The 118215-nt window shown below is 42.4% G+C and overlaps 6 protein-coding genes, 1 long non-coding RNA gene and 1 pseudogene across 14 annotated transcripts; 5 read left to right on the plus strand and 3 right to left on the minus strand.

Annotated features, from left to right (window-relative positions):
• Positions 1-874: 874 nt before the first annotated feature.
• Positions 875-16500, minus strand: LOC146978954 (uncharacterized). Its single transcript, XM_085792015.1, has 7 exons — positions 16431-16500; positions 11705-11781; positions 11531-11588; positions 11331-11406; positions 6722-6753; positions 5336-5394; positions 875-2564 (listed from the first exon to the last, which is right to left on the minus strand). Exons 3-7 carry the CDS (start codon positions 11561-11563, stop codon positions 890-892), a joined length of 1875 nt encoding a protein of 624 aa, XP_085648141.1. The 5' UTR covers positions 11564-11588; positions 11705-11781; positions 16431-16500; the 3' UTR covers positions 875-889.
• Positions 16501-34190: 17690 nt separating this feature from the next.
• LOC146978955 (lactose-binding lectin l-2 pseudogene) lies at positions 34191-34890 on the plus strand (annotated as a pseudogene).
• Positions 34891-36564: 1674 nt separating this feature from the next.
• On the plus strand, positions 36565-37157 carry LOC146978956 (type-2 ice-structuring protein-like). The gene has a single exon (XM_085792017.1). It carries the CDS (start codon positions 36626-36628, stop codon positions 37109-37111), a length of 486 nt encoding a protein of 161 aa, XP_085648143.1. The 5' UTR covers positions 36565-36625; the 3' UTR covers positions 37112-37157.
• Positions 37158-39476: 2319 nt separating this feature from the next.
• On the plus strand, positions 39477-46241 carry cdca7l (cell division cycle associated 7 like). 3 transcript variants are annotated; one of them, XM_085792040.1, is made up of 11 exons: positions 39477-39805; positions 41258-41401; positions 41508-41608; positions 41932-41943; positions 42016-42229; positions 42327-42389; positions 43877-44065; positions 44752-44898; positions 44984-45133; positions 45829-45965; positions 46097-46241. In XM_085792040.1, exons 1-11 carry the CDS (start codon positions 39788-39790, stop codon positions 46131-46133), a joined length of 1212 nt encoding a protein of 403 aa, XP_085648166.1. In that variant the 5' UTR covers positions 39477-39787; the 3' UTR covers positions 46134-46241. The 3 variants fall into 3 exon arrangements, with proteins under 3 accessions (XP_085648166.1, XP_085648164.1, XP_085648165.1); XM_085792038.1 differs by having other exon boundaries at positions 41932-42229; XM_085792039.1 differs by having other exon boundaries at positions 41932-42229; positions 43880-44065.
• A 3529-nt stretch (positions 46242-49770) lies between these two features.
• Positions 49771-60008, minus strand: sp4 (sp4 transcription factor). 6 transcript variants are annotated; one of them, XM_085792023.1, is made up of 8 exons: positions 59331-59925; positions 59002-59072; positions 58879-58909; positions 57619-57975; positions 55972-57166; positions 55533-55731; positions 54237-54436; positions 49771-52229 (listed from the first exon to the last, which is right to left on the minus strand). In XM_085792023.1, the coding sequence occupies exons 4-8, from the start codon at positions 57706-57708 to the stop codon at positions 51958-51960; spliced, it is 1956 nt and encodes a 651-aa protein (XP_085648149.1). In that variant the 5' UTR covers positions 57709-57975; positions 58879-58909; positions 59002-59072; positions 59331-59925; the 3' UTR covers positions 49771-51957. The 6 variants fall into 6 exon arrangements, with proteins under 6 accessions (XP_085648149.1, XP_085648146.1, XP_085648145.1 ...); XM_085792020.1 differs by lacking the exon at positions 58879-58909 and having other exon boundaries at positions 55972-57172; positions 57628-57975; positions 59331-60008; XM_085792019.1 differs by lacking the exon at positions 58879-58909 and having other exon boundaries at positions 59331-60005.
• A 6992-nt stretch (positions 60009-67000) lies between these two features.
• LOC146978959 (uncharacterized) lies at positions 67001-68465 on the plus strand. The gene is made up of 3 exons (XR_015036979.1): positions 67001-67166; positions 67652-67724; positions 68334-68465. It is a non-coding gene; the product is annotated as an uncharacterized LOC146978959 (long non-coding RNA).
• A 10208-nt stretch (positions 68466-78673) lies between these two features.
• sp8a (sp8 transcription factor a) lies at positions 78674-79862 on the plus strand. Its single transcript, XM_085790411.1, has one exon. The coding sequence runs from the start codon at positions 78702-78704 to the stop codon at positions 79845-79847; it is 1146 nt and encodes a 381-aa protein (XP_085646537.1). The 5' UTR covers positions 78674-78701; the 3' UTR covers positions 79848-79862.
• A 1179-nt stretch (positions 79863-81041) lies between these two features.
• itgb8 (integrin, beta 8) lies at positions 81042-99249 on the minus strand. Its single transcript, XM_085792026.1, has 16 exons — positions 98511-99249; positions 97427-97512; positions 95462-95633; positions 95254-95360; positions 94816-94955; positions 93588-93753; positions 92672-92830; positions 92174-92269; positions 91885-91977; positions 90616-90756; positions 88551-88971; positions 88203-88425; positions 87992-88095; positions 85570-85686; positions 83886-84049; positions 81042-82789 (listed from the first exon to the last, which is right to left on the minus strand). The coding sequence occupies exons 1-16, from the start codon at positions 98602-98604 to the stop codon at positions 82664-82666; spliced, it is 2409 nt and encodes an 802-aa protein (XP_085648152.1). The 5' UTR covers positions 98605-99249; the 3' UTR covers positions 81042-82663.
• Between the last annotated feature and the right edge of the window lie 18966 nt (positions 99250-118215).

Genomic DNA, 118215 nt, shown 5'->3' on the forward strand with positions numbered 1-118215 from the left:
GCGCAGTGGTTAAGGCGGCCGCCCCATGTAGAGGCTACAGTCCTCAACGCAGGCATCCCCGGTTCGAATCCAGCGTTGGGCAGACCTTTCCTGCATGTCATTCCCCCTTTCCTATCTACCTCACTATGATATCAAATAAAGGCAAAAATGCTAAGAAAAAAAGCAACAGAACAGACCACACACTCTGACATCACACACAGGTGAGCTGCTGCATCTTCTTATTTGGTTTCTCTTCTCATCGTCTTAAAGGAACAGTACACAGATAAAAGCACCAACATTGGGTCACTCTCTGACTTCATCAATAATAACATTTAGTCTAAGGTCATAACTCAGCTCACATGTTCACTGGCTGATTATAGAAGATGATGAGGTTTATTACAGGACTGGACAGAGGTTACAGCAAGTCACAGGACACTGGGAATACATTGTGTTTTGAGATGTATCCTCTGAGGATCCTCAATGTCTGTTGTCAACTCCTCCGTCATTCATCCAATCACTGTTGAGATATTTCAGTCTGGACCAGTGAGTCACAGAGCCACGCTGCTAGCGAGATTAAAATACAGAGATCTAAATTCTACAACAAGACAAGGCAAGGCAAGGCAAGGCATCTTTATTTATATAGCGCATTTCATACCAAGGCAACTCAAAAGACAAAACATTAAAAGAAGAAGCATAAAACAGAATAAAAACAAACAGAACACTAAAAACAGAGTTAAAAGCAAGAGCAAATAAAAGTAAAATAAAAGAAAATAGATCAAGTTTTAAGTGAGTTCTAAGACAAGAGAGGAATACATGCCACATTATTCTACAAGGAACAGTTTATGACAACAAAAACAACAGAGGCCACTGTTCCACAGGAGAAACCTCATGTTGTATTAGGACAACAGAATTACAAACACAGTGGGTTAACAGTGTCGTCCAGCTCCAAACTCAAGTTTTTCACTTTTTTCCAAACATTTTTCCCAGCTGCTGTGACATTACCATGAGCATAACCAAACACTTTCCTCAGACCTGCTCTGGTTCCTTTATCCACTCGTGCTACCATCTCCTCCAGTTTCTGGACCTTCTCTTTGTTTTCTTTCTCCTTCATCATCTCAATCAGGAGGTCTAAGCGAGCGTGAGTGAGCAGTGAGTTAACATTCAGGGCGATCTGCTCCAGAGTGACAACATGTTGGTAGGCTTCATCCAGCCACTTATCCTTCTCTTTCTCAAGCTTTTCTTTCTCTGTCTGAAGATTTGACAGAAGGTTCTCACTCTGATCTTTATCTGCTGTAAACCTGTCTTTCAATTGACTGATGGTCTTTTTAGCCTTCCTTGTCTTGTTCACATAGATCTTAGTCTCTTTCACATGGTATGATGCAGGACACTTCCCTGTACATGAAGTACAGCGGCCACGTTTCATGACCCTACAATGTTCTGGATACCAGGACAGTGTGCAACCAGGATAGTGACAATTTTCCTTACAGAGAGAACAGGTGAGAGCTCCACTATACAAAATCAACAACCACATCCCACCATCAATTTCCACTTTTTCCTTGTAAGGCTCATCAACTTCTATGGTGAAATTATCTTCTTTGTCCAACGTCTTTCTGTGTTTCTCTAATTCTTCCTGTGTCTGTTGGATCTCCCTCCTCTTTAGTTCAATCAGTTCAATCCTGTCTGTCAGATTGTTGATGCAGGCTGCCAACCTGCTGCGCTCATTCAGGACACTCACAGTCGTCTCCAGCTTTTGAGGTGTGATTTTCTCCAGAAAACCTGTGAACTGTCTCATTCCCTTTGTTGTTAGTATCCAAGCTTGTTTCAGTCCAAACTCTGTCTCTTCGGTTCTCTCTTGACTCAGGCAGTTATTGAACACAAAGTAAACCGGCCGATTCTTCTCATTTTTGGCAAATTTAATTTTTGCATCCTCCAGAGCTTTAAGAGCGTTTTTAGGTGGCATCCCATCTGAGTGCGTGATCAGAGCGATAACGTTTTTCTCCATGTCTTTTCCAAACAGAGACGTCACTGAATCAAAGACGTACGTCAGTCGGTCACTCAGTCGATTCTCTGTTGCCTTCAGCACCAAACAAACTGCATGAATGTCTTGGATCTCTTCTGAACGGAATAAATCATGTAAGCTCTGAGTGATTATTGAGTCATATTCGATTCCTCTGGTGTCTCCATAACCAGGAGTGTCGATGATGGTGACTGAGTAGGGGACTGTTTTATCTTCAAATCCAAAAATCTCATAAACCGTCACCTCTGTTGTCTGACTCTCTGATCCCGAGTCTTTCCTGGTGTTCTCTATAATCTCATACCATTCGCCGTCCTCTTCCTTCACTCCCATTGCATAGTTAAGGATGGAGTTGATCAAGGTAGATTTTCCTGATCCAGTTTCTCCAACAAGCAGGATGGTTTTATTCTGTTTGCTGGGGTCTTTTTTACCCAGTGTACATCTTCTGAGCCTGGACTCTCCTGCTACTCCACCAAGACATGTCGTACATGGTGTTAGCCGATAACAGACAGGAGGTCCCTCATCAATGATGGCATTCTTCAGAATATATTCTCTGTGTGCCATATTGGTCCTATGAAAAATAAAAGAGTTCATGTTAAAAGCACTAAAAGCATTCAGAACAGTTAGACAGGTTCAGGCCTCTTTAAAGGGATAGTTCACCCAAAATTGAAATTTCACTCATTATCTATTCACCCTCATGTGGACCAAGGGCTGGGAGAAGTTTCAGAGTCCTCCGTGGCTTCTCTGAGTTACAGGGGGTCTCGGCGTAGCAGTGCATGTCCATATAACGGTTGCAAATGGATACCAACTGTCTTCGTAACAAAAAGACACACCAAAAAACATCCGAATACCTCCATGCTGCTCGTATGTAATGTCCGTCTTGTATTGAAGCCCTGAAATGCGAAATTGTCCCGAAAAAAATTAAATAAGTCTATATTTCAAGCTTGTTTGTAGCGGAAGCTCCTCTTCCTGGGTCTGTCCTCTTCCCAGTTCGTCCAAATTTGACGAACCGGGAAGAGGAGTTTCGCGAAGCTTCCGCTACAAAACAAGCTTGAAATATAGACTTATTTAATTTTTTTCGGGACAATTTTGCATTTTGGGGCTTCAATACAAGACGGACATTACATACGAGCAGCATGGAGGTATTTGGATGTTTTTTGGTGTGTCTTTTTGTTACGAAGACAGTTGGTATCCATTTGTAACCGTTATATGGACATGCACTGCTACGCCGAGACCCCCTGTAACTCAGAGAAGCCACGGATAACTCTGAAACTTCTCCCAGCCCTTAGTCGACATGAGGGTGAGTAAATAATGAGTGAAATTTGAATTTTGGGTGAACTATCCCTTTAATAGTATGCTCAACTGCTCTGAGGGTTTGATGTTTTCCTGATCCTGAAATTCTATTTTTCTGTTACAGTATTTTGGTACCCAACACGTTGCACAGATTGGCCGACAGACTGTGATGTTGTGATGTCCACCTCTATTTTGTTCTGCCTGGTTTTGACTGCTTGTTTTCTTTCCTTTTCCTCTTTGCAGGATGTAACCAGACAGAATGAAGGCCATCAGGTAGAGGCAGTTCACCTGGGCAGTTTGAGGACAAAAAACCTCTACAGGTGTGTTAGTAAGAGAGTGTGCAGAAACAATTCTCTCAGTTTGAGTTTCTGCTGGAGCTGGTGACACAGGAACACCAGAAATGAAATGCCACACCATGAGTCTGATAGGCTGGCAGCAACTAAACCAGGTGTAGTCATTTGGTGGACTCAGGCAATTGGTATGGGATGGAGTGCAGTCCAACTATAGGGTGATGCAATGAGACTCTCCGCCACCAGATTTGTGAGTGATTCAGTGATTCACGGACTACACAACAGTTCCACTGTTGGCCTGCACGCTCGCTGCTGGGCTCAACTGAACACAGAGAAGAATGAATCAGGTCAGAGAGTGATTCTTTTCAGTTCGTTTGACGTTTACTCAAAATATTTGTTCTTTTGAATGAAACATTTGCGAACGAGACAACACTAGTTGGGTGTGCCGTGCAGCACAAGTAGGCCTCACTAGTCCAGCCGCCACAAGTGCTAGCCAAACGGTGGCAGGTGCTAGTGGTAGACGCTGCAGCTACCGTAAAATTCGGTGTATAAGTCACACTTTTTTTCCTTTTTTTTCATCCAAAAAGTTACAACGGTGCGACCTATAGACCAAGGTAAATGTCAACCCCGTTTAAAACTGGTATTAACATGCGTTCTCAGTGATCAGACTGCAGTCAGATAGAGCTGGACCACTTGAAAGTAAGGCAACCAGGGTGCATTGAGGACGGATTGTGATCCGATGAGCCAAACCACCTCCCGGAGGCGGTCGGGGTCGCATTGTGACCACATGTGTGTGAACACAGGTGTAAGCGGTAATGCGTCCTATCAGCATGCGACTACGCGGGCAGAACGGCGTTTCCGATGACGGTAATTAACGAGACTCATTTGGGCTCGCCATAGTCTCCGACATAAAATAATATTATTTGTTATGGGGTTTTTTTTAAAACAGCGTTTCACCGCCTCTCATTTCTGTCAGTCAGCCCATCCTCCTCCTGCTGGACTCGGTCTCTCTCTCTCTCTCTCTCTCTCTCTCGAGCAGGCGCTCGCAGGCACACACACACATGCGCATGGAAAACTAATAAACGCTGTGCACCTATATCGCGCTAAATGTACAGTGTTTAATTACCCGCGATCTCTTTTCTTTTTAAATATAAAATAACAAGAAAGAGCTACACCGCAGCACAGAAACATGTGGAACCTTTTTTTTTTTTTACCAAATAGCAATAGAAAACCTTGTTTTCCCAGTTTGAGGCCCTCAAAAACAGACTGCGGCTTACAGTATATACCAGTGCGACTTATTTTCTGAATTTTACGGTAGTACCCGCCGCTGTGCTCACTGTGACGGCCCGCCTACTTGTAACAGCACAGCCCTCGAGGATCCTGTTGCTGGCGCTTCACTCGGACTGTATTTCCTTTTCTTTGCAGTCCTGACAACTGCTGCTGCTGTCAGGGGCAGAGGGAGTGTAGGGGGCAGTTGAGCCAGAGAGGAGGGGTCCAGTTTGAATGTTATTTTTACAAACTGCAAGAAACAAACCTACAGACTCTACCTTTAACTTAACCAGACTAAATGTTCATTTTGTGAGTTTAAGGTGGATTAAAACAGCAGCAGATTTTTTAGTTTTTACATTTTCAAAAATTTCATCTTAATTTAACACTTTTGTTGCACTATAAAGATTCAATTCCATAAATCTCTGTCATCAGTGTTTCATTCACAACTCATGACTTGATCTGTTGTAATAACTGTGTTCATGTTACTCACGGTGTTGCTGTGGTGATGCCTGATGCAGCGGGCTGAAGGTCACACAGATGTGATGGTGTCTGGAAAAGATTTTAGAGATAAATCAGAAAACCTTCATCACAGCTTCGTTCACCTGTAACAAACATGAGAAACACAATCAAAAGACTCTGAGACATGATTACAAACACTCTTACCAAAGACAAATCATCATGATCACATGACATCAGCAGCTGCTGACTGGTCCAAACTGGAGGTTTTTGTTGAATTGTTCCGTGTCAAACACCTTCAACTAAGCTAACAACAGTCTGACAACAGAACTGTATGTTACAGTCTGTATGTTACATTACATACAGTCACTAAACAACATTCATATATAATCCATACTAGAGTTTTCACTAGGGGTGTCAATTCTGATTCGTCAGATTTTGCCTTTGGTTGAGTAATTGTCAAATCATGACATATTTTCCCTCATTGATTCATGATCTCAATTGCGTTTTTTTCCACTTCAGAGAAAAGAGCTTAACACCTGAATAAACAAGCAAACAAGCAAATACATTGATTTCCATTATTCAATTTTTATTTTAATCAAAAGGTTAACTCTAATTTGTGCAATTTCGGAATAATGGGTTGCCACCGTTTCATTAAATACATTACAATGCATTTCTCCTCTTATATGGAGGGAAAGTCTTCCAGATGAAGACTTGGACAGTGAGAAAAAGGAAATCTTTGTTTTTAAATGATCAAACTAAATGTTGAGTCTCTCTCATGTTTCAGCTTCATTACAGAAGAAGGATTAAAGGGATAGTAGCATTTTTTTTTAAGTGGGGTTGTATGATCTACAAATAGCCCCTAAGTACTTTAATTGCAGTAGAAGACTCTCTGCACTCCTCCCGTTAGCAACGCCAGCCCATAGCCCTGCCCAGAGATTTACAACATACAGTGTTGTGAATGGACCCAAAGAAACAGCGTATTTTCGCGGCCTAAAAGAGTTACGTTTACATGAAAAAAAAATACACAGTTCCATTGTTCGCTATAATAAACCAACTGCTGATCGACAGGCGCTAACCCTGGGCCGGAGGGATACGTGAGTTGGTTAGCTCCAAATAAAAACTGCGTTTTTCCTGCACTTTGAGGGGGTGGAAAAAATTATATCATAGCGAACAATGGAACTGTGTATTTTTTTTCAGGTAAAACCTCTTTTAGGCCACGAAAATAGGCCGTTTCTTTGGGTCCATTCACAACAATGAATGTTGTAAATCTCTGGGCAGGGCTATGGGCTGGCATTGCTAATGGGAGGAGTGTAGAGAGTCTTCTACTGCAATTAAAGTACTTAGGGGCTATTTGTAGATCATACAACCCCACTTTAAAAAAAATGCTACTATCCCTTTAAAGGTGGTGTGATCTCACCTGTTGAGTTGTCTCCATGTCGCTCCGTGGTCCTGAGGAGGAGGAGGAGCAGAGAGGAGATGCTGATCAGAGGCTTTTATCAGGATGCAATAGATGTTGTGTACAAGGAAACAGTCCACTGCATTTAATATGAGAAAATATGAAAGTGGTGATTCAGTTAAAGCAGAAGTAAGCGATCCAGTTGTTTGGGCTAATGCTGCGTTCCAGGCAGGCTTTTGAAACCGTAAATTACAGCTTCAAGTCACGATTTACGACTTTGTAGCGTTCCAGGCAACCCACTCGTGTTTTTCCGACCTGTTTTACCTGTGAAAGTCACTATAACGGCCACTCATAACTTCTGACCCGTGAACTCGTACCAGATCGAACTGGTACGACTTCACAGGTCGGAAAAACACGAGTTACGGGTTGCCTTGAACGCACCATAACGTCTTGTCAGCCGATGGAGTTAGCAGCCCCCGCCCTCGTCATGGATCTATTGGTCCTCGTCCCTACGTCACCACATTCAGGCGCATCCCTTGGCTGCACACACAGCCCTTCATGCCGTTCTCTCTCCTCATTGGATAAAACTTGTAGGATACGAGAAAAGTTTTCTCCTCTGCTTACAGCAGAGCAGAGTGACTGACAGACCCGTGTTTCGGTCCAAACACTCTATGTAAGTGATTGCTGTCGGAAGATATAACTATTTAAGACTTATATTAACACAAAAATATCGCTTACTTCTGCTTTAACAAGAGCTGATGAAGGCCTGAAACGTGTCCATTAAATCGGTATCGATCATCATATTTGTACTGGCACAACTCTCAGTCAACGTTTTTGTGTTTAGTCCACTTACAATGTTTGGAACTTGTATGAGTGCACAAGCTTTCCAGGTCATCTTCTCTGTTTTTGGTGTATTTGTGTGGCAGCATTACCGCATGCAAGCCTGGCACATACAGGATTTTGAGTCGTTTTCAGTGGGTTTGCATATACACATACATTTTCTGAAATGATGCTATGTAAGATAAAATAACAAACAGGTAGACTATCTTTGGGTTATATCAGGATGAGGACGGAGCCTCTGTGGTCACATGAGTAACCACAGCGTCTGGTGGTCAGTTCATTAAATCAACTCATATTCACTGGTTGTTTTACAGTGTATTATCACGTCACTGAGTGTTGTTACTGCTGCTTCTCAGTTGTTCCTATTGTTTCTGAAGGATAATCAACTACCTATCATATTCAGATGGAGGCAGGACTTAACCCACCATGATGAAGGGGTCTGATAATCTCTGTACTTCACCTAGAAACTATTTGTTCACACACAGTAACATTATACTGAATCATTGTGTTGTTTAATTTGGAGTTCTATTTTAATCTTTTATATCCATCCAAAATCTCAGAATATTCTACATTTTTCATTCTTTCAAACTTGGAGGCTTCATCTCCACCTGACCTTCTCCACATTCACTGATGCAATGATGTTCCTGAACTCTCCTGCTGATCTGTGACCATCTCCCCACTTTCTTCTTCTGTTAAAGCAGAAGTAAGTGGAATGTTTGTGTTTATATAAGTCTTAAGTCATTATATCTTCTGACAGCAATCACTTATAGAGTGTTTGGTCTGAAACATGGGTCTGTCAGTCACTCTGCTCTGCTGTAAGCCAAGGAGAAAACTTTCCTTGTATCCTACACGTTGCTAGGAATTCTGGGCCCCATTAAAGAATACTAAAGTGGGCCCCTACCCCTTAACTTTTCCAGTTTTTTTTCTTAGGGTACATCATATGTATCATCATTTTTTTTATTTAGCCTACTTTGTTTTGATGCTAATGCAGCATTACTACGAGTATTAGTCAGGGTCATATACAGAATAAATCAGTCATACAAAGATTACTGGGGGTTTTTGTGGGCCCCGGCGCTGGGCCCCTATAATTATCATCACCTTTCTCCCCTATACAACGGCCTTGATCCTACAACCTTTATCCAATGAGGAGAGAGAACGGCAGTGGCGTGCACAGGGGGGGGGGCAGGGGGGGCGGTCGCCCCCCCTCGTGGCCCAATTGTTGAAAAACGCGTGCTAAAATGCCCCCTGGGAGCCAAAGCGCGCGTTAAAGTGCCCTCTTGGAAGCCAAAACACGTGCTAAAGTGTCCTCATGGGGGCCAAAACGTGTGCTAAAGTGCCCTCTAGGAGCTAAAACGTGTGCTCAAGTGCCCTCTAGGAGCCAAAACGTGTGCTAAAGTGCCCTCATGGGGGCCAAAACGTGTGCTAAAGTGCCCTCTAGGAGCCAAAACGTGTGCTAAAGTGCCCTCTAGGAACCAAAACGTGTGCTAAAGTGCCAAAACGTGTGCTAAAGTGCCCTCTAGGAGCCACAACGTGTGCTAAAGTGCCCTCTAGGAGCCACAACGTGTGCTAAAGTGCCCTCTTGGAGCCAAAACGCGTGCTTAAGTGCCCTCTAGGAGCCACAACGTGTGCTAAAGTGCCCTCTAGGAGCCAAAACGTGTGCTAAAGTGCCCTCTAGGAGCCACAACGTGTGCTAAAGTGCCCTCTAGGAGCCAAAACGCGTGCTTAAGTGCCCTCTAGGAGCCAAAACGCGTGCTTAAGTGCCCTCTAGGAGCCAAAACGTGTGCTAAAGTGCCCTCTAGGAGCCAAAATGCGTGCTTAAGTGCCCTCTAGGAGCCACAACGTGTGCTAAAGTGCCCTCTAGGAGCCAAAACGCGTGCTTAAGTGCCCTCTAGGAGCCAAAACGCGTGCTTAAGTGCCCTCTAGGAGCCAAAACGTGTGCTAAAGTGCCCTCTAGGAGCCAAAACACATGTTAAAGTGCCCTCTTGGAAGCCAAAACACATGTTAAAGTGCCCTCTTGGGAGCCAAAACACGTGTTAAAACAGGCCACATCAACGTTTTTTAGTCTTAAGGTATTCATATCATAAAACAGGCCAAATCAACGTTAAAAAAGGCCAAATTTTTTTCGCCGCCGACCTGTGGTCACCGGCCAAACGCACCATGTTGCTACAGTCTCACTCTTGTCATTTTCTGAAACTTGGCAGCCCTGAAAGTGCCCTCTAGGAGCCACATCTAGGAGCCAAAACATGTGCTAAAGTGGCCTCTTGGGAGCTAAAACACGTGTTAAAGTGCCCTCAGGGAAGCCAAGACGCGTGCTAAAGTGCCCTCTTCAGTGGCGAGGACGCGCTATTATGTGCCCTTTTTTTTCCTTTTCGCCCCTGCCCTTCAAAAAGTCTGTGCACGCCACTGGAGAACGGCATAAAGGGGCGGTCCTCTCTGTGTGTGCAGCCAAGGGATGCGCGTGAATGTGGTGACGTAGGGATGAGAGCGGGGACTGCTAACTCCATCTGCTGACAAGAAGTTAGCCAAAACCACCGGATCGCTTACTTCTGCTTTAACTTAAAAACTCAGACGTCCAGTGAACACAACTGAAGCGACTGATTCTACAGCTGCAACCAAACCTCCTGTAACTCTCACAGTCTGATTTATTTTCTCTGTCTTTGAGTTGTACACTGCCCATCCAAAAAAGGATGGGTACTACTTGGATTTAACTAAGCTAATATAGGTAAGAGCCTCCCATTGGATTACTGCATGAATGATGATGTTTCAACTGGAAACAACTTATTTAACCTTAAACGTATATTATCTTTTTTTTTTAAAGTGGGGTTGTATGATCTACAAATAGCCCCTAAGTACTTTAATTGCAGTAGAAGACTCTCTACACTCCTCCCATTAGCAACGCCAGCCCATAGCCCTGCCCAGAGATTTACAACATACAGTGTTGTGAACAGACCCAAAGAAACGGCCTATTTCCGTGACCTAAAAGAGGTTTTACCTGGAAAAAAAATACACAGTTCCATTGTTCGCTAAAATATAATTTTTTCCAGCCCTTCAAAGTGCAGGAAAAATGCTTTTGTTTGGACCTAACCAATTCACGTATCCCTCCGCCCAGGGTTAGCGCCCGCCGATCAGCAGTTGGTTAGGTCCAAATAAAAACTGTGTTTTTCCTGCACTTTGAGGGGCTGGAAAAAATTATATTATAGCGAACAATGGAACTGTGTTTTTTTTTTTCAGGTAAAACCTCTTTTAGGCCACGAAAATAGCCCGTTTCTTTGGGTCCATTCACAACAATGTATGTTGTAAATCTCTGGGCAGGGCTATGGGCTGGCGTTACTAATGGGAGGAGTGCAGAGAGTCTTCTACTGCAATTAAAGTACTTAGGGGCTATTTGTAGCTCATACAACCCCACTTTTAAAAAAAAATGATACTATCCCTTTAACTGCTGCAGTCTCATACAACCATGTTGGAAGACACATACTGTGGTTGTGGAAAAGATGTTAATCTGCTTCAGAAGGGTCAAATTATTGGCATACATCAAGCATAAAACATCTAAGGAGATTGCTGAGACTAAAATTGGGTTAAGAACTCTCCAACGCATTACTGCAAACTGGAAGGAGAGTGAAGAACCATCATCTTCAAGGAAGAAATGTGGTCCAATGTAACCACAGAGCCCAAACCTTAACTCCACTGATAATCTTTGAACAAATTAATGCAACTCTGGACGGAAATAAATGTTGTGACATTGCAGAAGCTTACTGAAATGATGAGTGATGAGTCAGTGACAGGGTCTTACTTTCTGAAGGAAGCTGAAGAGGGGGTTCCATACTGCTTCTCCGTCTTCTGTTTAGAGGAATTTTCCTCTGCAGATACTGAACAGATGTGACACAACCAAGAGAAGAAAACAAAGACAGCTTGTAACGGGCCGATTGTCTTGTTTGTCAAAGACATCTCAACGGGCTCTCTTGTTCTTCATGATGATGTGTTTCTTCTCACCTGTGTGTCTGCAGCAGCTCCGTGCTCACTCATCCTCACAGTAGGTCTGATCAGGTTCCTGTGCAGGGTGAATTTAGCCACAACTTGAATGAACTAAAGTGAGACTGAACCACCATCACTCTCTATGGCTGATCAATACAACAGTGAGTCAGAAACACCAGAGCTGTGACAAACCTGATGTCTGAGTCTGGCCTCCTTCACAATGAACGACTCAACTCTCAGCTTCAGATTTACAGCTCGATGGATGGACTCTGTGAATATTATAGTACATAATAAACATTGATTAGACCAAAGCAGCCTGTTGGGACAACTGTATTTTCATTTTCACTTCAAACTGAAGAACAGAAACAGAGTCAAGCTTCATCCACCAGGAGATCAATCAACTGTAAATGACAGAGACTCAGGTTGTGAGTGACCTCTGATGGCACTTAGTCAGATTTTAGATGAATTGTACCAACAATGTCTGATTCGATCCAAGATTATTATCAGTCACTGACATTAGATTCTCTAACTATAACGAATGGATTCTAATGAGAAAAACCTTTATTGTTTCATGAACCTGTTCATTGATATTCTCCTCTCAGTAAACACAATAACTGAGTGAATCACAAATTTATGATGATTGAAAAACAAAAATAGTCTTACAATTACGCAATGAAAAAAAGAATAAAATCAAATTTGGTGTTGAGACTGTTGAGTTGTTTATGTGCATATCTGTATCTTTTACTAAACAGCACAATGTGACAGAACTAATCACAACCAATAACACATGATAATGAATTAAAAAGTAAATTCATGAATCAATAAAACAAATAAGAAAATTAATCAAAATCCAGGATGCAGTGATTAAAACATGACAAACTGGCCACAAAAGTTAAAATTACATTATTGAATCAACTGAATCGATAAAATTAGTTTTAAGTTAGAGGTATAAAATATGAATGAACTTAACAGAGCATCACTCATGCTTTTGGTTCGACCAGGTCTTCTGTGGTGTATTGTGGCGCTCTCATGGGATGTTCCATAGTTTGGGGTTCATTGCACACAAATCAAATTATAGGAGCTAAATGTGTTATGTGCTCTGATTTACAAGTGAAATTCACTTCAGTGCCGCTGTTTGTTTTTGGATTAAAAAAATGGACAATATGCAAGGCGTAGCATGACAACCAGGTTATTCCTGAGTTTAATACCTCAGTAGTTCAAGTACAAGACTTAAAGGGACAACGAGGAGTTTCTCCATCGGCTGAACGAAAAATTCTGCGACAATAAAAAAGTCTCATATTAATGTGGATGAATCTACGCTACCCACACTTGTTAATGGGCCCATTTTTCATATGTCGTTTTGTCTCTATCGTTATTTTGTTATTATTAGTGGCAGGGCCGTTGTATGGGGGAGAAAGGTGATGATAATTCTAGGGGCCCAGCGCCCAGTAGGGCCCACAAAAAACCCCAGTAGTCTAATCTTTGTATGACTGAATTATTCTGTATAATACCCTGACTAATACTCATAGTAATGCTGCATTAGCATCAAAACAAAGTAGGCTAAATAAAAAATGATAATACATATGTGACCCGTTCCATCAAAATGAGTCAGAAGTCGCAACGTTCTATTTTTAGATAATCAGCTGATAACATGGAAAACTCATAGAAAATCAAAAAAATTTTTTTACCCTAATTTCAAAGCAATGACATTCAAAAACAATCTCCCAAAGTTTCACAGTCCAGATAATTGAGAAAAGGCACGTAAATGATGATTAAAGTTGACCTGCAACTTAAACCCTCTGAAAATGAGTGTTGCTTCGGTGCAAAACATGAAATATCTTCTGAACCGTTCATGATAGAGACGAGCTGTAAACTGCATCTGAATCGCGGGATTCTCCGCTTTCCAACGGTCATTGAATGTTGCCTCTATGGCGAGCAGGGACGGGTACAGAAAAAGATGCTAAACCGAGTAGCATCGACGCTAACAGAGCGTAGCATCGATGCTAAACCGAACGTAGCATCGATGCTAACCCGAACGTAGCAACGATGCTAAACCGAACGTACACGCTTGCACATGTTTTACAAAATGTCACTTCTGAACCGTTTATGATAGAAACGAGCTGTAAACTTCATCTGAATTGTGAGATTCTCTGCTTTCCGAGGGTCATTGAATGCTGCCTCTATGACAACAAGGGGCCGTATAGGTTGTGTGTAATCACGTGGTACAGGAACAGATGCCAGAGTCACTGGCAAAAACTTTAACTGCTATTTTCTCTTATTATCTCAACTTTGAAATTTGGGTCACTGTGACTCATTTTGTTGGATCGGGTCACATATGTAGTCTAAGAAAAAAAAAGTGGAAAAGTCAGGGGCCCACTTTAGTATTCTTTCAGGGGGCCCAGGATTCCTAGCAACGGCCCTGATTAGTGGTGGTGGAAATGCTGGGCGAGCCGACCAGCGTTTCCTTACTTTCGGTTTTGTGGCGAGTCATGAGAATAACGCAGCCGAATCGCCGTTTATGGTCGGAACTACGACGGTATCTGATTGTCTTTGAACCTCTGACTTTAATTCTTGATGAATGAAAACATGAGTCTGTCTTGCGCCGGTCAAAGAATTTCACGGTGCGCACGGAGGCTCATAAATGTAGTGTGAAAACGCTTCGCTTTTCCAAAACTCCTCGTTGTCCCTTTAACTTCTTTAATACAGATGTTATGTTGCATTTCTTCAGTGATGCCTTGCAGCATCCCTCACTAACTCGTAGGCAGTTCAAGGTTTTCCAGAGGCAAGGCCTTCATTTGGGGGATCCCTCTCTCCATCCACTGGGCTCGTCTGGCTGCCGCCTGTTCCACTGTTTGAACCATTCACTGACCCCGTCATGGGCTGGGCCAGACTTTAGTATGTCTGTGGTGTCCAAGAAGCTGCTAGTTGGAACTAAGACGTTTATGAGTGACAAGGTGCTTATGGAATAGGAGCTGGGTGTCATTGGCTTGCTTTATCCGCTCAGCTTGGGTGGTAATTGCTCTCCAGATGTAAGGGGCAGCGATTCCTGAGAGAGCATTGACAAAGGGCACTGGAGTTGTTTGAATGCACCCAGTCACTATCCTAGGGTCGATTCTGTGTGCATGGCGAGATCTGCTCCATACTGGACAGATATACTCAGTGGTGGAATAGCACAAGGCTAATGCTGTAGTTGTTTGCAGCGTGCTTGGGTGAGCCCCCAACTATGTAACATGTTACGCAGGCATCTAAGATGATCTTGTCCTGGGCCCATGCAGGCAAGGGTGTCAGCTGGCCTGAACTCAGGGCATGATCTCTAAAGTTACTCTCAGGTATACTGGGTACTGGTTGTTTTCCATCCTCATTGCCATATATATTTTTGTGCCAAAACTACAAGATGGTTTGTTAAAATGCTTGTGCCCTGTTTCAAAAGTATCAAATGTCGGAGTCCCTGATTGTCTGAAGACAGCATGGACACCAGCCCAGTCAGAACAACTAGATGAGATTGAGCAAAGATGTTCTAGATAAAGGGTTCTTGTCAGACTTTTTGGATGTCCCCAGTTTGTTGAGTGTTTGTCATACTGTTTCTCAATAAACCCTGGCTGCTGCTGAATGTTGCCTGGTTCCTGTCGTACCTCAGTCTGAGTTTGATCAACTAAATCTTGAACACCATGTTCACTGATTCCAGGAAATACAGCTGCTTTTATCTGTCAGGATTTGGCTCAGTGACATTTAAATGTGCTAAAGGATTAATAACCTGGAATCAAATAGCAACAGATCCAGTTCATCATAAGCACGTCTAGTTTGAACTCTTCATCACAATCAAACTATAGACATTTAATTTAAACCCCAAACAAACAATCTCACATTCACTGTAAAATGTACTAGTTATCCTTACTTCCCCTGATTTAGTTTACTTTGCTCGTTTAATCACAATATCCACCTCTTTACTACCTTTATGAAGTTACAGTTAATGCACATTAAAGGGATAGTTCACCCAAAATTCAAATTTCACTCATTATCTACTCACCCTCATGTCAACTAAGAGCTGTGAGAATTTTCGGAGTCCTCCGTGGCTTCTCTGAGTTACGGGGGGGGGTCCGCGCAGCAGTATTTGTCCATATAATGGTTGTCAATGGATACCACTTTTCTTCGTCCAAAAAGACACACCAAAAAACATCCGAATACCTCCATACTGCTCGTCTGCAATGTCCCTCTGGTATTGAAGCCCCGACATGAGAAATTGTGACACAGGAAGAGCAGTGAACCAAGACACTGGGAACTTCTGCTACAAACAAGCTTGAAATATTGACTTATTTCATTTTTTTCTGAACAATTTCTCATGTCGGGGCTTCAATACAAGAGGGACATTACAGACGAGCAGTATGGAGGTATTTGGATGTTTTTTGATGTGTCTTTTTGGACAAAGAAAGTTGGTATCCATTCACAACCATTATGGACAAATATTGCTATGCGGACCCCCCTGTAACTCAGAGAAGCCACGGAGGACTCTGAAAATTCTCACAGCTCTTAGTCGACATGAGGGTGAGTAGATAATGAGTGAAATTTGAATTTTGGGTGAACTATCTCTTTAAGAGCATAATTTACTCACTGTTTGTGAGTAAAGTTCACTTTGAATAATGAAGTAAAGAAGGCACTACACAAGTTGGAGGAAGCAGAGCACACAATTAATCTGCTGGAAAGACATAAGAAATATAATCCAGCTGTGGCCTGTACCTGCTCCTGTTTATATGTTCAGCGTTTTACACACACACACACACACACACACACCTTCTATTTCACTCCTTTATTACTGAACACACGGTGTGAACTGAAGCTGTAGATTTCTGCTGCACCAGCAGTCAAAAGCTCCTGATCAACATGTTTCTAGTAGGTTTAGTAGGAGTTTAGTTTCACTCACCAACTCTGCGTTCAGCTCGTTACAGTTCAGACAGAGACAAACACCATGTCCGGTGGTGCTTCACTCTCCCTCCCATCCAGTCCTGTTTATTTTAGGACTGGAAAGAGGTCACAGAATGTCACAGGACACTTGTTTTATTAATAGTGTCTGTTCAGTCCTGTTGAAGATTAAACTATTAGTTATTTCCTCAATGACATTAGCCAAATATTGATCTTAGTGTGTTACATAGGCTACACGATATGTTTTCTGTACCTTGTGTTTTTCTTATTCTATACATTCGTTGTACTTTGATTGACAGACAACACTTTGATGAGCTCCAGTTGTTTTAATCTGCTCCTGATATAAAGTTGACTGTAAATGTATAGTTGAATGTTTGTGTGTAACCACTGTGTGTGTAGTTGAAGCAGCTGAGAGTGTGAGCAGAGCTGTTTCCTGAACAAAGTGAGGCTGACCTGAGTTCAGTAGAGTGAGCTCAGTCCACACAGCATCAGCCCTTCAGTCCTGTAGTGTTGGCTCCACCTAGTGCTCACTACACAAACCAGGAGATACGCACTGGATGAGTGTTGGTGATGAAGCTGGGATTGAACATGAGCTCTGAGGGTGGAGTGTTTCTCTCTGCTCACTCACAATAAAGTCCAAGTGTTTTTGAGGAACAAAGACAAACAGACATTTATTGAATAAAGTTGAGCAGAAGCTTCAACAGAGTGAAGAAGCAGCTGATGATCCAGTGAAGACTCTGATCAAACTAATTTCATCAAGCTCAGGTTTTATTCAGGATTCACAGAAAACTGCATCAATCAGGATACGACTTCATAATGGCCGTGGCAAGCGACAAGGCAGTCATTCTGTGAAAGCTGGGGCTACTAAATGGTGCAAAGATGGTTGGCAGCCTGAAGACTTCGCGTTCACAGCAACCCCGGGACCCAAAGGAGCAGCGGCAGCACTACAGTCTGAAGAGCCGGTGGACTTTGTAGAGCTGTTCCTCACACCATTACATTGTAAAGCGCTTTGAGTGGTCCGAGTGACTAGAAAAGCGCTATATAAGTGCAAGTCCATTTACCATCCATTTACCATTTACCTGAGCTCATCCAGAGTATTGTCAAGCAGACCAACCTTTATGCACAACAAACAATATCATCGGTAACCCAACACATGCCTCACAGCCACATCAAGTCATGGAAACCTGTCACGGTGCATGACATGAAGGTTTTCCTCGGCCTCCACTTTCTTACCGGTATCATCCGTAAACCTTGCCTAAAAATGTATTGGTCCACCGATGAACTGCTGTCACCCCCCATAGTTGGTAAACGCATGTCTAGAAAAAGGTTTGAGCTTATCATGCGCTTCATGCACTTCAGTGACAACAGCAACCCTAACACACAAGACAAGAAGAATATTGCTATAGATGAAGGGATGCTTTTGTGGAGGAGACGCCTGGCCTTTCGAGTCTACAACCCAGTGAAGCCAGTGAAGTATGGAATGAAGTCATACATTTTGTGTGATTCTGAGACGGGTTACTGCTACAACATGAGGCCATACTGGCACTGCGGGGTTTCAGGAGCGCTGGGTGAGACAGTTGTAGTCCTATTAGATCAGCTGGCAGACCATGAAAACTCATACCTGTGGTACATTGAGGAAAGGGAGAGGCGGACCAGATATTATTGAGAATATAACTAACTCTGAGCTGAAGTTGGGTGAGACAGTGGCAAGGTGCAATGACAGGGTGATGGTGCTAGCCTGGAGAGATAAAAAAAAAAATAGTTAAAATGATTTCCACCATGCACAGGGATACAAAGGAGTCCATTCAAATTTAGCAAAGGGGAGGGCAGCGGCTTCTGGTCGAAAAGCCTTTGTGTGTTGTTGATTATAACCGCAACATGAACGGTGTAGACTACCCATTCACTAGGAGGGGTGCAAAATGGACAAGGAAGTTTGTGTTTTATTTATTTCAAATATCAATTATATGGTTGCTACATAAAGCTACATGAAATGATAGTTACAGGGTACACCCAGTTTTGTACTCTATTTTATTTTGCACAGGCTATGTAGCTATTTATTTATTAATTAATTTGTTTGTTTGTTTGCTCCAAATAAACTTGCTGGGCTGTTTTGTTTGTAAATGGCTGTTGTATTGTTGTGTTTTTTGATCTTGCACTTCAGAAATGTCATTTGAGTCTTTTGAGTGTCTTTCGACCCATGTGTATAACGTTAGCGCCCCCCAGTGGATGTAGATTTGCCAACAAAAACACTTATTTAGCTGTAGAAATCATTTGGGAGACATGCCACACTGCAGAGTAGCTACCGGTAAAATGAGCGGATTGCCACTTGACACAAAAGTGCATTTTTCTCTGAAACTGGAGCAGGAGCTCCGTTTTTGGAGAAACCGAGTTTGATGCTGTCAATAAAAGCAAGATGAAGACTACTGTAAACACCGTGTAACTGTACAAATAAATATTGAAGAGAACGATCAGTGGCAGCCTTCATTTTTGTTACTTTTGGGCGGCCTCCCCAGATTCACTGTTGTTACCCCCTGTGCCCCCCACAAGAAAATACTCTGGACCCGCCCCTGGAGGCAAAAGGCACAGAATCAGCTACTGATTTCACACTCGTCTCTCAAGTGGGTGGAGGGTAGGGTACCGAATGTACTGAATGACAGTACAGTGGGGAGTTATCATTATCCAATCAGTATTCATATAACAGAAAATGAAGTAGCCTAGCCTATCAGAATGAGCGAGAAAAGAGATGAAGGTTGGAGGAGGCCAACTGGAATTTGTTTAAAGTAGGTATTAAATGAAAGCAACATTAATGGTTTAGATACAAATCAATCAGTTGATAGCTTGTGCTCTGATATCAGTAGGCTAGGGCTGTATTATGCTGCAAAACAAAGTAGTCCAAGATCTCAAACTGATGAAAGTTTTTGAAACCTGATAGCCGGCAATGCACCTATAAGTTGGATGCCAGCCGCCAATCAAAATCAAAACAAGAAGAAGACATGCTCGGAACGCTTCTTTTTTTAAATTAAATTAAATTTATTTTTTTTATTAGAATTACAAATCTTACAAGCAGAAGAAATTTCAATACAAATACATTTTGAAACTGAGCTAAACCTGTCAGCATTTCAATAAAAGTTTAACACAGTAACAGATGGAACAGGAAAGCCATGAAATAAAAGAAAATAAAAAATATATATAAATTATAATTGAGGTAAAAATTAAAATAAACTAGAAAAGGCATTTCCAAGAATGGAAATGGTGTGACTGCTGACAGCAGCTGAACGCTGTTGCAGAATTAGCAAATAGTGCAAGCAGTGATCACCATACAAATGTTTGACCAAGGTTGGACTCGAACCCACAACCTCATGGTCAATAGACTTCCACTCTGCCTCTAGGCCACAGTGCACACACAGTTGCAGAGACTGTTGTCTGTTGATGAGCTGCACTCTGTCTCACTCTGACATCAAGAAAGCTTGAGAGTCAAGCTTGAATGACTTAGAATGAAAATTTCTGTGAATAATTGTTATTGAGGCAAGATTTGAACCAGTAACCTTCAGGTCTGCAGCTCAGCAAGCTAACCACTAGGCTACAGGCAGAGACAGTATGTGAGTGGCAAAGAAAACCTTTAATAACAGGATCACTGGCTCCTGCTTAAAAAAAAAAGGTAAGGAAAGTGCAGAAATTAGCCACACCAAGTAAGACTTAGAATGAAAATTTCTGTGAATTTCAGGCTGAGAGCAGCAGTTTCAACATGAAGCAAGTTATCAGAAGTCAACAGAGGACGACTGGGAAAATAATTCACTATAATTGTTGATGAGGCAAGATTTGAACCAGTAATCGAACCCACAACCTCATGATCACTAAACCTTTACTCTGCCACTTCACCACAGAGAGCACAGACATAAGCATGTTGCCATTGTAATGTGATGATGTGCAGAGAGTTCCCTGGCTGCATTTAAAAAATATTTAAAATTATTATCTAAGTCTCTTTGCATTTTTGACCAGAATTTTAGCCAGAAGACAAGTGTGGCTACAAAACTGGAGAAAATAATTTGTCTAGAGTTTAATTTGCAGAAAAAGTTTAATATTTTAAAAAGTATAAATAGTTAAAAAGAGAAAAGTAACGCCGATAAAGTTCAAAAAAAGCTGCACGTTTTGATATATGAATTGTTGAAATAGCACAACACCTAACACACTAACCATATGGCCACAGAGAACCTGAGTTACAATGAGCTTTATACTATGAGGAATCAAAGACTGTCCAATGACAGCTGAATAATTGGAATCAAAAGTCAAGCAATGATGTGAAATGACTGAGGCAGGAATCGAACCCGTGACCATATGATCACTAAACCTTTACTCTGCCACTCGGCTACAGAGAGCACACTGCTTTCAAGACTGTTGTCATTCATTGTAATGTGATGATGTGCTGCAAACTGGTACGAGTAATCAAGGAGATAACAAACACCTGTAACCAATTGAAGGCGGGGGAGGAGAGCAGAATTCAACATAACATAAGAAGAATTCTTCCCTTGGATTCAAACCAGTGACCTTAGGGTTGGCAAGCAGTTACCCTAACCCCTACACTACAGAGGAGTTGTCAAGAAGAGAGGTTGAGACTTTGATGAATGTGAGATTTTTCAATGATGCTTAAAACAAAAATAAATTAATATAAATTAGCCACACCAAGTAAGAAGAGGACTTTTTTGTGACCTGTGACTATTTTTTGGTGAATTAAAATGAATTAAAAAGCACTTAACAGCAAGTTACAAAGTTGAGCTCCTTCTCCTGCTGATGTGAAAAAAATGCATTGAGCTGAATGAGAGCAGAGAGCTCCCTGGCTGCATTTAAAAAATATTTAAAATTATTATCTAAGTCTCTTTGCATTTTTGACCAGAATTTTAGCCAGAAGACAAGTGTGGCTACAAAACTGGAGAAAATAATTTGTCTAGAGTTTAATTTGTGGCCGTGCTGACAGTTTAGCCAGAAAAACTCTAGAATGTTTTTTTGCCTCTCTACACTCTAGCTCTGCTCGTTAGACGCAATACACACACATTATAAAGCTGAAAAAAATCAGAAAAAGTTAAATATTTGAAAAAGTATAAATAGTTAAAAAGAGAAAAGTAATGCCGATAAAGTTCAAAAAAAAGCTGCACGTTTTGATATATGAATTGTTGAAATAGCACAAAGTATGAAGGACTAGAAGAAGACCGTAAAAAGGCGGAAGAAAATGGCCAAACAGAAGAACAATAGTGTGACTGGAAAAAGCATTTCCAAGAATGGAAATGGTGTGACTGCTGATAGCAACTGAACGCTGTTGCAGAATTAGCAAATAGTGCAAGCAGTGATCACCATACAAATGTTTGACCAAGGTCGGAATCGAACTTACAACCTCATGGTCATTAGACTTCCACTCTGCCTCTAGGCCACGGTGCACACACAGTTGCAGAGACTGTTGTCTGTTAATGATCTGCACACTGTCAACATCAAGAAAGCTTGAGAGTCAAGCTTGAATGACTTATAATGAAAATTTCTGTGAATTTCAGGCTGAGAGCAGCAGTTTCAACATGAAGCAAGTTATCAGAAGTCAACAGAGGACAACTGGGAAAATAATTCACTATAATTGTTGTTGAGGCAAGATTTGAACCAGCAACCTTCAGGTCTCCAGACCAGCAAGCTAACCACTAGGCTACAGACAGAGACAGTATGTGAGGGGTAAAGAAAACCTTTGATAAGAGGATCACTGGCTTCTGCTTAAAAAAAAAAGTAAGGAATCGAACCCATGACCTCATGATCAATAAACCTTTACTCTGCCACTTTGCCACAGAGAGCACAGACATAAGCATGTTGCCATTGTAATGTGATGATGTGCTGCAAACGGTGGCAGAAGCAATTAATGCGTCTCTTAACGAACACCTGTAACCAATTGAGGGTGGGGGAGGGGAGCAGAATTCAACATCACATAACAAGATTGCTCAGCCTGGATTCGAACTAGTGACCTTGGGGTTGGCAAGCGGCCACCTTACCAACTGGACTACAGACAGAGTTGTGGAGAACTCTCAGCATTGGGCTGAATGAGAGCAGAGAGCTCCCTGGCTGCATTTAAAAAATATTTTAAATTATTATCTAAGTCTCTTTGCATTTTTGACCAGAATTTTAGCCAGAAGACAAGTGTGGCTACAAAACTGGAGAAAATAATTTGTCTAGAGTTTAATTTGCAGAAAAAGTTAAATATTTTAAAAAGTATAAATAGTTAAAAAGAGAAAAGTAATGCCGATAAAGTTCAAAAAAAGCTGCACGTTTTGATATATGAATTGTTGAAATAGCACAACACCTAACACACTAACCATATGGCCACAGAGAACCTGAGTTACAATGAGCTTTATACTATGAGGAATCAAAGACTGTCCAATGACAGCTGAATAATTGGAATCAAAAGTCAAGCAATGATGTGAAATGACTGAGGCAGGAATCGAACCCATGACCATATGATCACTAAGCCTTTACTCTGCCACTCGGCTACAGAGAGCACATTGCTTTCAAGACTGTTGTCATTCATTGTAATGTGAGGATGTGCTGCAAACTGGTACGAGTAATCAAGGAGATAACAAACACCTGTAACCAATTGAAGGCGGGGGAGGAGAGCAGAATTCAACATAACATAACAAGAGTTCTTCCCTTGGATTCGAACCAGTGACCTTGGGGTTGGTAAGCAGCCACCCTAACCCCTACACTACAGTGGAGTTATGGAGAAGAGAGGTTGAGACTTTGATGAATGTGAGATTTTTCAATGATGCTTAAAATAAAGAGAAATTAGTATAAATTAGCCACACCAAGTAAGAAGAGGACTTTTTTGTGACCTGTGACTATTTTTTGGTGAATTAAAATGAATTAAAAAGCACTTAACGGCAAGTTACAAAGTTGAGCTCCTTCTCCTGCTGTTGTGAAAAAAATGCATTGGGCTGAATGAGAGCAGAGAGCTCCCTGGCTGCATTTAAAAAATATTTTAAATTATTATCTAAGTCTCTTTGCATTTTTGACCAGAATTTTAGCCAGAAGACAAGTGTGGCTACAAAACTGGAGAAAATAATTTGTCTAGAGTTTAATTTGTGGCCATGCTGACAGTTTAGCCAGAAAAACTCTAGAATGTTTTTTTGCCTCTATCCACTCTGGCACCACTCTAGCTCTGCTCGTTAGACGCAATACACACACATTATAAAGCTGAAAAAAATCAGAAAAAGTTAAATATTTGAAAAAGTATAAATAGTTAAAAAGAGAAAAGTAATGCCGATAAATTTCAAAAAAAGCTGCACGTTTTGATATATGAATTGTTGAAATAGCACAAAGTATGAAGGACTAGAAGAAGACCGTAAAAAGGCGGAAGAAAATGGCCAAACAGAAGAACACTATTAAAAAGCACTTAACAGCAAGTTACAAAGTTGAGCTCCTTCTCCTGCTGATGTGAAAAAAATGCATTGGGCTGAATGAGAGCAGAGAGCTCCCTGGCTGCATTTAAAAAATATTTAGTGTGACTGCTGAAGCAGTCACACTATTGTTCTTCTGTTTGGCCATTTTCTTCCGCCTTTTTACGGTCTTCTTCTAGTCCTTCATACTTTGTGCTATTTCAACAATTCATATATCAAAACGTGCAGCTTCTTTTGAACTTTATCGGCATTACTTTTCTCTTTTTAACTATTTATACTTTTTCAAATATTTAACTTTTTCTGATTTTTTTCAGCTTTATAATGTGTGTGTATTGCGTCTAACGAGCAGAGCCAGAGTGGTGTCAGAGTGGAGAGAGGCAAAAAAACATTCTAGAGTTTTTCTGGCTAAACTGTCAGCACGGCCACAAATTAAACTCTAGACAAATTATTTTCTCCAGTTTTGTAGCCACACTTGTCTTCTGGCTAAAATTCTGGTCAAAAATGCAAAGAGACTTAGATAATAATTTTAAATATTTTTTAAATGCAGCCAGGGAGCTCTCTGCTCCCATTCAGCTCAATGCATTTTTTTCACATCAGCAGGAGAAGGAACTCAACTTTGTAACTTGCTGTTAAGTGCTTTTTAATTCATTTTAATTCACCAAAAAATAGTCACAGGTCACAAAAAAGTCCTCTTCTTACTTGGTGTGGCTAATTTATATTAAGTTCTTTTTGTTTTAAGCATCATTGAAAAATCTCACATTCATCAAAGTCTCAACCTCTCTTCTCCACAACTCCACTGTAGTGTAGGGGTTAAGGTAACTGTTTGCCAACCCTAAGGTCACTGGTTCGAATCCAAGGGAAGAACTCTTGTAATGTTATGTTGAATTCTGCTCTCCTCCACCGCCTTCAATTGGTTACAGGTGTTTGTTATCTCCTTGATTACTCATACCAGTTTGCAGCACATCATCACATTACAATGAATGACAACAGTCTTGAAAGCAGTGTGCTCTCTGTAGCCGAGTGGCAGAGTAAAGGTTTAGTGATCATATGGTCATGGGTTCGATTCCTGCCTCAGTCATTTCACATCATTGCTTGACTTTTGATTCCAATTTATTTCGATATTTCAACAATTCATATATCAAAACGTGCAGCTTTTTTTGAACTTTATCGGCATTACTTTTCTCTTTTTAACTATTTATACTTTTTACAACATACTTATGTCTGTGCTCTCTGTGGCGAAGTGGCAGAGTAAAGGTTTGTTGATCATGAGGTCATGGGTTTGATTCCTTACTTTTTTTTTTAAGCAGAAGCCAGTGATCCTCTTATCAAAGGTTTTCTTTACCCCTCACATACTGTCTCTGTCTGTAGCCTAGTGATTAGCTTGCTGGTCTGGAGACCTGAAGGTTGCTGGTTCAAATCTTGCCTCAACAACAATTATAGTGAATTATTTTCCCAGTTGTCCTCTGTTGACTTCTGATAACTTGCTTCATGTTGAAACTGCTGCTCTCAGCCTGAAATTCACAGAAATTTTCATTCTAAGTCATTCAAGCTTGACTCTCAAGCTTTCTTGATGTTGACAGTGTGCAGATCATCAGCAGACAACAGTCTCTGCAACTGTGTGTGCACCGTGGCCTAGAGGCAGAGTGGAAGTCTACTGACCATGAGGTTGTGGGTTTGATTCCGACCTTCGTCAAACATTTGTATGGTGATCACTGCTTGCACTATTTGCTAATTCTGCAACAGCGTTCAGTTGCTATCAGCAGTCACACCATTTCCATTCTTGGAAATGCTTTTTCTAGTTTAAATTATTATCTAAGTCTCTTTGCATTTTTGACCAGAATTTTAGCCAGAAGACAAGTGTGGCTACAAAACTGGAGAAAATAATTTGTCTAGAGTTTAATTTGTGGCCATGCTGACAGTTTAGCCAGAAAAACTCTAGAATGTTTTTTTTGCCTCTCTCCACTCTAGCACCACTCTAGCTCTGCTCGTTAGACGCAACACACACACATTATAAAGCTGAAAAAAATCAGAAAAAGTTAAATATTTGAAAAAGTATAAATAGTTAAAAAGAGAAAAGTAATGCCGATACAGTTCAAAAAAAGCTGCACGTTTTGATATATGAATTGTTGAAATAGCACAAAGTATGAAGGACTAGAAGAAGACCGTAAAAAGGCGGAAGAAAATGGCCGAACAGAAGAACAATAGTGTGACTGCTTTCAGCAGTCACACTAATTACAATGGCAACACACTTATGTCTGTGCTCTCTGTGGCGAAGTGGCAGAGTAAAGGTTTACTGATCATGAGGTCATGGGTCCGATTCCTGCCTCATTCATGTCGTACTTTCTGCTAAAGACTTCATTCAAATTCTGATTTGTAGACAAACTTCTAATGGCTCATTAGTGTGACTGCTGAAGCAGTCACACTATTGTTCTTCTGTTTGGCCATTTTCTTCCGCCTTTTTACGGTCTTCTTCTAGTCCTTCATACTTTGTGCTATTTCAACAATTCATATATCAAAACGTGCAGCTTTTTTTGAACTTTATCGGCATTACTTTTCTCTTTTTAACTATTTATACTTTTTAAAATATTTAACTTTTTCTGATTTTTTTTGCAGATCATTAACAGACAACAGTCTCTGCAACTGTGTGTGCACTGTGGCCTAGAGGCAGAGTGGAAGTCTAATGACCATGAGGTTGTGGGTTCGATTCCAACCTTGGTCAAACATTTGTATGGTGATCACTGCTTGCACTATTTGCTAATTCTGCAACAGCGTTCAGTTGCTATCAGCAGTCACACCATTTCCATTCTTGGAAATGCTTTTTCTAGTTTATGATGCTTTTTTAAAGACCCACTCCCGTGAAAATCGTGTTTTTTGAGCTTTTCACATGTTCCTGTGGCATTTTTCTTGTGTTAGAGCACATATCAGCAGAAAAGGAAGTGCAAAATTGCATTTCTGAGTTTTTCTGCCTTCAAACTGCTGTGAACCAATGGCAGACTCAAACTGGCAGTTTCAGGGAGACTGGAGCTGACGTGTCACAGCTCCAGGGGAGGGCACTAGTGCTACAAGCTGCCGCCCCGTTCTTCATCTGGCTCAGAGGTGAAAGGCTTGGCAGCTCGGTGTAGCTGTCAAGGTATAACAGGTATAGCTCACCTGGTAGAGCAGCTTGCACTGTGAGCAAGGACTATGCTCCAGTCTGGGATTGAATCCCAGTGTAGAGTTTTACACTAAATGCGCTGAATCTGTAATTATACAATGTCCAGCTGTCAGCAACCGGGGGGTGGGGTGCGAGGAGGTGGCTGGGCGGGTGCAAAACAGCGCAGTCTCTGCCCACCCCGCCAGAGGTGAATTGCTAATGTGCATGGCTAATGAGCTGGTTTTAAAATGGCCGAAAAGGGTCGCGGGAGTGGGACTTTAAGCATCATTGAAAAATCTCACATTCATCAAAGTCTCAACCTCTACTTTATCAGAAGTGTTGGAATGGCCTAGTGGATAAGGTTCCTGCCATCCAATCAAATCCCACCTGAGCAGTCTTGTTAGTGTGTCAGCCACTTTGACCTTTAACCAGTACCACTTGGTCTGGTCACATGATCAAACTTGATAATGCATATGCGCCCCCACCTATTCTCTTTACCTCTTTCAATCTTGGTTTGTGTTAACATGTTTGTTGTTTATACCACTGCACTAAGATTGATTTGCACTGGAACTACAGCTTTGGGCTCGTTAACTTCAGAGTGAGACAGAGTGCAGTTCATCAACAGACAACAGTCTCTGCAACTGTGTACTGTGGCCTAGAGGCAGAGTGAAAGTCTGCTGACCATGAGGTTGTGGGTTCAATACCTACCTTGGTCAACCATTTGTATGGTGATCACTGCTTGCACTATTTGCTAATTCTGCAACAGCGTTCAGCTGCTTTCAGCAGTCACACACATTTCCATCAGGAAATGCTACTTTATCTAGTTACAGTTACTATTTTTCAGTAACTAGCACAACACTGGAAATTAGCCACACCAAGTAAGAAGAGGACTTTTTTGTGACCTGTGACTATTTTTTGGTGAATTAAACTGAATTAAAAAGCACTTAACAGCAAGTTACAAAGTTGAGCTCCTTCTCCTGCTGCTGTGAAAAAAATGCATTATGCTGAATGAGAGCAGAGAGCTCCCTGGCTGCATTTAAAAAATATTTTAAATTATTATCTAAGTCTCTTTGCATTTTTGACCAGAATTTTAGCCAGAAGACAAGTGTGGCTACAAAACTGGAGAAAATAATTTGTCTAGAGTTTAATTTGTGGCCGTGCTGACAGTTTAGCCAGAAAAACTCTAGAATGTTTTTTTTTGCCTCTCTCCACTCTGGCACCACTCTAGCTCTGCTCGTTAGACGCAACACACACACATTATAAAGCTGAAAAAAATCTGAAAAAGTTAAATATTTGAAAAAGTATAAAAAGTATGAAAAATTTGAATACATCCGATAAAGTCCAGAAAAAGCTGCACGTTTTGATATATGAATTGTTGAAATAGCACAAAGTATGAAGGACTAGAAGAAGACCGTAAAAAGGCGGAAGAAAATGGCCGAACAGAAGAACAATAGTGTGAATGCTTTCAGCATTCACACTAATAAACAGCGCAATTTCAATAGGGCTTTCGCTGGGCCCTAATTAATCATATCTTGACTTTCCTGATTGAATATAACTTGCTCCAGATTGAATGTTGGTGCAAGGCGCATTACAAGAGCGTCCTCTCACTCGGCCCTCGACCGCTGTGTCTCCACTGCAGAGTAGGACCCACCAGACTACTCTCCACCTAAGTCCATCTGTCTTCTCCACACTGAGAATGAGATTATTGTCACTGCACCATATGATCAGTTGGCTCACCATGTCTCTGTAGTTTCACTCACACATTAAACTAATCATGACATAATAATTTAACACAGCTGTCCAATGATAAACTGATGACGTGATGTTTGGTGTAATTGTCAATGGTCAACTTCACTGTGAACATTTCCAGCCATTATTCAATTCTGTAACTAAAGAGCAGGACACTGTGACCATATTCCACGCAACTTCACTGGTTAATTGTTTTACAGTAGAATTTTACGTAACACTTTACAATAAGGGTCCCTTAATTAACGTTAGTTAAAGCAGATAACAGCGGCACGGCCGTTTCGGCTAATGCTGTGTTCAAGGCAGGCTTTTGAAACCGTAAGTTACAGCTTCAAGTCACAACTACGACTTGGTAGCGTTCCAGGTAACCCGTAGCTCGTGTTTTTACCGTCCTGTTGTCTGTGAAAGTTCCCTATAACGGCCACTCGTAACTTCCGACCCGTGAACTCGTACCAGATCGAACTGGTATGACTTCACAGGAAGGAAAAACACAAAGTACGAGTTTCCTTGAACGCACCATGAGTTAGCAGCCCCCGCCCTTGTCAGGCATCAATTGGTCCTCGTGCTACGTCACCACATTCACGCGCATCCCTTGGCTGCACACACAGCCCTTCATGCCGTTCTCTCCCCTCATTGGATAACACTTGTATCCCACAAGGAAAATTTTCTCCTCGGGTTACAGCAGAGCAGAGTGACGGAGAGACTCGTGTTTAGGCTGAAATACTTCATGTAAGTGATTGCTGACGGAAAATAGGACTATTTAGGACTTATATTAACAAAAACATTCCACTGATATCTGCTTTAATACATTATTAAGCATTAATATATAAACTAATGTGTTAATTAATGCTGAGTAGGCTAATGCATATTAATGATAACTAATTACATTATTCAACTTTTATTATTACTTAATAATTTATTAACTAACTTTGAGTAGTAAACATTATTTAACTGCTTACTAATAGGCTACATTAATTAATGTGTTTCCTAATCCTAAGTAATACATAATAATGATTGTTAATATCTATAAACAGTTAGTTAACTAATGTGTTTGGTGATTCTGCCTGTGATAATAAAACCAGGGCTTTAGCAGTGCAGAGCAGAAGCTTGGAAATGGCTTGAAGGTTAACAAGAATTTCAGTCACTATTTCAAACTTGCTCTGTTGTCTGACAATGGAAACATGAACTAAATACATTATATAGTATATTGCTGTGAGCATGTGTCATGGAAACATAAACTGTATACATTTAGATCAGTATTGCAAGCATCAATTATATGGAAATGTAAGAATTAACGTAATGTTCTTGATGACAATAACTGTAATCATACATTAATTTAAAAAAAGACAAATATATCCTTGACAATATTGCTAAGGTGATGATATCACTGCAACATTTCAAACCCGCTCCCTGAAGCAGATAGCATCTCAAGATTCAGGACATCACTTGGAGCTGAATACAATGTAAATCTAGGCTGCTCAACTGTCACAACCTTCTATTTCAGGTCATGCTGTTGTGATTGTTTTGTGTATACTGTGACTGATATGTACCTTGAAATCAGTCTCTCCTCCCCTGCCTGCAATCAGCGTGTGTGCGTGCTGCCACTCTCTCTCTTCCCTTGCCCAACAATGGCCCTACTGATGTGCAGGTGTTTGACATAGTGTGTAACTGTTGTAAATACTGAGCAGTAGCAGACTGTGAAGGAGAAGCCCTTTTCTTTCTGAACATTTTTCTCCCGTTTTCAGTGAATTAGGGTAGATCCTTGTCTTTTGTTCCTCTTTTGTTTGACCAGACCAGATCAGGGTGGTTCTAGTTTTTATGTTTGTTGTTTTGGGCCAAGCCAATAAAACGCTACAACCAGGATATGACCGACTTCTTGGGGATGGGAGGAGCGAGAGGGGCACTAAACCATGTTGTGTGTCAGTTTCCCCTAGACATTGGACTTAAGATCAACAAACACTGAGCAAGAGAATGTAGGCTACTATTCTTAATCATATCCATGAGAATGATCAATACACATAAACAAAAACAAAACAGAAAATGATTATTTAAATGATTTCTTTATTGTTTCCTTAGTAATAACTCGGGCCTGTTTGTTTGACACAGATATTTTTACTCTGTTGTCACATTTTAGATCATTTTTTTGTTGTATTTTTCAGATGAGAGCTGAAGAATCAGAGCTGTGGTCTGTTCATATTCAGTGTGATTAACAGACATGGATGGGACTCGGTGACACACAGGGGGGAGGATTAGGATGTTGTCTGAGGGTCTGCTGTCGGGTTTATCTTCTGCTGTCGGATTTATCTTCAGGAATCCAGGAGAGCCAAATGGTAGGAATGAACACTGTGTACAGTTAGGGGAGACCATGGATGGTTGTAACACTTTTTGTCTCAGCTCCCATAACTTGCAGAGTGTTCATGGTAGGGCTCCAAAATTTTGACACAGAGTACCCTCATTTGTTCTCTACAAATAGAAGTCCCTTAAACTTCTCAAACTATATCACAGAATTCACTATTTGATGTCAAATGCAAAGAGTGCAACTGTTACAACCTACCCCACTACCAGGTTAGGTTTAAAATATGCATCTATGAAATTGTATTGTGCATGTTCCAACACTAAAGCATCTTTCTGTGTAGTATGAACAAAAATAACTAATCCATTAGAAAGCTGTCTTGAAGAACATCTTCTGATAATATCAGGAAATGGTGTACATATGAATGGAAACCTTCAGTAGGAGGTCAGAAGCAGCTCATAGTCCATGTAAAATTCCAGGAAAGATGGTTGACAATTAATGACACTTAATAAAACAACAAAGATAATGACACTTAATAAAACAACAAAGATAAAAGGGGTTACAGCCATCCCCACCCCTGTCAGCCATTGTTTGACTAGCTGTAACAGCATGGTGATTTGAAAAAAACATTGATGAAATGACTCATATTTCACCTAAGAACCTGCTCTTTCATACAAGTTAGGCTACCTAATTCAAACTTCAATGGTTTCGATACAGTCAAAATTTAGACTTGGTTCAAAATATTAGTTTCTGATCTAAAAAAAATGTTTTTTGGCTCTAAGACCAACACACTTATTCACACAGCCACGCAAATTCACTTGCAATGTCAGGGAGTGAGTGGGTACACATGATACTGATCACATAACTCTAATGTTATCCTAGTGAAAGTGATGCTGTTACAACCATCCCCGGTCTCTCCTACTGCTTCATTGCCAATTTCCTTATTATGATTAAAAGTGCATGTTGACATCACATCAAGAGTTTAAACCCCCTCTCTGACTTCTACACTGCGTCATTCTCCAAAGACTTAGAGAGAGACTCTGATATGATCGTGATCCTGGCTGGCTGGCTCTGGGTGCTGAGTCTCCTTCAGCTGAACCTGAGGTGAAGCTGCAGCGTGGAAACTGTTTTGACGGGCCACCAGCTGACCAGGATTGGAGCCAGTGGTCCCACCGACCAGTCCACATATGATCTGCTCTCATCTCTTTCTGTCTGAAGCCTTTCTCATTGATTTCTTCAATAGTGGAAATGTGAATAAGTCACTTTCACCTGAACACTGTTTACTGCAGTGAGATCTGACCTGCTGATGACTGAGTTTATAAATGTGTGGAGGACTAAAGCTTTAACAAAAGTGGCTTACATGCATGAAAATGTACATTCACACACTATCAGACCAGCTACCAAAACAAGGAGGCTGGGATTTAATGGAACAGATATCAATTGTTGATTGACCAATTTCATATGAATATTGATAAAGTCTATAATGACAGACTGAAATATTGCTTCATTGTCCTCAGTGACACACAGAAGGAAGGGTCATGGATGTGGTCTGATGGGTCTGCAGGCAACTGTGTCTTTTGGAGTAGGGGACAGCCAGATAACGGTCACAGATGCAGACACACCATAACTACGGCAGTGGCATGAGGTGGGATGACGAACCATGTTCTATGTTCTTTTTTTGTTAAGTCTCAGCCAAACAGTGCATGTGTAGGTTTGACATCAGACTAAAACATCTTTGTATCATTAATAAATACTTATTGTACTTAATTGTACTGAAAGCATGAAGGGAGCATGTGTTTCCTGTGTAACAGTCTGTAAACACTTTTACATTGCTGCTCCTGTTACTGTTACCTACTTTTTGCTTCTACCTTTTTTAACCTTTTACTCTTCTGTAAAGCATTTAGTATGATGTATGTTTTTGAAAGGTGCTATGTAAATAAAAATGGACTTACTATGAATACATAATCACTTCTAAGCAAACTGTCACAACAGCCCAGTCATATTCTTGATTAACAAACATGAAAAGACCATTGATTCATACAGTGTTGCTGAAAATTAGTGATGTGCAGATCGATACTGAAATATCGATACTTCCGATACCAGATATGTATGGTCTAGAATCGATACTCAAATGAAAATATCGATACTTTTGATACTTCAGTCATTTGTGGTTATGCATATCATTAACAGGAACGTGGTGGAAAGTAACTAAAGTATTCAGATCTTGTCTAAATGACACGCGGTTGGTAGGAACTACTTTTTCTTCCACCTGGGTAAGTGCGTAACGCGTAAGCTGCTCACAAAGTCAGTCTGTGTAGGGTCGATGGCGGAGCGGAAAGGAGTCATGTGTGGAGCTATTTCAGTGCCACAAATAGTGAAGATGAAGTCTGTAATATCTGTGGGAAAATTATAAATAATATTATAAATGAATTAATTAAAAAATTAAATGTTTGTTTATCATTTTCTTTTTCAATTTCTGGTTTTATTATTTTACTGATGTTCTTTTTTTAGTGTTTGAAACACTATTTTGGACTATATTCTAAACAAGGCCACTACCTCAATATAGTTCAGAGTTTAGAATAAATATGTTACTCTGAAGTCTTGCATCCTTAGGAAGCTATGACTTGAAATATACTACTTTTTGTTTTTTGTTTTTTTAGATTTACCAGGCACATTAGGTGCATTTGCACAAAGTATCGGTATCGGATCGGTATCGCCGATACCAGCCTGAATTTTACTCAGTATCAGATCGGAAAGGAAATTTGTGGTATCGAACATCACTACTGAAAATCCTCAAGGTTGAAGAACTTGATATACGGGACATGAAGTTTTTCTTTGGGCAACAGGCTCTGTTGTTGAAAGTGCATCTTTACATGAATAACAGCCCCTGTGGCTGTAGGATACAAATAAAGCTAAAGCTCAAAGCTCAACAGACAACCCTGAAAAATGCACACGCACACTCGTTATCAGACCAGCTACGAAAACAAGGAAGCTGGGATTTTTATGGATCAGATATGACTTGTTGACTTACGGTTCCTTAGTTGAACAACTAACCGTAAACAGTTACTGCTTCATTGCCAGTTTCCTTATTGTGATTTAAAGTCCATGTTAATTTTTAAAAACCTTCATCACATCAACACTTCAAACCCCTCCTCTGACTCGTATAAAAGAAAGGAGGCTTTCAGCTGTTTCTTCAACAATCTTGATCTTCCTCCAACACTGCAGGAAAGCTCCAACCAAGACTTCAACCCTGCATCATTCTCCAGAGACTTGGAGAGAGACTCTGATACCATCATGATCCTGCTCCTCTTCCTGTTTGGTCTGGCTCTGGGTGCTGAGTCTCCTTCAGGTGAACCTGAAGTGAAGCTACGGCGTGGAAGCTGTCCCCCATTCTGGTTCAACTTCAAAGACCGCTGCTACAAGTACATTTCCTCGCGTATGACCTGGGCTGATGCAGAGCTCCACTGTTTGTCAGAGGGAACCAACCTGGTGTCCATCCACAGTCAGAGTGAAGATGATTTCATCAGATCCTTGATCAGGAACTTTGACCCTTTTCAGGGACTCACCTGGATTGGACTCAGTGACACACAGAAGGAAGGGTCATGGATGTGGTCTGATGGGACTACAGGCAATTTTCGCCCTTGGCATCCAGGACAGCCAGATAATGCTGGAGGACGTGAACACTGTGTAGAGTATAACTTTGGCAATCAGAAGAGATGGAATGATCGCCCATGTTCTGCCAGTTTTCCTTTTGTTTGTAAAACTCGCCTAAGTTGTAAATAAGACAGTTATGCTGAGTCCAACCTGATGACTTTGCACCTGTTTTCCTGTTCAAAAGCTTTTGGAACAATAAAATAAATGTGGAAATGCGTGCAGACGTTATTTCATTCACCTCATTCAACTGATGTGTCGATGATTCTGTCAAATGATGATGTGATAATAAAACCAGGGCTTTAGCAGTGCAGAGCAGGAGCTTGGAAATGGCTTGAATGTTAACATGAATTTCAGTCACTATTTCAAACTTGCTCTGTTGTCTGACAATAGAAACATAAATTATATACTATACTGTATATTTCTGTGAGCATCAGTATTGCAAGCATCAGTGATATGGAAACTATGGCAAAATTAATATAATGCTACAAATATTGACAACAATAACTTAAGGTTATTTTTTTCCTTCTATTTTTTTTTAAAATTAGAAAGCAGATGCACAGATGGTAATGTATACAAGCACACAGACATTCATATGAACACATATACACACACATGTATAAGAAATAAATAAAGAGAAAATAAATAGATAAATAAAACAATAATAATAATAATAATAATAATACATATCAGTGGCAGCGACTGAAAAAATTGGGTAGGACAGTAGGAACACCAGTCCACAGCGTCATGTTATTTTATACTAGTTGACTACTTATCCCTACTTTATTAAATGAAAATTAAACAGTAAAACAATGTCTTACAAGTTCTTGGAGTTTTAGTAAAAAAGCAACTGGACTTTTTATCTTGTTTGAAGACGTTTCTATCCCTTTTTACTAAAACTCCACAAGAATAAGATGACCTGCATGACTGAGAACCTTCACGGACAATGTCTTACAAGATTTCTTAAAAACAACATCATTTTATTCAATCTTACTGTTTTCAGATTAACACAGGCCTAATGAAAAAGACAGAGCCTTTATCATGGATGTGGGAAAAAAAAAGCAGGCCAGTGTTCAACACCTGCATGTCACAGTGGGGATTTCACCCCCTCTGATTCAAAAAGGAAAAACAAAAACCATGAAAATCTGTAATTATTAATAACAAAGCAAAGTCCTGCTGAGAAGATGAACATGTGGAAGAAGGCAGAGGTGGTGCTCACCTCCACCTCCACCACGTCTGACAGAGGCAGAGCAGCTGGTCCTGAGTCAGATCGTGGGGTGACCAGAGGCTGAGGACGCCACTCACCCCCAGGACCCAACATTAGATGTTCAGTGACTTACCTTGGACCACATAGGAGAGTGGGTAAAATTGTCCCTAACCCTTTCTAATTGATGTGGTGTTTTCTTTTCTCTTTTTTTTGCATTTGTGTCTGTGAAGTTGGTCTTAAATTTCATTTCAGGTGGCATTAAGTCTTGAAATCAACTTGGCTTAAGCTGTAGGAACCCTGGTAAAACTGTGTGAATTATTTCTGCTTCAACATGATTGGACTGAGAAGGAAAAGACAGTCTCGTCAGACAGCTTCGCCAGACTCAGGTTTTCTTCAGGTAAACCTGCCAGCGATGTCCTCAAAGCCAGGTGTTCACAGTCCCTGTTTATTTGTTGAATAAACAGGAAAGCTAGATCAGCCTATGAAACCTGACCAAATGTGTCCAGTCCCTGAGGTTGGCAACCCAACAGTTGGGCCTTTTCCCAAGCCCAACATATTATCGTATTGTCTGATACCATGTGGTTCTGCACAGATGACAGTTTTTGGCAAGTATACTTGACCAATAACATCACAACAAAATGTCAGACACCCTCTTGAAAAAGCATATAAAAGAAAGCGGCCTGTCAGCGGTGCAGATCAACTCCAACCAACACATCAACTCCTCGATCTGCTCCAAGGAGACGCCATCATGATCCTGCTCCTCTTCCTGTTTGGTCTGGCTCTGGGTGCTGAGTCTCCTTCAGGTGAACCTGAAGTGAAGCTGCAGCGTGGAAACTGTCCCATGTTCTGGTACAGCTTCAAAGACCGCTGCTACAAGTACATTGCCACACGTATGACCTGGGCTGATGCAGAGGTCAACTGTCTGTCACAGGGGGCCAACCTGGTGTCCATCCACAGTCAGGATGAAGAAAACTTTGTCAGAGCCCTAGTCAAGAAATTTGACCCTTCTGAGGGACTCACCTGGACTGGACTCAGCGATACCCACAAAGAAGGCACGTGGATGTGGTCTGATGGCTGTCCTGTGAAGTTCACATACTGGTCTATTGGGCAGCCAGACAATTACCAATCTGAGAACTGTGTTGTGAACAAAGATATGAGCGACCAGAAGTGGAATGATGGAAGATGTTTTTTGACTTTTGCTTCTGTTTGTGCAACTCGCATAAACTGTCCTTAACAACTGACAGTGTCTGATTCAACCTGGCCACTGTTTACTTGATTCAGTTCTTTCTTTTAACCCTTGTGTGGTGTTCATATTTTTGTTACTCAGCCAGTGTTCGTGGGTCTGGTGGACCCGCTGCATTTTTGGGTCTCCACATCAACACAATCAAACAATTTTATGTTAAAATACTCAACAGATGTTTACTTCATCCCAATTACAAGCCATATGAACAGCATATATGGTTAATATTTGCCCTTTACCTTTGTTGGATCACATTTATGAATTAATATGCTACTCGTTTTTTGTTAGTTTTTTTAATAAAATGTAAGAAAAAAAAGAAAATCAGTTATAATCAAGATATTTAAATGAACAAATTTACAAATGAAACAAGATTTTTTCATAACTATTGATTTTTAACTTCATTAGAAATGTTACCTATTCAGGCCAGTTGACATAACTCAAGCTGAACACATAGAGTAACCATCAGCCCCATTGAACACATTGCCATTTCACACCAGCCTATACAACACATGAGGGCTGCCCCTCATGTGTTGTGGTCCTCACATTCTGAAACCTCTTCTTCATCATCAAAAGCTTGTCTCTTCCAAAATCAATTGCAAGGCCCTCTCAGCATAATCTTTTGGCCGTCTTGATCAGTAGTGATTAATTGGGGCGGGAATGGCTCAGGCCGTAGAGCGGGTCATCCAGAGGGTTGCTCTGTCCTAGTCACTGTCGTAGTGTCCTTGGGCAAGACACCTTACCCACCTTGCCCCGTGTGAATGTGTTTGAACGTGTATGAATGATCATGGTGGTGGTTGAAGGGGCCGTTTGGCATGAAATGGCAGCCACACTTCCGTCAGTCTGCCCCAGGGCAGCTGTGGCTACAGACGTAGCTCACCATCATGTTAATGTGTATAAAATAAATAATGGTTTCTGTAAGTGCTTTGGGTGCCATGAAAGCGATATAGAAATCCAAGCAGTTATTAGTATTATTTGATAAGGAACCACCCTGGCAAAGGTGTGTTGTCCCACCCCCAATTTGTAGGTGGGACAGAGTATGAATGCTTGAATTTTGCAATGGAGACACACACGCACACACACACACACACACACACACACACACACACACACACACACACACACACACACACACACACACACACACACTCACACACACTATCAGCAGCCCCAGACAGGAGGAAGACATAGTGAAGGTACACAGGACCTACACTTTCCATGCTAATATTGGCCCCGGGTCCAGTGGACCCGAACACCCTGTATGTAATATAAACGTGTAGGGGGGGTCTACAGTGTGCGGTCATTGAAAATGTGTTTTGATATATGTTCTTCACAGAAAATGAGCCAAGGCCAGTGAATCTGAGTTTAAAAAAATAATGTATCATTTCATTTTTCTTTTGATAAAAAATGAAAACGGGTCCCACAGACCCGAACACCACACAAGGGTTAACCATGTAAAGTGCATGAAAAGTGCTCAATAAATAAGATTGAATTGAATTGTTGTTTTGTTTCACCATGCCAAAATGACCCCCACGCACTTAACTGATTCACTTGTAGCTATGGAATAAAAACATCACATGCATTGCTTAAAACTAGAAAAAATTGAAACGAACATAAAAACACAACTGATTCAACAAAAATGTTATGCCAATATTTTTTTTCTGTTTTTGTTACACACTTTGTAACAACACTCACCAAGCAATAAATCAGATTGGGTATACCGTCCGTATCAGTATTTTTTTTTTTAATTGTGTATACACTACTTAGAAAGAAGTTATTTAACGGGACAAACTCAGAGTGAATTCTTGTCCACTGATGAATAAATTATGCCCCACTTTCATATACTATTACTGTACATTTTCCATAAATTGTAGCCTACTGAAAAGTCGATATATATAGGCCTAGCTATATCTAGGACTATATAAGCTTAAGACAAAAAAATGAGAATTCAGCCAGATGAACAAAATATCTGCCATATTATCATTATCATAATATTAATAATATTTCAATTTTAATACCACCATTATAATCATGACACCCTAATGACAATATTTATTTACTAATTACAGGCTGCAGTTACCAAATGTTGGCACTCAATACATCATGTTTTACAAAGATCATTTACAAAATCTGAATCTGCAAACTAATTATAAAGTATAACTGATTCAGGAATTCAGTACAAGACATGTGTGTCCTCATGTGTGTATTAATGTTTTTATAAAATACACAGACATTTGTGTGAAAAGTACAATGTCAGGTCCAAACCATCACCACACAATAAAAAAGAGTGAAATTCTTCCTTCCAGCTCATCGGCAAGACCACGCCCACTTGCCGTTTTCGCGCGAAGCGATGGGCCGAACCATTGTTAGTGAGGGGGGGTAGGGGTTTTAATAAGAGAAGCTACTGTAAACATACAGAAACCCTCCTTTTCGAAATATTTTAGTGAACGAAGCGTTTTACTTACCAATTGTTAGTGGACTGAAAACAACCATTATTGGACCGACCTACAAATTTAGAGATAAGCTCTCCACCGACGAACCCCCCGCTTTTGCAACCACCGACCTCTCTAGCGGTTAATTTTTAAATGCACATACACGGATTGGTTTTCATGTTGTAGGTTGTAAGGCAAAACTTTCTCTTGGACCGAAATTTGCCACAAAACTGAGATAAAAATGACCCTCACATCGCAGGTAAGCGGCGGAGCAGTGCGTTAAAATGTAGCTTTCCTTTCCCCGTCAGTTTTTGGCGTGAAGAAAAGTCAAACTCAGCTCCATTGTGAAGCAGCTAACGTTGCTTGCATGGCCGAGCTGAGTTTCCTCCATTGTAACCATGCATACATAAGTTGCCCCTCATAACAAGGTGTTTATATGCGCTTCACTTTAGCAATAACCCAGATATCCTGTCATAAACAGCCATAGCCTAATGTAATCTACGGAGCACTTCTGTCCTAAACTGTGGTAACTGTTATGTCTTTGTTTTGACCTGGTTGAGGAGCTGGCGTACACGTGATCTGCCCACGACAACTTGAATGAAAGTAGTCCAGTGCTTAACATTTAAGTAGATACTCTTTGGCAGCAAATCGGTGCAGGATCACAAGATCAGTATTTTGTCAAGGAGGTGGAGACAGGGTGCAGTCTTTGATCCTCCTCATGAAAGGTCAGAGGTCACCAAACATTAAGCCTGGGGAGGGAGTGGTGCAACTGCAGCAGTTATCAACAAGACAGAGACACTGGGCACCCACTGCATGGATCAGACTCAACTAGACTCTGATTTAGATCATGTAAACTACTGTGATTTTTGAATTGAAGACCTGTTCACAATGTCTGCTTTAGAAAGTTATACATCAGTTCATTTTTTAGGCCTCAACCCCCACCTGTAAAACAATGAATTTATGTACCGTATGCTGCTTATCTGTGAGGCCAGAATACAGCAAAACCTAACCTCATTATTTATCTGTATTTTAACAGCCCATGTTAAATAAAATTGCAAATTTTCTGAAAACAAAACATGCTTTAATGTGTTTTGTGTATTTTAGATTTAGTACACACAGACTTTACACATATTTATTGAGGTGTGTGGTCTCACAAATGAGCTGTTGTGTCAATGGTCTCAAATGGCCGCGGCCTGCTGTTGCTGAGAAGTTGCACAGGCCTGTGTTGATAAGGATGGTCCTTGGGGTTACTTTGCTACCTGCCAGAGTAAACTCAAGATGATAAGTTTATTATGAGCCACAGCTCTGCTGAACCTGGCAGTTGCTGTAGTGACACACCTGCAAAAAATTCAATGCTCCCACAGCTTTCGCTCAGTCCACTGATGGACCGGTGCTCCCTCTGGTGTCAAGTGTGGAAATTGAATGAGTGAATTGAATGAAACATATGGCTACAGAGTCCACCTCTTGATTTGTCACTTTAGATTCACTTCATGCAGATAGAAAGCTGTGTATTCTCCCTGTTTGGTCCAGGAAATACATTGTTGCCATAGTTGATGACAATGCCTAAATATTTGTTGGTTGTATTCAGATTTTTGTTCTTTATTGTGTTAAAGATGATGACACAGGACCTTAAAATCCTCAATTAATCATTCATGCATATCATTATTTCCAGCAGAGCAGAGATCTTATGTAGTTTCATGTCTGCTAACAGGCTCCACGTTTCAAATCCAAGTACATCACTGCTGAGCTGGCTCGTCTGTTCAGCCAGTCAGACAGTGAGGAGGAGTTTGAAGGTTTCAGTGAGGAGGAGGATGAGGAGCCCAGAAGGATTCCAAACAAACGGATGAAAACCAAGGTATGAAATGTTTATTGTCGACATTTCTTACATTATTTGATGGAAATGTGTGAAGCTGCAACCCTAACCGCCAACCTGTCTGCCTTCTCTCACTGGGTTTCTCCAGATGGAGGATTCAGAGGAGGACAGCGATGTGGACACAGGCTTCTACTCTGACGGAGAGGCAGCTTCCCCACCAAAGAGGAGAAGTCTTTTAGTGGCCCTGAGGTGCGTTCACAGGGTTACGTAGCCCTTAAACATCACAAGGCCCACATGGTTTTTCTTGAACAGGCAGAGACTATGTGTTAATAAAGCCTCCTGTTACTGCAACTACTGGGGCAATCAATTAATTGCGTTAAGTATCTTTTTCTTGTATGTAAATCTCAGCAAGTTACTAATATAAATGCATTATGTCTGTGATTTCATGTTGAAGTTAATTGGGATTAGATCCAGTCTGTTTTCTAATCTAAGCCTCTATGCCTGTCTCATGACATATTAGTGTTAACTCTTGAACGGTTAAATCATGATTTTATTTTAATCTTGCTCCTCAGGTTCCCCATGAAAAGACTGTCTACTCCAAATCAGAAACCACAGGGGGGAAATGTTAAAAAACCTGTGAAAGAAACTCCCACTAGAAGACTGTCTACTCCAAAACAGAAACCACAGAGGGGAAATGTTCAAAAACCTGTGAAAGAAACTCCCACTATAAAGAGAGGCAGGGGACGGCCGCGTAAGGAGCAAAGGCAGGAGGAAGAAGAGGAAGAGGAGGAGCAACAGGAGGACAAGGAGGAGGTCCTGTATCAGAGCCTAAAGAAACGGGACAAGAACATCCAGGAAAACAAGGCCATGGTAATGAAGCTTGTGTGTTTTCTCCATATTCTGACAAATTTACAGTAAGTTACATTAGTCCCTAACTTGTCAAACCCTCTCTGCTGTTGTCTTTCAGCTGGCTAAGCTGTTTGCTGATCTGAGCACCATGGCTGACATGACTCTGCCCACAACCCCTCAAGTGAGTCTACTTACCAGTTTTTCCCAAACACTTGACAGAAAAATCAACATGCCCTCTGCTCAAAATAAAAATGAAGATTCTGACAAGACGATTATTAATCACCAGGTGCATTACATTCACTTGGCAGACGGTAACAAATACACCTTTTGCTGCTACTTTATAAAAGCATTGTCCAGCCCACCCTCCTCTACTGCTCACCCTGCTTCTTCTACATGCTGCCAGCCCCCAACAAGAACACACTCAGACAGAAAACACACAGAGCTCATCTGATCATCTGCCTCCTCACTCCCAGTATATCCCAGTACTGTCTCTCAGACCACAACAGCACAGCCACTGCACGTAGAGGTCATACCATTGCACTGGACCCCAGTCACCCCCTCAACCCACCCTTCAAACTAGGGCCCGACCGATTTATCGGCGAGCCGATTATAGCCCGTTTGAAAATAATCGGTAATCGGCCAAAACTGTTGCTGATATTTTCAGAAATAAAATGCACGAAATAAGACTGGGTTTTACTTTGAAAATGTTCCCCCCTTTGAAAACATCCCCTGACATTAGGCTATTTATCCTGTAGAGGGCGCATCCAACTGCATCCACTATCCACTAACCACCTCACACACAGCAGAGTGACTGACACGCTCCGCCATAGTCACTCACACACACATCACACTTGATTAACTGTTAAGTGTCTCAAAACCAGTGTTGCCGCTGGGTTTCTTTTTCCTTTTTTTTTTTTTTTTTGTCCGCGGTCGGGTGAATTAATTAATTAATGCTCGTGACTCCGGCCGTGTTGGGGCTCGCGGCAGCACCCGCTAAACGTTGAACACAGCGGTGATACATGCCAATCGACCAATGAAATCTAATCTAATCTTAAAGCAGATAACAGCGGCACGGCCGTTTCGGCTAATGCTGTGTTCAAGGCAGGCTTTTGAAACCGTAAGTTACAGCTTCAAGTCACAACTACGACTTGGTAGCGTTCCAGGTAACCCGTAGCTCGTGTTTTTACCGTCCTGTTGTCTGTGAAAGTTCCCTATAACGGCCACTCGTAACTTCCGACCCGTGAACTCGTACCAGATCGAACTGGTATGACTTCACAGGAAGGAAAAACACAAAGTACGAGTTTCCTTGAACGCACCATGAGTTAGCAGCCCCCGCCCTTGTCAGGCATCAATTGGTCCTCGTGCTACGTCACCACATTCACGCGCATCCCTTGGCTGCACACACAGCCCTTCATGCCGTTCTCTCCCCTCATTGGATAACACTTGTATCCCACAAGGAAAATTTTCTCCTCGGGTTACAGCAGAGCAGAGTGACGGAGAGACTCGTGTTTAGGCTGAAATACTTCATGTAAGTGATTGCTGACGGAAAATAGGACTATTTAGGACTTATGAATGAATGAATGTATTAACAAAAACATTCCACTGATATCTGCTTTAATGGAATTACTGGGCTGGTTTGCAAACACCCTTTTCCCTCTGTCTCTGCAGAAGAAGAAGAAGAAGCAAACACCAGAGAAAGCCACGCCACGGAAACGTAAGTCTGAAGCAGAGGCGGGGTCAGAGAGAAGGAACCCGTCTCGTAAGGCTCGTCCCCCTGAGAACTTTGCGGTGGAGGAGAAACGGGAGCCGGTCAGCCCCAGAACCCCCCGGACTGTAGACGTCAGGAAGCTGATAGAGGTACCACATGCTGCACATCTGCTCCTTTAACCAGATGTTACCTAATGTTGAAAGTTCTTCAACAAGGTGCACTTATAAGCAATCATTGTCATCATTTAGTCTCCTAGTCAATTTTCATCTCAGTCATCTGTCAAACAAAATAAATGAACATTAACTGTGCGTTCACACCAAAGGCTTCCAAAGCGTCAAAAACGCTCGAGGGTGGGCGTCAGACAAGACAGCTTCCAAAACGGCAAATATTTTCAGCCGCTTTGACCGCTTCGATCGTGATCGCAAGTTCGATCGCGCTGGTCATTGAGGAGCCGAAGGACAAAAAAAAGAAGGAAAAAAAGGCAGCCGACGGACATCTCTATTCTGACAGGCTGCCACCGGTTGCCGCTTAACCGCGTCATAGCTAATTACCCTAAAGTTAACCAGGGCTCAACTTCTCGTCTGGTGACGCTTTGGAAGCGCGGCGACGCCTGTTGACGCTTTGGACGCTCAGTGTCGCCGGGCTCTCATTGAAAATGAATTGACTTCCGGCGTTTTGACGCTTTGGAAGCTTTTGGTGTGAACGCACAGTTAGAAGAAAGTGCACCTGTCATTCTCTGTTTAAGACTTTGTATTAAAATGTTGCTGTCTACATAGCAGTGTCTTGTTCGTGTCCTCCCAGTTGTACTTAGTATTTGTCTGTTGTCATTGTTCAGGTGGATGATGAACATGTCGGTGAAAAGAAGCGGAAGAGGAGGAGCTCCAAGTGGAATCAGTATGTGAGGTCAGTCGACGACATCACCGAAGAGGAGCTTGACAACATAGCGTACCGCAGCAAAGACAAGATTTGGGACAAAGAGAACGTGAGTACCATCAGGCCTTCACCCACTGCGTGCCCTGGAGACCGCCAGTACTGTCTCCTCACTCTGTGTGTGTCCATCCTCCCAGGGCAGCTCATGTCACCAGTGCAGACAGAAGACTCTGGACACCAAGACAGTGTGTCGCAGTGGCTTCTGTGTGGGGGCCAAAGGTCAGTTCTGTGGGCTGTGCTTGAGGAACCGCTATGGAGAGGAAGTGCGCACTGTGCTGCTCGACCCGGTCAGTGATTAACACGTCTATTAAACATTTTATTTCCTGGAAGGAATGTGAGGTCTTCAAATATTGATTGTTGATTTTTTCCTCTTTTTTTTTTGTTTTAGCAAAAAAGCTTTTAATAATCCTTTATAAGGGATCATGCAGAAAAGTAGTAGAAGGGTGGTCAGGTTATGGCCTTTGACTTTTTTTGTCCCTAATAATATGTGTATATTTACCTTGCTTTTACATAAATAAATAAAAAGGGATGTGTATTGCTGACTTTTCAAATTATAGGAACCCTCAAATGTAGTTGTAGATACAATTCTTTTATTTTGATCTTTTTTATTCTGATCTATTATGTTTGACACCCTCCATTTACCGTAATAACAAACAGATGGATTTTGTGTCGAACAACGAGCATATCTGTTTGGTGTTTTAATTATTGGGAAATCCAGTTCAAAAAGCTGCTGCTTTAGGTCAAAGTGCTAGTCAGACTAGGAAAGTTATTACACAGAAATGCATTAAATCAATGGCCGTTATCAATACAGATCTTTCTTAATGAGGGATACGTAATTGAGAAATGGTTGGATATATTTGGTCATATGAAAATGGAGAGCACTTGGAGTGGAATGAACTTAAAAACCTCAACAAAAATGAATTTGTTTAGCGTATAGAACGTGTCTGGTCACCTGTGTTAAATTTGAACCTTTTCTTCAAAGACGTGGTCTTGCCCTATCTGCCGAGGGATGTGCAACTGCAGTTTGTGTCGTAAGAAGGAGGGGCGCTGTGCAACAGGCATCCTGGTGGGACTGGCCCGCTACAACGGCCACGGCAATGTCCATGAGTACCTGGAGAGGTAGGCCACTTTCTTCTCACCGTTCAGTTTAATGTTACAAACTCCCTGAGGGTCAAGCAGAACAATAATCATTAGTTGTGACGTATTCTAACAGCAGATAAACTCAAGTCTTGTTTTATTCTCCATCCCAGCATTCAGAAGGAGCTGCAGGAAAGTCCAGAGTGTTGACCAGTGAGGAGGATCTGCTGTAGAGCTGTACCTGGAGGAGGTTCTGGTGCTGCACAGTACTGTAGAACTCATTTTAATGCACATATTTAGGTTTAGATCAACCTTTTAGCTAACTAGAGAAACTTCTTATATCACCTTAAGATAAGGCACATACACTGTTAAAGTTTTATATAACCTGATTTGAGCCTTGTAACGCTGCATTATGTAATAATGTAAAAAATCTTGACACACCCTAGTGGCAGCAAATATATTTAGCTCCGTAGGTGGGTCTAGAAACGAGGAACTTTTTGAGTCTAGAACACCGTTTGTGTTCACCAATCACAGCGCTCTATCTGTTTAGAGAGTCGTTGGACGGGTTTAGAGCGATGACGACATACATTTTAATTGGCTTGTCAGGCTAACGTCATCCTGCTCTTTGCTCTGATTGGTCGTAGCGCTACCCTATTGCATACAGAGGCAGTTTGCAAGACAGCCTTCATCCCGCCCCCTGGATTGAGCCGAGGTCTACCGGTCGTTGCCAGACTAGACATTTTAATGATATAATCTGGCTTGTCAGGCTAATAATTTGGTGCATTATGTAGTAAACCACCAACACCCGTGACACGAGTAGCCTATATGAATATCTACATGGACTGGACCATGGACTCCCAATTGATTTATGTAGTATGATTGCGTTAAAGATTTTTATTACAAAATGTGGCAGATTATTACAAAATGTGGCGTTATTATATAATGACGTGAAAATGTATTACATTATTACATAATGCGGTGTTACAAGGCTGCGTATGATACAGGATCGTTTTTTCGTTTACTGCCTGAACTGAGTTTGGCGTTGTATGTATATTTTCTTTCTGTTGAGTGTTTGTACTTTATGTTCACTAGAACAAATGTAAGTGGTTCATTTCTGTGTAACGGATGCAAACGGAGCCTTTTATACCAACAACGTTTTTAAAAGATTTAATAAAGAATGGCATTATCCAATGATTTGCCATGTATCCATGCACACCTTCATCTGGTGATTGTGTTTCTCGCAAATTGTGTCTTTTTACAGAGGAAAAATCTACCAAACATGATTGTACATTGAAAACATTTGTTTTGCCTGGGTGGGAGGAAACAAGTAGGGCTGTCACCATGATGAAATTTTAGTTGTCCATTAATTGCCATACAAATAATTGCGATTAACGATTTAATTGTCTTTTTTCTGACCATTTTATGACACTATTATTGTATAAAGCTAAACTTAGTTTAATCATATACCTTATGAAGAAGAGCCATTTATTGGCATAGACAGTTATGTGTCATTATACAACAAGTAGTTCCGACCAAGCAATCTGATTGGTCAATAAGACATTTAGAACGTGCTCAAATCAGCATTACAGCACGGCTGACTCATCACTGAAAATATTACTTCGCCATGTCATGTTGTTTACACATCTCCATGGCAACATGGATTTTTCGTAATTTATTACTCGTGAAAATAAATCACAAACTACATTGACCTCCTGTAGGTTGTTCCTGACAGCTGCCAAAGTCACATTTATAGAACAATTATGTTTTATTTTTTGTTAATATATTGTAAACTTCCCCGTTGCAGCCGAGAGGATTGTCTCCCTCCCATGTGTGTAACGTTACAAAGTCGGAGAGACACGAGTTGTGATCGCGGTGAATATGTTTTTTTAAAATATGGCCTGGAGCTGAATATTTTCATTGGATAAAACGGAGGTGATTACCTGTATGTTTCTCTCTCTCCCTCTCTCTTGCTTGCGCCTTTTGGGCTTTTAAATAATCTGGAGTAATGGTTTGGCTTTCTCTATCAGCTGTGTCGGCGACACAGCGCTATAACTTCATTTACATGCAGAGTTTGCGGTTGTAGAAGCTACATCTGTGAAAGGAAAAAAACGGCATCTTTGTCATAACTTGTGCGAGTTTGTGCGGTGTTGATTTAGTTCGGGAAAGTCAGAGACCGCGTTAAAACATGAACGTCAGCTCAGAGTTCACTCATCTGGGACTAGAAAATCATTTCTGTTGCTAGGTCGTTACTAAGGTTCGGACTATTTGCTGTAGAGGTGAACTAGGTTCCATTACACATAGGAGTCTACTGACGTGACTGATTGTGTTTCAGTTATTAGTCAGACCCCATTTATTTCCATGGAAACGGGAAGCACACTCGCAAAAAACTTTACATTTTGAGAGCAAAACGTCCATCAACATGAATATTTATTTAATTATACGCTTTATTTTGTTGGTAATTGTTGTATAATCGCAATATTACCCTCGAGGGTGTGCTTAAACGTAATTTGAGCACTTCGGTGATGCTTGCGGACCTCGGCGCAAGCGCCTCGGTCCTGACCGCATCACCGTCGTGCTCAAATGACGTTAAAGCACACCCTCTCGGGTAATATTGCTTAATTAAACCACAGCAGAAGAAGGGGGCCCAACGTGATGATGAGAGCACCAGTCAAACCTAAAAACGGTGGAAACGATTTTAATGATTATGAATATTAATTAGGACCAGCTCAAATAATTGCAATCAGGCAATTACGTAACGATTGTGACGGGGTCTTCATGACGCATCACTGTAATGACGTGTGTGTGAAACAGAAAAGTATATGTAGTGGAGCTTTTAATGTTAAAAATGAAATATAGCGCTTTTCTGTCGATACCCAAAGCGCGTGCAGACACCATTATTCATTCATACCACATCACACCGGTTGGTGGTAAGCTACGTACGTAGCCACAACTAACAGAAGCGTGGCTGTCAGTGTGCGCCAAACAGCCCCTCCCACCACCATGATCATTCATACGTATTCACATAAGGCAAGTTAGGTAATCTGTCTTACCCAAGAACAGAGACCGGACCCTCTGATTATTGGACGACCCACTCCACCCCCCCCCCCCCCCTGCCGAGCTTGTCATAACATAATGTATAGTTTATAAACCTTTGAAAGCGTATGAATTAAACACCTCAAAATATCAGTCCAATGATAAGCGCTGTGTCTGATACCTGTAGTTGATTCGATTGCTTTTTATTATTATTATTATTATTATGATCTCCTTGGTGAAGCTGCCATCACAGTTTCCAAACATCAAAAGCTTGTCCTTCCCTTTGTTCTGATGAGAGTTCATTATGTCAAAGTCACTTTTACCTTCAAAACTTTAAAACAGCAGGAAGAGGTGTACTTCAAAGTGAGTTAGATGTCAGAGGTGTGCGTGAGCCGCCTACTACACGATGTGTTTTGTAACCTGACAGTCAGCGTGACCTGCCTGTGAACTCACCGCCTCCAGTCGTCACTCTGGTTGTAGCCGAGTTACACTTTGGGTGATTTGTACTCCTGTGTTTTCTGAAGTAGATGCTGAACACTCCCTCAAAACAGCTCAAAGCATGTTTCTGAGTGATAACAGACTGTCCTGTAACTGGATGGTCACCGGTTTGATTTTCACAGTATCATTTCAGAAACTATCAATAGTAGAACCGGTAACACGGAGCGGTAATTGCTCTCAAGGGAAGTACAGTTACTCAATCATGGCCACTGTCACAACACAGCTGAGAGATTACCCAGCGATAAAGAGGCAGGACAAGTTACAGAGACCGTGTGTTGAGTGTGTGCTCTGTCGTTTCTCAAATACCAGCCTGACAGGAATTTAAGACCGTTTTAATCACTTTATTGTCAAGTGTTATGCAGGCAAAGCATTTTTTTCTGCTTGAAGTTGTCCTTTTTTTTTCTTTTTTTATCGACATAACACGTTTGTACAAACCAGTTTTAAAAATATCAATAAACTGAAGCCTTTCAGGCTAACCTGGCAAAAAACCCATTATCAAATGTCATGGAGACAAACAAACATCTTTAGAAAAGGATTTTACAAATGAGATGTCACTACAAAATATCAAAGAAAAAAAAGTTGGTTGTCACACAAAATATTACCAAAAACATCTAAATTTGTTTGGTATCAACCTTTTTCAACTTTAAACAATAGTTAACTTTTTTTGCTTTCTTCTTCTTTTGTTATTTATTTTTCTCCAAAAAACATGTTATGGCGCAGAGAAGATAAAAGAAATGAACAGCAATGGTCAGACGTAGAAAAAAGAGAGAAAAAAAAACAGAAGCACAGAGTAAAGAAGAGAGAGAAGCAGCACTACGGCAAAAAACTGAAACATGCTGTACACAACCTCAGAATCAACGCACACAAATACAAGTCCAGCAAAAGGCAAATATTACAAATCAAGGATAAATAATAAATTAGCCATACACAGTGGGGCCCTGTGTGTTAACATACTGGGGAGGGGATTTTTTATTTATTTTTTAAAAACAACTGATAAATTCTATAAAATAAAAGTATCTTTTAATTTAAAAAGTATGTACGCACTGAACTAACACAGAGCAACACCACCAGAAAACATCTCAAATATCCACATAGCTAAATAGCCTGACCCCAACACCCCCCACCCCCCCCCACACACAGCTCTTATCGCCGCTTCACTTCACTTCACTTCGCTGTGCTGTGCTCTCCACGTGACCCCCAAATAACTCAGGAGAGCGCCCATCTTTCTCCATCCACCTCACTTCTGAAGTTTCCCTCTGTACGACAGCTTGTGTTAAGGCAATTGCGGTACATCGGTCACGCAGCAGGGTTAGAGGTGGAGAACCGGAGGGAGGAGGGGGGAGGGCCGAGGGAGGGGGGGTCGTCCCACCAGAGCACAGTAAGCAAAAAAAAAAAAAAGGGAAATAAAAAAAGCAACATCAGTGATCAGTGCGGCCGTCCGACAAAACCCGGTATCGCCTAATGTTTGACCAGACGACACCAGCCGCTGCTCTGCGATATCTGCAGAGTAACTGGCTTTGTTCAGACAACAGCACCGTTTTCAGATGTTTTCCCTAATCTTAGAGCAAACTGCCTTTTTTTTTTTATAACAGAGAAAACTTCCCCTAACAATGTAAACATGGTTTCACTAGGATTGTCATTATAGTATTGCTTTCACTACACAAACAAAGTTGTAGAAAGCTGGATTGTTTTCTCTATAGAAACCTTTTTTTCTAATGGCCACTGCACCTCAATAGGAATGCATTATTTATAAATCTTTTTATATGTGCTTTTTTCTACTCTTTTTTTTTTTCTTTAAATCATCCCCTCCCTTCTTCAATAACAGTTCATCCGTTAACTGGTCTCGAAGGAATCAACACCTGAATCTGATCCGAGGACTGAACCTGAACCATGAATAAAACTCAAATTAGGTAGATCCTCACTCCATGACAGCATGGGAAAACAAGCGCACACTCATTCATACGCGTCACACACACGCCACCCCGTCCCAAGACTGTCCCTGCTCTGTTGCTGCTCTGCAACAGTCCTGTACCATGATTGACCCTCAGCACTGTCTGACAGGTATGAAACAAGAACTCAACTTTGTGCATAGAGTTAGATTCTGTTGCGATTAGAAAATGTCTCGATGTTGGATGGTATTAGATTCAGCAGGTCCCCCTGTCTTGTGCTAATCTAGATACTATTTAGATTCCTTTCCCCACCACGTATGGAATTATTATAGACTTCATTTCATAAAAGCCAAACTATTCTTTCATATGTTTAGGCTAAATTTTTTGTTATTATATGTGTTAGTTATTTTTTGGATTGTAAAGTTTTTTTATTCAGGTTCTGTTCATCGCATGATACCGTCTCTTTTGAGTCCCTTTTCATGAGTGAACAACATTTTTAAAATGATGTAAGATTAAAAAAAAAAAGAAAGAAAATTAGCCACCTTTACAGTCCCTGCAAAGACTCCCAAAAAAACAGGAAGTCAGCCTTCCACACAGAAGCAGCAGTCGGCCGCCTATTCAAACTCCTCCTCTTCCTCCTCCTCTTCCTCCAGGTGATTAGAGGTGGTGGGTGTAGCAGGATCAGAGTCACGTGAGAGAGTCGCCACGGCGACTATCTGAGGGGAGGCGACCAGGCCTTCGGGGGCGTCTTCCTCCATGTCGTCGGTGGTGATGATCGCCACCGCGGCTCCGCCCTTCTTGTTCTGGTGCGTCTTGATGTGCTTGGACAGGTGGTCGCTGCGCATGAAGCGCTTGGAGCATTCAGGACACTCAAAACGCTTCTCGCCTGGACGGGAAAAGACAAATCATTAGAGACAAAGGAAAACAAAACAAAGTGATCGTAAAATATCAGACCCCCGGCTTTCTCTAAATACTCCCCAATGTCAAAAAGAATAGCTGTGGTTGTGATCTTCAAGCTCTGTAAAATAATGGCTTTGCTCATCACAGATGTATAGAGTGCCGAAGCGGAAGCAGGAAGTAACGGCGCCATGGGTCCTCAACTCGAAAAAAGGCTCCATACAAATGAACGGGAGTCCAAGTTTTATTTCGTGATCCGTTTGAATTGTGCCATGAGAAAAAAATATGTCCTCTACCTGTTTAAAACATCATGTTTTGTTGTAAAACTATTGTAAAATAAAATTCCGAAGAGTCTGTAACCAGAAAGACTACAGGTGGCGTAGGTGACGTCACCAAATGCCGCCCTTTCCCGTGTCAGTTGGTGACGTATTTTTTGTGGGACACCAGGGGCCTCATTTATCATTGTGGATACACCTTTTTTTACACCCTTTTTCCCCCGTTTTGTGCGTACGCACTTTTCTCCGCCAAATTTGGGATCTATCAAGCCAAAACCTGACGGGGAAAAGTGCGGACATTTACACCCATTTTGACCCTGGCGTACCGTGATTTACGCCTTTTTTGAGGAACAGGAGGAATTGGCGACACCGTTGCTGAGTCAGAGAACTGCAGTGTGAGAGGGAGAGAGGAGCGGAGTACATTTAGAAGAGACAGTAGGATTTCTTTGAAGGAATTGTGGTAGTGGTGGACCGCTGATGCTGGCAATCCAACCCGCTCTATAATAACACTAGGCTCTATGTTAATTGATAAACAGAGCGGATTGAGGATTTTGCTTTTTTGCTTTTACACACTCTAGTGTGACGTCCGACAAGGATCAAACTCGCCAAGTTTAAAAACACACCGGCAGCAGCGCACACTGATCTGCAGCTACTGAGACTGTTATTATTCTGTCACCTGAGTTAACGAGGTGCACGTGAGTTTGGAGCTGACGAGAGAATAAAGACTGAGACAACGTAACCGTTCAAAGTAATGGTAACTATCGTGGAAACCCTGCTTATTGTTTTAACATCTAGGTGTAAAAAAAAAAAAGATTTTCTGTGATAAAGGGGCAGATGATTACATAAGATTATTCTTCTTTCTGCTCCTGTTTGTTGAGATTTGGGAGGTTTTGGTTTTTATTGTAGCTTATTAAAATGCAAGATCATTTTTCTGACTGAGTTATTGCCCGTGTATCTGCTTTCGGAGAAGCGGAGAAGTTCCGCTTCTTTCCCCTGCCCTCCGTCCGTTGTCTCCGTTGTCACTTTGTTGTCACTTTGTTGCCGCTCCACAGAGCGCACATGGCTAATTAAATATGCACGTGCTGACCATATATAGTTGTATATAGGCGTTCCGGGGGTGGAGTAAGAGGTGTGTTCACGTGTGCACCATTCTTGGGTCCGGTGTGATTTATTGCGGAGAGTTGTGCGTACGCACAGTTTGATTGATCTGAAAAAGGTGTAAATATTTCGGGTGTACGCCATTTTCGTCTTTTCGCCGTACGCAAAACTTTAGTAGCAGTTTTACACCCTCTTTGATAAATGAGGCCCCAGATCTGTAGTCCGCAGAGCGTCGTCACACTAAATACATTCTTCTGTTGCCGTTTTACGATAAACTGCTGATTTCTCGGCATGAAACGTGATGTTTTAAACAGGTAGAGGTCATATTTTTTTCTCATGGCACAATTCAAACGGATCATGAAATAAAACTTGGACTCCCGTTCATTTCTATGGAGCCTTTTTTCAAATTGAGGACCCATGGCGCCGTTACTTCCTGCTTCCGCTTCGGCACTCTATACACATGTGCACAGGTATGTTGTATATAATGGAAACAGAAACCTTGAACTTTGTTTCAGTGATTTTTTACATTTTAAAGCACAACTGCCAAATAATCATGTTCCAGCCTCTCAAACTAAAGGGTTTCGCTTCTTTTTTTGTTGAACTACATCGCTACACTTCTGTACCTGTGTGTGTTCTCCGGTGTCTCTGCAGCTCGTCGCTTCTGGTGAACCTCTTGCCACAAAAGATCCAGTTGCAGACGAAGGGCCTCTCGCCGGTGTGCCAGCGCAGGTGGGCCCTCAAGTGGGACGTCTTGCCGTACACCTTCCCACAGCCCTCCATGTGGCAGATGTGCTGCTTCTTCTTTGTGGGGTCCCCGCTGTTCCTACACACACACACACACACACCTGGGTTAGGAGTGAGCTAGAAGGTGTGTGTATGTGTGATACAGTACATACACTACCTCTTCATTATACATCTGTTTAAGCAGTTGCCCTATCATCATCATCATCATCATCAGTCTGATTTCCCTATAATACACAACGTCCTCAAAACCAGCAGGTTCCTACACAATGAGAAGTTTAACCCCGGCTGTACTACAGCATCTGTGCAGTCTGTATCTTTTAGTAGGGATGTCAAGATAATAGATTTTTTTGGTACGATTATTGTCAGAGAAATAATCACGGTATTACGATTATCCCGATTATTATGCAATAATTAATTTCACAACACTATTAATGTGTAAAATCAAATATAGTTAATGTATTAAAATATGACCAATTATTACAGGGTTCCTACACAAGTATGGAAACTTTGGAAAGTATGGAATTTGATTTTATACATTTTCAGGTCTGGAAAAGTATGGAAAATGGAAACTATTGTATGGAAATATATTTATTTTGTCTTTGTCTTATCTGAAGTTATTTGGGTTAACTATTTTGCATGTGCTATTGTACTTAGCTACAATCTTCTGGAAATTATTTGGTGGCATAATGGCATACACATTCAGAATAATGAAAACAAGATAAATTGCATGCTTTTTTATATTATGCACATCTATTTACTTAAATATCACAAATTATTTGAATTTTTTTACAGAGAAGTCTGGAAATTAGGGTCTGGAAAAAGTATGGAATTTGGACATTTCAAATGTGTAGGAAAATCCGGCAGGGGATGTGTTTGAAATATTCAAGTCATTAATTGTCATCGATACCAAATGTTTAAGTTAATTTTAATCTTTTTTCTTATTACAAATGGCACTCTAGCATTTAAATTCCTACCAATTCAATGCTACATGAGGTAAATGGACCAGTATCTGTGCATTTCCCTTTACTTTGGCGCACATCTGCCGACACGGTTCATACATAATCTTTTTTTGGAAAGTGACGGTATTTAGGAATCTTTGCGATCAATGAATTGTGGCTTTTAATACCGCGATTAATTGTGAAAACAAGTAATTGTGACATCCGTAGTGTCCATACCTTCCCTCTCCATCCCTGCAGTTTGGACAAGAGCAGGCGACACGTCGAAGCCTCTTGCTGGGGGGTCCCTCCTGGTCTGAAGAACTCTGGACGGAGCCCAGCTGGTCCGGACTCATGGATGAGCCTGATGCCATGTTGCCAACGGCGACTGTCAAGGGAGACGACTGAACCTTGACCCCATCTTGACCCTGTGGTTGACCTGAGAGGTGATTAGAAATGACAAAGTATGTTAACTTACTGATCAAAACACATCTGCATCATCTTTAAAGAAAACTCGATATGGAAGCTGAAAGAGGAAAATCCAAACACAGTCCAGTGGAAGCCAACAGGATCCTGCTGTGTAAGACGACATCCATCCATACATCTTATTGTAGAGATGGACAGGTCATTGATCAGTTGCAACAAATTGACACGTTGTTCCTAGCGCGTCGGTCCTTACCCTGTAGACCAGTGATGGTGAGGGGGACGCCCTGCACCTGGACCCCGGCGGCGCCCAGTCCTGCGATGCTGACCGTCTGTACCCCAGACCCCGGGTTGATCTGGGCTGCGCTCAGCGTGAGGGGAGCTCCACTCAGGGACACCAGCCCTCCGCCCCCCACCGTGGTCCCACCAGCCACCGGGGCCAGTGTCAGCTGCTGGGGCACGGCCGCCCCCAGGCCGCCCTGCAGAGAGACCCCGCCGGGCAGCTGCAGCGTCTGCCAGGTGATCTGCCCCGAGGGGGACAGCGTCGGGGTACGGATGAGGACCTGGGCCGGGTTCTGGAAGGCCTGGATGGGCTGGAGGGTCTGTCCGGGGGCCAGCTGGAGGGTCTGGATGTGCTGGGGCTGCTGCTGGCCCTGGGGCTGACCCTGACTCTGGGCCTGGGGCTGCAGCTGGATCTGCTGGACCAACTGGTGCCCCACCTGGCCCACGATCACCTGCTGTATGGTTCCTGCTGCGTCGGCCTGGCTCTGCAGTCCGTTGGTCTGGCTCTGAGAATCTGCCTCACTGCTCTGCACCTGGGAGTCCCCCACCCCGCCGTCCGACCCCGCAGAAACCACTTGTCCTCCGTCCGCCATGCCGTCGCCCTCGGCCACCACCGCCGTCGAGCCGCCTGACGCCGGAGGAGGAGCCGCCGTTGTCACCAGCTGGTTGCCATTGGCGACGGAGAACGTGCCATCTGCGGATTGGATGAGCTGCACGGCCCCGCCCCCTCCGACATTATTGATGACGGGCAGGGCCAGGGTCATGCCGCCGAGGTTTATGGGTACTGTGGTCATAACCGGAGCCTGGGAGCCCTGCAGAGTCTGCAGCTGCAGCGGGAAAGACTGCGCGGGGCGGATCTGCAGCGGCATCGTCTGATTGGCCGTACTCGTCAGGATGGTCTGCTGGTTGGCCGGCTGGAGGATGGCCTGGGTCTGACTTGGGCTCTGGGTCTGGATGAGCTGAACCTGCTCCGGCAGCGCTCCGATGGAGGCCGTCTGAGCCGGGCTGATGTGGATCTGCTGTCCATCTGCAGTCTGGAGGTGAGGGATGACCTGATACTGGACCCCGCCCCCGGCGTTGGGCAGGTTCTGAACCTGGATGATCTGGAACTGCTGCTGTTGTTGCTGCTGCTGCTGATTGGCTGCAACACTGTTGGTCCCACCTACTGCCTTCACCTGCCCAACAGGAGAGAAGCAGCATTACAGTTAGAAAGACAACCGCTGGCAAACAACAACTAGGGCTGTCCCTATATTATATTATCATATTTTCATATTTCATATATTATATTATAATATTTTGATAATCGAAGCTTCGCGGACATAAAATTGATTTAAATCGAAGCTTCGACGGCCGGGGGGATGTGGTCTGATGGGGGGGTGTGTGCGATTGTAGCGGGAATAATGAAAGTAATGGCAAACAAACACTGCATATCTCCAAAATCAGGCAGGTTTCCAGGATGCCAAGTAGCCTACTCATTTTAATGTAACAATTGCCGATGAGAACAGGTGTCAAAAAGGAACAAAACAAAAAAATTACCATGGCAACGAACGAAGCTTCGAAACTTCGAATTTTTGGGTCAGCCCTGACAACAACAACTGCAAAAAGATTGAAAGCCCTGGACGTCCTTTACCTTGCGACCAGGTGAGCTGTCATTGGCCAAGGTGGTGGCTACCGTCACTGCAACAGGCTGATTGGTGTTCTCCTTGGCCATAGTAGGCGCCGCTGTTATGATCTGCCAGCCGTTCCCTGTGAACTGAGCTGGGACCAGTTCCAACTGCTGGGGCACCAGGGTTTGACCCCCAGCTGCGTCCACCACTATCTGACCCTGGAGCTGACCCGCCTGCAGCTGGATCTGACCGGCCTGGACCTGGATCTGCTGGGCCCCCGCCTGGGCCTGGGCCCCCTCCACCCCCCCCTGCCCTCCGATCTTACTGCAGGTGGCTGCCAGCAGAGCCAAGGGAGAGGGCTGAGAGGAATCCTGGAGGAGACAAGGTAGGGAAGGAGGGCGGAGGAGAGATGGAAAATAAAAGGAGGGGCAGAGCGAGAGAGGGTTGAACAGGATAGACAAGGGAGGGAGGGGGAAAGAGGCGAGTCGGGTTAGAGACGGACGGAAACTCACAGAGAGCTCATATACATACACAAACAAGAAAGTACAACATTTGAGTAAAAAAAAAAAAAGCCAAAGGGAAGGGATGGGCAAGTATCATTCTGCACACTTACATCATGAACAACCTAAAACTGTGAAGAAAAAGAATAAAAGATCGAGGGGTGGGGAGAACATGGTGCAGGAAAAAAAGAAACATGAAAAAGCTGAGAGAAAGAGAGAGAGCTGTCAGTGGAAGTGGGCGGTATTACAGGAAGCGAGTGGGTGGGCGTGTGAGAACCACATTTCTCTTTTCTCAGAACAGTAGAAGAAAATGCTGCCTTCTCTCTCTCTCTCTCCCTTTCAAAGGAACTAGGTCGCAGGCAAATTTTTAATGCTATACATCTCTCAACAGTGCACGACAACAGCCTAATTTCTGTATCAGCTACAACAGCGTGGGAAATAACAGCAGCAGCAATGCTTGTCATTAATGTTTGACAACAAAAGATAGACTCAATAACTGCCTGGCTGAAATGTATCTCCAAGAAATATACAACCTCTTAAAAATAAAAATAAAATAGCAGCTAAGAATAGAAGTTCCACAGTTTAGTAGAGGCACATACCAATGTTGCCGGTCTTTAAGATAAATCCATATGCAGAATTAAATCATTCTGACCCTAATTCAAACAGACAATTCAAAAGTACAGTGGCTGAAGTGTGACAGCCATGTAAAGCCTATTCATGAGGCTCTGGGTTGGCTCTCAGCAGGGCTGCACAGAAGCAGGAAGTTGAATTCACCAGAGAAACGCCCCCAGAGGTGTCTGGCTGGCTGGGAGGGAGGGGAGGGGAGGGAGAACATTTTTGGCCTGCAGGCAAGGCAAAAGTATTGAACTATAATAAACTCTTATTTCTTTTTAGTACCTGCGATCCAGAACTTTTCCCCTTTTTAGATGCTTTCCCTCCTTCAGTTCCAGATGATTCCTTCTTCGAGTCTGTAGAGAGAGAGACAGAGCAGAAAATATTGTAATATCATCACATGAGTACACATAGTGCAAAGTCCCAGGATAGGACGGCACTGTGTGCTGGGAATAAAATCTGATCATAAGGCAGATACAGCACAACAAAGGTTGATCAATAAAAGGCAGAGAAAGCAGTAACCTCATCATCAATATCAAAGGGGCTTGAAGCCTCATATCTACCAAACGGAGGGAGAGAGGAAGAGAGGGGTGGAGAGGGGGGAGGGTACCTACCACTCATAACGCATTAATATACCGAGAGGGAGAGGGTGTAGTTCACGGTAGAAGGCCGGCCGGGTACAGAGGCGGAGGACGGCCTATATGTTCGGCGCTGGGCCGTGGCGGATCTGCCCGTTTGACGAAACCACCCACCGGCCAGGAAGGGCGGTGCCAAGCGCAGGCACAATCAAGCAGCCCCGAATAACGGAAATAACGGAGAACACGGCGACCGTCCCCGGCCCGTCAGCCCCCTCGCTGCCCCGTCGTATGCCTCTTTCACCGGATAGACACACCATAAACGAGTAAATTAGCGCTTGTCAGAATGATATCCAGGGAGAAGTTGGCGGTGTGTGACCGTGGAGGCCCACCCACTTCCATTTAAGCATCAGGACAACACCCTCTCCCTCTCCGCTGCTGCTGCCTGTCGCCGCCGTTTCTCTCGCCTCACGACGCGGGGACGCCTCGTCGCCGTCCGTCGCCCACCGAAAACAAACCGTCACCAGTGTTTGTATTTTTCGCGTATTCCCCTTTTTTTCGTGCACAATTGATTATTTTTTTTAACGGGGAGATACGGGGAGATAGCTGTGGCTTTTGTGGGCGGACGCGCTCCTCCCACATATTCAGATTGGACGACGGGGCTCGGCGTGCGAGGGTCGAGATGGGAGTTGTATTTTGTCGAGGCCTCGCCTTCTCGAGCTGGATTGGGCGAGCGGGACTACAACTCCCATGATGCCGTGGCGTGTCGGCCGCGGCTGGAGCTGCCGTGTTTAGTAGTCATGTTGGTGTGAGAGCGAGAGGGAAGGGCGGTGACTTCTGTGTTGTGGGGGGTTGGGCGAACGGGAAAGGGAGGCGTGTGTGTGTGCGCGCGTGTGTGTGTGTTTCCACTTTGTGCTGTCACAGGATGACAGTAGCCTACTGGTTGAGAATAACAACAACAAAGCACTGGAACACAAGTGTTATTTACTTTTTTTTCATTCACTAATTTGTAGCTATGAATATTGTAGTAGCATATCAGTGTTACCTGAAATAGGCCTAGGTCTTCATGCAGCATATGATATGAGATTTTTTTTTTCACCATGTCCCTGTTCCACTTGCTCTCATGTTAATGGTCAACTTTGAAGTGTAGCCTATGTGGGAGAAACTGTAGCCACCTCTACAGTAGGGAATTCATGGTAGTAGGAGTCTGAAACATTTGATCCAGCCATTTAGTCTGATGATTTAATTAAGTTATCAAGTGCTAAAATCAATCCCATAAAGAAATTAATTAATATATTTCATGTTTCCCTTTTTTCTTACTAGGTTTTAATAATTCAACAACTGATAAATTATGGATGGAGGCAGTTTCTCAATTGCAAATATTTGCTGTTTTCTTAGTATCTTTTGAGGATTTGGACTTTTGGTTTAAAAAAAAAACAATTTGTGTTTGGCAACTTTAAAGTAGGTGTAAATACCAGACAAATTAACAGTAAAATGATATAATCAAACCCTTCTCATATTAGTCCATCTAGAATTCACGTGTACTGGATTAAATACATAATGTCATATCACTGTTTAATAAATTGATATGGACACAGGTCAGGCCAGAGGGAAGGGGGTTAAATTATGGATATTTAACAGCTGAATAGTAACAGAGAACATAACTAATTAAAACTCATTTGTTGCAGTAATCTTACACAAGTTTCTTCCTTGTGTAAAAGTCTGGAACAGAAGTCATGTCTCCCACCCACACACCAAAACCTCCCAAAGGGAAATTCTATGTTAAATTCATCCCAGAGAGCAGAGCTAGGATTCATGTGTGGATGTATAGTAGGCCTATGGTGCAAGGCAGGGGGCTCTCCACCCCGGTCTGTCTGTCTGTCTGTCTCTCTTTAGACAAACCCTGTCCTGAGTCAGGAGTGTCTTTGGCCAAGTGGAGTCACATCCCTGGTTCACCGAGCAGAAAACATCATTAGCAGACGGCCAACTGAGGATATGTCCCTGGTACACAAGGGAAATATTTAGGCTCCTAGGCTGTCAGCCAAAAGTGCTGTCTCACTAGGATGCACCTTGTCACATTAACAGTCAGGATGGTATTTAAAGTTGTCCAGTAGTGAGATGCTCATTTTTGTTACCTCAAAATATGCCCAATGAGAAAGCTCACTTCCAAATGTTTGGATATTTTGAGGCGCTTTGATATTCATCATGAATCCTGATGTTGATTAAAATGATTTTCAGATGTTTTGCACATATGCATTTGTTATTTGGCCTCACTGATACATGATGCAGAGACGTCTCATCAACTTAAAGAGTTTAAGATCTGACTCTCCCTCCTCCCAGCTGCCTCAAAGGAAATAAGTGTAACCTACTGAACATGGCTGCTACAGAGGCCTGATAGACTCTTTGCTCATGTGGTTTCTCTCTGTTTCTTTTTGTTCATGACAGCACCAGTGGCCTAGTCGGGTTTTCACAGCTAAAACACACACACACACACACACACACACACACACACACACCTGTGGTGGCCCAGAAACATACATACACACACACATGCACTGTAATTACTGCGGAAGCCAAGTGCCTTGTTCCCGCCTCCTGGGCCACTCGGCAGGGCGTTGCTAGGCAACGATGTCTGGTCTGAAGAAGGGGTGTTGTCTATGTGTGTGTGAGTATGCATGGTGGTGGTGATGGGAGGGGGTGTGGTGGTCTGTCATGGATGACTGCAGCATGTAGCTATAGAAAAGCTAATGTCCAATATTCAGTGCTATTCAGATTTTGTATTTTGTAGTGAGCAATTTATTGCAACAGCATTAACCCTCGATAAAGTTGAATTCAACCCTGGTGGACATTGGTAAGAAGGTCTTCCAGGGGCCTGACACATTTGAGATCAGCTTATGACCAACAAATTCTGAAAAGATCACAAAAAACTTGGAAATAAATTAGTAAGTAGCCTAAATAAAGTGTAAATGACTGTGAGACTTGTTTTCCAGGTCCTGCCACTAGATGGTGCCACACACCAGCTGGACCTCACAGTTAGGACCATAGACATATGGTTAGGAGGACCACTGACTGAAAACCACATACACACACATACCACCATATTTTTTTCTTAACCCCACCACCACCTTTTTTTTAATCACCAATATATTAACACCTGAGTAGTAACGGGCCAATACCACCAAATGTAATGTGGTAAGCAAATAATAACGATACATTACATTTTATAAACTGATCAGGCTTTGTATGAGTCGCCTATACTATTGGTAATAATTGTTGTCAATATTTACTTCTGAAATACAGAAATATATAAAGTCTAACATATAATAAAAATACTCAGCTCAAGTGTCTCAAAATCTTACTATAAAAGTTGCTACTCACGCTCTCATGCTACTTAACTAACTCGTAAACTAAATTGCTTCCTGCCATTCAAAGTCACACCTTTTTTGCATATGAGGTTTATGATTAGCCATTACAACTACATTAACATCAAAGACTAAAAGTTCAGATCTTCTCTATGCTCTTACATCTACGCTGTGTACATTTCTTTAGACTTCAGTGCCACCCACTGGGATTTTGGGTTTGGGAATACTGTACATCCATGACAAGCAAGCACAAAGCTGTAACTTCAACTTGTGTGGAAACAAATCTGCATCTGCAAGTTCAAATTTGATAATGTGCAAGAACAGATAAGGGGCGGGCTGGAAAAGTTTTGGGAGCAAATTAAGCCAGAATTGTGACCCGCACTATGTCACTGGAGTTTAGCAAGCAGTAGGTTTTACTTGTTATCTTTAAAGCAGCGCACTCCCAGTTTTGGCACTTTGTATGACTTACATGTGAACTCCAACTGAGAAGAGCCTTGGATATCCTGCTGATATAGGCCTCGTGCACCTAAAATCAGCTGAAATATAGCTAGACTTAAATATGAGATCAAATTAAACACTGAACATGCAAATGAGGTGATGTATCTAATTTGCCTAATACTTCTTGAAGACTGGCCAAACAGCTTATTGTCTTGTCTGCTCCAATTCAAGTGGAAAAATACGGAGTGAGTGTTTTGACATTAACCTGTGTGTGTGTGTGTGTACATGACTATATAGTGTATATAGGCATGAGCATGTTTGCGTGTGAGTCAGCAGAGGTTTATGTGCATTTAGGAGTGTGTGTGTATGTTTTTTTTGCGTGATATTACCCGTCTGCTTTCTGTGCATGCGTATATGTGTAGGCGTGCATCTGTCACACGTAAGTTTGGCGTCAACATGTCTCCTTCTCTTAAAGGTTAGGCTGTAAAGACAATGAGATTTATGACTTCAACCATTTGTGTGTGTGTATGTGTGCGTGTGTGCGTGTGAACCTGGAGAACTTGTTGACAAGTGATAACAGAAATGCTTTACATAACTCTGTCATTACAAGCTCTAAGCGTGTGGTTATAGAAAGAGTGTAAATCAGGTGGATATCCATACACAGATAAACAGACGAGTCTGTACTTGTAAATGAGAATGACAAACGGTGATGTCATTCATTTGCTATGTGCCGTCATAACTCCCTAATGTCTAGCCATACACACACTTACACAATGTTGAATAATAGAACAACGATGGTTAAAAGGTGCAGTGCTTTAATGATATTTAAACTGTCTGTCTGTTTTACTGACATGAAACTTAAGTGTAACTGTAACTAGAACAGATGTAGGCTGATGTTATAAAGGAAATGTTTCTTTTTTTTCCCTGGGAACATGACACATCATATTACAATGAAGGAAGTACGTGAAACTGTGAAAGCTGGCAGCGTTACACTGTAATGACTGATTGATGTCGTGCTTCGATGAAGTGGAAAACAACCGGTGTATCACTCTCAGTGTCTCAGTGGGCACGGTGCCCGTTCAGGATGTGGATGGGACATGTGTCTGACCCTCCTTGACTGGATGACTTATCCTTTAGCTCAAATGCTACAGTATGATTTCACATTGTGATGTCACTTGTTTTGGTTTTGAAAGTCAGCTGAGGAGTGATGCTTCTGCCAACGTGGTTACCAACCTTTCTGCGAGGAGAGAACATTTCATTTTCATTTTCAGCGTTCACATCTGTCTCCTTAAACAGAGACATTTACCTGACTAATGGCACGAGAAAGCACATACAGTATATTAGACAGAGTTTTTTGTTGTTGTTTTTAATCAAAGAGAAGAACAGTACATACATACAGATATTTAAGAGTCAAACACAAAACAAAAAACAGTCACCCAAGCAGGGCTGGTATAGGGGAGAAAGGTGATGATAATTCTAGGGGCCCAGCGACGTAGGGCCCACAAAAACCCCCAGTAGTCTAATCTTTGTATGACTGAATTATTCTGTATAAGCAGGGATGCAAACAGCGCGCCGAAAAGCGAAACTCGCTTTTTTCATGACCAATTAGGTGACATGTGTGAATCGTTCAGATCCGAAGAGTTTTTGTTTTTGAGGGGTGGGGGGGGTCTCAGCTGGGGTCAGTAAAATGTTTTTCTAACAGGCTGACAGTGACAATCACGTGAAATTAATCACGCTCATTAAAGCGGCGCGTATCCGCGTGCAGTCGGTGTGACGGTGACGCCGTTTTTTCCCCCCGTGCATGTCCATGGAGCTGTGCGCCGCGGACATGCACGGTTCTCTACGTTGCTGTGTCAGGCAGGTGTCTCCCACGGAGCTCTGCCCCGTTTCAGAGGTGAAGGAAAGACGTCGCCTCCGCGATGTAGAATGTGTTCAATTAAAGTGAAACTAACACATAATATGTCCATTACACACTGAATGAAACATCCCATGTCTTTATTTATTCAGTTTATTTTAATAGTAATAATTATGACTAACATTGAGTGAAGACCTAAAATTCAGTATCTCCAAAATTGAAACATTGCAAAGGATTTTTTTGTTTTTTAAGTATTTTTAATATAGAAATGTTGGCCTTCTGAAAACTATGTCCATCTATATGCACTCAATACTTGGTTTGGGTTGAACTACTGGAAATAGACTTTTCCGTGATATTGTAATGTAATCATTTGTTAATGCGCACCCCCGACCCCCCCCCATAATTCCTCTCTTTTTTGGTCCTGACCCGTTTGCATCCCTGATAAGACCCTGACTAATACTAATGCTGCATTAGCATCAAAACAAAGTAGGCTCAATAAAAAATGATAATATGTACGTAGTCTAAGAAAAAAAAAGGAAAAGTCGGGGGGCAGGGGCCCACTTTAGTATTCTTTCACGGGGCCCAGAATTCCTAGCAACGGCCCTGCACCCAAGACTGTGGAGTTGTAAGGTGTCGGGGTGGAGCCACCATTAGCTCAAACCCACCACAGATGGCATAATGGCTGAGAATTTGAAACCCTGTGTTAATTAAATATCATTTGAATCAGCCAGTAAACAACAAAACTCATCCCTAGAACTAAACTAGGTACAAACAGTGGGGCGATCGTTCGTTTGCTGTTGCACCTCCCAGGCTGTGGAACAGACTGCCACCCAACATTCGCACCATTACTGACCTCAGCCTCTTTAAATCGAAGCTAAAGACACACTTTTTTAGATTAGCTTTTAACTCTGACTAGGGAAGTCCTGCTCTTAAGTGTACTTATTTTTGCCTGTTTTTATTCTACTGTATGCACTTTGAGAGGGCTTTTAACACCCTGCAGCACTAGTAGCACTTTCTTGTGTCTTCTTGCAGCACTGTGGCACTTTCCTGGGTTTTTATGTATTGTTTTTATGTATTATTTTATTGCCTTGATGTAAAGCACTTTGGGTACCGTCTGGCTACTGTAAAGTGCTATACAAATACATTTTGATTGATTGATTGATTGATTGATTGATTGATTGATTGATTGATTGATTGATTGATTGATTGATTGATTGATTGATTGATTGATCCCCACGATCCTTTAATAATATAGAAAAGAAAAACATATTGATGTGACAAACATTCGCAAATCTCCGGATTTGAAGTGGCAGTAAGACCATCATGCACCTGGACATGCTTCGTTTGAATAGGAATTAAATTAGCAAATCAAATCTATATCAAATCATCTCTACACTGAAATAGTTGGCGGCTGCACCACCAGTCGTGTCAGAGCATCAGTCCTGTCCGAAGGAGATATATGATATTTAGCCTACACTAGGTATTTTGCTTAAAAATATGATGATCTCAGTCCAAGATATTTTGAGTAGGGCACAGTTATTATCGAAGTTGAATGTTGCTCTGTTTTCCCGTTGTTTCCCCTCTTATATCTGTGCAATAGCAATGATATGACTTAATAGGCCTATAACCACCTCTAGCAATTGAAGTAACATAGGAACATACTCAAAAGAAATGATATTTTCTGTCGTACCTACTAGATGCTGTTGCACCCATCGTAACTGTGTGTCTCTGTTGGAAATTATGGTGACAGGTGTGTGCGTCTGTTGAAATATGTGTGTGCGTAGGTGTGTGATGTTACACGGGGTGTGTCAGCGGGAAGCAAATTTGGCAGTTTCTCTCAGTGCCCACAACATTTTTCGGTTTCAGTTTAATTGTCTGGAATAATAATCCTTTAATGCTCGGAAAAAATGTTTGTAATCCAAAGGTCTGCTTCGTTAACGTGTGTGTGAGTGTGTGTATGAGAGAGAGAGAGAGAGAGAGAGAGAGGGTCATGCTAAGCTGAATGCAGAAGTGAAGTTTTTCTAAAGAAATTCTTTCGCAATTACCCACAACACCAGAGAGCAGAGCAGAATGTTAACCACTGTTGTCATGGTAGCGACAAGAGAAACATCCAATCACTTGTCCGGACGGAAACGCATCGCCAGAGCTGAGCATCAGCTGTGACAGAGAAGATGAGACTCCTGAAGAACTGACGTCTTTCACCCACCGTGGTGGTTTCAGGTGCACCACCGCTTCACAACCTTAGATTTGGAAATGGAAAAGGAGTTCTCAGTCTCCATCCAACATTCATCTGATGAACAGCCTGAAGACCAGAGCGCTTTCACTCTGTCTCTGACAAATATGCATGACATTCAGAGAGGATTTCCCCTTGTATCTTTCTGCCATGGAACTTTAATGGCAGATAGTGACACAACAAGTAATGGGTGACTCCAGGTTCTCCATTTTCTCAACTTGAGTTTTCAAATGGTCCCTGAGTTGCAACAAACTCAAGAACAAGAATCAAAATGTCTGTATTTGATTAAAATGATTAACTTTAATTAACCACAGTGGTGATAGTGGTCTTCATTAACACCCTTGCAATTCAGTAACCTAGTTTTGACTTAATCTTATCTCAGATCTATGTACTGGATATGGTTTAATCTATTAAAGCTTAAACAACTAGTGGTTTGATCAATATCTTCATATTTCATAATCTTCATCAACAGGAGTCTCCGGCTGTTGAGTTTCCTTTACAAGGACAGAATGGGATGCAATCAATGCTCAACCTCAGGATCAGTGGTAAGTGTTTTGTGTTTTACTAGATATTGATCATCTTTGAGTGGGGTGCAGCTCTCTGACGCCACTCCACATCCTTGGGTTCTTATCCACCTCATGAAGTCAATTAAATCAAGTGTTGTTGAGAAAAGACAGAGATTATGAACTTTAAAATATCTAATCACTTACCTATGAGTTATTAATAACAATGATGGCCAACAGATGATGTCTTAGAATTAAATGCATAGGTGAATCACTGTCTAATGTTGAAGTGCTGCCAGTCTGTTTTCCCTGCTTTTCACAACTGTGCATGCAAACACACATGCAGTGCAGCGCAAATACTGTTAACTGCTCTGTCTACAACCCCAACAACACAGAGGCCAAGAGCTGAATGTAATTACAAGCCCTATACGTCTCAGAGGACACCTTCAAAGACTTGAGTCTGAATGACTAGAATGTGCAGAATGTACACGCTGGCGACAACTGCAAATATTTACCACATACTCTTAAACTACTACAAGCACGACACCACTCATCTGTGCTGCTGAGCGTGCCGTGCATGCATGTGCATTTTGTAATCGCATTGCAGCAGTTCAGGTACCTTACCTGTCCTCCCTCCTCTTGTACATGCAGGTGACACTAGAGACATCACAGACGCACTAAGAGAGGGGAAGAAGTCAACCTGCGGTCATCCTCCAGAACTACATGACCCCAGAGGTCCAGAGGTCAAAACAAAGAGAGCTCCTGGGGACAGGAGATGAGATGCTCAAAGATGTAACATCATTATGGTAGACAGAAGAGCAAAACCTTGAACTAAGACCGAACTCTGAGTTGACCCCAAGACCCCATAAACCATGTGTTATGCTGAAGTTTTAAATGCAATCAAAGATATATAATGACTCTGTCATTGGTAAATGAGGCAGTAAAGTGCTTATTTACACTTAGATTCATGATTAACAAGGTTGAGTTTGCAAAAACTAATTTACATCAGTCAGAACTCCTAGTGTTGTATTTTATGGTTCAAGGTACCGAACCCTTCCCTCTTAGTTAACGAGAGTCACTTGTACACACAAGTCATGATTGAGAAATGCACTGGGAAACCAAATGTGCTCTCCATTATCTCAGGTGTTTCACCATTTCAGCTTCACAGCCCAAATGCAGCTGAACTCAAAGATGCAGTGTTAAGCAGAATTGAAAGACTATTAAAGAGGACGGGACCCATGCTGTGCTTTCAGACAGTGAGCAAGCATGCGTTTAAACAGTCTCTTTGAAGCTAAATGTGAAATGATTAAGTCCGCTTAGAAGTCTGTGTGGCTCGTCAGTGTGTGTTTGTGCGTGCGTGCACGGACCTCTTTGAAGATGGCACTCTTGTATGAGTTCAGGAAGACCTTTACAGCAGCGCTAAGTGGAGGGTGAAGCACACCATAAAGATCCAAGATAAGTGTGCAAATTTGTGTGTGTGTGTGTCTATGTGTGTGTTTGTGTGAGTGCGTGTGTGTGTGTAGTTCAGTTGCAGGACCTGACATGACTTGCGGGCCTGGTTGAGCTGACGCCAACCACTTGTTTCTGACTGTCTGTGTATGTCCTCAATGACAGCCCAGAGGCAGCACATGTGTGTGTGGTTAGATGGGAAAAGAAACGTTTCATGTTTGACGGGAACCATCAATAAAACAGCAGCCATGAAATCACCTCAAAACCACCTGAACCTGGTCTGAGAAAAGTGTGTAGGAATGTGTGTAATAGGGAGAGAGAGTGTGTGAGCGTGTGTGTGTGTGCGTGACAGAGAGAGAGAGCACGAGAAAGAGAGAAAACACTCACAGTGAACAGAGGATGTTTATTGACCTGCGTTCTTTTCAAAATGTGTGTCTGTGGGTGCAGAGTTGGTTAGTGTTTAAATATACGACTGGCATTAGTATAAGAGTAAATGCACTGATGATGTCATTGATTTACGCTCGCGACACAATCTGCTGAGATTTTCAGAGAAATCTTGGCCTGTTTTGTATTCCTTGGAATAAATTAACAATCTGTTGCACGACAATTAGCATGAAAAAGCCAGCAGCTTTTTTCCAGTCAATTTAACATCCAGTCATCTCCCAGTGCTTTTCTTAACCCCCTCTGCTCCTCTGCTCCCCCAGCCCCTGAATTTTATGGCAGGCATTGTCGTGAGGTGAAACGCAATGAATGGGAGGAGCTCTGGTTAACCAGGAACATAGCATGAATAATGTGTGTGTGTGTGTGCATGCGTATGTAATATGCATTGCTTATTTGGTTGCAAAGTGTCTTGGATCATATAAAATAAGTCATGGTAACTCATACACACAGATACATACATGACACCATAGATAAACAAGGAGAAAATACTTAACACCTTGCTAACTAGAACATTTGGTAACATATAAGGGTCCCTTAACCTTTCTCTTGTGTTCAGTTTTCCGTTTTCAAGTTTTAAATGCATAAAAGTACCACATACATTTGTTTAATAGCATCAAGGCTTTTTGACTTTGTCAGGAACCTCTGTTTAAACAAAATAAAACTTTTTTTTCCCCACAAATTGCTAAAATGCTCTGGTTAAAATTATGACATTTGTGGTGTTAGGGTCAATTTTGACCCGGTTATATCGATAAGAGCTATAATGAGGGGTAAAACTGAAATCATAAGTGCAAAACCAACCTTTCCATGGATAAGGAAGCCAAACAATGTAACCCAGAGATGAGAAACAAATGGGATGATAAATAATTGTTTTAGTGTGTTTTACAGCTGATTTAAGACTCGGGTCAAAACTGACCCGAACACCATGGTAGCAGAAAGCTGACAAGAGGAAGGTTAAATTGAAGCTGACGAAAAAGGCCCAGAGTTCCACACCAAAATATATTAAAACCAAAATGTTCATGGATAGGGAAGCCTAACAATGTAACCAAGAGAAGAAAAACAGATTGGATGAAAAAAAAAGGTTTTTAATGTATTTTACAGCTGATTTAAAACACAGGTCAAAACTGACCCGAACACCATAGATGGCAGCAGAAAGCTAACACAAAACGAAGGTTAATTAACGTTAGTTAGTACATTATTAAGCATTAATTAACTGTTTATAATCGTTTATAATCTGTTAATCATTATTATGTATAATTTAGGATTAGGAAACACATTAATTAACGTAGCCTATTGGTAAGCAGTTCATGTTTACTACTCAAAGTTAGTTAAATTATTAAGTAATAATTAAAGTTGAATAATGTAATTAGTTATCATTATGTATGCATTACTCAGCATTAATTAACACATTAGTTTATATAGCCTATTAATGCTTAATAATAACTAACGTTAATTAAGGGACCCTTATTGTAAAGTGTTACCAAAAATTTGTATTATCTTAAAGAAGAAGAAGAAGTAATAAAACATTTTGAAATTTCAGTTTTTTGAAAACAGTAAAAAAAAAAAATGTTACTCTTGAATTGACATTTGGAATGACCATTTTAAAAGAAAATAAGCACTGAAAGTAGTTGAAGTGTATTCTGTGACAGTAGGTAATTAGATGAAGAGGAAGCACTGGAGATAATTGTGTTACAGTAACTACTAAGACATGCACTGACAGCAACTGGTACAGTATGATAGTGGGAGCAGTCGGACTGTTAAAGCAACAGCTGGGGGATTTCCAAAGGGATAGTTTGCACATTTACATTCAGGTGAATATGGGGATAGTTTCTGTTGGATTTTTGTTGTTGTTGTTGTTGTAGCCTGTAGAAGACTTCTTTTCCCAGTCTTTGTTCTCACCAGAATCCATGTTTCCCACATCTCCCCAACAACATTAAAGGGTTAATGTCAGAGGAGGTAGGTGTTACTGAGATCAGTCATCTTCAAGACATTAGAATAAAACCCTGGCTGATAAATACTGACTTTTGCCTTTAAAAACCACACACGGATGCACAAACACACAGTTGAATCCACACACACAGCTGCTGCCACGGCCACTTTCCCTCTGCTACAGACAGGAGAGACCCCACATACTGGACTACTGCTGGGGATGGGGGCGTCTACTCAATCACTACTTGCCTCAGACAGAGAGATGGACTGCTGGCCAATGAGACACTTAAGCACACACTCACAAACACACACACACACACACTCGCATGCACACACCTCGAAGATGACCTAGACCCCCCATGCTGAGGAAGCAGTGATCAAGTGCATCAAGTTCATCCATCAACTCTGAAAGTGAAAAATGACGTGTGGAAGTGTATGATTATGCTCCTGGGCTTCCACGCATCAATCAGCAGACAAACGCACACACACACACACACTCACACACACACTCACGTTCGACCACACATTAAACACAGAGACGACGCAGAACTTGAAAAATGAACAGGAACAAATTAATCTCCTTGTCGTGGGGAAAAGCAGAAAGAGGGATGAACAGTGATATTGGTGACGAGAACAGAGATCACGGTTCGAGCAGGATTTAATCAAGGAAAGAGAGTGAGAGCAAGTTTGTGTGTGTGAGAGGGAGAGTGAGGTTTATCTTGGTGCTCTTCAGAGGCTGGTACTAAAGAAACATTGCCAACTTCAGCTGAAGTAAAAAAAAAAAAAAAAAAAAGGAAAAATCTTAGAGAAGCTTTAAAAAAGCTTAGAGAAGTCAAAACATGTGGGACGAGTAGAATCATCAGACTTCCTGTTCTTATCTTCATCCCCTGTCCCTTGTCTTCCTCTTCTCCCTCCCATCACGATGGGAGTGTGCGATGCAGAAATAGCAGGCTTTGTGTGTTTGCGTGTATATGTGTGTTGGATGGGTCTCTGTGTGTGTCGGAGCCCGCTGTGGAAAATAGGCCATAATAACAGACTTTAAATGTTGCATCCGCTCTTCTTTATCATGTTCACCATTACAACACTTGCCAGATGCTAGGCTACATAAAAAGCGCTCCTACATAATGGCGCCTTCAATGTGGGACAGAAAACAGGGGAAATAGCAGGTCAGGCTGAGTGATTTTCTAATGTGTTTAAAACAAACAAAGATGAAAGTATAAAAATGAAAGATTATAGATTTACTGGGGCTTGTGTCGGGCTATTTCTTGGTCAGGCACAGTTTCTGTTTCTATTCTTTATTTTTAAGTGGATCAATGTGACACTTTGAGAGTACAGGTACATTTTACTTCTGTTTATTCCCTTTTGTTGGGAATAATAACTCAGAATATTAGAAACCTGCTTGAAACAATAATAATAGAACTTTATACAATTTCAAAAGTTTCAGCCGTCTGGTGATATCAAATTACACAAATAATAATAATTTGCAATTATGTGATGTGTAAATAACCTAAAGAGCTTCAAATGTGAATCACAGTGACTATAGTGTGTGTGTGTGTTCTTGTACATGCTACGTTGTGAGGACCAGAACAAGTTTTTAACCAACAGAGTGAGGACATTTTTGGGAAGTGAGGACATTTTGGCCGGTCCTCACTTTTTCCAAGGGCTGTTTGAGAGTTAAGACTTTAGGTTGTAATTAGGTTTATATTAAGTTAAGAGTAATGGTATTTGTTTTGGATGGTTAAGGTTAGGGTAAGGGGCTAGGGAATACATTATGTCAATGAGTGTCCTCACAAAGATAGCATTACAAGGATGTGTGTGTGTGTGTGTGTGTGTGTGTGTGTGTGTGTGTGTGTGTGTGTGTGTGTGTGTGTGTGTGTGTGTGTGTGTGTGTGTGTGTGTGTAATCATGTGAAAATTCAAATTTATAGGGCTGATGCTGCAGGCTGCAGTTAAATAACAAAAGAAGACAAAATAACACATAACCTGTGGGGCAGCTATGTTAGACAAAGATGTTGCATGCAGCAAGGACTGATAAAAGCAATGGATCAACAATCAACACACACAAGCTTCCTTTGAAACATCTTAGACAAGAGCTACCTAACAAATGTCAACAGCATTTGAAGGAATCAATGAAGACCACTCCCTCGGAGGCGCCTCTTCAATATCGTATTGGCACACACACAGGACAGCCCAGCAACATAAATCTGCAACTTTATTGTCAGTAGTTAACAGAGACAAGACGAAAAGTTGACAGAGGAGCAGAGAAACTCATAACGCAAGCAGCTTCGGTGAGGATGCTTGTTAAAATAAAAAAGATACCACTTTGCTGCACTGTGTGTATGTGCGTGTGAGGCAGAATAAGAGCTTTTCATCCACTCCAGTTACTAATCACCGTCTCATTCTCTCGCACCCTGCATAATTCTCCCCCTCGCCTTTATAAATCTTTCCTCTCTCCCCACCTCTTCCTCTCTTTCTGAGGGCAGAGACAGCAGATGTGTTGGCAGGTTAAATGACCTCTGTGATGTATGACTGAACAAACCCCAGGCATCCATCAACCCCAGCCTAAGTGTGTGCGTATGTGTGTGTGTTTGTGTGTGGAACAAAGAGAGAAAGAGATGCTTCTCATAAAGTGCAATTTTAGTTCACCTTCAGCCCAGACTTGTGACTCACAAACCCTCTCCTCTCCTCCTCCTTTTCTCTCCTCCTCCTCTCCTCTCCTCTCCTCTCCCCTCCCCTCCTCTCCTCTCCTCTCCTCTCCTCTCCTCTCCCCTCCTCTCCTCTCCTCTCCTCTCCTCTCCTCTCCTCTCCCCTCCCCTCCTCTCCTCTCCCCTCCCCTCCTCTCCTCTCCTCTCCTCTCCTCTCCTCTCCTCTCCTCTCCTCTCCTATGAATCAATTCCCCTCTTCCCCCCCTGATTTCATGAATGAGTATGTAGATGTGCTGTATACATGAATGTGAATGAAGACCTTCAATAGTGTAATTACACTGGCCGGATCCCTCAGCCTGCTGCAGTCAGGTGATTGACTAGAGATGCTCTGTCTGACCTGCGGCGTATCTGTGTGATAGAGAGAGAGAGATTTGATTTAAGGGAATGATACAGTAATAATAATAATTGTTCAACTCACTTGTGCTTAAGTTACCTAACAGACAACAAAAGAAGCAGAAACAGACAAAGGCAGTGAGGTTGTGTGTGCGCTTACTTGACAAAATGAGCAGCTTCAGTATTTATTGATCCCTTATCGTAAGTGCAAATGAAGTGGGCTCTTGCGAAATCACTTATGCGAATGTTTCCATCACATCAACCCGAACACGTTTTCCTGACTCTGCTGCCACAGTCGTCCATCAGGCCCGCGCTGACAGACGGCGGACGTGCCCTCCCTACGCGGTAATTACAGGAAGGCAAGGAGGAGCTGCTCCAGGCACATCCTGGCACACGGCTCACCTGGAGGACTTTTTCTCACTCCTGTAAAACAAGTTTAGTTTGTTCTCGTAGGTTGAGTTTAGAGGGCATTAAAGATTAATTCAGGTCAATCAGCCAGAGTGACATTTCATACTCTGTGTAGATGATTTCTACAGTTTTACATTCATCTTCTAATATCGGTGGCTCATGGTCATATTTTTAAGATTACAACGAAAGATCTACACACTGTTAGTTGTCATGTTATTTTTTATTTAAGTAAGACTTACACAATAATCTGAGACCAGCTGCCATCAGTTTGAATTCAATGGATCCAGTTGTTACCAGCCTTTCACTTTTCATCTTAATCTTTACATGGACTTGCGTATTAGTGCATTTCAAACATCAAAATGTGGCTTAATGCTGTAAACTCAGTTGTGATCTTATAATAATAGTTTAGCCATAGTTTACCTAAATATGACTTTAGATCATACTGAGCCACCAGACTGATTTTATTCAGGAGGTAAGAAAGGTTTCTATCAGTTTCTTTTTCCAGACAGTTTACAAGTCTTGGAGCTTAATGATATATTTTGAGTGAAGTATAAATCTCTTTATTGATGTAAAGATCAAAGTTGCCATAGTCCATTTGTTCAACAATAAAATCATCAAGAAGTTAAACACAGTTTTTGAAGAGACTATTTGGCACCTGTTGTTTTATGGTATATTTTGAATTATTGTTTTGTGCATTGTTTGTGTCTTCGTTTTTTTCATATGTATTTCATTCTGGGGTTTTGTGTGTTTGGTATATCTAGAAATGGGCAGAAATCTACTGAAGTTTAAGGAGTAATAATAAGAAGTAACTTTAACATGACCTTTGTACTATAAGCAGCTCATCACTGTCACAAATGCACCAAACAACTTTACTGAATCTACAGCCTGTTCCCGTTTCCTTTTCTTTTTCACCCGCTGATCGGCTCACCCCCTGGTTGTAATGAATATTTTTTGTGTCATGTTTAGCAGCTTGTCTTTTGACTCTGTGATTCTCCCGCTAATTGTCTCAGCAGGGCAGCTGACCAAGATGGCCGCCCTGCCCTCTGGATCACTGTGACTGTGCCCTACCAACAAAAGAGGAGATGAGGAAAACAACAAGGAGAAATAAAGTACTTCACCCCCCCTTCTCCCAGGGAAGTGCCAGATCTTTATTTCACCCTTTTCTTTCCTCCTTTTCTGTCTCAGTGCCCACAAAGTGATTGGAAAGCACACAACAATCTTTTTTTGTTGACGTTCGATGGCGCGTAATAATGTGGTCATTATCATCGCTAAAGGAACAGGTTGGGGCTCAGACAGGGTTTCATTGGGGGCCTTAAAGCACACACACACACACACACACACACACACACACAGCACAGACACACACTTTCAGTGTGGGAAAAGAATGCTTCTAAAAGAGGGACAGCTGTTTGGGTGGCTCGTGAGGATGGCGATCAGGTTAAAGGAATGATGGGCTACTGTAAACTCCACCTGTGCATTTGGCCACGCCTGAGGCTCTGGGGGGTGGGGGGGTGGGGGGAGTGGGGGGTGCAGGGGCCAGTGTGGGAGCCTGTGATTTTGTCCAGACCAGTGGAAAGTGTATATTTGGAATGAGGTCTTCCCACATGAAGCCAAAACACACCCTTAACAGACCAGATTTTAACCAGATTTTATCTTTGTGAATTTTCATCTTCTGATTTTAAAATCTTAAAACTCAACAGTTCTGAGCTACAAGGAGGTTTGTCTCAAGAGGCCCAGAGTTTGTGCAAGATTTTCACTCATACACAGACACACTTAGCCATAAAAATACTCAAATGCATGTGAACTTAAATTAACCCGAGCTAGTGCAAGAGAAGTATTTTATTTTTATTTTGATAAAGTCCGTAGCTCATATCTATATTTTTCTAGGTGTCTGTCTCGTCATCAATAATTGATATTCATATTCAAATCAATATTACTGTAATGTTACATCTTAATTATGTTAATGTGTGATTTAAAGTAAGTTTATCACACCAAATTGCCGAAATATCCCTTATTTGGCTGTGTCTTATTTAGTTGTATGGAATGAAAAACTGATTTTAAAAAAAAGAAAAGAAAAAAACCAAGAGGCTATCAAGTTTTCATATCAATTAGGTCAATGCTAACCTGAACCCCAGCCCACACCCTGACCAACTGCTGCATTTTCACATCAATTCAGATCATCAGTCAGCTCCCTTTGTTACAAATGTTGTGGCTTGAATTCTTAAAAAAAAAAAATTACATGCACCTTTCTTTTTTAGGAATGTGATTAACCTTTCCCTCTATGTCTAAAGCTTGCTTCATTCTGGCCTCTCATAGAACAGAGATGTAGAAAGGACAGGAAAGAAGTTAATACCAAACAAATGAAGGAAATTGATTAAATCCCACTGTTTATTACATTCAAAATTAAATTGAAATACTTCCTCTGTGGTTTTGCTCATGGGCTATATTAAGATGACTCAGTTATTTTCAGGGTGTGCATCATCATATTGCTGAACCACCCATGATTTAAAAAATAGGATTATGCTATATGAAAGTTTTTCCTCAGAGTGTAAATAGTCGGAGTTTAGTTTAGTATATTTGAGTGATTTACAAAGCTGGAAAAAAGCACAGGAAGAGGTATTTTTCTGTAGACATTTGTTTTCAGGTGAATGAGATGAAATTGTGGAGGCAGTGATGGTGTCCTCCCTTTCCCTCCCCCAGGGCTGACTGGATACGCCCCAGGGACAGGATGGGATGGACCGGGACAGCCTCTCATTCATCAGCCTCTCCAATTCAGTAAAATAACAGGCTGTACAAAAACTAAAACAAAGCTTTTCAGTCTGAAGCCAAGTTGTTTTAAATACTTAAAACCTTCAAGTCTTTCGAGACCTTTTCCTAAAAAACACACTGAAAATATTTTGTCTACACATTGAGTTTTAAATGTAGTGGTGTTTGTTTTGTTATTATTATTTTTTTTACTCTTAACACAGTGACCTGGGTCTTTGAAGTCCCCTTTAAATCTATAGATGATTATTATTATTATCATTATCAAATACTAGTTGCTGTTGAAACTATCAATCAATGATATGATCATATACACCTGTTTAATTTGATCTTCTGATAAAGGAGCATTGCTATGAGTTCCTTGAAGGCTCCCCTCGCGAGACTTCACTTTTAAAAGATTTACGACGACCTCGAGCGCAAGTGTTCAGAAACAACCCGTGCTGACTTCTGATTGGTCCTCGGGCTCTCAGCGGCACTTCAAAGCGGTGAAGAAGCTTCAACTACTACAGCAGTCAGAGAGGAGACGCACACTGATCACCGACAGTCACCGCGGCTGCACACACACACACACACACACACACACAACATACAGCACAGCACAGACCATGGCTGCACATCAAGGGGTAAGTTTATCAACTATCTTTTCTCCCCCGAAATATATTTTAATAATGTTAAAAAAGTTTCTACATTATTTGTTTACAATAGACCTTGGTGTTGTCGCTGTAATGTGTCTGTTCTGTTTTTATTTGGAAAACTGACCTGATGCAGGCAAACCACTTGGATACGCTCCTTCATTGTCGTCTTGTTAGTTAGTTAGATGTACAACTGTTTTTTAAATGAAACCAGGTCGTATTGTCAGTTCAGTTGTGTACCGTATGTAATCTTATTGGTTGTTTTGTGCGTATTTACGCACACCGTGTTTGGCGACTGTTCTGTATAGTGACAGTGTGTGTTCCCCCCAGGAGGAGCCCCGGCTGGGCAGCACCCCGCTGGCCATGCTGGCAGCCACCTGCAGCAGGATCGGTGAGCCCGGCCCCTCCTGCTCCCCCGCTCTCTCCGACGGAGCCCCGGGATTCCTCAAGGGCTTCCACCCTTGGCGGGGGGGCGCGCCGGGCACCGGTGGCTTGGGGGTCTGTCCCACCTCGCTCGGAGTTCACGGAGCGGGACTGACGGAGAGCTCCAGCGCCTTCACGGTGACCTCGGCCAACTCTCCGTTTGGAAACGATATGTCGATGTACCAGACCGCTGCGTCCCCAGACAACAGCTCCGACCCTACACACGCTCAGCGGTCTGTGTTTTTGACCAAATCCCCCTCCTCGGTGGAAGGCATTACGGGGATGTATCCCAGGATGCACGCGCATCCATACGAACCATGGTTCAAACCCGGGGTCGGTAACGCGTCTTCCGCCTGGTGGGACTTGGGCACCTGTTGTGTGCCCGTGGACACACACGCCACTAGCGGGTCTCTGTCGTCTCTAAGCGGCTACAGCAGCGACTACAGCTCCGCCTTCAGCCCCGGAGCTTCCCAGCACCTGCTCCCCGCCGCACAGCACCTGTTTGACGGCTTCAGGCCTCCGGTCCCGGCCCCGTACACAGAGTCCACGACCAGCAGGCCACCCGCGCTGACAGGGACCCCCGTCGTCCCCCTGACTGCGTCTTCCCGCTCCTCCTCGCGGCGTTACTCCGGCAGAGCCACGTGCGACTGCCCAAACTGCCAGGAGGCTGAGAGCCTCGGACAGGGGGGCTCGAGCCCGCGTCGGAGGGGCCAGCACAACTGTCACATCCCGGGTTGTGGTAAAGTGTACGGCAAGACGTCTCACCTGAAGGCCCACCTGCGCTGGCACACCGGGGAGAGGCCGTTCGTCTGCAACTGGCTCTTCTGCGGGAAACGCTTCACGCGCTCGGACGAGCTCCAGCGGCATTTGCGCACGCACACCGGGGAGAAGAGGTTCGAGTGCGCGGTGTGCCACAAACGGTTCATGCGCTCGGACCACCTCAGCAAGCACGCGCGGACGCACAGCGCGGAGGGCTCGGAGGACAGCGGGGGGGCGGGGGCCGGCAAAGGGAACAGCGACACGGACAGCAGCCCGTCCGGGAGCCCCAGCCGGTCTCCCAGGCTGCACGTGCGCGAGTCAGCTTGAACCAGCGCGGGGCAGAGAGCGGTGGAAAAGGTTTACACATCAATGTGAACAAAGCAACACATGGACGTTTATTACATTGCACCACCAGCCTGTGTGGAGAGTGACTTCATGAGCGCTCCCAAACTGTTTTGGCACTTTATCATGAACTTCAGCCGTGGATAAACACTGTGTCCTAAAATGTGATATTTGTATCCCTCTTCAAAAAATAAATTTTTTACACACGTTATTTGAACACGTATGTAATATGCGCTGTTTTTTTATTCTACAAACACTTATTTATATCGAAGTAAACAAATAGCCTGTTTTTCAAATCTGTTTTCAACGTCGTCGCACTCATTTTTATGCAAGATGGCCATCGCCCTGAAATAACTGATTGAAACAAACTGTTAGATAACCTCTGCTAGTTCATCACCATTAGCCTATAACTGACATCAAAAAACAAAATTTCCAATAGTTTTCTTTTTTTTTAAATCTGTAAATATAAAACAATTTGGACTGTAATTAATTTTCCATATTGACTATTTTATAGTCGTTCATCCCATGTTTTTAACATGTGTTGTATGACAATAAAGAGACCTTTGACTTTGACCTTTATGTCAGGCAAATAATTAATTACTACGTATTAAACACACTAACTTTTCTGTCAGGCACCTGCAGTTTATTTATCCATCCTTTCACAATTGGGCTGTTCTGTTGAGTCTGACCTATTGTTAAATGTGATCTGATTATGTATTAAATCTATTTTATGCTGGTAATAATGAACAATCACATTTATTAATCACTGTTTCTTGTTCAGTTGCTGTATTATCAGCAGATTTGTCAACTGTTGCAAATATTACAATAAGCAGTTGATCTCAGTTGCCTTTGCGTGCATCTCCACCTAGTGTTCATTTTTTACAATTACCTGTTGTTTCTGGACACAAAAGTTCATCATCACACATCACACTTCTGTGTATTTTTTGGACCACAAAATAATTCATAATTAAATATATTTCCATTGAAAACGTTGACAGTACTGGCTGGGTTGCAAATGCGGCACTGTGCTGTAAGCAAAAAATATTTGTGCTATGATTCACCACCTCAACACAAGTCCAAACAAATGTCAAACTATTTTAGATTAAAACATTTAAAACAATAATTCAGTACAAACAGCCCTACAACCTGAAATGCCTCAGAACTCAAGGAATGATTTAAAAAAAAATCTTGCACATTTTTATTGTGTTGAAATCATTCATGCTACACAACTAGTCACATTAATTTTCAACAAAACTACACAGAAAAGTGCTGTTGTTACACCGAAACAAGTGCCCGGTAAAATGAGATGATTGTTACCTTATTGCTGAATTATTCTCCAGGTTTAGGATATGGACCACTCTTCATAAACATAAGCAGTACCTTAAACCCATTACTCAAGTAGCCTCATTATAAAATTGTATAATAAACATTTCAATGAAGGAAAATGATAAGAAAATCACAATAAATAATCATTAGTGTTCCTGACTTTAAAACAAAATAGAGCAGCTAATGCTGTAAACAATGTTGCATTAAATACAAAATAAAATAAAAAGGAAAAAAAAAACAGGGTTGGGCAAGCAAAAGTCTCACAAGATGCCATGCAACTCTCTCTGGATCTAGTGCATGAGGAGTGTGTGTGGAGGGTAAGTCCACCTCCAGTCTCAGTTCTGATTCGTACCCTCGTGCAGGGGTTTCTCTCAGAGTCTCAACATATCACTTGATCTACAGTTCTGAATACTGATGGCTCTGGGATGATCAGCAGATGCATGCCATGCACACACAGATCAGTCTCTGCTGTAGAGGTCACATGTTCAGGCTATTGATGATTCAGTTGCCATTAATAATCAGTGTGTCTGTATTTTACACATGGATTTTCGGTCCATTTGTTACTCCAGTGTTGTTGTTTTGTTACATTGGCTTCAAATGCACTTTGATGCCCTCTAATGCCCAACATAGCAAACCAATCTTCTCAGGCACCTCGCCAATTACAGCTCTGTTGCCTCAGAGTACCTCAGTTTTCAGTAGTATAATGCAAAACAATTGTTCTAGTGCAAGTCTAGCCAGATTATTAACAACTGACAGTTATATGGAACTACATACTTACTAAAACAAAATGCAACAAATAATACCAAGGCCAGGTACCAAACAAACAACTGACTAATCAAAGTTAAAGGAATAAAGAGTCACTGGTGTGCTTCATGAATTAAATCCCAACACAAGACAGTTGAGGTCAGTAATGTGTAGACAGTATTATTCGTAAGCAAACGTCGTACCTCTAGCTGGCCACAAGGGGGCAGACTAAGACAGGGAGACAGTACAGTTGGAGTGTCACACAGTCACATGAACGTAGTGTTTTACTATAAAATTATAAATAGAAAGCCTAGATAGAGCACAAATGCGTCTACCTGCGCCACACACACACATACTCGCACACACCCACACACCCACACAGACACATGTGTCCATAAGTTAGAGCAGTAATTGCTGCATGGCTAAAAAAGCGAGGAATGATCACCCTTTGACAGGCGGGGGGGAACTTGTGCTCTTCGTTTCATCTCCATTTTCACTGGCCACATTAGTCACACAGTCTAACGAGAGTCCGGTTGGTTTGTTTAACAAATGTGATTCCATGGAGGTTTCATAGTTTCGTTTACCTTCCTCAGTCTCCACATTCAGCCGGTTGAAGTTTCACGAAGGTTAACAGAAACAGAAAAGAAGATAATAGTCCAACTCTTCTTCTTCCTGCTGCTCTACTGCCTTCTTTCTAAGCGTGGCCTCTGACCTCAGCCCGGGCCAGACTGCTACTGCCACGGGTCCCCCAGGGCCATCTTGGGAACCTGGATGTGCATCTCCATGGGGCGGTCAGGGGCATGGTCCCTCCTGTAGGTAACTGTCTTCTCATTGGTTGTAGGAATGTATGACAGGTCCTGGAGGGTGACAGAAATATGCAGTCAGTAATACAAATACACACACAAACTCTTGTCTTATGGTACTTGTGGGGACCCTATGTTTACATGATGATCCTAACCGTAACAATCACAACTCTGACTAACTTCCTAACCATTACCCTGTCATGTAATTCCTACTCAGACCATAAAACCAAATCTTAACTCGGACGCTATTCAAACTATTGGGTTTAGTTTGTCCAATAATGTAAGACAGGAAACAAAGGAGCTGTCTTAAGTTCAGGAAGTAGTGGAGCTGTGCATAAAGTCCATAGAGTGGGCTCCTAGTTTTGGAATAGTGCACATTGACAATATTGGGGACTTTACATTTTCTGTTAAAAAATGTTCCCCAAGCCAGAATTATGCAATAGACGTCATTTGGATCTTTTTTTTCCCCAGAGCTGGAAAAGTTCCTCGAAAGCCGCAGAGAATCTAGTACAGCTGTCAAACTGCGTAGTTCTCCCAGCAACTACCAAACTGAGTTTGACATAAAATCAGCCTCTTTAATATTGAGGGGATTTCAAAAACATTTACACTAAGAAGTGTATGGCAACAGTTTAATACATTATGTAATCCTGGAGGAAGTAGAGACTGTTTTTCAACACATTAAAAACTCCCGGATAATGTAAAATACACAACATGTTTCCCCAGACAGTGTCATGTTACAGTGGAAACATGGTGACCAATGTATGATCTGTAGTATCATTAAGATGAACAATAAATAAGGGTTTTCCAAACAACCAGTTGAGGCACTCATATCTCCAGTTAGATCCCCTCGTGTTCATATTTCCACCTTTTCCTTCTTCTCAAAGGTGCTATACATCACTGTAAGGTCACAAATCTGGACGCTGTACACGGCGAGCTGGGATTTGAGAGGAAATGTAAAATACAGATGTACCTCTAACTGCAATCTCAAATTTCTCAACCCTGGTTCTGGTTCCAGCGGATACTTCACATTAACAAAAGTGTCCTAAGGACTTATGGGGTCCCTCAAGCTTCTGTGGACTCCAGGGACACTTCAGCCTCCTGTGGCAGTGCTGACGACCACCACCGGCCTACTTGGCGTCTGAGAACGAACCTTTACAGAGCAGTGATAAACTCCATCCTCAGCAGCGCCCCCCGGTGACCAGTCTTTTTTCCGTAGAACCAGCCGGGACATGGCGACCACCACCAGCCCACACAGCACCGTCAGAGCAGACACACTGAGGAACGTTCCCACCAGCCAGGTCCTGCCGGTACACTCTGTGGACACACACATAATCACACACACACATAAGAGGTTTCACTGGAGAACTAGAGCACTGTAAATGGGTCATATGGAATCTGAACACACACTCAAACACAGTAAAATGTGCAAATGAAATATAATTTTGTCATTGTACAGAAGTACAGAGATTCCTCAAGACCCACACTAAAGCAACACATTCAAATGCATTTTTTGCATGTTCATATTTATACAGTCCTTATCTTGTAACATTAACCTTAATCATCACAAACTATACATGTTTTATCACAGTCCTTATCCTAAACCCTAAACCCACATATCATAAAATGTTTTAACTCTAAACCAACCCATAGAGGACAAACCAAACTGTCCTCAAACCTACTGTCAATGTCTAATTCTGAAAAAAGATGAGCGAGCAGTGGCAGAAGTATACAGAAGTATTTCAGTAGTAACATACTGATGTGAAATACTCCATTATGGATTAACTACAAGTCCTGCATTCAAAACCTAGGTAAAAACACACTAATATTTACAGCATTGCCATATATGACATCATTATAAGGTCATCATTGTATAAGATGTAAGTGCTTTTACACAGTGGAGCTTGTTTTAACTACTTTATAATAGAGTTTGGTGGTTGGTTAGCTGACTGGTAGCTAACCTAGGGGTCGAACCCACACCTAAGGTGCAGAGGACACAACGTGGGACATGAAAACATCTGTGTGTAAAAAATAGAAAATTTCAATTCTAATTCTACTGACTCACACCTGTTTGGTTTTTGCAGGGGCTTGAAAGATAAAAGTACTGATTTAATTATTAACAATGAATATACACACACGCACGCACACATGCACGCACACACACACATGCACTGCTCGGTTGGTGCGGCCGCTGTGCCAGCGGTGTTGTACTGAATAGTTAGGAGGCTGTGTATCTGCTGGGGAGCATGTGTGGATGACGGGTTCATCGCTCAACACAAAGAGCCCAAAGACCGCTCTGACATTTTGTAACAGGGTTACCATGGAGACCTGGCTCCTGCTGCACCCAGGAGGGGTGGGCGTGAGCAGGAAGAGAGTGTCCCGTTGGGTTGGGGGGGCCGGGGGGGCGGGGAGGGGGGAGGGGGGAGCGGGGACAAGGGGAGCAAAGGAGGGGAGGGCGGGGGGCGGCTGCACAATGAGCAGCGCTGTTCCAAAAATTGGGAAGGCGGGGATGAACTGTTACACTTGGATGTGCAATTATGTGTGTGTGTGTGTGTGTGCGTGTGTGTGTGTAACCCAGGTCATGTGTGAACGAGTGGGTTTTAAATTGTGTGTGAATTTGTGTGTGTGTGTGTGTGTGTGTGTGTGTGTAATGTATGGTGGTGAAAATCAAACTGACTTGGGACCTGCTGAGGGGAAATGTAAAATACAGCTGTAACACTGACAGCAGACTTGCTGACTCAAATACACCAGGGTGCAGTAGTGCAGCAGTGGTAGGAAGTGACCTCCAATGAAAGCATGTGTGTGTGTGTGTGTGTGTGTGTGTGTTGACACTGTACCTGCTCTTCTGCTGATGTGAAGCTGGGTCTGTCCAGACTGTGAGCTGGTTTGAAAGCGATAACGACAGCTGTCATTACTGATGTACATACACTGAATCCACATCTCTCCTGCTTGACCTAAAAATGGAGAGAGAGAGAGAGAAAGAGAGAGAGGGTGGGAGGAAGATAGAAGGTGTTTAACTCAGTGACAGCTCTTCATTTCTCACCTAAACTGCATGTATCTTTAGGCTACTGAAACACTGGATCAGATTACAGTGTTTAATATCAAAGATGTCACTGGTTCTTCTGACAAATCTGCAAAATCATTACGTGACTCTGAAACTGCCTGCAAGCAGCAGGTATTACTGTATCAGAATAATACCCTGGTGTGTGTTACCTGCCCAGCACAAAAATGCAGACAGACAAAGCTACTGTATGTACCCATCTGCCTTTTTGTCAGCCATGTGAACGGCTCAGATTGGATTTCGCTCCCACGTAGAATGACTCCACAGTATGATAAAGATGGCACACAGGAGAACACGCCAATGTTCACCCCTTTCCTGTGCTGTGATGTCTTTCTGAGCTGAACACTGTAAACAGACTTGTCAGACTTCTAAGTCTGAAAAACACAAATCTCTAACCCTCAGCACGTCACATGCTGGCTGTAATATTTACAGGAGCAACAACCTGAGGATGACATATTTTGCCTGTCTGCACTGCAGCTAGCAGCTCACTATTGAATCTGTGACTGTGTGCTCTGCAGTTATGTGTCTATCTCCTGACTGGAATTGTATTAGAAACTAGCTAGATTAGAAACTAGAAGGGGTTGCAAAAGAGTGCATCGGTTTCGTGTTTGTTGGGCCACATGCAAGTTCCCAAGAAACACAACATAACCAGCTAACCCAGTTCTAAAGAGCACCCATTGAAAATCTTGTTTGTCCTGACAATGCACGTTACTGTTGTGTGTGTGTGTGTGTGTGTGTGTGTGTGTGTGGTCACAGGTGAAGTGGAGTTCATCTCTGACAACACTAAACCACAACACAACCATCATTAATGTTGGCTGTGGAAAACGTTGGACCTGTAGGCTCTCTGTTAAGGGGAGACACTAACAGGTGAATAGGGTAAAACATTTTAAATAACAGATGGAACCATGGAACTTCCCAAGTTTATCACTTACAATAAGACAAATATTTTTTGTATTACAAGTTTTGTCAAATTGTATGTTTAAATATGTAAATTAGGCAATATCTGATGAAATATGCGCTAATTTGCATATACATTTCCAGAACCAAAATCTGAACAATGGATAAAGCCCCTTTCAAAATTCTTGTTTTATTTTGTTGACATATTAGAGTCATAAGTTTTTACAGAGGGGATTTTGGATATCTCTTTTTACCACTTTGTAAATGAGAAAATACTGTCACCAGTCCCCCCAAAAAATCCAATTTCCCCCTATTTTTAGGAATAAAATGTTGTATAAATCAGGCTTTGAATGATATATCAACAACAGTCCCCTCTGTAAAAACCTTCAGAATATAGACAGGAATAAAACTGGAAGGTTTGGTGTCTCTAAGTGCTGCTGATGTTGAGATTTCTAGCTCAGAGTCTGAGGAAAAACTCATTTTGAGAAAACGGCCTTTAAAGACTTGTACTGTAAAATTCCATAGATTGTTAATGTGAATCCTACTTTTAGGATTGGTTGCGGATACGGATGAGATGACAATTTTTGGAGCCTACATCATTGTTTACAATGATACCTGACATGACATGGGTCAGACAACAGGCACAGCACAGTATGTCACTTTTGGTGAATTTAGGATAAATCTACCAACAAAAGAGGCAAAATGAAGTAAAATAACCGCCTTATTGTGGATTTTCTACCATTTCTTTTGACTTTTCTGAAAGAATACATGCCAAGGAAGAAAAATAGGCCAAAATCTCAAAATTGATCAGTGCATGAAAAAACTGTGTTTTTGCCTGTAGTGTCTCGCCCACAGGGAAGCTGAGATGAAGCAAAAGCCTTGAATTGAATATATTTACAACTAGGGCTGGGACGATATGCTTTTCTCCCAATTCGATTCTTCTACGATTTTTTGGATAGCGATTCAATTTAAATTGTGATTCTACGATATTGCCGATTCTCTTGATTTTTAGTCTGCATTTTTAACATTTATCTGCACACAAATACTGTAGGAGCCTATAAATTAACATACTCCATTATAAAGTGAACTTAAACCCTTTTCAAAACCTGTACTCTCTGTATGTAAAAAAGGCGAACAAATGCACATTGCACAATATTTAAAAAAAAAAAAAAAAAAAGATTTTTGAAAAAAAATCGTCAAAAAGGATATTGCGATATTTATGTGAATCGATTTTTTTCTCCCATCCCTATTTACAACCCACTGAAGTGAAACAATGTGAAAATGTAACATTCTGAATTTACCTGACACATCATCCATGTAGCCCACCAACGGTGCACAGGTGCTGTTGCAGTGTCCCGCCTCTTCCTGTGTGAGACCGTGAGCCAGGTGACAGTCCACACACTTCCTGGAAGAGGAAAGAGAGCAAACGGTGCTGTCAGCTTCGACTGCTAAACGGTAACAGGAGGATTTCCCATCATGCTTTGTGTGAGCCAAACAGAAAGTGACGGGTACCAGTATGATTGGCAGGTATTTTGGCAAGCAGGACATCTCTCACAGAAGTCTCCAGAGTACTGGGGGTCATCACACACACACTGTCCACACACACATCTTCCCCGCCCGCTGCATAACAAGCCGGTGGATGATTGGCAGGTTGCCTTGGAGATGGGACAAGCGCAGCTATCTCCCATCCAGCCGTCGTCACACACACATTCACCTGTCACACACACACCTCGTCCTGAGATGGAAAACACAGCGGCAGAGGGAAACGTGTTAGAGAAATCATCTAAAAATGGATTGTACTGTTTTACATCTAAATTGCTCATAGACGTAATATTTTATTTTTTTCCAGTGTGTCCTAACCTGCACACAGCCGCCCCCCTTCGTACGGGCAGGAGAAGTCGTCTTTCTCACAGTATTTCCCGTACACCGTTCCAAGTCTGCTCTGGTCACACACACACTTTCCACACTCACACACACCCCGACCGCTGCAGTCCACATCAGACCCATCTGCTCTGCATTTCCAGTTTGAATCTCTGTTTGAGTCGGTGAACGGCGCGTGACCCGGCCTCTGTCGCTGCTCAGCGCCGTCTTGGGTCCTCGTGCACGGCGACTGGCCGTCGTCATGACAGTGGCTTGTTGATCCGCAACTGCAGTGACATTTAGAGCGAATCCTGATGACAGTGGATTCGTTGTAGCCCACGGGGTGAACCATCACCCGTACATCTTCATCTTCACCGTCAGCAGGACAAGAGCGCAGGCCGATGGTGATGTTGAAGTAAACCTGCATGGGAAGACAAAGATGTAGAGAACAGCCACTGAGATTTTAATGTAGCTTTGTTTAGCTGCTTGTCTATACCAATAAAATAAGATGGTAAATATTACAGCTGCTAATCATCAGCATCTTGTTATTGAGCTGGAAGTAGCACTGTGCCTATGTAGCCTCACAGTGCTGTTGGCATGACTGTACAGAGAAACATAGTTGTCTATCACTCACTCCAAACAAATGTAAAGAACTAGCTTGTGCACTGATGTTGTTATTGTCGTCCAAATGTGTATTTGTTATGTATGTATTTATGGACAGTTAGTATGTGTATAGAATGCGTTCTACCCCATGTGGTACAATATTTATTCCATTGTTGTTCTTTTTAAAGGTTGCCTTGTGCAATCTGGCAGAGGGACAGGCGATGAAAACCAGCTTTTTAAGCTAATTCGGGTGCATTTACATGTGTTTTTTCTACAATGTTTATTAATGTCCATTGTCCTTTTTCAAATAAACTAAACTGAAACTGAAACTGTATGTGTTTGTATCTGTAATCAAACAGTCCTGTGTGCAATGAGTACAAATAAAATAGTTGCAGTGAAAATACACGATGAACCTGTGAGCCCATTTCCCTGTTAGAAAGGAGAAATTGTGACAGATCTTCACATAAGGCAAGACAAGTTTAAAAATGTTCCAGCAGAGCAGATTGATGATGACTGACTTTTTACCAAGCTGACTGAAGAACATTTCCCCCCTTGAAACTGCAGCTGTTATAGTAATCTAAAAGGAATGACATTTAATGAACGACTTCTTACTGCATAATTATGACAACTCCTGATAAGGCTTAAATAGCTGGATAGGGGACTCGAGGCTTAAGTTGAATGGTTATTGTGTTGCTGACTGTGGTTTGTGGTGAACGTTGTGCATGCCAGAGCTTTGAATCAACAATTGGGCTGTTTGCTTGATTTTTATCACCATTCTGGTAAAGCGTGGGTACTTTTCCATAATTCACTTTAATCCACCCGCGGATTAAATGTCTGAACTTCATCACTTCGTATAATGGGACTAACTGCAAGAGCAGCGATTAAAACAGCTTTGTTTTGAAAAAGTTAAACAGCCCCCAAAAGACCGAGGAGGAGAAGAGTCTCGTAGGCAGTTTAGGGGGTGAAATTCCAAAATCCAGTCAAAACGCTCCAATTAGCACTAAATGAGCTCCTGGGTGGTGAGAAGTAGAAGAAAAGCTCTTTGCAGTGGTGCACTGCAGAATATGTAGAATATATTTTGTTTTTGTGCATAAATAGTCTACAGGTACGACAGCTGTGGATTTCTATATGTAAATGTTCTCACTGTTGGCATGAGAGTTGTGGTGTTAGGAAAGGTGAGGGATTTCAGGGTGGAAAGGTCTTAGGATCACATGGAAATATTTTCCTGTTGAATACAGTCTATAATCGGCTCAGCCTGGATTATTTACCAAATCATTTCTGTCACGCAAAGCTCTCAGTGATGCCTTGTATGCGTTTGTATGTGTCACAGTAATCCAATCCGACCAATAACTGTCGGCTGATATTGCCAGGAGCATAAGTCAACGATTTCTCAATGAACTCGAGTAAAAAATTTGGCTCAGTTCTCACTCATCGTTCCGTTTAATTACGTTTGTGTGTTTACCGTCTGGTCGGGCTTCACCCCCGAGCAGCTGCGGCCCTTTGCAGTCGACCCATCGGGACAGAGAGGGGACACGGACACCCAGTACCTGCTGACTGCCTCGTCCTCCACCGCCACCACCACCTCCACCTCCGACAACAACCTCTGGGTGGAGAGAGAAGAAAGAAAAAAGCATCTTCAAACCGACGGTATGCTGCTGAGCGAGGGAACGTGGGTCATGATGAGCGAGAGGCGCAGTGGCAATTTAAATTTTAATGAACATAATCTGCGAGAGTGAAAAGTAATGAAGCAAGAGGAAGAAAGAGAGCTAGAAAGAGAGCAGTGATTAATTAAAGTTGTCACATGTCCCCAGAAAGCCCTCATTGTCGCCCTATCTGTCTTTCCAACGTACACGGGGGGGGGGGGGGGGGTTTATGGGAACAAGGAGGTGGGGCCAAAAATAGCATCTTTGTATTCGACCACGATTAGGACACATGGTTTCCGTGGGGATCTGATAGCTTTTATAATGCCAGCTTCTGTTCGGGCTGTGCTACTTGTGTATGCATATGTGTGTGTGTGTGGGTGCATGTATGTATGTGTGTGTGTGTGTGTGTGTGTGTGTGTGTGTGTGTGTTCGCGCACCCGGATCTGTGGATTCGGCAGATTCTCGAAGCAAACAATGGAGCGCTGTGCCTGAGGCGAGATTATAGCCTAGACTGCTGCCAACTGAACAAACGCTTCAACCAACACACACACACTAACACACTAACACGCACACACCCGTGCACAGAAGGCCTTGTATTCTCCATAACCTCCTGTTTTTGTCTGTGATTTTCTCTATCATTAGACCTTCAGCAACCAAAAAACATCTCCCATCATCTGTTCTCTCAGCTTCAGGGCTTTAGCCGTGTTTCAAGTGTCATTCAGACCTACATTTCCTGGGTACATACAGCACCCGCTGCAGGCACCTTCAGAGACACACTGTAATATCACTGATATCAAATAGGAATGTGCTCTAGGTCAGCTCGCACGATCAAACAGGGCCAAAAGAAAACCAAGCTCATGTTGACTCAGCGGATCAGTGGACTAATTCCTCAAAAACTTTTGAACCCGGGCTGCGTGGGCTCATGTATTCAGTTCCCGCTGTGCTTCTGTACTCCTCTGGCCAACCTTTTACATGTCCCTGTTGTCTTAAGGGCTGGTAATGTACTTCGGGGAAACAAAGGGATCTAAAAGCGAGAAATAGTTTGTTTTGTTGAAGCTGCAGAGATAGGAGGTGCAGTGTGTCAGTACCTTGTATGCATCCACCACCAGCTCGATGAGGTTTGGAGCCTGGAAGAGGCCTAGCCTCCCCAGGTAGGAGCCTGGCAGTAGATTCACCAACTCCTAGAGAAGGGAAGGGAGTTAGGCTAAAGAAATACTTTGGTGCTTTTAAATAACTTATTCACATAAAAACATTTGACCTAAAGGAGAAAGAGTAACCTTGCGTCCCTCAAATCCTTTAGAGTCAATGTGGAGCAGGCTATGTATCCCCTGTTACAAAACTATTAGTTGATAAATACACATGATGAGGGCAGATTACCTCGTACCACTGGTACTGCTGCTTCTCCACAGCAAAGATGGAGTAGATGTGGTTTTCAAGCAGCTTATCTGACAACTGACCCACACTGGGATGGTCCTGAAGAAGAGAAAACAACAAACTGAATTACAAATGGATCCTACCCCACCCACCCCCGCATCCCCCCCACCCCCTCTAGATCTGTTATTGCAGTCTCAGGTTCAATGTCTAAAAAAAAATTTCACCTCCAGTGATGAAATTGTGCACAGTCATTATTATTGTGTGACCACAGCAGTGGCGTGCACAGACTTTCTGAAGGGCGGGGGTGAAAAGGAAAAATAAGGGCACATATAGCGCGTCCTCACCACTGAAGAGGGAACTTTAGCACGCGTTTTGGCTCCTAGAAGACACTTTAGCACATGTTTTGGCTTCCAAGAAGGCACTTAAATGCACGTTTTGGCTCCCAGGGGGCACTTTAGCATGCGTTTTTCAACAATTGGGCCAAATGTCCTCCTCTCTCACCATCTTCGTGCTCCCCGTGTAGACGTTGCTCTCCAGGTGACAGAGGCCGTCGTGCGGCCTGACGATCCCGGCCAGCCGGCTGTCCAGAGCGAGATGAGACGGCTGGTCGGTCATCAGGAGCAGTAGACGTTTGGCATCTGGTCGCCATCCCACCGCCTCCTAAAACACACACAGAGAAAAAAACAAGATCATCATTTGTGCCGAGCTGTGAGTAAAAAGAAAAAAAACCCAACTTCGCAAATGATGTCATTTTTAATTCCCTTATTTCACACACACACACACACACACATACTGGAAAATATTGTTTGCATGTGCTTCATATTTTAGAGGTTTACAACATGTGGTAAGAAACTGCACATTCAGACGTGTTACTCATCCACATTATATTAGTTCCCTCTGGTGATCAGCTCTTTCTGTAATGCTCCATTAAGAGAAAGGCAGCAGCCACAGAGTCTCCCTGTTTATGTCTGTGACTCGTCATAGACACTGTGAGAAAAATGGGTCCGTGTGTGTGTGTGTGTGTGTGCACGTGTGTGTATTTAAGGAAACCCGGCGAGCTAATAAGTGGGCCTGACATAATGGAGAGTCTATTTCTAGACTCATGACCACCACGGTGGTTCCCTGCAGACTGGTTACTCAGGCCCCCCCTGCATGCTGTGAATCACAGCCCTCCCGCTGCCATATAAGCAACTGTGACGCTGTGTGTGTTCATCCTCCATAGCCCAGCAGTGGTGTCATTCGATAGTGGGATTCCAGTGGCACCATCCCGTGCTGAGTCAGGCTACCACCATTCTCCCACAACACAAGCCTCATTTAGCAGCATGAGACCGACCACCAAATTTGGGCTTAACCCACATTTCTGCTAACTCTCTCCCTCTTTGTTTCACACGTGCAGCTGGAGTCTGTTTTTACACACCTGGCAGACAGCAGCTTGCAGCATAGCGTCCAGCCCCCCCTCAGGTGTGTCCATGTTCCCAGAGATGCGCTGGCGCTTGATCACCCGTGTGAACTCGCTCATGTTTCCCGTCATACTCAGTACGTGGTGAAAGCCGTGGGCTGGACGACAGCGGATCGCATAATCACTGGTGAGAAGCAGAAACGAGCCGGAGAAGAGAAAAAAGATTTTAAATTGCAACATTCAGGAATGCAGAGCTCCAAAACAACCACCCGAATAAACAAACGGCAAAAAGCCTGTCTGTTGTTTCAGTCTCCCAGCACGGCTCATCATCAAAACAATGTTGCCACCAGCAACTGATGAGTCTCTCCCTGAGTCACACAAAATTAGGAGATATAATGGAAGCAGCCTGCTTGGATTGGATTTTTTTTTAATAATCACTCTTTTATCTCATTAAAAGGTACATTGTGTAGGAATTACTCCCATCTAGCGTTGTATTTTTCATGCTGCATTCACGTGAAATTGGGCAGACGGCAGACGGATGACAGCTACTGCACGTAACAGCATAAACAAGCCTCTATGTAAACAAGTGGTCCGTCAGTACGAGGCAAAACAATACACATGACAATATGTTGTCATGGCGATGTGGTATTGTTTACCTGACCCACGTTTTACCGGCTTTCTCTGGACTTCTGTGACTAAAATGACATCTGGTTTGTTACCGACGGCCGTCTGCCCGACTGCAGGTGAATGCAGAATCACTGTAACGCTCCATTCCTCCTCACTGCGTTACCGCGGTGACTTTTCACAGACGCCACCTCCACCTGAGCCGACAGCTCCGGTGTCTCCGCTGAGTTTCCGTGGTTTCCTACCGTCACGCTGCCACTGAACGTAAAAACATGGAGACACCACATGGCAGCCAGCACCGAGCTTACCCGCTCCATGGAGATATGAATGATATGAACGGCTCATTCAGAGCTGAAAGGAACACTTCAGTTTGTTGATGGGGGGGATTACTGATTAATGAAAAACATACTTTTGAACGAAATAATCGATTTTCGTGAATAAAATACATAACAGGAGAAGTTACACAATGTCCCTTTAAAAGAAGAAAATGTTTGCTGAGGAATAAAATATGCCAAACCTTGGCAGTGTTAAAGATATATTCATAGCAAGAACATTAACTTAATGGGCTCTACCCACTTTTTCCTCCACAATAAACAACCTAACACCACACTGTGGGTCTTACCTGCAGGGGTTGTTGATCTTCGAGGGATGGACGTTGATGTAAGGGGAGACAGGTTTGTCCACGAATGAGCCGAAGCCCAACCAAAGGTCAGAGGAGTAGTCTGTCATACGGAGAGACAGAGCTACACCCACCGTCTTCAGCTAGACCACAGACAGCAAACAGAGTATAGGAAAGAAAGGTAAGGTAAGAACAACAACAGACAAAGACAAAGTCAGATATGACACAAGAGAAGAGAACAAAAGCTCAATGGAGAAACAGAGATCTAATATTTCTGCAGTTTATTTAATATAAAATTTAAAGTAGGAGTCTCATATGCTCCCAAGATCTAATACTAAGTCATTATCTGTATTCAGAACTACATACTCTCTAAATGATGCATTGGAGGAAATGAAAAAAAAAGAAAAGTGAACAGTGCTGGCTGAGTGTTTAAACACGTACATGGTCCAGGTTTTCCTGCATAGAGGCTGATACATCCACCAGGTAGTACAGATCCACAGGGTAACGCTGCAGCTGCTTCACAGCCACTATTACACTGGCCTCGCCACCTAGAAACACACATATACATTATGTAACATACAGTATATATACCTCTGCGCTGCAAAGTAAAGATTCTGTCATATCTGTGTGTGTTGTGTGTTGTGTGTACCTGGTCTGAGGGTGACACTGATGTCTTGCGGGGACACTTGTGTGCTGCTGGTGGTGGCGTTGACCTCCACCTTGACCTCCGTCTGCTCCATGAACTCCGGCCCACAGCCTCTTCTTAGCAGGTTGACAGGCAGGTCGCAGCGCCGGCCCATCCACAGCCCATCCTGAAAGTCCTACAGAGGTCACAAAAGGTCAAAAGAGGGAAACAGCAACATTTCTATTAGTATAGTTTAGCTACAGTTTTTTTTCAGTCTTACACCAATGAAAACAAGAAACATCTGAAAGCAACATCAAGAGAAAATGTGCAAACCAGACATGGAACAAAACAGCAGGCAGACAGGCAGTTGACGAAGATGATGCACGTAATCTGTCTTTCAAGATCGCAGTAACCATGACGCAGAAGTGACAAACAAGTAGGTCGAGTTGAAGGCCGCATTGTCCCATAATACTCATAAGTCGGAGCCACTAATGCTGAGAAATACGTGACTATCTGAATCTGGATCTTCTCTGTGTTTATTCAGCTTTAATCTCCGTGTGCTCCTGTTCCAGTAATGGATGTAGCTATTCTTCCTCCAACTGGAAAGAGAAAACTTTCACATTCGCTCACTTTGGTTTCATTTTTTATTTCTGTCATCTTCATGATGTTTGTATTGATTTTTCAACAAAACAGCCATTGTTGTTTTATCATGGAGTCATAGTCATCAGTCAAGAATATCAGGAAGAATTCTGCTTGTGCCTACTCATCCATGCTCTTATCTTGTCCCAGAGGGGGAAGTTAAATCCAAGGGGGAAATCTGACACACAGATGGCATCTGATCATCCACTTAGCTCTTATTTAGTACAGTAGTACATAATTTGATCAGCGCTGTGTTGAATGAATCTTGATACACTGTAGATAACCTCTCCGCTGACCAATAGCCTGCAGCAAAAACAACAACCCGGTAGAAAAATGTCACGCCTTGCAGCTTTAGAGTGGATTATCGACCTTTGGTACTTCATCCTGCGAGAAACACGCCCCGAAACAGACTGGGAATAACCAGGAACATGAAAGTAGATCATTAAATCTGCGTATTTACAACATGTCAAGGGCGTGATTGGTATGAATCCATTTAAAGATTGCGACATGACCGACAAGATCACACAGATAAGCACTAAAAATAGCACTGACACGGGTAAGAGCTGAACGCGGAGCTGAATATGCGAGCGACCACAGGCTGAACCTGAAAGCTCCAATGACTGTGGTGTATTTATGGCTGTGCCTGCCTGCAGCTATCATTTGTCCTGGAGCTGCTCTGAATTTCACAAAGTTTCACACAGACTTCCCGGGACTTCCCTTACAAACACCGCCTCTTCAGCTGGCATTAAATGAAAGCGTCAGGATGGGAACGTGCACATTAAAAAAGCTCTGTATCTGAGTGTGTGGCTGTGTGTGTGTCTGAGTGTGTGCGTGTGTTTGTGTGTGTAGGAAGTTAGGTAGGTGGAAGTAGAGACGTTTGAATGCTTTCACACACACCAGTGACCTGCTTAATGATGTCAGATAAGGTTAGGGTTCACATGGTGGGAAAGCACCTGAGGTCTGTAAACACACACATGTCGACTGTCTGGTCTGGCAACAGGTTAGCTCTATGTGTGTGTGTGTGTGTGTGTGTGTGTGTGTGTGTGGGAAGGTTTACAGCTTCTCAAGGCTCATTCAGGATGGGCTCTTTACGAGGCAGTCTGACACCCAGAACGCAAAGACAGATACAGACAAACACAGGCGAGTGGAAATACTCACATGCTCACATATACACAAACGCACAGATACAGGTCAAAGGGCGCTGAGCTCAAACATACACATTATATTCCCATCTGCGTGCCCCACCAGGCCTTTGATGCGTGTCATCTGTTGAACGCCACTGACTGCATTTTTCCCTCCACTCCGCCACACACACAAACACACACGTTTTTTATAGTCTCTCTCTCCCACCTCCTTGAAGCACCAGGCGCACTGTGGTCCACGTCTGAGACACTCAGCGCAAGAAGTGATACTGGGAGACTGACACACACTGTCACCTGCAGATGAGGAGAAGAGAAGAGAAGAGAAGAGAAGAGAAGACAAGAGAAGAGAAGAGAAGAGAAGAGAAGAGAAGAGAAGAGAAGAGAAGAGAACTGTCATTAGCATATGAAAGAGTGTGTGTGTGTGTCGGCACTCATTAACCATGCAGTCGAGGCCCCTGTGGATATTTAGAGATCTCATACGCACTTTTGATGATGGAAGCACCACTTAGCATCTCATAGGAGGCTGTTCAGAACAGACACGTAGTGCTAAAACGTCTGGGAGTGTGGGAACAGGTGCTACAGTTGTTGGAGTGGTGTAATAGATCATTTCCCACACCCACACACACTAACTCATACACATGAGTTAACACACGTATTAAAGGAGTTACAAAATATGTGACAAATCAGCCACGAAGCAAGATGCTTTATCTGCAGCATTCTGCAGATTTTAAGGAGCTGACAAGAGGTAAAGATGTGGACCTGCAGCTTAATGTAGAGCGATGAATGATTCATTGAAGTGAATTATCTGCTGAAATCCAATTTTCCAGAGCCACCTCAGTGAGATACAGAGCTGGAATGTAGGACAGAGAAAGGCTGCAGGTCCTAGCATCACTAACAAGCAGCTGTGACCCAATTAGCACTCCTGGCCTCTGGCTATACCCCTGAATAGGTGAAAGCACTTAACTTCTATTTATAACTGATCAATACATGCTGAATGGGCTAGACTGTTGCAGATGGGTTCACAGGTTTACCTTCAAAACATGATGTGTAGTTTCCTACTGAGTGAGGCAACTTTTCATACATTCCCTGTGATTTTGTGTGTAAATGTGCTGTCGAACAGAAAAACAGTGAGTCTTTAGGGCATTTTGGAGAACCCATCGACCCCATGCAGAGAGCACACATGACGCGGGATGGAGGCTGCCGTTGCGCAGTGATGGCTTGACAAGATACAAGACGCAGGATAAATGCTTGCTGGGATATGATGTAATTGGCCCTAATGAGCCTCCACTCACCGGCACCGGAGGCTTCTGCGCAGACGGCGACCACCACGCAGCAGAGCAGGACACACAGAGCGACGCTGCCGTATGTGCGGAGCCAGGAAGTCATATTATCCTATCCACGCCGGGAGCGAAGCAGCGAGGAGGCGCGGGGGGAGCAGAGGTGTTGTTGGTCACGGCTACTTGATGAGATGATCCGGGGGAGACCGGGTACCGTGCGTCCGCCGCCGCGCGAACAATAGCCGGGAGTGCGGTACCGAGCCGTGGGGCATTGTCGTTCACCCAATAACCTTCTAATCCCGGAGAGGTATTCACATCCCCGGGTCAAATCAGCTTACAAGCGCGCTCCCCCGTGGACCAGGAGAGGAGGTGAAGCAGTCGGTAGAGTGCGGCGTCAACAGCGGCTGCTGCGCAAGTCCCTCCATCTATTTCCCTCCAGCCGCAGGTGAGCGACGTGTCCACGCGTGCGTCCACGTCGGACCTCGACCGTCTCACAGCTGATCGTGAAGTCTCATCCCGGGACGGAGCAGCTATACACACACTCATACGTACGCACACACACGTGCGCACACACGCTCACACATTCACTCACTCACACACACGCACGCATAGGCTACCAAGCAGCGCTGCGTTCAGCCGGTGCGCGCCAACCGACCTGACTGAACATCCCCGCACCGAAGCGCAGGAGAGTGACCGCGTTTTAACCGCTGTACTGACTCAGGCAGGCGGCGCCATGGCAACGATATGCTGTATCAGAGAAGGAGCAAGCCAGTGTGAGTTTAAGAGGGAGGGAAGAGAGACAAATAAGGAGAGAGAGAGAGGAAGAGAGACCTAAAGTGCTTACTACTACGAGTAGTTGCGGTGGGGTGCATTCCAGTGAACCACGGCCTTGAATTGAACACTGATGTTTATATTGGCTCTTCAGGGAGCCGTTTAACAGCATTGGGGCGCTCCTGTGTGTGTGTGTGAGTGTTGAGGGAGGAGAGAGGAGGGGGTGTGGGGCAAAACAGCATGTGGACCATGATGGGGTGAAGGAGAAGAAGAGGGGGGTGGGACCTCTTGCAGAGGGGGTTCACAAGCTGGTGCTAAAGGAGGCTGAGGTGGAGGAGGAGGAGGAGGAGGAGGAGGAGGGGGATTTGAGTCCATTGTGCACAGATTCCAATGACATGGAGTAACCTCGCCTCGCCGGCTGCTCCAGTGAGCAGGAGCCAGAGACTTACTAAACAACTCAACGTTTTAAGCCAGAGGAAAACAGAGACAAAGCAAAGACAAAAGGCACAATAGTCTCCCATCTTTGGCATGATCACACGCTCGTCTCTCCGGTCGAGGTCTCAGCAGATAAAACAGACATGTTTTGCTTGGCCCGTAGCCTAAACAGTGTGAGAGTGCCAACAGTCAGAACCAATACACAGCAGCAAGCTAACCCACCTCACACACACTAACACAAGTCCCTTATCTACTCTGTTTGACCTCATCAGGAGCTCGGAGCCGGGCCAGCTACGCCTCTCTCCTCTCATTCATTCACATAATTTGTCAAAAGGGGATTTTGGAAAAAGGAGGGTGGGGAGGTGGGGGTGCCCAACACCCCAACACATCCCCGGCTCCCCACCCATGCCCTCTTAGCAGTCACTCTCAATTATGGTAATGAAGCAAACACTCAGCACACTGTTTTCTGAGTGTGTGAAACATCTCTGAAATCCAGATTCCATAGACCCTCTACCCAAATCAAGCCTCTCCTCTCCTCTCCTCTCCTCTCCTCTCCTCTCCTCTCCTTCTCTCCTCTCCTCTCCTCTCCTCTCCTCTCCTCTCCTCTCCTCTCCTCTCCTCTCCTCTCCTCTCCTCTCCTCTCCTCTCCTCTCCTCTCCTCTCCTCTCCTCTCCTCTCCTCTCCTTCTCGCCCACCTTTCCTCTCTCCTCTCCTCTCCTCTCCTCTCCTCTCCTCTCCTCTCCTCTCCTCTCCTCTCCTCTCCTCTCCTCTCCTCTCCTCTCCTCTCCTCTCCTTCTCTCTCCTCTCCTCTTCTCTCCTCTCCTCTCCCCAGGTGAGGGGGAAGGGGGATCTGGATGCCAAAATATGAATCTGTCCCCTGCTGAGCAACCTTGATAATGGACTCCTGTGTAAACACTGCCTCGGGTCTGTCAATACTGGTCAACATCAGTGTCTCAGTGACAGTTGTCATACTCGTAAAGTTGACACAAAACACTCTTCTCTCTTATCATCCCCCCCCACCTTTCTAACCTCCGCTGCCCTTGACCCTCTTTTTCTGTTTCTCTCCCAGCAGTGTGTTTGTGTTAGCAGTCTGCTGGGCTTTCCATCACGCTGGTCTGGTCGCATCACCCTCTCCAACCACACACACACACACACACACACATGCACACACAGAGCTCCTGGTTCGTGAGCTATCACTCCCCCACAAACACCTTCCTTTGTCAAGTCAACTCATCTCACTGAAATTTCTCCCACACTCTCCTTTCAGCCACTCATTCTGTGGCTAAACTCATGTGAGGACAAAGTAGAGGTCAAAGGTGAGATGGGACTCAAATGGGGGATTCCCATGAACAGCCCCAAACCAACTGCCACAGATGTACGATGTAGAAAGACATTTGGTACGGGGGAAATTTTTTCTTTGTCTGCGTGGATGCCTGCCATGAGCCAAACAATTGCACTGTTATAAAATCTGTAACATTTAATTCCCTCAAGAAGCTAGTCAATTATAAACATAAAAAGCTGAATTCCCCTCTCATATACGGCAACAGTTGACATTTAGTGAACTGAATTCCCCCATATCAGCACGTTATCACCATCTTACACCTACTTAAAAACGTTTAACATGCAACACATTTTTATACATAAACACTTTTTAAATAGTGTCTTCTTTTGTTGTGAAATTCAGTGGAGGTTGATGTCAGGTTTCCACCTCTGTCAGAGTGCACATCACAAATCAAAAGCGAGGCAACAGTGATTTATATTTAGCTACTGCTATTATTCAGCATCTCACCGCAGACAGTTGCATTTCACTTTGTGACAACATGAAAGCCTAAAAATAGCACAGAGGAACCTTTAGTGTTCCTGTTTCTATGTTTGTATTTGTGTATTTCTGACGATGCAGTCAAAGAGCCCCCTCCATGGAAACCCAACGAAGAACTGAAATTTTAGAGACAATGATAAAAAAATAAAAAAAAACATTATCTCAGTGACATTATCTGGTCAGAGTTTTCGTGTGTAATGTGACCACTTCACTATTTTGAATGTCACGATGGGAACAATATGTGAGCTGTTGTGTGAAATAGATCTCAGTTGTTTACTGTAACTGTACAGGGATGGCCGGTGAAGAGCTAATCTGGTTTTTATCCTCATTCTACAAATAATGTCCTCATAAAACGTGTTTGGTTACTGTTTTGCAGATGTGGTCGATTTTTGAAAATGTCACCTTGAGATAAACAGCAATTTTATGTGATCTCCAAAATGTTTCAAAGACCAAGAACAACAACAAAGCTGTGGCTCTGGTTCCAAGTCTTACAGTGTTTGGCACAAGCTTCTCTGAAGCAGCAGAAGGTCAATAGTACATTTACAGCAGGACTAAAGAATGTGTCTACCCCTAACCCTGTGATTAAAGTTGTGTGTATTTAGACAGCAATGATGAATATGTAGCACAGAGCTTTCTGTGGCTTTAGATTCATGACTAGACAAAACCTGTTGGTCAGATCTATTTATTTATTGGTTTTGAACCTAAAGCTTTCATCTATTCTACTTCTACCTTACTCATCTATTGCACGTCTGCCCGTCCTGGGTGAGGGATCCCTCCTCTGTTGCTCACCCTGAGGTTTCTCCAATTTTCCCTGTTACAGTAAAAGGGTTTTCTATGGAGTTTTTCTTCAGTCGATGCAAGGGTCTAAGGACAGAGGATGTTGTTATGATGCAAAGCCCTTTGAGACAAACTGTTTGTAAAAACGCGCTATACAAATAAAATGGCCTTGCCTTGCCTTCTATCTTACTCATCCCTCCACAAACTCAACCTCCTCATGTAAAGCTGTTGATTTCATGCTTTGTTCCTGCTCATTTACATAGAGTGTGGTTGTGCTGTTGATTTGTCCTAAGGGAAATAAATATGCATCTGCTCTTCATTAATAATGTATTTGTTGACCATCAGTGCAGAGTAATAAGTCTACAGGAAAAAAACACAGACAACGAATGTAAAAGATTACAAAGTGCTGCTGTAGCAAATAAGTCTTAATGAGGTTCTTTGTAACTATAAACAATGAAAACATTGATTCCCATTTCATTTATGCTAAGCTGTTTATCGACTTTAAAATGCGACAGCTAAACAGTAATGTAGGCGCTGACCCCAGTTTCCTCTTTCAGTGTTCAATCTAATAGACTTTATTTAAGGGAGAGCATTCAATCATTACAGTAGCAGTAGCAGTGAGAGCAGTGGAACAAAAATGTCCCCCCACAGTTATGATGCAACTTCTATTTAAGTAGCATCTTTAATTATATTCGTAAAATGTCAGAGCTATGATAAAAATCTGAATAAACCCCCCTCCACCTTCTTTTATCAGTGGGGCTGTTTGCGCGGGTGTTTTTCCACACTCAGGGCACAGTACAAAATGTTTTACCTTTCAAGTCCATTCATACCACTCTTTGACATTACAGTATGAGTTATTTGGAAACTTGAGGTTGTGCACACGCAGAGCCTTGTTTTGTATGTGGCAGTGTACGTTTACATGTAAAATGTCTGAATTGAGATGTACAGTGTATCTCAGCCCGAGTGGGAGCAAACAGGATCATTTGATTTCCATTGTGGTTTCATGGTTGGAATGATAGCATGCAGTTGGATCTCAACAAACATCCGTTTGCTCATAACCAAGGAAACCCCGTGGTTCTTCTACCATGACAATACTGATACCTACATTCACATCAGCAGCCATGTGGTCAGTGCATACATGCATGTAGCCACCTACGCTTTAGTCAACCACTAGCATGACTGTCAGCACACAAGCGATACTTCAAGGCCACAGTGAGGAATGTTTTTATGCCTCTAAGTGCTTTATTGTGCTGAGGAAATTCAAGTGAATGAAATGATTGCGAAACAACATTCCCAAATAAATCTATTCTCTTTAAGACCTCATAAACAACATAGGAATCCTGTGTACCCGGAATCATTTATTATACCAGGCAAATACGAGGCAAATCTGGTAAATGATGGAAAAGTCTCTGAAAAGTGACTTTCAATACAGTAAATGCTGGGCAGTGCAGGCAAAATTGAACTCTAACTTTTCATTAGAAGTTAGAGGCAAATTTTTGACCTTAGAAACAAGATGCTACCATAAGCTGGAGAGAAGTGAGATAGATGCTCACATCTTTGAACAGAAGGACACTGCTCTCTGCCATTTGACAACCTGTTGTGACTAATGCTTAGGTCATGTGATCTTCATTTGGGTACACAGGCAATGCTGTTAGATGTCAGTGGAAATATCACCAAATAAGGTTCCAAGATAATTTACAGTTCATTCATTCATTTTAATTATTTATTTATTAAGGACTGCACAATAAGTCGGCAGATTTAAAAAATAGATATTTAAAATTAAAATTAAAACAACAACAACATAATCTTCATACTTGTTACAGTATTACTCTCTGTGCTACTGAATGGTGTCTTGCCGGGAACTAGTTGTGACTTGACAAGAGCTTCGTTCGTCCAACTTTTTTTTGTTATAACAAGGTTACAATATGTCCCCTGAGAAGCATTACATCTTCAGGGAAGATTGGGGATACTGTTACAACTATCAGAAAGTGAATGCAGGCTGTGGCTAGCTGGTTAGCATGCTAACACCAGTAGAAGTAAAGGCACGGTAGAGACCAAGAGAGCTGACACGGCTGGATGGAGACATGCACCTCTTGGCAAGTAAACAGATGTTAATGCTAACGTCGGCTCTGTGGGCGCAGCTGAACATACAAATAGCTCCTTTAAACACTACTCTGCATCTTCTCAGGAAAACACCTGTTCCTGTAATCCTCTGGGTCATTTTTCCTTGAAATGTGAAAGTGAAATGCAAGAGGCTGATGGTGCCCACTAGGCTGGCTTAGTTATGTATTCCTGTCATCATGGCCTTTTCCACGCACCAGGGAGTCTTGGAGAGTCCCTGATTTTCTCACCCACATCCTGGGTGCCAGCAGCTGTGCAGAGTACAGTGCAAGTGTAATTCTCTCAAGGCCGTCTGTGGCTGCTCCCCGGCTCGGTGCCAGCCTCGCCATGAGAAAGAAAGTGAAAAGGGCGGGAGTGTGAGGGAGGCAGGGAGGGAGAGAGAGGTCACCGGTCTCAAGGACTCTCAGCCACAGTGACTATATTCAGGAAAACACACATTTTGCAGTGCTGGGTTGACGCAGACAGGAGGAGCAACAATGACAGACCATCCTGCGGTTTCGGTTGTGGTCCAGTCTACACATACACACCCACACCAACCGCTGCTTCCTCTGAATCTCCACCCGGGTTCGATGTCCCTGACACAAGTGTCCAGCTGTGTGATGTAATGTGACTCCGCACTCATTTGGAAATTGACCCTGATTCCCAGGTAATACACCCATTTTCAGTTTCAGCTCAGACAAAGCTCCACTGCAGCCCTGTGGATGACTCATGTGTTTACACTGTCAGTTTCCCAGTCTGTGTTAGAGAGTCACAGGTAGTATTCCCAAATCGGACCCAACAGATTATCCATTCATCCAAAATGAAAGCAGCCTGGGCTAATTTAGATACGAACAATTGCAAAATCCTGTAAAAATAAAAAAATTCCAGTCTTATTTGACATTTTTGTTGAATTAATTAAAGGGATAGAAAGGAGGCTTTATAACTCACCAAAGCCTTCACTGTTCTGGGATGCCCCTACATTTCCTATTAGGCAAAGGTCAGCAGAGAGAAGCCTAGTCACCATGTTGCTGGCAGTATTAGATGGCAAATGATCAGGCAGCAGTTTGACCTACAAGATAAAGGACAAAGACAAATATTTCAGAGCAGCCAAAGAGCATTTTTATGTCTTTATAATGATAGTGGACAGGCTCAGTACCGCTGAAACCCCCTCCTTTCCTTCCCAGCAAGTGAAATCACACTGTGTGGCTGACACAGTGAACAGTCAGTACTGTTAACATACAGTAACAGCAGTATCAAGAGACATAAAGTTGACTTTAGTTCTGTAGTGCATTTCAACACAGCTTGTGCTGACCAAAGTGTTTAACAAAGGGCAATTAAAATGATTTTTTAAAAAGCAGGTAAAACAAATGTATAACATACTCATACGTGTTATTGAGTGACTAAATGGTAAGTGAGCTAAAAAGAATAGAATTAGATAAAAATGTGTATGTATCTTTATTCTAAATTTAAAAATGTAGATGGAAGGAGCACATCTGGCAGACCCTTTCATAGTTTGGGGCTGCAACTGTAAAAGCTTTACCACCTTTATGTTTTAGACAACATCACAGGACACTTAGAGGAGGTGAGCTTCAAGCTCTTATAAGTATTAGCCAACATCACAGCAGCTGCATCCTGGACCAACGATAAGCAAGATAGTGAAGTTTATAGGGGAACTAAATAAAGAGAGTTGTCTGGACTCTGGAGTCCAGTCAAATACTGATAAAGATTTGATAAGAGTTTGGAAATCGGTCTACAGTAACTCCATAACTACATTTACCAGCAGAGGCGATAGGTTTGTCAAGGCGCAGAGGCAGTTAGGATTTACATGTTTATTTTACGTATTTATGTGAATTAGTAAATTAGGCGTTTGACAATATTCTTGCACCACTAAAAACAATCTGTTTATGTAACATAAAGAAACACCCCACTTGCAGTGCATTTGTTTATGGCACATATCATCTATTAGCCTATTGCTCAATCAGGTGGGTGTGGGTGGGGCCAAGAGGGAAGTGTTCCCCAGAAATGGATGAACAAATACTTCCTGTTGGTGTTTTTGATATCTGGATTTGAATCAAGTTCACAAAGGTAAATTCCAACCCCAGCAATTAGCTATTACGTAAAACTATGTTGCCAAACCAACTGCCTGTAATTAAGGGTGAATAAGTCACTTGAGTATTATGGCTGGTAATGTTTAGCTTGAGGGGATGTGGGTGGTGACTGACCAGCACACATTTGGCCCTCAGAGCTTACTGTAGTAGTGTAGACTCACTGCTGAGATCATTCATTACTACAAGCCCAGATGCTTGACATGACAACATTAATAGCTCTCATGTGCTTCAGTACACGTCCTGTGAGTGTACACCAAAGAATACCAAAGAAAGCTTAGAGAGTAGACGTAACTAATTAATTGATTCAATTTTACTATACAAATGGGACCAACACAATCATTACAGTAGATTACAGTAAAGGGGAACTATGCAAGTCCAGTCTCTTTTCCTCTGTTTTGCTAACCCTCCTCCTGGCCATGTGCATTTGTTCAACAAAGCTGGTGAAAAATGCATCCATAGAGCAGTGGATAACGTTATTTATCATATACAATGTTACAATGTGTATATCTGTGTAGTCTTATCTGTCATAAACAAGAGATTACGCGTTACGGGGTGCGTTTGTGTCGTGGTGCTGCAGAGACCGGGTCGAAGGCTCTGATCTTATAAGGTTGGTTTTTCAGCCAAGAGACGCTATAGGTGTAGCAAGTTGGAAGTCATTTATTAAACCACCCAATTACTCTGAAGCTGTTTAATTAAAGCAGAAGTAAGTGGTCCGGTCGTTTTCGCTAATGCTGCGTTCCAGGCAGGCTTTTGAAATCGTAAATTACAGCTTCAAGTCACAACTTACGACTTTGTAGCGTTCCAGGCAACCCACTCGTGTTTTTCTCCTCATTGGATAAAAACTGTAGGATACGATAAATGTTTTCTCCTCGGCTCAGAGCAGAGCAGAGGGACTGAGAGACCCGTGTTTCGGTCCAAACACTCTATGTAAGTGATTGCTGTCGGAAGATATAACTATTTAAGACTTATATTAAAGCAGAAGTAAGTGATATTTTTGTGTTAATACAGCAATCACTTCTATAGAGTGTTTGGACTGAAACACGGGTCTGTCAGTCACTCTGCTCTGCTCTGAGCCGAGGAGAAAACATTTATCGTATCCTACAGTTTTTTATCCAATGAGGAGAGAGAACGGCATGCAGGGCTGTGTGTGCAGCCAAGGGACGCCGTGAATGTGGTGACGTAGGGACGAGGACTGTTATGGTGCGTTCAAGGAAACTCGTATTTTTCTGACCGTGAAGTCGTACCAGTTCGATCTGGTACGAGTTCACCGGTCGGAAGTTACGAGTGGCCGTTATAGTGACTTTCACCGGTAAAACAGGTCGGAGAAACACGAGTGGGTTGCCTGGAACGCTACAAAGTCGTAAGTTGTGACTTGAAGCTGTAATTTACGATTTCAAAAGCCTGCCTGGAACGCAGCATTAGCGAAAACGACCGGACCACTTACTTCTGCTTTAACACAAATATATCACTTACTTCTGCTTTAAGGTATAAATGTAGCATAGTTAAGGTGAAAATCCTGCATAGTAAAAAAAAATAAATCTGATTCTTAATCTCATGTGTGAGTGTGTATAGTCACAACTTGTTGAAGGCACAGAGACAGAAAAACTCTGGTCACAGAGGTGGAGCTGAGATCAACAGCATATGTGGAAATAGTGGACAAGATTTGAAGTGTGACATTCAGATATTGAACTGATGTTGATGTGAACACATTGATAATCGATTTGAGCATTCAGGTAAGATCTGATGGCTCAAACTATTGGGTGTACAGTACAGTGTAAGGGGAGTACTGGGAGTGGTGTAATGCTTCTTTGTCATGTTTTTTTTTTTTGTATGTGTGTATGAGCTCTCCTACAGCTGGTTGAGGCCTGAAACACTCACTCACTCACTCTGGGAAATCAGCAAATCCTGGAAGTTCTTACATCACCATCATGTGTGTTTACATGCATCCCTCCCCCTTCCTGTGCGTCATTCATGAATATGTCATCCTTAAAGGGAAGTAGTGGTGATGCAGCAGTTCTCTGATCCCTCGGACCTGTGGATACCAAAGAAGCCAGAGAGAGAGGAAGAAGAGAGGCAGATTGTTTTTATGAAAACAAACTCTTGCAAGTATCGCTATGATTCCGAACCTTTGATGTTTTGCAGCACACTTGAGGGAGTCGGTTAATGTGTGTATATTGATACAGCCCCTCCTTCTCTTCTTATAAACACATACACACAAACACGCACAGCTGCTGGACTTTGGACTGACGTCCTCTGGGAAAGCAGGGAGTTTCTGTGTCATTCAGTGGGCTGCTCCTGTGGTCAGGGCTCGGCCGGCAGAGAGGTGGAGAATGAAAACATCAGGGCAAACTTTTCACCCTCAGAGTGGACTAACACTTAAGTCTTCCGTCCATCTCACACACTACTAATGTAATCCCACTTGTGTCTTCTTCAGAATGTTCTCACAATGAGAGTGTCAATAAATCATCTGCATTAAAACTGAGAGGAGTCTTAAAATAAAACACTGTGGGAATAACCTGTTTATGGATTCAACTCAATGGCACGAGTAGAATGTAAATGAACCAAACAATCATAACAGTCTTTAACAATGACTTCATTTCAAGTAGTCTACAAGTCCCACACTTTTCTAGCAGCTCTCACTCTAGTAAAAGTAAAAAAGTAGCACCTAAATGGAGTTGTATGTAAACTAAAACTATCAGCTCTGCAATGAAACACTCCCTGTTATATTATTATTATTATTATAGTTTACATTATTGGATTGTTAATGCTGATGCGCTGGTTTCTTGGCAGCATTGTTGTAGCTCCTCACAATAGAGCTAAACAGAATGCAATCACAAGGTTGGTAATTAAGTCTGGTGCATTGAAAAGTTCCACAAATGAACAAGCAGAAATATGTATAAAATGTAAAATAAAATGTTCTTATATTTCTTATGGCTATGGACATGCTCCCACTGTGTGACAGGGCCCTCTGGTGGTTCACCACTGTAAACAGATAAACAGTAATTAGAGGTGAAAAGGGACAGAAATATCAGTCTGATCTTTTGTCTGTGATCTTTTAGTGCTACAGACAAAAAAGTTTTGAGAGGAAAACAGGAACTGGGGGGTTGGTGGAGACATGTGTTTATAGTTTCTCTGACTTTAACAGATGCAGGTTAAAGGTCAGAACACAGGATTATTGCAGCTTGTAGAGATTGAGTTGGAGATTTATTTCAAAGATAGTCGATGTACCGTCTTACCTGATCATATATTACACACTAGTGTTAGCATGTTTCAAGGTCTCTGGTGTGTGTGTGTGTGTGTGTGTGTGTGTAGTGGAGCTGAATCAGATTGGCTCACACTCTGCTTACTAAGCCATTCATCTGTCCATCCATTAGAGGCCAAGAGGGACATGGACTGGCTGCTGTTTAAGTCTACAACCTCCTTACAAAGGATAGAGAGAGAAAGAGAGAGAGAGAGAGAGAGAGAGAGAGAGGGAAGGAAGGAAAGAGGTCCAATTTCACTGTGACTGAAGGAAAAACAGGCCACTGACTCTGCACTGGGACTCTCACACACTCTTCCAACGTACTTGCATTTGTGCATCTGTGTTAATGTGTGTGTGCTGTGTGTGGGGTGTTTAATAGTTAATAAGAGCCCTGTTTATTTGGCAGAGCGGCTGCACACACAGCAGATGCTGCTCAAACGCTGAGAGAAACAACTTAGGAAACACAGGAAATAGATCCAAAACATTATTTGGATACTTTCAGATGCCGGTGTCAACCCAAAATGTAACATATGGCAACCAACACTCACTCTTTTGGGATTTTGGAACAACTTGTTGGTGTTGTTTTCCTAAACTGTTGAAAGATGTGATGAGTTAACATTTTAACAGAACAAAATGAATGTATTACACATAGTGGTCTTCAAACAGAGATCATGGGTTGGCCATAAGAACTCACAGCTACAGTACGTATGCACACAAACACAGACACCAAGGAAATTAATCAACCAGCCTCACGATCAATATCTCTCCCGCAGGATTCACTTTTACTGTAACAGCATGTTGTGGCCGCCTTGGTTTCCATTTCATTTTCATTACTTACACATAGACGCACACAAAGCAATTATTTTGATAATAATTAATTCACTTTGGAAAAGCACTCAGGCAAACGGGTCTGGTCATTCAAGGCAAAGCTGCCACCCTGTGTGTGTGTGTGTGTGTGTGTGTGCTTCACAGTTATAGATAATGCATGAATGGCTGTTTAAAATTTTACAGTGACCATATAACCACGACATAACGATCATCATAGTGACAAGTGACATAAGGTCACATCAGGAGAGAGCGAAAAAGAGAGAGACATATTTTTTTGTTAAAAGGAAAGAAGAACAGAGAGTAAGCTGTTGGCTGTTGATGTTTCTCCCAGTGCTTCTTTTTTTTGCTGAAGTAAATTCAGTTGAAGTTTTCCGCATGTTTAGCATTATTTGTTGCCATTATTTGTTGAGGATTAAGGGTTTGATTAAACTGAAGAAAAACATCTCTCCAAATTTGTAAATAGAAAGTGTGATGGATGCGTTGGTGGTCTGCAGAACTCCAATGAAAGTAAAAGTTTGTGGGAGTATTTCACTTTCAATCAAGTGGGCTTAGAAGTGAAATATCCTTCACATCATTCTGTTGAGTTGGCAACGAGGTAAAACACAAGAAGTACAAGAAACTGAACTTCACTAATTAAGTCCTGGGATAAATGAAACAACAGTGTGAGCTAGTGATATCGATAGCTGTGATATCAAAGCAAAAATTATAGCTGCTGCGCAGCGATGGGTCGGGTCCGGGCTATTTTTTGGCAGATTTAGGCAAATTCTGAGCAACAAACAGGAGAATAGGAAGACTGGACAGTTGACCATATAATGATCAATTTGCACCAGTTGAGGCTTGAACCCAGAACTTCTGGAACCAAAGACCATTGTCTATCGCACTGAGCTAATTAGCAAGTGGCAGTCCAACAGTGGCTTCACAAATTGAGTAAGTCATTCACTGTCGTGCAGGCAGATTTGAAACCACAGTAAAAAGAAAAGTCAGTTTTTGAGGTAAAAATTCTATTCTATCAATTTTGTACATTTGTTTCACAAAGACCACCTGGTATTTTGATGTGTTATCATCAACTCTCTCCTTGGGTCTTGAACCCACATCCTCCAACACCAAGACCCAGCTCCTAACTCACTGAGCTAATTGTCTGTGAGTGAGACCTGGTATGTGACTTCTCAAATAGACTCAGGGAGTCAAAGCCAGGCAGCAGCATGTTCTTGGAATTGAGTGAACCTGGCATGGGACTGGACCTTTGAGCAAAGTTTGGTGATTTGTCAGCCATGGGAAGTATGACTTCCTCGGAAGAAGAAGAAAGAAGAAGAAAGAATTCCTAGGAATACAATAGGGTCCTGGCTGAGGAGCAGACTACTGAGGTCTGGTCACTGACTCCGTCTGTAAATAGAATTTGGGTAGCACTACATAATACGGCCCGCGACTTACAGCGTACCTACCGCTCTCTTGCCGCGTAGGTTGCCGCTTATTTCACACAAGTACTGAGTAACTGCAGCTCACTTTCCCCCTTGTTTCCCCCGTGCATTTACAGTGTAACTAGGCTGCGTCTTAGCGCGTAACTTACATCCTGCTTCACACCAACTTCCACAGAAGTACAGGGTAACTCTCGCTGTTTTACAGTATAACTAGGCTGCGTCTTGGCACGTAACTCCTGTCCTACTTTACACCAAATTACACAGTAACTCTCGCTCACTCCGCCACTAATTACCCCGCATTTTACAGTATAACTAGGTTGTGTCTTAGAGCGTAACTCCCGTACAATTACGTCCTACTTTCCCCGGACTTACAGTGTAACTCCTGCCAGGCACATTAGAAATTAGTCTACTGTACAATATGAGCACAGTTGCAATCCATGTTTTCCAAAAGTGTCAGCAGCGACATTTCACCTCTATTTCAGAGATTTATTATTCATTATTTAATTGTATGGTTTGGAATAGGTGAGAAATGGGTATAGAGTGTGGACATTTTCCAATACAGTAACAGGCTGGCTGGTAGCAAACTTACCTCTCTAAAATGCACATCTATGAAAGTCTATTTCTGTCATCCAAGGGCAAAACACAAACTATACAGTAATACATCCACAATAATGAGTCATTCGGAGAGTTAGAAAATGTTTTTATTATTTATTAACCAGAAAACACATGACACATCCACATCCATGATCATTCATAAACTTTAAGTACAGTAAGTACCCTACTGTAAGTGAGCACTGTTACCCCTCCTTAGTCTGCACCTATACAGTAGCTGTCATGCACCTACACACTACTTGTCTTAGAGTTACCCAGTAAGTAGAGGGTAACGGGCTGTATTATAAAGTAATGGCTGTTACTCCCTCCTTACGCTGCACCTATACAGTAGCTGTCATGCACCTACACACTACTTGTCTTAGAGTTACCCAGTAAGTAGAGGGTAACGGGCTGTATTATAAAGTAATGGCTGTTACTCCCTCCTTACGCTGCACCTACACAGTAGCTGTCATGCACCTACACACTACTTGTCTTAGAGTTACCCAGTAAGTAGAGGGTAACGGGCTGTATTATAAAGTAATGGCTGTTACTCCCTCCTTACGCTGCACCTATACAGTAGCTGTCATGCACCTACACACTACTTGTCTTAGAGTTACCCAGTAAGTAGAGGGTAACGGGCTGTATTATAAAGTAATGGCTGTTACTCCTTCCTTACGCTGCACCTATACAGTAGCTGTCATGCACCTACACTGTACTTGTCTTAGAGTTACCCAGTAAGTAGAGGGTAACGGGCTGTATTATAAAGTAATGGCTGTTACTCCCTCCTTAGTCTGCACCTACACAGTAGCTGTCATGCACCTACACACTACTTGTCTTAGAGTTACCCAGTAAGTAGAGGGTAACGGGCTGTATTATAAAGTAATGGCTGTTACTCCCTCCTTACGCTGCACCTATACAGTAGCTGTCATGCACCTACACACTACTTGTCTTAGAGTTACCCAGTAAGTAGAGGGTAACGGGCTGTATTTTAAAGTAATGGCTGTTACTCCCTCCTTAGTCTGCACCTATACAGTAGCTGTCATGCACCTACACTGTACTTGTCTTAGAGTTACCCAGTAAGTAGAGGGTAACGGGCTGTATTATAAAGTATTCTTTGTTATTCCCTCCTTAGAGTGCAAATACACTGTAATTGTCCTGCAACTACAATGTAGTTGTCCCGGAGTTACCCAGTACCTACAAAGTAGCGGGCTGTATTATAAAGTATTCTTTGTTATTCCCTCCTTAGTGTGCAAATACACTGTAATTGTCCTGCAACTACACTGTAGTTGTCCTGGAGTTACCCAGTACCTTCTACTGCAGCTGTAACTACTGTCTAAGTAGAACCAGTAAGTTAGAACACAGTTTATTTCACGAGATAACATCATCTGAAAGTACAGTAATACAAAGACAAAACTAACTGAAGTGTCCCTGACATCATAAAATAACAGATTTCTACTGGCTTTTGTTATTTACATTAAAGTTCAGTTTTGTTCCTTCTGTTATAAACTGTTTCATTTAGTTTTGATCCATCTGTCTGGTCCTTCTAGGTCTAAAATAGTCAGTCAAGTCAGTTTCATTTGACAAAATGTACTTTCTAAGTTAGAAGAGTCAAGTTGAAAAGATTGTTGTGATACTACTATCACACCGGAGTGTGACACTCAGTAATGGAGAATGGATGGGCTCCTCCATAAAAGGTGATCTTGATCTTGATCCAGCTCCTTGGGTCAAGGCAGAGATCAGGGTCATGGGTGGCGTGCCATTTCCCTCGTCAGGCACCATTTTCATGGCATCTCAAAAACCTCACCTGTGTAGAAACATAATTATATATTGTATCATCAACTTCATCACATAAATGCATCACTGTAAAACAAAGTGAGAAAATTAATAACTTTGAACGGTACAGTTTTTCTCATCATGGAATACTTAATCCCGGTTTTACCTTTCACATCATAAATCATTAGCCTTTTAAACCATAACTTGTGATTTTTTAGCATATTAATCAATTACAAATTATACATATTTTTTTCTTTAACTATTGAGTAAATATTTTAACCATTTAAAAATCTTCAATTTTACAAAATCAATGCTATGACCATACTGTTTCACAACTGTAGGCTGCACCAGTACATTATTGTTACTCTTGACTGTATTCATCATACCATTCATTACCAACAGTAACGTTAGCTAATGGAGCTAATGTGGACAGTACTAACACAAATACAGTTCCCGGTTAGCTGGTGCAGGGGAAAACACACACTATTATCTTTAGCACAAGCTAACATTGCTAGCTGCGTTAGCATAGCTACTTAACTCACCAAGAGGTTAATAACGCGGTCAAACTGCCGTCGCACAGGTCCTCGGTTCATCCCTCTCGTCTCCCGGGGTGTTTGCTCTGTGTTTATATCAACATATCACATCGTAGACATTGCATAATTTCCCTCATTTCTCCACTTCGTCTCCTCCTGCCGTCCCTGCGGCGGTGTCAACAAGCTCCGTCCTCGCTGTGAGGTGGGACTTTCTACCTTCTCAACAGGCAACCAATGGCAAGTGAGCAGCTTCTGGTCTGACCAATGACAGATGGTCAAATCTGAGAGACTGTGATAGTCAAATAGGATGAAATAAGTCGTCAATCACAGTCACTCACCTTTGACCATCTGTCATTGGTCAGACCAGAAGCAGCTCACTTGCCATTGGTTGCCTGTTGAGAAGGTAGAAAGTCCCACCTCACAGCGAGGACGGAGCTTGTTGACACAGCCAGGGACGACAGGAGGAGACGAAGTGGAGAAATGAGGGAAATTATGCAATGTCTACGATGTGATATGTTGATATAAACACAGAGCAAACACCCCGGGAGACGAGAGGGATGAACCGAGGACCTGTGCGACGGCAGTTTGACCGCGTTATCAACCTCTTGGTGAGTTAAGTAGCTATGCTAACGCAGCTAGCAATGTTAGCTTGTGCTAAAGATAATAGTGTGTGTTTTCCCCTGAACCACGCTAACCCGGGAACTGTATTTGTGTTAGTAGCTACTGTCCACATTAGCTCCATTAGCTAACGTTACTGTTGGTAATGACTGGTATGATGAATACAGTCAAGAGTAATACTGGTGCAGCCTACAGTTGTGAAACAGTATGGTCATAGCATTGATTTTGTAAAATTGAAGATTTTTAAATGGTTAAAATATTTACTCAATAGTTAAAGAAAAAAATATGTATAATTTGTAATTGATTAATATGCTTAAAAATCACAAGTTATGGTTTAAAAGGCTAATGATTTATGATGTGAAAGGTAAAACCGGGATTAAGTATTCCATGATGAGAAAAACTGTACCATTCAAAGTTATTAATTTTCTCACTTTGTTTTACAGTGATGCATTTATGTGATGAAGTTGATGATACAATATATAATTATGTTTCTACACAGGTGAGGTTTTTGAGATGCCATGAAAATGGTACCTGACGAGGGAGATGGCACGCCACCCATGACCCTGATCTCTGCCTTGACCCAAGGAGCTGGATCAAGATCAAGATCACCTTTTATGGAGGAGCCCATCCATTCTCCATTACTGAGTGTCACACTCCGGTGTGATAGTAGTATCACAACAATCTTTTCCACTTGACTCTTCTAACTTAGAAAGTACATTTTGTCAAATGAAACTGACTTGACTGACTATTTTAGACCTAGAAGGACCAGACAGATGGATCAAAACTAAATGAAACAGTTTATAACAGAAGGAACAAAACTGAACTTTAATGTAAATAACAAAAGCCAGTAGAAATCTGTTATTTTATGATGTCAGGGACACTTCAGTTAGTTTTGTCTTTGTATTACTGTACTTTCAGATGATGTTATCTCGTGAAACAAACTGTGTTCTAACTTACTGGTTCTACTTAGACAGTAGTTACAGCTGCAGTAGAAGGTACTGGGTAACTCCAGGACAACTACAGTGTAGTTGCAGGACAATTACAGTGTATTTGCACACTAAGGAGGGAATAACAAAGAATACTTTATAATACAGCCCACTACTTTGTAGGTACTGGGTAACTCCGGGACAACTACATTGTAGTTGCAGGACAATTACAGTGTATTTGCACTCTAAGGAGGGAATAACAAAGAATACTTTATAATACAGCCCGTTACCCTCTAGTTACTGAGTAACTCTAAGACAAGTACAGTGTAGGTGCATGACAGCTACTGTATAGGTGCAGACTAAGGAGGGAGTAACAGCCATTACTTTATAATACAGCCCGTTACCCTCTACTTACTGGGTAACTCTAAGACAAGTACAGTGTAGGTGCATGACAGCTACTGTATAGGTGCAGACTAAGGAGGGAGTAACAGCCATTACTTTATAATACAGCCCGTTACCCTCTACTTACTGGGTAACTCTAAGACAAGTAGTGTGTAGGTGCATGACAGCTACTGTATAGGTGCAGACTAAGGAGGGAGTAACAGCCATTACTTTATAATACAGCCCGTTACCCTCTACTTACTGGGTAACTCTAAGACAAGTAGTGTGTAGGTGCATGACAGCTACTGTATAGGTGCAGCGTAAGGAAGGAGTAACAGCCATTACTTTATAATACAGCCCGTTACCCTCTACTTACTGGGTAACTCTAAGACAAGTAGTGTGTAGGTGCATGACAGCTACTGTATAGGTGCAGCGTAAGGAGGGAGTAACAGCCATTACTTTATAATACAGCCCGTTACCCTCTACTTACTGGGTAACTCTAAGACAAGTAGTGTGTAGGTGCATGACAGCTACTGTATAGGTGCAGCGTAAGGAGGGAGTAACAGCCATTACTTTATAATACAGCCCGTTACCCTCTACTTACTGGGTAACTCTAAGACAAGTAGTGTGTAGGTGCATGACAGCTACTGTATAGGTGCAGCGTAAGGAGGGAGTAACAGCCATTACTTTATAATACAGCCCGTTACCCTCTACTTACTGGGTAACTCTAAGACAAGTAGTGTGTAGGTGCATGACAGCTACTGTATAGGTGCAGACTAAGGAGGGGTAACAGTGCTCACTTACAGTAGGGTACTTACTGTACTTAAAGTTTATGAATGATCATGGATGTGGATGTGTCATGTGTTTTCTGGTTAATAAATAATAAAAACATTTTCTAACTCTCCGAATGACTCATTATTGTGGATGTATTACTGTATAGTTTGTGTTTTGCCCTTGGATGACAGAAATAGACTTTCATAGATGTGCATTTTAGAGAGGTAAGTTTGCTACCAGCCAGCCTGTTACTGTATTGGAAAATGTCCACACTCTATACCCATTTCTCACCTATTCCAAACCATACAATTAAATAATGAATAATAAATCTCTGAAATAGAGGTGAAATGTCGCTGCTGACACTTTTGGAAAACATGGATTGCAACTGTGCTCATATTGTACAGTAGACTATTTAATTTCTAATGTGCCTGGCAGGAGTTACACTGTAAGTCCGGGCAAAGTAGGACGTAATTGTACGGGAGTTACGCTCTAAGACACAACCTAGTTATACTGTAAAATGCGGGGTAATTAGTGGCGGAGTGAGCGAGAGTTACTGTGTAATTTGGTGTAAAGTAGGACAGGAGTTACGTGCCAAGACGCAGCCTAGTTAAACTGTAAAACAGCGAG

The sequence above is a fragment of the Trachurus japonicus genome, chromosome 11 (genome assembly GCF_045865225.1).
Source record: "Trachurus japonicus isolate A0001 chromosome 11, Traja_1.0".
Lineage (NCBI taxonomy): Eukaryota > Metazoa > Chordata > Actinopteri > Carangiformes > Carangidae > Trachurus > Trachurus japonicus.

What these genes read in the sequence shown, in the direction of transcription:
- LOC146978954 (XM_085792015.1), bottom strand. Translation starts at nt 11,563, where the DNA reads ATGAGTGAGCACGGAGCTGCTGCAGACACACAG. An exon ending in TCTTCAGCTTCCTTCAGAAA is followed by an intron (nt 6,754 to 11,330) that starts GTAAGACCCTGT and finishes CCTCCTCCTCAG; the next exon opens with GACCACGGAGCGACATGGAG. An exon ending in ACATGGAGACAACTCAACAG is followed by an intron (nt 5,395 to 6,721) that starts GTGAGATCACAC and finishes AATCTTTTCCAG; the next exon opens with ACACCATCACATCTGTGTGA.
- LOC146978956 (XM_085792017.1), top strand. Translation starts at nt 36,626, where the DNA reads ATGATCCTGCTCCTCTTCCTGTTTGGTCTGGCTCTGGGTGCTGAGTCT.
- cdca7l (XM_085792038.1), top strand. An exon ending in ACGTCAGGAAGCTGATAGAG is followed by an intron (nt 44,066 to 44,751) that starts GTACCACATGCT and finishes GTCATTGTTCAG; the next exon opens with GTGGATGATGAACATGTCGG. An exon ending in GCACTGTGCTGCTCGACCCG is followed by an intron (nt 45,134 to 45,828) that starts GTCAGTGATTAA and finishes TTTTCTTCAAAG; the next exon opens with ACGTGGTCTTGCCCTATCTG.
- sp4 (XM_085792019.1), bottom strand. An exon ending in GGAAAAGTTCTGGATCGCAG is followed by an intron (nt 57,976 to 59,001) that starts GTACTAAAAAGA and finishes TGTCTCCTCCAG; the next exon opens with GATTCCTCTCAGCCCTCTCC. An exon ending in CTGGTCGCAAGGTAAAGGAC is followed by an intron (nt 57,167 to 57,618) that starts GTCCAGGGCTTT and finishes GGGCAGGTGAAG; the next exon opens with GCAGTAGGTGGGACCAACAG.
- sp8a (XM_085790411.1), top strand. Translation starts at nt 78,702, where the DNA reads ATGCTGGCAGCCACCTGCAGCAGGATCGGTGAGCCCGGCCCCTCCTGC.
- itgb8 (XM_085792026.1), bottom strand. Translation starts at nt 98,604, where the DNA reads ATGACTTCCTGGCTCCGCACATACGGCAGCGTCGCTCTGTGTGTCCTG. An exon ending in AAGATCAACAACCCCTGCAG is followed by an intron (nt 93,754 to 94,815) that starts GTAAGACCCACA and finishes GCTTCTCACCAG; the next exon opens with TGATTATGCGATCCGCTGTC. An exon ending in CTACATGGATGATGTGTCAG is followed by an intron (nt 85,687 to 87,991) that starts GTAAATTCAGAA and finishes CTCCATTTTTAG; the next exon opens with GTCAAGCAGGAGAGATGTGG.